The sequence below is a fragment of the Protomyctophum parallelum genome, assembly GCF_964188405.1.
Source record: "Protomyctophum parallelum genome assembly, chromosome: 13".
Classification (NCBI taxonomy): domain Eukaryota; kingdom Metazoa; phylum Chordata; class Actinopteri; order Myctophiformes; family Myctophidae; genus Protomyctophum; species Protomyctophum parallelum.
Genome location: NC_139708.1, coordinates 34577724 through 34721902, shown reverse-complemented (window position 1 = coordinate 34721902; position 144179 = coordinate 34577724). Strand labels below are relative to the sequence as shown.

General features: G+C 43.5%; 4 protein-coding genes across 6 annotated transcripts in view; 1 reads left to right on the top strand and 3 right to left on the bottom strand.

Annotated features, from left to right (window-relative positions):
* The window catches only part of nherf1b (NHERF family PDZ scaffold protein 1b), a 49092-nt gene extending 20352 nt beyond the window's left edge, over positions 1-28740 (bottom strand). The window contains exons 1-2 of one of the 2 annotated variants that reach the window (XM_083779387.1): positions 28138-28740; positions 27382-27561 (exon numbers count right to left, since the gene is read on the bottom strand). In XM_083779387.1, coding sequence (XP_083635513.1) covers positions 27382-27561; positions 28138-28524 — 567 coding nt within the window. In that variant the 5' untranslated portion in view covers positions 28525-28740. The remainder of the gene's footprint in view (positions 1-27381; positions 27562-28137) is intronic. The other variant, XM_083779386.1, reaches the window with a different exon arrangement.
* Positions 28741-33925: 5185 nt separating this feature from the next.
* On the bottom strand, positions 33926-58256 carry LOC310868430 (ras-related protein Rab-37). Of its 2 annotated transcripts, none has more exons than XM_083778883.1 (10): positions 58154-58256; positions 57445-57613; positions 55710-55820; positions 49833-49874; positions 49004-49070; positions 48491-48543; positions 44015-44080; positions 37865-37921; positions 37109-37185; positions 33926-34735 (listed from the first exon to the last, which is right to left on the bottom strand). In XM_083778883.1, exons 1-10 carry the CDS (start codon positions 58183-58185, stop codon positions 34630-34632), a joined length of 780 nt encoding a protein of 259 aa, XP_083635009.1. In that variant the 5' UTR covers positions 58186-58256; the 3' UTR covers positions 33926-34629. The 2 variants fall into 2 exon arrangements, with proteins under 2 accessions (XP_083635009.1, XP_083635008.1); XM_083778882.1 differs by lacking the exon at positions 58154-58256 and adding an exon at positions 57923-58040.
* An 8844-nt stretch (positions 58257-67100) lies between these two features.
* On the bottom strand, positions 67101-89714 carry xylt2 (xylosyltransferase II). The gene is given in 12 exon segments (XM_083780830.1): positions 67101-69738; positions 69740-70034; positions 70544-70877; positions 74012-74207; positions 74939-75195; positions 76113-76289; positions 76577-76793; positions 77311-77391; positions 78782-78984; positions 81104-81279; positions 81854-82394; positions 89507-89714. Coding segments are annotated over 12 exon segments (2637 nt in total). The 5' UTR covers positions 89639-89714; the 3' UTR covers positions 67101-69710.
* Positions 89715-131808: 42094 nt separating this feature from the next.
* On the top strand, positions 131809-140902 carry LOC310868782 (butyrophilin subfamily 3 member A1). Its single transcript, XM_083779249.1, has 10 exons — positions 131809-131966; positions 134131-134212; positions 135871-135969; positions 137692-137793; positions 138157-138288; positions 138653-138790; positions 139560-139611; positions 139701-139727; positions 139854-139880; positions 139984-140902. The coding sequence occupies exons 2-10, from the start codon at positions 134153-134155 to the stop codon at positions 140538-140540; spliced, it is 1194 nt and encodes a 397-aa protein (XP_083635375.1). The 5' UTR covers positions 131809-131966; positions 134131-134152; the 3' UTR covers positions 140541-140902.
* The last annotated feature ends 3277 nt before the right edge of the window (positions 140903-144179 follow it).

Sequence of the window (144179 nt, the reverse complement as noted above, 5' to 3'; positions counted from 1 at the left end):
ATAAACCCTCAGGTGAGAGCGGGTCACCGTGACCAAACGGCAGTGGTGTAAAGTAATTATTAGTACATTTACTTAAGTACTGTACCTAAGTAACATTTTGAGGTATTTGCATTTTACTTGAGTATGTCCAATTTCCAATACTTTTACTTCTACTCCACTACATCTCGGAGGCAAATATTGTACTTTTACTCCACTACATTTATTTGAAAAGGCTATAGTTATAAGTTACTTTGTAAATTTTGATTATTATTACAAATCATACATTAACCACTTCCACCCTATATACGTTTCGGCCATTTGAAAATAGCCGATCTAGCTTCTGCATAGCGAGTACTTTTGGTACTTTAGGTACATTTTGATGCCAGTAAAAGTATTTGACGCCCCATACTTTTACTCAAGTACATTTTGAATTCCTGACTTTTACTTGTAATGGAGCAGTTCTACATTGCAGTATTGATAGTAAAACAAGAGTACTTTTCGCACCACTGCCCAACGGACACAAGTTCAATGATTCCCACTTGGTTTGGAGCGGTGCCAGTACCAGAGGTCCAGTACCAGTGGTTTGGAGCGGTGCCAGTACATATTATACAATTATAGTGCTGTCTACATAACATGCTATAAGTCTGTGTCAAATTCTATCTAAGCCAACAGAAATGCTATCTAAGGGGTTAGGGTAAGTGCTATGGGCCAGTACCAGAGGTCCAGTACCAGTGGTTTGGAGCGGTGCCAGTACCAGAGGTCCAGTACCAGTGGTTTGGAGCGGTGCCAGTACCAGAGGTCCAGTACCAGTGGTTTGGAGCGGTGCCAGTACCAGAGGTCCAGTACCAGTGGTTTGGAGCGGTGCCAGTACCAGAGGTCCAGTACCAGTGGTTTGGAGCGGTGCCAGTACCAGAGGTCCAGTACCAGTGGTTTGGAGCGGTGCCAGTACCAGAGGTCCAGTACCAGTGGTTTGGAGCGGTGCCAGTACCAGAGGTCCAGTACCAGTGGTTTGGAGCGGTGCCAGTACCAGAGGTCCAGTACCAGTGGTTTGGAGCGGTGCCAGTACCAGAGGTCCAGTACCAGTGGTTTGGAGCGGTGCCAGTACCAGAGGTCCAGTACCAGTGGTTTGGAGCGGTGCCAGTACCAGAGGTCCAGTACCAGTGGTTTGGAGCGGTGCCAGTACCAGAGGTCCAGTACCAGTGGTTTGGAGCGGTGCCAGTGCCAGAGGTCCAGTACCAGTGGTTTGGAGCGGTGCCAGTGCCAGAGGTCCAGTACCAGTGGTTTGGAGCGGTGCCAGTACCAGAGGTCCAGTACCAGTGGTTTGGAGCGGTGCCAGTACCAGAGGTCCAGTACCAGTGGTTTGGAGCGGTGCCAGTACCAGAGGTCCAGTACCAGTGGTTTGGAGCGGTGCCAGTACCAGAGGTCCAGTACCAGTGGTTTGGAGCGGTGCCAGTGCCAGAGGTCCAGTACCAGTGGTTTGGAGCGGTGCCAGTGCCAGAGGTCCAGTACCAGTGGTTTGGAGCGGTGCCAGTGCCAGAGGTCCAGTACCAGTGGTTTGGAGCGGTGCCAGTACCAGAGGTCCAGTACCAGTGGTTTGGAGCGGTGCCAGTACCAGAGGTCCAGTACCAGTGGTTTGGAGCGGTGCCAGTACCAGAGGTCCAGTACCAGTGGTTTGGAGCGGTGCCAGTACCAGAGGTCCAGTACCAGTGGTTTGGAGCGGTGCCAGTGCCAGAGGTCCAGTACCAGTGGTTTGGAGCGGTGCCAGTGCCAGAGGTCCAGTACCAGTGGTTTGGAGCGGTGCCAGTGCCAGACGTCCTTCTGCTCGTCTGACTCTTCCCGTTTCCTCCAAACACAACTAACTCCCACATAATAAACACATGGTCGCTGCCGGGGTAGAAAACTCTCATCTCCATTATTCTAACCTTTTTGTGTTATTTCGTAAGTTAACATCCTACTTGATCACACAAAAGCGTCAAAAGTGAAACGGCGACATGTTTATAATTAATTAATTAGTAATGGATATTAGGACTCTTAGGACCAATTAAATCCTATAAACTCCCAGGGTCCCCCAGGGCTTGATCCTTGCCCCACTCTTTTTTTCTCCCTCTCTAAAATCTCTTTGTTTATTTCTGACCTGGCCAGAATTAATGACGCACGGGTCAGAGAGAGAGAGAGAGAGAGAGAGAGAGAGAGAGAGAGAGAGAGAGAGAGAGAGAGAGAGAGAGAGAGAGAGAGAGAGAGAGAAAGAGAAACAGTGAGGAAAAGAGAGTTGTCCTGTGGTGACCTGTGCTCTTTGGCCCAGAGGAACCCAGTCAGAGAAAGAAGGGTTTGTAGTTTTTCCAAAGAATAAAGCCTGATTTAGCCTTATTATACTATTGTTGCGGGCCGGGGCCACGCTCCGCAAATAGCAGATCTATGAGCTCTCCATGCGTCACGAATGACGCGATGAGAGCTTGTAGATCTGCTATTTACAGCACATGAGCGTGAAACCAAGTATATGTGACTTAACACGTTCTCTCTCTGCATGCAAAGCATTTCCACAGTGAATGGAGGGAACCGATGAGATATCTTCCCTCAATATGCTTCCCTCTCTCTGTTAGCCCGACTTCCTCAAATAAAAGGAAATCAACGCACACCGCGTTGGAAAACCCCCCCACAAAACAGGAACGCATTGTGTACTGTAGTACGCACGCACACACGCACGCACACAAAAACACGTATAGGCAAAGAAATTACATTTTCCAGTGGTTGTTATACATTGTAAAATATAGTGTTTAACAAAAATGCATGAATATACAGTGTAAATCACATTTTTTTCCTAATGACTGTAGCTTGGGTGAAGATGATGAAATCAGTGCATGTAACTGCATTTGACACGGACCAAATTAAGTTACACGCTGCTTCAAAACACCGATTAGCACGAGAGCGCGGCAACTCTCACAGAGATGTCTGTGTGTGTGCTTTGCAGTTAAGCTAAAGGCGTAGTGAAACGGAAATGGTGGACATTTTATTTTGACGTTTCAGACAGTTTCAAGTTGAAACACCGCTATGAAGTTTCTGAACCAATCAGAGCGTCACATCCCTTCAGGCGATGGGTCGGTAGCTAGGGACGGTAGCTATATGCTATACGCAGCGCATGCATGGTGTGTGTTTGTTTACAAGTCAGATAGACGGCCATGCTGTACCAGTTTACTGTTAAGTGGCTTATTTCTACCCTATAATGTTTTCAGATACATACCGGTAGTTTAGCGTGATGATTAAGTTGAAACCGAGTAATTGTCACGGTTCAGGACAGGCAGGTGTTGGACCCAAGCGCAGACAAAGGCAGAGGACAGGCAGGTCGAATGCAAGGGGGGTTTATTAACCAAAATCAGGAACATACACTGGAGTACGAGGAAAACAAGGAAAAACTAGGAGCAAGGTAAAAACACTATAGGAACATGGAAATCACTGGGAACAAAAAACCACTGACAAACTTTTATGAACGAACAAGGAACTGAACACACAAGGGCAAACTTATAGACATGGGATAACTAGACACAGGTGAACACCACTGACAATCAACACTGGGATAGGCTAGGGAACTAAGGGGAACACAGGTGGAAACACTGACAATCACAGGACTAGTGAGACAAGACAGGAACAGAACTACAGGGGCAGACAGGAAGGCACAAAACAAGACTACAAAATAACGGTTCACAGTGTAAAGCAAAACTGCAACTAAGAAACAAGGAAAATACTGTGTACAACATCACAGTAACAAGGTAAAACACTAACTAACTAAATCCATGAAACAGGGTACACAAATAACAAAACACAAGTCACAGACTGTGACAGTAATACACTGTCTGGATGTCATCTTGAATGGGAATAAAAACGGAGGATTTCAGTAATCAGTAGGAGCTGTGCTGGACGGACGCAGAGATATGGGGAATTAAACGGGTGAGCTTAATTTTTTATTGGTAATAAAAAATATATTTTTTATGGACTTTTCATATATAAACACACACAAATGAGAATTTGCCCATTTTTTTGGCATCCATTGTTAGGTATGCCCATATGATGACCACGGATATGGTCTAAAAGTGTGTCATTTTACTACACCTTTAAGAGGATCTCTCTAGTAGTGATCTCCTGGCAGCACAGATCAGAGGGGAGGTCAGAGGGGGGCTCATCCGCTGTAAAAGCTGACACTTCCTGTACCACGGCATAGGGCTTCTCCCCACATTACTTTCTGGGGGGGAGGGGGGGTGGGGTTAGCATTCAGCAACCATTGGCAAATAACAGCTCGTCTTAACATATACATAAAAATACATATTTTTATTCTCGATTATTATAATTTCGGTGCTGGTGATTTTACTTTGGTGGTGTTGTTGGTGGTGGTGGCTATAAACGCTCTTTGTGGGGTACCCAAAAACATTCCTCTATGTGGGAAAATTCCTGCTTTTTATTGCAAAATTGATGCTTTTCTGCCTTTAACCAAAGGAGGCTGGCCTCAACTATGACCTCCCTCCTGGGCTCCCCTCCCCCGCCCCACCGGGCCCCTCTCTGTTGAAGCTTTCATCACCTACTGTCGGGCTGAAACCTCTCAATTCTATATTTTATACATTCTGTGTTTTTCCATAAATCAACACACATGATCAGACTACAGCACCAATGCACATAAAAGCTTTGCGCCGCGTGTAAAGCTTGTGGATCTGCTATACTTTTGATGCTTTTGAATTTAAACGCCTGAAAAGTCTTGGACATATGAGGTTTCCACCCGAAAGAGACGATAAGAAGGTATAGCCTGCTCTAGATCAGTGGCTCCCATGTCCCAACCTTTTCTGGATCGGGCCCCACAATAAATAAATAAACATGCTCTGAAAATGCAGTTTTTCAAGCGGGTCCCTGATGCAGAAATGGTCGGAAACCGCTATCCCAACTACAACAATAGAGCGTATGCACATGCATAAATTGAGTGGCAAAGTGAGTTTAATGTCGTTCAACGTTGTTTAATGCAATCAGATAGGACATTTCTGTTTGGATGTATGGTCTGTCAAGGCCAGAAAGTAGTTTTTTGCCACTCAGTAGACATTCGCACATAACTTCCGGGTATGATGATGATGATGTCAATTCAATTAAATTCAAATGGCTTTATTGGCATGAGAAAACATACATCAAAAAGCGTGACTCCCGAGGAGCCTCCTGCATTTAAGCATTGGCTAAATGAAATGACTAGTACGCTTCATCTTGAGAGAATAAGGTATTTCCTGAGGAACAGGGAGAGACAATTTGATTAGGTTTGGCTGCCCCTTGTCCATTATTTGAGTAGAAACAATTAATAGACAGGATACCACTGATATGGTTGACTGTACGCCATTTCGAGATGTTTTCCATTTTTCAAATTATTATTATTATTTTTGTCTTTTTCATTTCTTTTTCTATAAAATAAATTTGTAATTACATCACAATGTTTAATCTACAATAATTCATAATCTGTTCTCAATAAAAACCTATTTGACAAAAAAAAAAGCGACTCCCTACCCTCCTTCAAAACCTGTCTGCAATTTGCAAATTGATCCTAGACTTCTAAGCTTGACACCAGAAATGCCCCCCCAAACACACACATTCATACACACACACATAGACACAAACACATTATAAATGTCTGGATTAATTTAATACATACTGTAGTAGGACCACATGGGAAACAAAACCCCTTAGGGATTTTAGCGTCATTGTGTAATCGTACCGCTGTACTTACCGCAGTAAAAATCACTTCAATATATAGTAACAAAGGGTTTGCACACTACAGAAAGGCTAATGCTTTTGAAGTTGTTTACTGTGTGGCAGATTGAGATGTTTCAGTCAAAGGTCAAACACATCATCTCGTCAGAATAACTGCCTTATTTAAATTAGTGTCCTCTGATTCAACATCATGTTAATTTGTTATCTTTTCAAACTCAAGAGTACAAAAATCTGTTCACGTGTACTATGCATGCATAATTTCTGCGTTATAAGATAATACCATGGCACTATAGAGGGTATGCGCATGCATAAAGTGAATGGCAAATCGAGTGGCAAAATGAGTGACAAATTCAGTTTAACGTTGTTTAACATCGTTTAATGCAATCAGATAGGACTTTTATGTTTAGTATGTATGGGTTTGTCAAGGCCAGAAAGTAGTTTTTTGCCACTTAGTAAGTGTTCCTGCATAACTTCCTGGTATGATGATGATGTCACGCCCATACCCTCTATAAGTTCCAAATTCTTCCTTTACAACCCTTTAAGTGGACAGACAGATTCAATATGACGATGTCTGTATGCCTTCTGCTGCACAACATTGCTCTGTGAAAGGCTCAAAGGAAGGACAGATCACAGCTTTTTTGTGTTTCCAAGGGGCATACTGCTTGCTTGGCAGGCCTTTAGTTGTAATCATAGACACAGATAGCCACAAGGAAACAAGACGAATGAGCAGAACACTTGACATGACAGCTCTGTCTCTCTAACTCTCTCTCTGAATAGATGGGTTTCATGGGGCAGAAGGCAGCATCTTTTATAGCAGTGGTTCAGCAGTAACGGTAACCCAAACTATAGTGAAAAGATCTATAAGCTCACAACGCGTCATAAATCATCCATGCTACGTTCCCCCCCAATGCCAAACTGAGGCTGGGGAGAATTCCCCCAATGTGCAGCAGTCTTTACTAATCTGTGAAGAGAAAAGCCTGGTCACGACCTAAGGTAGAGAGTGTTTATAGGGGCGGGACTTCCGTTGTACGCATTTCCCCCCGGAAAAACGATATTTTTCGACCACGCCACCAACACTCGTTTCATTCACGGAGACTGTAAGGAGATTTGTAAAGCGCCAACCTCATGTCCTTGGGCGGTACTTTCGCCAAATTCAGGTCTTACGCAGCATGGGCACTGGGTGGCAGGCTGTTCACAGGTGCTGTGTTGAAGCATCCAACATAACAACCCATCAATCATGCTAATCACCTCCTGACTCACTGATTTGCATCAGCCACACTATGGTTGACAGAGGAGCGCTACGGCGGCTGCTGCTTCCACATTCAGTGGCAGGGAGAGCGCTGTGTGTGTGTGTGTGTGTGTGTGACTGTGCGTGCGTGTGTGTAGTTGCGTACTGTATGTGTGTGCGCGTGCGCATGCATACCCATGTGCCTCTGTGTGCCACTCAGCCTGCCAGTTGTCTGGCTTCATATTTTCCTTGTGCTATGCCACAGTGTGTTGTATCACACACACACACACACACACACACACACACACACACACACACACACACACACACACACACACACACACCACACAGTGCTATGCCACTGTGGGGCGTATATCACACAGTTCAGGACATCTATTACTGAAGGCTATAGAGCCATTCCAACACACTGCCAGATCCATGACTCAACTCCTCTTTCCTGGACATATTGAGGAAAGAGACACACACACACACACACACACACACACACACACAAACATCCAAAGTTCATAACAAAGCTGTTTGCGCTCTGCCACATGACTTTGCAAATCATCAACCTAAACCTGTCACACTCAGCGTGCAGAGTTAGTAACACAGACACAATGGCCCTCATTTATCAATCTGCCCCAAATTCGAGTGTAGGTTTCGTAGTACACCCACGTCGCCACGGCATTTATAAAGTGATCGCAAACAGCTGATCCTTCCTTCATTTCGTTCCGACGTTAATAAATGTGACGGCTGAAATATATCTGGCACGCCCTATGAAATCAAGCCTCGCCCTCGTTTTTGCGACATGAACAACTGCAATACGACCCTGAAACCATGGTTACAGGGGAAAAAAAGTTTCCCTCGCTTGCCTTGCTGCCCCCTCTCTCATACACACACACACACACACACACACACACACAGACACACGCACATGCAACTTGCAACTTGTTGTATCTTAAATAAATAAACCTGCATGAATTAAATAAAGCTGTCTGTTTCTCCTCTCGCTTCGCTTCCCTTGCTTGGGGGGCTGGCTGGGTAGCCTACCTATCTCCGATGCGGTTCCCACTTTCGCTGGCACGGTACAATGCATTCGACGCGTCGGGTTTATTAAACGAGGAGGAGATTGCACATACCGTAACTCCAGAAAGACATCGGCCTGCTGTAGATTAGGCTACAGTAGGCTACCCACGTTGGGACTCTCCACAGCTGCAGCTGCTGCACTATACTCTCCAACGTCCCGTCATGGAAATATTTCAGCACAGACAGGCCAAATCCTCGCATGTATGCGCTCATGCAAATTAAAACACTGTTTAAATGGCTTAAGCATCTAACTTGCAACATTGTTTTTAATTGCGCGATTTTATCTCCTACTAATTTCATATGACACATCGTTGATGTATTCCTTTACTTTTTTATTTATTTTAATGTTTTACATGTAGCCCATACATACCTATAGGCTACAGTTTTATATCAAAAATGTAGGAGTGAATATGTGTTTAGATGCCTGTGACAGCCTCTCAGCTGGTCAAACAATGCTGCTCCGCTGTTCTACGACAGAAAAACAGGTGAGGACAAAGCGTACGACAGCTCCCGACCAGACGTGATTTTTGCCTTGGCACAAGTCATTCTATCCTGACTCTATCTCTGCCTCTCTCTCTCTGCCCCCCTCTCTCTCTCTCTCTCTCTCTCTTGTTTCTCCATCTCACTCTGTTCGACTCCATCCTGCCTCCCATGGTCTTAATCAGAAAAGGACAATTCCAGCATGATTTCAGGCTGCAAAGCCTGCCTTTGATCAGCACAAAGAATAACCGCTGAACTGACAAACCGCCAGGCACCATGGTTACTCAGTAAAAGAAAAAATAAATAGAAAAGCTTTATCCTGCCAATCACCTTGTGATTGTCATGTGTAATTTCTATGGAAGATTAACAATTCCTCCTGGAAGGCCTGTTCATGAAGTTGAGAGTTAATCAAAGTGGCAAGAGTGTAAAAGCCTCGTTTAAGACTAGTGTCATGTGATATAACTGACTTCATGTTGCACTTGTCAAAATTAATTGTCATTAATTTACGAGAAAAGAGGTTTCAACAATGAGCACGTAACTACGGTACAACATAAGGTTCAGCGTGGCATTAACCTGTAGAGCCCTATTCAAACATGTTAAGTCGTGATGCCACATATTTTGGCCATATAGCGCCATGGCTCTGCCAGAGGCCTTACGAAACGTTTCTAAAAATGTTTGCTTATAATGACTAAATGTCCAAAGTGGGGACGCCAGGCAGAAAGTGGTACAGCCAGGTACATTTGACCCCCACGACACATACCACGGCAGCTTTGTCGTCCTGCCCTCTCTAGGCTGCAGAGTGTACATAAGGAACGCACCACTTGCTCATGCATCGTGGGGGGGAGGGGGGTGTTGGGTTTCAGGGCGCGGACCACAGAACCAGCTGCCATGGCAGGCAGACGGCAAACAAAGCACCTTACTGTCCCACTCCCTCCCCTCCTCTCGTCTCCATTTGAAGTTGGGACAGACTGGGGCAGAAAATGCATACAATGAGAGAGGTTTCCCAGTATAATGGACTCTTCGGGGGCACTGAGAATAGAAGACCAACGTCAGTCATCACAGCGGGGTTGTGCAGATGCCGATAAGAGCTAAAGCGGAGGGGGCCCCGAACGTTCTGAAGTGGAACTTCCGTGTCCTGGCTGGCTCTTCTCAACACTTCTGGGGCTCATCCATCCTCCAGACAACAGTTCTCCATCAGTGCTGCCGTAAGCCGGACTTAGACTTTGTTCCACACTGGCGTTGCATGCAGTAAATGTCAGATCTACAAGCTCACAGTGCACCACGTTCGTGACGCGCTGTGAGCTTGTAGATCTGCTACTGAGCCCCGACACCAGCACACAGCTGGCTGACCTTCCACCTTTGCTGATATACACAGAGATGCACTCACACAATAAGATAATTCTCTCTCTCTCTCCCTTCCACTCTTTCTCTCTCTCTCTCTCCCTTCCACTCTTTTTCTCTCTCTCTCTCTCTCTCCCTTCCACTCTTTCTCTCTCTCTCTCTCTCCCTTCCACTCTTTTTCTCTCTCTCTCTCTCTCTCTCTCTCTAAATGATAAATGGTCTCACACTCACACACGCACGCACGCACGCACGCACGCACGCACGCACGCACGCACACACACACACACACACACACACACACACACACACACACACACACACACACACACACACACACACACACACACACACACACACACACACACACACACACACACACACACACACACACACACACACAGTGCAATTAGGAAATGAGCGATTGCAAAATATATAAAGGGGAAGGAAACCAAAGAGAGTTTAAGGTTTAGAGTGTTGCATATACAGTATATACAGTACATACATACAGAGCCTTACTTCCTCAACATGCATGGCATCTCCAACAGGACGTGATGTTACAACATGCTGTGGTTATTAACGTTACATCCCAGGACAAAAAACATAGTCTCCTTTATGAAATTCATGCCTATATGAACAAATTCTTGCTCTACTGATAACGAAAAAACACAAATTCAAAGTTAGGCAGGAACAGTACAGGAAACCAGAGTGGGGTTTTTTTGCTACTTTGAATGTGCTGGTTTTATATTGTCTAACGAGGATACTATATTTTGTGGCCAAAGTTCATCAAAGGCCAAGTCAAACATTTCAAGACACACTCCTGTATTCATGATCAGTGCAAAATAGCCTCTCTAACCTTAACCCTTTCTCGAAACGTTTCTTTTTTATTTACTAAGTTGACTTTGTTTAAGCATTGTGTCATACTTTAACAATTGAAAAATAGCAGATCTACAAGCTCATAGCGCGGCACGAGTGCCGCACTACGAGCTTGTAGATCTGCTATTTTAGAAAAATCGTGAAAATGTGGCGCAAATCTTTGAATATATATTCTTCTGAAGGGTTCCTGGAATAACATATTTCCAGATGGGGGTCGATAGGCAATTACATATAATTGTTGGGGTCGTTGACATGGAATATTGAGCACCACTGATATAGAAACATAGGTATTTCAGAAAACTGTCATGATTTAGAATACATTTGTAGAATCGTCCTCAGGTCTAAATGGGTTAATTAAGATGAACCACTGAAAAAGGATCACAAATAGCAGATCTACAGGTTCACAACGTGTTGAATCACAATGTGATGTAAGCTTGTAGATCAGATTTAGGCTTTTGTCATACTTTATGGTTCCTCTCGTCTTGTCCGATGAGAAATGGCTTAGCAAGCGGGCGCTTGGGTCTGAGGGCGTCTAGAAGGTGGGTGGGGGGGGTTACGGGGGGGTTGAGTCTATTTCAGGGCGAAAGTCATTTCCGCCTCCACCCGTGGCCGGGCCAGGGCGCGGCCCTCCGGCCTCATTGTCAGGGCCTGGGGTGGCGAACCTTGTGGAGAATGGAATGCCGCTGCCGTTGTCTCCGACGGCCCAGCATCCCATGGGAAGCCCACCCACCCACTCACTGCCTCCTGCCCTGATCTAACCCCCCCTTACCAGGCTACCACACACACACACACACACACACACCTCACCCCTGGGGTTCAGTTCTCCGCCCCCCTCCCCTTCCTCTGCCCTTGACCCATGGGCCTTTTGGTGGCCGTGGGTTGAGGCGAGGGGAAGAAAGACACTGACGCTGCTGTTTGGAACCGGCGTCACCAGCTCAGCACGGCTGCACCGCTCGGCGCTTTCTTCAAACGATTATTATTAAGAGCTGAAGCAGTGGTCCTCGACCTTTTTCACCTCCAGGACCCCCAGTTTGATATGCATAATTGTGCCACGTCGGAACACCATTTGAACCCACTGTTAAAATCCATTGCTCATTTTAAGAGTGTTATTACATGGATCCTCCCTCCCTACCTTCCAGATAGGTCCCTTCCTCTGTTAGTATATATATATATATATATATATATATATATATATATATATATATATATATTATATATATATATATATATACGTGCTCTTAAACAAGGTTACATAACAGACTTGAAATTGAAACACACAAATAGGAAAGAGCACAAACACATAAATCCACATATCCTTTAAGTTTAGTTGAAACGCCTATACGCCATCTTGTCATGTGGACACATTTCCCTTGGAACATGCAGAGCAACAATCAACACAGAGCACTGAAGGGAAGGGTGACTCCCAAACATTCTCACATACACAGTCGCACACACGCACGCATGTACGCACGCACACGCACACGCACACGCACACACACACACACCCGTGCCCAATCACACTTTCACATGTGCCAAAACATGTGCCCATGCACACATGCTATACTTCACATGCAACCCCCCTCTACATCAACACGCATGCACGCACGGACACAGACACACACACGGACACACGCACACACTGCATATGCACAAAAAAAGATTGTAGACAGGCGCCCAGGCATGAAAACAATACTGTAAGCGTAATGACGGCGTGTAAGAAAGACCCATGCAGTATATACTGTATCTGATCCTGTGTCAGGCAAACACAATGGAAAGCTTTTTCTTTTTTTTATCAAAAAGAACCCCCCCTCCCCCCAACACAATACCCAGCTTTGTACCACTGTACAGATCGGCAAGCTCACAGCTTGGCGTGAGCTTGTCGATCAGCTATGAAGAGAAGAGGCACTAGTATAGGGCCCTGGGGGACCTCGCTCACTCTTCCATTATGGTGGTTTAAAGCAGTGGTTCGATTCCCATTCAAATCGAATCGTGACCGAAAGAATCGCAATCGAATCGAATCATTGGACACCCAAAGATTCACAGCTTGTCCCAGAGATAGAAATGCCATTAATTAAATGGGGGTCTGTAGACTAATATGCATGTCAATGGGGGTCCTTGAAATTAAACGGGTTGAGAATCACCGCTAGAGCCGTAAACATCTTCTCTTATTTATGGGGGTCACTGGAATATCTTTCCAAGATTTACAGAGCGTCTGTTTTTCTACCTGGACCATGCACAAGCGCGTCCGCCATCCGTCCTTCCGTCCTTCCGTGTGTGTGTGTGTGTGTGTGTGTGTGTTATGCGCGTGCAGCATCTGTTGCTGGGACAAGTTTTGGGCCGTCGGGACTGACTTTGGCTTATCCGTTAGAGTGGCTCACGGTGAGTAAGCAGGTAGAGGATCAGGCAGTATAATCCTACAGGCCACACGTGACTGTTGATGAACAAATTGGCTGCCAGCCGCGGCGAAGTGACCTTTCACCGCCCAAAAAAACCCCAAAACATTACGCCCCCCAACCCCCCCGTATCGTCATTTAGTAACACTACGCAACAGAGGCAGACTGTAGCCAGCGTTGCCAGATTCTGTGAGAGAAATAAGCGACCACCAGCTCTATGAAAACAAGCTCCAAAAGAGGCGACTATTATAGTGGTTCCCAAAGTGTAGTCCGGGGACCTCCAGGGGGTCCCCAGCTAAATAGACCAGAGTCTAAATAGACTCTGAGTGTATACAAATGAACCACTTCAGCCACATTTCATATTATTCAAAATGTATCACAAATAGCAGATATACAGGCTCACAGTGTTACGTCACGTGTGCACGCTGTCCTCACAATACAGGCCACCACACATAGGATTACGCTGTGTGTGTGTGTGTGTGTGTGTGTGTGTGTGTGTGTGTGTGTGTGTGTGTGTGTGTGCATGCGTGCGTCCATAAGACTGCTGGTGCGCTCTGTTGTTGATGTGTTCAAACTGCTACCTTTTTGTTTACACTGACTACATCCGATATATCGTTGCTGTCGGGTAGAAACATCTTATCTCCTCTCCATATTCTAAAGTTTTGTGTTTTTTCGTAAATTAACGCCCTACTTGATCACACTACTACAGTGTAACACAAAAGTATCAAAAGTAGCAGATCTGCAAGCATAAAAACGCTTGCTGCTACGTTTTGAGCTTTTCGATCAGCCACTTTTGCAAGTAAAAACTGAAAAGTAACAGTTTTGGACACCGAAGTTTCTCCACCAGCTGGACCTCTGAAAGGCGTTTGACACCGTCAATCATTCAATTCTCTACTGAATGAGCTGAAGGCGGTTGGCTTTGATAACGCATCTGTGAACTGGATGACATCCTAGAAAAGTATGAAAACAAGTGCTTGATGTAAATGGAACCCTGTGCTCCTCCCTCTCAGTGAACTGTGGGGTTCCCCAACTAAGCATACTAGGCCTGTTACTGTTTCTCCTATACATTAAATGACGTGAAAGCAGCCTAGCTGTAACTGCAATTTATTAGTGTCCGCTCATGATTCAGCACTTCGACCTGTTTTCCTTGTTATTTTACTCTACGTATTTCACTCACGTATAGTTTTTTCTCCGCCACACCTGTGATGGATCCAATAAAGCAGTTTACGGAGAAGTCACAGAGAAAGCTAAAGGAATTAACTCTCCTCTACCTCCAGTGTTGTCAGGTCCGCTTATTATAAGTGACTTTGGGCTTGTTTTTCGGTACAGTCGCTTGCAAATACTGGTAGTTGCTAATGCCAAGTTAAGAAGATGAACCACTTCAGCAATATTTCATATTATTCAAAATGTAGTGATTCATGTCTCCAGCTCTTCTCCTGCCTAACTCAACTTGGAAAATAATGCTGTATTATAGTAGTTATGTCAAGCTGTTTTTCTGTTTTTGTTTGTTTTTGTTTGTTTTTTGTGTATGTTTTTTGTTTCTTCTGTTGTTTGTTTTCATTGATTCGTATATTTTACTTGTGTTTGATCATTTATTATTATTTGGTGTAAAAAAAAAAGAACTTTTGAATAAAAAGTAAAAAAAAACAAGTTAAAAAAACCAAATAGCAGGTCTACAGGCTTACAGTGTTGCACAGTGTGATGTTAGCCAGCGGTTCCCAAACCTTTCAGGTCGAGAGACCCTGAAGAGATATTAGACGTTTGTAGGGACCCAAACTAGTGGAAATAGCAGATCTACAAGTGTATTGTTTGGCTTGTTTCAAAAGTGTAGTTGCTTAAAGCAGCATTTCTCAAACATTTTCATGCCAAGTATTGGTCCACGGACCACCATCTGAATATAGTTTGTGCCAGCGATCCCCATACAAGACTCGTCTATTTAGAAAATAGCTGATGCTTGGAAATGTACAAAGATACAAGTGTTTTGGAATGAGGTGAAGAATGAGCTGGACACCTTGATTGGATATAATTTGAACTAGCAGCTAAGGTATCCAGTGCAAGGACCTGACACAACGCCAAATTAGTTGGAATACTCTTATACATAGCGAGAAAGACCATACTCAAGCTTTGGATTCATAGAGACACTCCTACACTGGATGATTGGTACAAGGAGGTAATGACAATCAATCATGCAATCATGTCAAGACTGTGGTGTACGCGTTTGTCTTGTCATTATTATTTTCCTTTCTTTATTTTATTTTCAGTTTTTTGTTTTTTGTCCGTTTAATATAATGTCTGTTTGTATTGTGGTACTTTTTGTTATGTTGTGTTTAATGCATTGTATATTGCGATTGAACAGATGTGAAATTTCAGAGCCTCAATAAAAATACATTGGAAAAAAATACAATAATAATAAATAGCTGATGCATATAGGTTTAATCTGGTCAGCTTGTTTTCATACACTCCTCGCTCAAGGAGGGGAGAGGAGAAAAAAGGGCTTTCTGGCAGACTGCGTTTGTTCTACCTCCTACTCAACAATGACAGGAAACCAGCCCTAAGCTTTCTGGAGTCTGTGTAACTGTGTACTGCTGGCCCGGCCCAAGGCAGAGCCCCTGCCGGGGATGAGACTTCCATTCCAGCCTGCTAGAACACAGACTTTAAACCTCTTCCATTTCAAAGGACCCCCCCCCCCACCCAGTTTGATAGACCACGGACAGACCCCCATGTGGACCCTGGTGGTCCAATGGTGGTCCCCGGGGCCGACATTTTGAACCAGTCAGCTGGAAAATACTCCGACCACAGCCTCCTCCAAAGTAGGCGTGGCTGGCGTGCTGTCACCAATACATGACAAACGAGCAATGAAACTTCTATTAATAGCCAATAGTTATCCTTATGACAGCCATTCTGGAAAGACATGACATCAGAAGGTTGACGAATGAAGCACTCTCGGAGGGATAAACATCCAGTCCTTTTCTTTTAACTGCACACACCCAGTAATGTCACATTGCTGCCAACATTTAAGTCTAAACTTGACTTAGACAAAACATAAGTCAAAATACGCTGTGACACACCGAGTACATAATCAAAGCTGTAGGTTCATATTCTCAGAGGAGCACTTTTGAAAAGGTCCAGCTGAGATTCTGAGAAATAATGTTTTGAAGGGCCTGCCACGGGATACTTACTGAGCTCATTCATACCGAGTAGACTGTTAAAACGTGGTTTCCTTTCCCTTAGCAGCTGATGCCTACTAGTCCACAAAACCAATTAAAAATGCCATTGTCGACCCACACACCGAATGCCACGCAGTGGAGGCTAAACCAATATAGAGTGAATCCTCCCACATAACCAGCAAAGGGGGGGGGGGGATTTACTTAGAGAACCTTATTATGCTGTGTGGCTGGCAACCATCCCTCACACACACTCTCCCTGTCTATGGTAACACGGCGAGGGACAAAAAGCCAAGCGTCTGTGCTAAAAGCAGCAGAGGAGCCATGGTCTCTAATAAGCTGCTTTTATATGAATGGGCAGATTAGAGGCTCCGTATCCGGTAGAGAGAAGTTAGGGTGAAGTGAGGAGAGAAGAGAAGAGAAGAGAAGAGAAGAGAAGAGAAGAGAAGAGAAGAGAAGAGAAGAGAAGAGAAGAGAAGAGGCCAATGTACATATAGCAGCCTTCACTTTCTCCCATTCAGAGACTCTGTGGTCCTGAGCCTGTTTGCTACGTACATCCCGCAGAATCCTCTCAACTTCATACTGAGCCTCGATATAGAACATAGAGACCGGACAACACACACACACACACACACACACACACACACACACACACACACACACATATATATATATACTGTATGTATAGGTCTCATCCTGTCACAGTCCATTTCATCTCGACACGGCGGGCTCTTCCTATCCTGTAATTAGTGCCTTATGTAAGCAGAGCCGCCAGTCATTGTGGAAGAGTGTAGTCTCTCTCTAAACACCGTGCATGGGATCCCTGCCTGGCACACCTCAACCGCTCCCTATGGAATCTGGAACAAGCTCTGTTTACATACACACTATGGCCCCTTTTTGACAGCTATGTCTGTGGCTGTGTCCCTGGGTCTGTCTGTCCCTGTGTCCGAGCACGAAAATAGCGTTATAGCGTTTGTTCACCACCAAGTGTCACTGTTGCACAGCCTAACACACAGACACACACAGGCCAGGGAGGATGGCGTGTACAGTACAGTACAGTACAGTACAGTACAGTACAGTACAGTACAGTACAGTACAGTACAGTACAGTACAGTACAGTACAGTACCACTCACTTCAGACAGGTCGGATATTTTTTCCTCAACGGCAAAACAAAGTGGCACTTGTATGCTCTATTTCAGGGGTGGGCATCTTTGACGATGACGAAGCTCAAAACTTGCAACGCGTTTTGAGCTTGTAGATCAGCTATTTTTTGCTATATTTGAATTGAAAACCTGATTTGTTGTTTTCCTTGTTACAGCGGACCAGAGCTGATGGCGGTCTCTCGTTGCCTAACTTCAAATTATATTATTGGGCTTTCACTCTTCGCCCCCTTTTAAGATATTTCGACTCAACTATAAAGGTTTGTTGGCGAGAGCTTGAGGAGAGTTTGGTTCATCCTGTTGAATTGAGAGATCTGATCTATTCAAACATAACGAATAATCAATGCAAAGTTCGCTTTGGGCCAATAATTTCTCATTTAGTAACAGTGTGGAGAGCGGCTGAAAAATTGCGCAAGATTGATTTGAAATGGAATTCGTTTTCCCCAGTGTTCAACAATGATGGTTTGCTTTTGGACAATCGTCCTATTTGTTTTCCAAGATGGAGTTCCAAGGGGATTCATACTTTGGGTGATTTATTTGATGCTAATGGTTTACGTTCTTTCCAGAATTTATGTGATATTTTTAACTTGCCTGGTAACTCTTTTTTTTTCTATTTACAATTGAGAACTGCCATGAGGACATATGGGGTGCCATGGCAGACCCCCCTTGCAATGCACCCTTTGCATAGACTTATCTGTGGTATTAGGTCAAGAGGTTTTGTTTCCGTATTGTATGATTATTTATTAGAATCTAGTTATGGGACCTTGCTTGTCGATACTGTATGGAGGAATGACATACCAAATCTAGATCCAGATTGGAGTTGGGATACAGTGTGGTCTAATGTTATCCTGTCTTCTAGGAATCCTGATCATCAACAAATTCATCTAAATTTTGTTCATAGGACGTACTTAACCCCCGTAGATTGTGTGCTATGCGGATTTTAAATAATCACAACTGCACTTTCTGCACTTCAAACACCATAGGTACATTCTTTCATATGGTGTGGGAGTGTCCGAGTGTCCTCACATTTTGGAATTTGGTTGCTACTAACCTTTCGACTATTCTACAAGTTAACATCACACCCTCCCCATCTCTATTCTTATTAAATGATGTATCCCAGTTGCCATTAAATAACACCCGTATTCGTGTCTTCTTTGCTGGCGTAACGGCCGCAAAGAAGATGGTTGCTTCGCACTGGAAACCGCCTCATACATTGTCATTTCGCCAATGGGCTTTGACCTTTCTGGATATCATTTATTTAGAGATGTCTACAGCAAGATTGCATGGTGCAAAAGAGGAAAACGTTGAGATTTGGTCTGGTATTGCAGATTTGGTTGGGGGCATGGTTTGATCATTATTATTGTTATTATCATTATTTGTTTTTTGTTTTCATTGCACAGTGGTTGAAGTGATGACATTTTGTGGCATCTTTGGTCTCGGGAGGGGAGGGGTGGGTGGGATTGTTTGTTTTTGTTTTTGTGTTCCTTGCTTTTGCTGTTGTGTGTTGTTTTATGTGTGTTTTGTTTGCTTTAAGTCTTTCATGTTGTTAACGTGTCTTGTGATTTTTGTCTTAAATAAAAAACATTTGATAACAAAAAAAAAAACCTGATTTGTTTTTTTTGCAATTTTTGAATTGGAAACCTGAAAAGTAACCTTTTTATTGAATTTCAAATGCATTTAGTTATAGTTATGTTAACTTTATGAGCTGTTAACAGAACTACATTGGACACAAAAAGACTAACATTTGAATACTATAGTAGTCATTAAGTACCAGTCATTTAATGTTAGATTGTAACAACTGATATCAATACTATATCAGTATTCTGATATTAACATGCGGGCCGCATTAAGTAAAGGTGGGGGCCGCATGTGGCCCCCGGGCCGCCAGTTGCCCACCCCTGCTCTATTTATTGTGCCTGTTAATATCTCAGCACACTTGATTGGTCACTTGACTAATAATTAATAAGCTTGCATATTCTAGGCTTTCTAGCCTACCCTCAGGGTAACTTGAGGGAGTTCAGGATGGAAACTTACAGCTCTGGAACTCCAGGGCCCATTTTCCACCAAAATAACTTTGGTTCAGGAACTGGTTCCATTCTATAGATTCTTGGAACCTTGGTGCTTTCACAGAACCGGAGGCCATTTTTTTCTGGTTCCAGTTCCGCAACTTAACTATTCATTTTCAGTGGAAACACTCTGAACTGGTTCAGGGGGAAAAGAACCCAACCGGTTCAACGCCGGTGGAAAAGGGGCCTCAGAGTGTACAAATGGAACCTCTTGCTCAGAGTTATGGGGGTCCATGAAATGGAAAAAAGAATGCTTGGGAACCACTGGTTTAAATAAATGCGACGTCCTGAAAGTGTCACTATTGACACTGGTCAGAGCAACAGCCATGGCGATAGGGAATACCCCTGCTGCTATGTACGTGACTACATTTCACAATGGGAGGGTCGGGTTTTCTCCGCCTGGTAAATACAGAATGAATGTCCTTTGGAAGCGATCACGCTGTGTTTCTTTCGGTATGGTTTGTCCCACTGTGAAGGGAAGGACGAGAGCTCTGAGTCTGAACCCTTCTGTGTCCACGTTTCATCTTTTTATGTGTTCTTTGCCCCATAAATTAATGCTATTGTCTGCCTTTAACCAATCAAGCCCTATTTAAAAAATAGCAAATCTACAAGTTCATAACGCGTCGCTCGCAAGTGGTTGTGAGCTTTTGGAATCTTTCCCCTATAATGACTTGCCCAAAATGTAGAGGCCAGGTTGATAGTGCTTAAAAAAAGTAGTTTCATGGAGATATATTTTTGTTTTTCTCGCATTCCTGAGCCAATCATTTTGCTGACTGAGAGTCAAATGCAGGTCAGTTGAGTCTCCTACCGGATTATTGGCTTAACAATGTGAAGAAAACAAACCAATGTCCATGAATTCAAGGCTTCATGGGCTGTCGTTTTTTTGGGTGAACTACTCCTTTAAGTGTGTCTGTGGGTCTTATACATATTTAAGCGATTATTAACGAGAGCTTATGACTAAATAATAACTACATTGGGTCCAGTGGAACACACAGTTTTGGACATACAAGGTTTCCAGTGTTTTTCTTCTGCATCATCATCACCATCATCGCTCATTCTAGTTACTTCACACACCCCCGTGCATTGTTGAACTTCGCCTACTGTCATCCACTCGCACACACGCACGCACACACACACACACGCGCGCACACACACACACACACACACACACACACACACACACACACACACACACACGCACAAAACAAAGCAAAATACAAAGATAGCACTCACCACATGAGAGTAACTATGGCAACCTTGAGCGAGTTTCCTCAGTTTCCGGAGCGGGCGTTCCGTCTTCGAACCCTCTTTTGTGTTGCTTCAAAGTCTGAGCCACAGACGTACGGACGTCAACGTGACTGCTAAACCAACATGTGTGTGTGTGTGTGTGTGTGTGTGTGTGTGTGTGTGTGTGTGTGTGTGTGCGTGCGCGTGCGTGTGTGTGTGTCACTGCGTAGGCCACAGGGAGGGCATGAGGAATGCTCGACAGGATGCAGGCTGAGAATTCCAGAAAAACACACAGCTCTGTGCAAAACACCCGAGCGATGCCAACATTTATGGTGTCATATATATGTGCAACATATGTTATTAGAAATTGGAAAAATCAAATGGCCTTAATTATTTAAACAGTTTCTCATTTTGCTTAGGGAGCCTCTGGAACGGCCTCAAGGACGCCAGGGGGTCCCACAGACACCACTTTGAGAAACACTTGCTTTATAGAGTTCTCCAAAGAGTTTCTTAGGAGTGTCGTTGTTGCAGGGGCATGGTGGTGCAATCACTTCACAGATAGAAGGTCCTGGGTTTGATCCCCACAAGGGGACGCTGTGGGCGTGTTTTGCAGTGCCCAAACCCAAGGTGGGGTTTCCAAAAGGGAGTTTGCATGTTCTCTCCATGTCCCCTAGGGTAGGTACTATAGTAAAATACGCACATCACTTCGTGGAGGTGCTGGGTTCAAAAAGTGACATAGGAAAAGAGAAGGGAACCCGCACACTCACATGCTCCAAAGCATTGGAGCATATGAGTGTGCGGGTTCCCTTCTCTCTTTCCCTATAGGGTAGGTACCCTCACAAAAATCATGCAGTAATCCTGGTCTATAAAACTGCCTCCCCTTGGCCAGCCTGATGGTGGGGAAAGGACCTGGGTGGAACAACATGTTCCTTCCATGTGCTACGTCCAACCCGGGAAACTCCCCCGTCAGGTGAAAAGAAGCGGCCTGGACTCCTCATGCATAGAAGGAAAGTATGTTGCTCTCCCCAGGTTGGCAGAGGGAGTGTAGCGCCCAGGATTACATTAGATAATTGACACTGGGTAAAAAAACTTGTGGGATAAAAATGTATGTAAAAAAGGAGTGGCGTTGTTTGTGTCGGGACCACTTCCCTCTGGCTTGCGTGCCAGCGTGGATTGTACCATCACAGCTCCATTAGGCCATCTGTGTGATTGAGGTGGATTGGTAAACATGGGAACAATCGCTGTGATTCCTAAGACAAACAACACAGGCCTTGCGTGTGTTCTGTTCTGCGGCGGCAGGCCCTCGAGTGACTTTCCAGCACCTGTTCAAGTGCATCAAATTCCAAATTAATCACCCACTTATAAGTTATATCTGAAGATTTTCCTCAGGTGTGGCTCAGAAGTGACTGTGCACGGTGAACGGTGCGTTCTACATGAGACAGCCATAATCACAGCTAAGACAGGGGTCTTCAACGTTTTTCTAGGACCCCTTAGCTGTATAGAATTGTGTTGCAGATTCAACCTTTTCATAGATTGCTTCATCATTGCTGGATTCATACTAATTTTAACATGATGTTAATTTTAAGTATTTTCATACCTAAACCGTCAATAGTCAAACTTGACCTTTGGCTCTGTACTTGGTCTGCTCTTTTTCCCTCTATATACCAAAAGTTCTACAAGTTCGCTTATAGATCGGTTACAATGCTTCGCAGTGCAAGGTCTTGTGAGCTTGTAGATCTGCTTGTATCTATCACACAAACATTTGGCGACCCCCCTGTAGTAACTCCGAGGACCCCCTAGGGATCCCGGACCCCCTGTTGAAGACCCCTGAAGAGATAACGGGGCAGTGTGTTAGAAACCTGACTGTGGCCGTAAGTGACATTAGCGGACTTGAATTACAGTCAGATGATAGCCTTGACGAACTTGCAGGTTTATGCAAAGGCTCAAGTGTAATTTAGATAGCATGTTATTTAGGCAGACGCCGGGTACATTTTTGACCTAGCATCCTTATGGTTTGCATAGTTTCAATGTACAAATTATGTTATGTTCGAGAAATAAATCCCTTCAGGATGATTAGGCCCATCCGCTCCACGTCAGTGCCTAATCATCCTGTCGGGATTAATTTATCCATTTGGCGACCCGTCAATGAGCAGCTGATATGAATAACCATCTAAGTCCATACTATTTATCCATAATGTATAAAGGATTCAATACAGAATAAATGATATAGACTTAGATGGTTTTTCGTTTCAACTGCTCAATTATCCCTTACTTAATAGAGATTGGGATTTGTATTCACAAAAAAAACATTACATACTTTAGTGTTACAATGTGTCATCATCATCACTCAGCCACCTGCTGACAAACTTGTTTGTCACAGACGCCATCACTATTATGTCACATTTCCGTCTCATTACCATCACTCGTTCGTTCAACCACAGGCGCAAAAGTGATGTTGGCAAATTAGGAAGTGAAACCTTCTTTTCATAAAAATAACAAGAACACATGTACACGACACGTGCGTGTGTGTGTGTGTGTGTTTGTGTGTGTGTGTGTGTGTGTGTGTGTGTGTGTGTGTGCGTGCGTGTTGTTCAGGGGGTTGCAGAGCTGCAGCGGACAGCCAACGACTGTTTAGACGCCTGTAGGCGAATCAGCCACAATAATACACAAACGGGCACCGACGGTGCAAAGGAAAGCTTTGTGTGTAATAGAGAGAGGGGGGTTGGACTTATAAACGATAAACACAAGAAATGGACAGAGATACTGTATGGAGAGAGAGACGGGGAGAGGGAGATGATGCGGAGGGTGGAGGTGGGGGGAGAGAGAGAGGGCAGGGCAGGAGAGAAAGAGATACTTATAATTTATAAACAATAAACACATGAAATGGACAGAAATACTGTGGACTTTAGAGAGAGATAGAAAGAGAGAGACAGGGAGAGGGAGACGATGGGGAGGGTGGAGGTGGGGGGAGAGAGAGAGAGAGAGACAGAGGGCACAGAAAGAGAGAGAGAGAGAGAGAGAGATACATAGAGGGAACACAGAGGGACAGAGATGAAGACAGCCCCGGGGGTAAACATCCGGAACACAGCAGGGGGTACAGATGTTCCAGACTACACAGCCAGCCTCTCCTCCACGAGTACTTTGCAACCACATTAACCCATTAAGACCTTGAGGCTGACTCTACAAATGCCTTCTAAATTAGACATATCACAGAATGACAAAAATATAAATTAACTATTGGACATGGGCAGCTAGGGCATAAAAATCTTGGAAACAATTGACATATATATGACAATATTTTCTTATATATTTATTTATTTAAAAAACTGAGCGGTGCAACTATACTGTTATTGTTACTGTAGCCTACTGAACTCCTGTACTACTCATACTGTACTGTACTCTGTAATGTACTGTACGAGTATGTATTGTACTCATACTGTTATAGTGCTCAGTGTGAAGCTCAACATGCATACACTCATACATAGAGAGTCATTGGAGCGGTGTGCACCGCTCAAAAATAAGTATACCTTTCAACAGATATACATGTATGCTGCAGGCCTGCTGAAACGGTATATTGTGGCAGCCCTACTCGACTCAGCCTTGCAAACAGCCACGCTCCAAAGAACATGAGAGGGATGAAGTCACTTCCAACTCGTCAGAAAGCCACAGGCAGGCCCAGGCCGTAGCGTAACGGTCTGGGCACCGGACTGGTGATCCAGTCGCGGTGTGCCGCGGGTTCGACTCCCGGACCCGACACGGCCTTTACCGCATGTCATCCCCCATCTCTCTCCCGTTTCCTGTCAGCCTACTTTCTATCCCTTAAAAAATCAATAAAGAAAAAAAAAAATATCTTAAAAAAAAAAAAAGAAAGCCACAGGCAGCTAACCGTAGCATGAGAGAACGAACGCGTTTCACTGACAACTGCTGTTCATCACAGAACAAACGTTTAGAGACTTTGTGGAGCGGGCATTGATTGCATTTCTAGGAGAGGAGAAAGAAAAGTGAAGGCCACCAAAACTATGCACCGTGGTTGTGTCGTCGTCGTTGATGTGGTAATGTCGAGCAACTTCAAAAACGTTGTTTTCTTCCCTTGCTTCTCGACTCAAAGGAATAGGAGAGTGTTTGTCGTCACCGGAGCCTAGCCTAAACATCCCAGTTTGTCCTTGGTTCTCAATGTTGTGCATTAAGTCTGTCATTAGACTTGACACTGACATTGTGTTTATCTCTGACTGCTGTGCGAAACACAACGGCCAGATTACTGGTGACAGACAAACGCACACGCACGCACATGTGCGCGTGCACACACACACACACACACACACACACACACACACACACACACACACAGTGTCGGAAGAATGTGTGCGGCATGCAATCTGCTCCGTATGGATGGCCTCCTGTTTTATCTAAATGCTGCTCTTAGCTTGACTTTGCATCACAAATCACACTAGGTGATTCTTCAGTGTGGTTGAAGGGACATAGCACTGCTGGCCTACACAGAACCTGTCCTCTGACTGTGGTTCTTAGAGGTTCTCTAATGGTTCTTCAACATAGCACCTCTAATCTTCTCGACCATTTGACAACGGTGCTATAAATTATAATATGTTTCTGAATTTGCAGTATTTCCGTGTATTGTTCCTTTCAAGACATCTGTCAGCATATTTTGATACAAGATGCCGTAAAGCAGGGGTTTTCAACTGATTATGAACCAGGGACCACCACGCTGACTAATAATCAACCTGGGGACCACCACCCTGACTAAGAATCAACCTGGGGACCACTGTTGAGTTGAGTGAGGGGATATTACAAATTTGTTAATTTGAGGTGAATTAAATCAAGCCCTTAACAGTCAGTAATTTAATATATGCTAGTCGTCCGGAGCTGTTCCTTTGCCTGGTTGCCCTTACTCTGTTCTCTTAACCTGCATGATTATATGGGCACAATAATAGACTCAACCAGTCAAATCCGGTTAACTTTACCTTGAAATTCAAACTCCCTTTCTGTGGAAGTTCTTGACATCCGACTTCCCAGTAACTGACGTCATCATACATCACCAGGTCACTTAATGAACTAGTTCGTTTTCCAACTAGTGGTCGATAAAAAACATACTAAATGCATGGCCAGGGACCACATGCAATACCTTCACGGACCACCAGTGGTCCACGGACCACCAGTTGAAAACCTCTGCCGTAAAGTGAAAACTAAATTGAATGCACAACTCTTCCGACCAAACTTTATCTGAAACACTTTGCTTATACTTGAGGAACAATGTCGTCATAATGTTCTTTGTTGCGTAAGCACACTAACCAATGTACACAGAGAGCGGGTTGCTGCAATAAACATTCCATGAAGAAAAACCTTGATGGCTTGAATGTCCATTTTTTTCTCCATTGGACAAAGACACCTTAAAAGGAGTAATTCCACCAAAAGATTACTTATTTTCTATCATTTACATATATAGCAACATCAGTTTTTTACAAACATTTTTTAGACTTGGCCTCAGATATAAATGGGGTTGGAGTCAACTAAGGATGGACCCTGCCAGACAGTCCCAGTCTGGGACACTGTTTACTTGAACCCGAGGCTGAAGCAGGTTGTTTGTCCAGTTTTGTTCCCCTGCAGCGACGGACCCGCCCACAACAAATGTCCGGCCAACCGAGTGGCCCGCCTACAGCCTGACCCGCTCTGCCAAGGCCAAAACAATAAGCAGCGTGTGAGACCACTGCTGGTAGCTACAAGCTATACATATCAATGATGTTACCCACACAGACCACCTATTCTCTCTGTGTAGAAAAATAATAACAACCTGAATATCCTCTAACCACTATTTTACACTTGATCGTACAAACGCTTTCCACCTATAATGACCCAATAGGGTCATAATCACCCAAATAGGGAAACGAGGTAGAAAGTGGTTAACTAGCACTACTATTTTGTGTACGAAATACAATTAATAGGCAGCTATTATAGTGCCTGTATCATTTCTACACCTGAGTATTAAATAATAACACTCTGGATTCGACAGTGTATAATGAGTTAAAACTCATCTGTGTGAACTGGGACTCAATTTAAATGCTGAGAAGCTAGTGAGAGCATCTTCTCTACTGATGAACGTCTCCATTTAAAATGAGGCCTGGCTGCACGGAGCACAGGTGGGGGAAGCAATCTCTCACACATTACGCACACAGTCAAACACAGGCCCAATGTGAGAGCGTCCAAATGGAACCACTGTGTACTCTCTGACACTGTCTCAGTACTCTCAGTTTGACCCTCAGAGTACAAAGCATTCTACTCTCTCCCAGTGTACTTTCAGCATACAGTACACCCGGCTCAGAGTCAAGTATTGTAGGACTGACTTGCACAAAACAACCTGTCCCTACTTTAATAGACTTCTCACACACCTCTTCGGGGCCCCCCTCCCCCTCCCCCCTACAATCTTGAGCCAGGGACCTCCAATATTAAGATGCGTTTTCCACCCTTCCACAATTTTCCAAAATGTTTCAAATTCTTTTTTTTTTTCATTTAGGATTTGATTTAGGAGGCATGAGGCATGACGTCTGAATGGGTTGTTTGGCTACACGGGACTCCTTGGAAGTGAACCCCCTCAAGGACCCCCTGAGAGGAGGTGAGGTCTCCGGGACCGAACTGACCTTCTCAGAGTCGATGCTCAGCTTCTTGTCGCCGTGGACGCGGATCTCTCCGTTGCCGTTCTCCGAGTCTCGTGGGAGTGGGACCGGCGTGGTGCACGGCGACGACTCCCGCGGCGTCATCATCACCATCACCATCATCCCGTTGTCCTCCGTACACTGCTGCAGTTCCTCCTCCTCTACCTCAGAGGCGGAACGTCAGAAAGAAATGGGGGGAAATTATTGTTCCCATATAGCCTCATTTTCTATTTTTCACTGTTTATTTGTGGGGGCTAAAATGTTTGAAAATGTTCGCCTATGAGGACATATCCTACCTAAAATAGGCATGCCACGTTGAAAGTGGTTAATAAATGAATGGTTGCGTTAAACAATAAAACACGTATAATGTATGGAGATGGAGATGGATTGCAATGAAATCAGCTGGTTAATCTGAAAAAAAACCGCTTCAGAGTTGAGGACAACAATATAATATAAAATAACTGAATTTAATTTAAGGCTAAAAATGTGAACACCAGCAGGATGCCGCAAATGAGGATTCAAATTACGAATTAAAATGACGAAAATGTGAACACCAGGATGCCCCAAAGGACGAATTTAAATGACGGAATTAAATATGAAAACCAGGATGCCACAAATGAGGAATTCAAATTACGAATTTAAATGACGAAAATGTGACCACCAGGATGCCCCAAAGGACGAAATTAAATGACGAAATGTGAACACCAGTCCAGGATGCCCCAAATGACGGCCCTGCTCTACCTCTCCTTCCTCCACATCCTCCTCCTCCTCATCGTCCAGGGGCAGCGGGACACCGTCCGTCACGTACTCCCGCTGACACTTGAGGCCGTGCTTTTTGAGCAGCGCGTCCGTGTCCGCGTCCACCACCACCAGCTCCAGGCGGCCGTGCGTGGCGCGGATGCGCGACACCACCTGCTGGTGGCTCTCGCCGTCCACGGCGTCGCCGTTGACGAACACCAGGCGGTCGCCGGCGCGCAGCCCCGAGCACTCGGACGGGCTGTCGGCCTCCACCAGGCGGATGAACTGGCCCGTCTTGCCCTTCTCCCCGTGGAGGTGGAAGCCGTAGCCGTTGTCGCCCTTCTCCAGGACGCACAGCCTCGGGCGGAGATAGTCGCTCTTGCTCGGCATCGTGTGTTAGTGTGTGGCTGTCTCTGTTGTTGTTTTGAGTTTTTCCAGCGCACTTTGTTTCTTTCTTCTTTACTCTGAACTTGTTGCTGCTTGGAGCGGGAGGTCGTGGTGGGAAAGACTCGCCAGAACTGTCCGTCTGCAGAGCGCTGTTGTGTTCAGGATGCTGGGGATAGAAACTATGAATGATCAACTCTCTCTCTCTCTCTCTCTCTCTCTCTCTCTCTCTCTCTCTGTGGTTCGAAAAGAACCTCCGCCCTCTGGGAGAAATCCGGCGCCGTCCGTGGAAACGGTGGTCTGGTTGTCACCTCCCTGCGCGCGCACAGACACACACGCACGCATGTACTGTGACGCACCAAACACACACACACACACACACACACACACACACACACACACACACACACACACACACACACACACACACACACACACACACACACGTACTCTCTCTCTCTCTCTCCTTCCTCATAGTGGAAATGTGCTATAGCCTACAATGTTTCACAGCAATTGGACGCTGCGTTCATGATTTGAGGGCATTTTGTTCAAAATGGGCCACATCTGTAAATCTTAAAGCCAACCACGAATACGATAGAATATAAAACATCACACCCGTGTGAAGTGAGGGCCGCTCTTATCATCATACATCATCTCATTCCAGCCATCATTTGCGTCCTCCTTGCCAGGCTTTCTTCAGTGTTTGTGTTTGCGTAATGTTTGTGTTTACACACTCAAAGTTGTCCATTCATTATCAATGGCATTTCATGTTTGTGTTAAGTTTGTGTAGGTTGTTTGCATACACAAAAAGATGGACATATAGGAGGGGCCCCTCAAAAATCTAACAGATATGTGTTGATCACATGATCGGTGCTGGGTTTACAGTAGGGCGGGGACCCTGGGCTTGACAACTTATTTTTCTTCAAAATTGGGGAATTTTGGTGTAACTTTGGGGTACCCACAGCCCCCCCAAAAGAGAGAGAGAGGCAGGCAGGCAGGCAGACAGACAGACAGACAGTGCATTCATTTTATTTTATTTTATTTTATTTTATTTTATTTTATTTTATTTTATTTTATTTTATTTTATTTTATTTTATTTTATTTTATTTTATTTTATTTTATTTTATTTTATTTTATTTTATTTTATTTTATTTATTCGATTTTTATTATCATGAGAACGATGGCTTCCATTATCGTATTGCAATTTTTCGGGAATTGAAAGCCTGCAGTTTCTATTAGCTTGGATTCCCCATTGATGATGATGATGATGACGTTGTCTGAACGGCCCACAGGCCACAGCCCTCCTATGAGATACAGACTGAGTAGAAATAAATTGTGGAATTTTCTCATGAACATTAGTGAGGACCAATTATATGAAGGCAGGTTGAAAAGTGGTGAAGTGGTCCTTTAAAACCACAGCAGCCTTTTGACTTTTCCTATACCGGGAACGTTGACAGGTTCACTCAGTCTCACTCTCTCTTAGTCCAGGAGGTTTCATATGAGAGGCCTATTGCAGCCAGTGACTGAGTGATTTAAACTGAAATCTAAAACGAGATCAATGAATACGTGTTTCATTCCATGACAAAATAATGTTTTAAATGAATAGATGGGATGGGATTTAATTGGAAGGTGCAGGGGTTTGTTGTAATTCTGCTTGGTTGTAGGGTTATTATTCATATAAAGGCGAAGGGAGAGCACTGATGGGCAGTATAGTAATTTTCGTTAAAAAGACGTTTACTCGAGTAGGCTACTGTATTTCGTTGCTGTCGGGCAAATACCTCTTAACTCCATATTCTGTTTTTTTGTGAATTCATGCCCTACTTGATCACACTATACAGCGTCACACAAAGGCATCAAAGTAGCAGATCCACACTTGAAAAGTAACACTTTTGGACATAATGAGGTTTCCACCCGACATATATGTTTTTGTTTGTTTTTGAGTAATAAAATACGTGGGTATTTGTGTTTTTAGATACTTTTACTCACTACATTTCAAAGACAAGACTTTAACACAGCAATATTATGCATTGATATAAAAAAGAAAACATTTGTAATTATATTCAAAAGCCAGTACATAAGCTATACCAAATTTGACTAAGCGATGTTGCAGTTGAGCAATATTTGACCATGGATCTGTACTGACTCAAGTACAAGTTCATTGTGTAAAACAGAATGATGAAATTGTGTAATGATGAATGATTAAACTAAAACAGAATGATGAATTGACCACAGATCTACAAGCTAAAAGAACGTTAAAAGTTTTACTTTTATTTTTGATTCGTGAATTTGTGTGTATTTTTTGAGGGCCGCTAGCCCCTCCTATACATATGTCCAGCTTTGAGGGTTTGTGTAAACACAAACATTGAATGCCATTGACAAAGAATGGCCAGTTTTGAGTCTTAAACATTGTGTACACAAACATTGAAGACAAAAGTGAGGACGCAAATTGTGATTGGCCGGAATTAGATGATGTATGATACTATAATATGATAAGAGCGCCCCTCACTTCACAGTTCACACAGGTGTGATTTTTGTTTTTCAACCCATAAAAATGGGTCCTGAGACGTTGCATGGAGAACACTGAGCTACATACAATATAGGCCAGAAACATAAGCTTGGATAAAATTGTGGTTCTTCTTACTCACAAGGTGTCACATTGGTGGAGGTGTGAGTTTCTATTTCCTGCATGAGTTGCTTGTTTCCCACCGAGGTCAAAGACTACTCACATCCACCCAGGTGCTGGAGGTAGAGAGGCCAAGGTTCACATCCAGGCGCACTCTACCGAGTCCTGTCTATTATACCTAACAGACACGATAAAAAAGGAAGTTGACAAAGGCAAGTACTGCGGGATGGTCATGCTGGACCTTCAGAAGGCCTTCGACACAGTCAACCACAAGATATTACTATATAAATTAAAGGCAATAGGTTTCAATGTGTCCTACCAAGATGCCCCCTCTGATGCCGTTCTTTGAGACCAACTATATGTGTCAGAGCAAATCGGCTATGTATATACAATACAATACAATCAAAATATACTTACCAATAGCAAAAAGTATACTCATTATGCAGAATTTCCACATTTCATAAGTTTACAAAGTAACTACGATAGTAACTAAAGTTTTCTAATAACTGTAGTAGAGTAAAACTTGAGTTGATGGAGTAAGTTAATAAAAAGAAAAGTACAGTAGGCCTACTTAGTTACTTTCCACCACTGGTCAATTAGGCAACAGTGAGCCACTGGTTGACCATTAGCCTTGACCATTAGACGCAGCCATGCAGGTCTTCTTACAGGGTCGTTTCTGCCACCTAGTGGTGTTGATATAGTATGGAACTCTAAGCAGGGTGCCCATTGCCTGGATCCAGCCCAAAGACCCCGCCCACTCTGAGTGGACTGCTTCAAGAAAGCTACAGTCTGATAAACAGGCTAGGGTGCCCAGCCAAATCAATGTAATGTTTTATTTCACTAGAAGTCAATTCACTAACTAGCCTGGAAACCAGACAAATCTGCCAGTGCAGGGGGAAAATAGCCCCTGTGACATTAGTCTGGCCATGCCAGGCTAATGACCAACTATCCTAACATTTTAAATATCACCAGTGTGAAGTGTACAGTTAAGACACAAGTCAATTTCATGTAAGTACCGTCCTACGATTAAATATTTGAAGTGATTAATTGCATTAATTATCTAGTTAAGTGCAAATTAAACAAATAAGTCATCAGTTTTTATCTGTTCACAATGTACCATAGAGGGATATCTCAGTCTTGTATACCTCTTATTAACATGAGTAGAAAACTATGCTGGCTTTATGCGAAAATGTACTTAAATGTATAATTAATATGACTGTACTGTCCACCTTTATACTAAAATATATTTTTTGTTACAACACTAAAGGATGGACCTCAAACAGGATCCTACAAAATAAAACAAAATGTATATGAGCAGAGGATATTGTAATGTAGCCAATGTGTGACTTTTTCCTCTCAGTGAAAGTCAATTTGATGGTCTGTGTGATATGATGAAAATGTTTGAACACCTCCAAACTGCTACCATTGAGAATCCTAAGACACACACACATACTGTACATATTGTACACACAAGGACAACCAAGACAGAGTCAAAGCGACGTCATTTGCATTACAAAATACATTTTTTTATAGAGCATACAACATACAATAGCACCTTTTCATGGCAATTTGTGATCACATGATTGCTTAGAGGGACAAACGTGACATAGTAGAGGAGCATAGGGAGAGAGAGAATGGTGATTTCGCACTCATTTGTTTAACGGGATCATGACATAAAAAAAGTTTTTGTAATTTCTTAGGTTTTCTGTCAATTGCACCCAAAAACCCTGAACTTAACATTCAGTAGATTTTCTAAGGCAAACATTTCGAAATTTCAGTACCATGTGACTGTCAAAGGGTTTTCATGATTCTGAATCTATTCCAAGCATTAGTTTAGCATTAGCCCCAGTATGTTCCCTCAGCACTACGCTCATTCTGCAGCTCCGAGCTACATAATGAGTGTAGGGAGAGGGCACATATGGGGCTAGTTTAGCATGAAAGACACTCTTTGGCTGAGGTCAGCACATTTGGGCTATGGCCAAATTTAGCCCAAGGAGTGTTTTTCATGCAAAACTAATGCTGAATCATGAAAACCCCCTAGTTTGACACGTCACATGATACTTAAAGCATAATGACATTTTGAAAATGTTGCGTCGTCAATGGTGGCCATATGGATTTGGCTGCTGTGGTGACCACGAAGGTCGCCGGCTCGGGCGCCTAGCTAAATCATTAGAGCATGCCCTAGGCTACATCATTGGACGATACAAATTGAAATGATACAGAGAACCAATAGACGGGAGTTGCACCACTCGGTTCACACTGGTGTGATTTTTTTCTCCACGCTACACAAATCCCTTTGCCCAAAATAGTGATCTACAAGCTCACAAAGCATCGTAAAGCGGCTCGTTGTGATCTGCGATTCTTCCCAGAATAGGGATCATCTAGCCTAGGTCCAAGCCTTACTCATCCCAGAATAGGGATCATCTAGCCTAGGTCCCAGCCTTACTCATCCCAGAATAGGGATCATCTAGCCTAGGTCCCAGCCTTACTCATCCCAGAATAGGGATCATCTAGCCTAGGTCCCAGCCTTACTCATCTGCGAAGAGAAAAGCCTGGTCACAACCTTGCGGAAGTATCGAGCCGGAACATCCATTAGATGAATTTCCCCCAGACACAATTTTTTTCGACCAATCACAACACTTTCATGGAGAATGTAAACTGATTTGTAAAGTGTCAACACCACTTCCTTGAGCGGTAACTTCCGCCCAAAATATTGCCCAGCGTGGGGATCATCAGGTTAAAGAGGCATCAATGATCCTGAATTGAATTGAGTACAAAGAGAGACACAGTGAAAACAGTGATTCTTTATTCTACCCAACACCAGCATTATACGGAAATAAACAGGAATCTTACCAGCTAGAATCACACTGAGACAATAAAGAAAGAAATGCATACAAATTTACATAATCCTCAAAGACGCAAATAATAAAAAAAATCCCAAAGGCGTTAACAGTGACTGTAAGGCGAGCGTGGAGTGCAGTTCACCTCCTGTTAAAAATGTACTCACGATTAACACAACCTCACTGCGAAATGCTGTACCCATTCAATTGAAAACAGTCAGGTGATTCATAAAACCAAAATAAGTTACCTGTACACAAGATGTAACAAAGTACACCCTTTGATATACATCGATATAAAAACAGACATTTGTCAGGCATTTCATGATAAAGCCATGGTGGCGTTTTGTCTAGTTTGTTTTGTCTGCGGATGGATACAGCATTCCAGACGTGAACTCCTCTAACTCGGTTTGCTTCGGTACAGCCGTCATCACAAAATACCACACAAAGTTCTATACGGTTGACATTATAAACCTCAATTCACATTTTTAGATAAGGGTTTGCCCAACCCCCAGTTCAGAAGCGTCGTCACTCAGATAAAAGCTCATTTAGAGAAGGGACAATGGCCGCCCTCCCCAGATTGGCACAGTTGCACGTCCAAGAATGAATTGGCCGTGGTTGGGCGGGTAGGGGGGGGGGGGGGGGGGGAGGCTAAGCCATACCACAGCAGCCAGACTTGTGCTTCTCAGACTCAATGTAGTCATGGATCTGGAACTTGGGCTCGTTGGTCTGCTGTGCCGCTCTCTGCTTCAGCTCTCTGGAGGAAATATGGAGAACACAGAGGGGGGGGGGGGGGGGTGGTAGCAGGAGTGGGAGGAGAGGGAGGTAAGCATGTGGGATGGAGTACAAAACAGTGATCTGATCCAATCTGCACCTGAAATGACTATCACAAATGAAGACGGTGAGAGAACTACATCACTCTTTATCCCAATATAGTTCTCAATCTCAACCCCAAGGATCCCAAATTGGTATGTTTTTCTTTTTTTCACCCCCATTATCTCTGGGACCCCAAACTACACTGTAAAATCAAGGAGTGTCAAAAGGTACAACAGGTTCATTTGGATACATTTCTATACTCAAGAACAGTGTTGTAACTAACGCCCTTACATCATGTTACATAACGAAACTATTTGCAATAACTTGTAACATAACGCTTTACATTTCCCCATTCCATAACGGCGTTATAGTTACTGTGCGTGTGTTAACCGCGTTATGGCGTTATTATGTTATGTCAACTTATGTGATCCAAGTGAAAAGTCTCGCCATGCAGCTCCGTGAGTCTATCTGTCATACAGGCGTCACTGTGCTGACTGCAGAGAGAGCGCTCTGTGTTGACAGTTTCGTTTGTGCTGCCTCTCATACTAGCCTCTGAACCCACATGGCTTCACACCCTAACATGAACAAAGCAGTGAAAGCACGTCGCAGAAGAGGTCATTGATTGGCTAACGTAGGGCCAGATTTCAGGGTAAGCCAATCAGACAGTCTGACAGAGTAGGGCGGGTCTTACTGGCTGTGGTAAACACAGTCACACAAACCCTTGTAATGCATACACACTAGACACTAAACAGTAAACGCCGGTTGAACGAAAATTATAATACCAGTACCACACGCGACAATGGCAAATGCGGATATTGTGTAAGGCTTAAGCAATTTTTTTGTTAAATACCTCTTGTGCATTGCACTGCACATACAGCAGCCTTACTGAAAAGCATCTCAATGTGCTTATTGAGGCTGAAAGCACTTTAAGTTTATCCATCTTTTTTGTTCAAAATGGCCAGATGTGAGGTAAATAATTATAATACCAGTAACACACGCTACAATGGCAAATGCGGATATTGTGTAAGGCTTAAGCCATTCTTTTGTTAAATACCTCTTGTGCATTGCACATACAGCAGCCTTACTGAAAAGCATCTCAATGTGCTTATTGAGGCTGAAAGCACTTTAAGTTTATCCATCTTTTTTTTTTGTTCAAAATGGCCAGAGAGGTAAATAAAACTTTACTGATAGTTTCTCTTTGTGAGGCTGAGCTTTGTTTGCTTGCCAATGTTGAAGATGTTTTTGACATTATTTTTCTGTAATGTCAAGTCTGGCAAAGGAGTGTAGTTGATTTACTTGAATAGTGCCAAAATAGTATTGTTAACTAATAACTTTACGGAGTAAGAAGAGTGTAGTCATTTTTTTTTTGATTATTATTAATTTTCTTCATATTGCACAGCACCATGTTTTTTTGTTCCACTACATTTCATAATGTTAGGACCTTTTTATTTTTTTAAGTAAAGTAAAGTAACTTGAAAATAGTTACTTTCATAATTTCATAACTAGTAAAGTAACTAATTACTTTTTTAGATAAGTAACTATAACTATAACTCTTTACTTTTTAAAAGTAACAACACTGCTCAAGAGTGACCGAGTCGGACCCCTGGTGGTGCCGGGACCCGCTGTTGAGAAACTAGGCCATTCCTATCCTATACTCATTCAAAGCACCACTAGGCTGTTGAAGACGACAAGACAAGACAATTATTTGAATGTTATTGGCCTCTCTATTATAGGTAAAGCGTCTCTCAAGGGGGCATGGAATTGATTTTATCTCCAAGGGCGACAGAGAGGCTGAGAGGAAATAGCCTATGTATGAGCTCACAACGGGTTGCAGAGTGACACGCTGAAAGTAAAAGTGGTTAAATGTGACTGTGCTTCATATTGAGCATACCTATTTGCACGCACCTCGACAGTACCATACTGACCTGACGAAGATCTGTCAAGAAATTCAATAAAGTAATTATTTACCAAAATAATGGTGTGCCATGATGACCTGTGTCATATTGATCATAAAGGCATTGCAATTGGAAAGTCTCATTAATGAGTTTGAATTCATTAATTCATTAAGATATCCCAAATCCTGTTTGCCTATTAAATATCTCCATTCTTTGAGTCTTTTTAAAACAGAGGTATGTCCAGATTGAAATGGTGGAAGTCAAACAAGACCTAAATGACTGACGGGCTCCTGAAGAGTTCCATACTAATCTCACACTCCAAAAGATCTTTCTCAAAAAGAAACCTGTTGAAAAAGGAGAATTCTGTGGCAAATAATTGTATGGTTGAGCATCTGATCTCATGTATTCATAAGACGTACTTTGCTAAAGCGAGAAAGGCCAGCTCAATGTTGACTGCGGTCTTGGCACTGGTCTCCATAAATGGCACGCCATATTCCTGAGATGGAAGAAGTATTAGGAGAACAGTCAGCCATTTGGAATGTCTTTCATTGAGGAAGCATCAAAACCATTTCTATATCAGTAGTTCATACGTTTTCATGTCAAGGACCCAAAAAACTATATGCATTTGGCCGCCGAACCCCATCTGAAAATATGTTGTTCCAGGGACCCCCCAGAAGTAAATATTTGTTCACGTTCACTGTGAAAGAATATATATTCAAAGATTTGCACATTTTTCAAAAATAGCAGTGATCTTGTAGATCTGCTATTTTTCTGTTTAAAAAAAACATAAAGTAAGTACATTTGCTCAAGTACTGTACATTAAGTACTATTTTGAGGTACTTTTACTTTCACTTGAGTACCATATGTCATTAGTCTATACTTTACTTCTACTCCACCACCATTGTACCTTTTACTCCACCACAATTATTACAAAACATACATTAAACATTTAAGCCTAATTAATACTTCGGCCAATCGAAGAGTTTTGAGCTTGCAGATTGGCCATTTACGTTTACCAAAACGTTTGATGAAAGTACTATTACTCATGGCACCGCAAGTATATTTTCGATGCTCAATACTTTTGTACTCAAGTATCATTCTGAATACAAGACTTTTGTACACTGTAGAGTAATTGTACAGTGTGGTGTTGAGTGTGAGAGATCCTCTTACAGTACCTTAGCCAGCCTCTCTCCATCCTCTGTCTTTATGACGCGTTCTGCAGCCATGTCGGACTGTTAGGACAAAGGGTGCAACAGTTAATACAACTAATCAGTTTAATAGTTTGTAATAAATATCACAAAATAGGGCATGAGTGCTGAATCAGACCAATCGATTTAGTCAATTATAAAAACTACATTAGAAAAATGTCCATGTTGATACATTTAAAACGTGCTTCCCGATTATCATATAATCAAGAAGCACGTAACTTGTAGAACAAGTATGGGGCACTAGTTATGAGCAATGTAAAGACAAACAGACAAGGTAATGCCCGCCACATGAGACATTTACAGTATGTCCAGTGTTTTGCCATAAGCTATAGCCGCTGTCTCAGGGCTGCACGAGATGAATGCAATATTAGCATCACCACAGCAGCAGCAGCAGCACCACAACAGCTCAGCTTTTGGAATCGAATGTGCCCAGTCTCACTCCACCCTGCCCCTACCCTCACTGGCAGTGTTGCCATTTCTGCTGCTTATTAGAAGTGACTTGGAGCTTGTTTTTCAGTAAAGTCAGTAGTTGCAACCATACAGTAGGTCGCATTTACTATGAAATTGTGTATTCCCCTCATGTCGTGCTCAGGCGCGTTCCCCTCCGCCTGCTGCAGCATCTGCCTGGAGCTACTGCCGGCAGCCGGAGAAAACTACAGTTCTCAACAGGCCCGGCAGTACCTGGGACCTCATCAAACCCTGTACAGTGTACACTCAAGAGAATGTCCCGGTCCCCGTATATGAAGCTTACATGTTCTGACATTCCATATGTTGATTTGATCTCATCAAACCCTGTACACTCAAGACATGCCTTCTTGAGTGTACAGGGTACCTAAAGGGCGACGTTGTCTTAGGCGTCTTACTGGTAAATATTAGGTGGTTGCGGCTTGCGTTTTTTGGGGGCTTATGTGTAGTTGCTTATGTGGACTTGTTTCCTAATGTTCTTTAAACCAGAGGTTCAAGGACCCCCTAATTAATATGCATTTGTCTGTACTCTGCAGAAAAGAACCAGCTTAGGTGGTTCAGGCAGCTGGTTAGGATGCCTCTCAGGCGTCTCCCTAGGGAGGTCTTCGAGACACGTCCCACTGGGAAGAGACCCCGGGGAAAACCAAGGCGCAGACGATCCACTGGCCTTGGAACGTCTCGGGATCCCCCAGGAGGAAGTCACTAATGTTGCTCTGGAGAGGGAAGTATGGAGCTCTCTGGTGGAGCCGTTGCCCCCGCGTCCCGACTACGGATAATCGGTTGAAGATGGATGGATGGATGGATGTACTCTGCAGACCACCATTTGAAAATATTTTATGCCAGTGGATTTGTGTCATTAGATTCCACATATTTCAAATGGCCAATGTATATAGGTTTAAAGGGCTCATGTGGCCACAGTAGTCTATAGGGCCCAGCAAAATATCCCAAAAGGGCGTAAACATTTGTCGCTTCCAGCCCGCATCCTTGTTGTGGGGCAAGTAGGACCCTAGGAGAGACACAGATCAATCACTTTGCTAGAGTGACATGATGAGCTTGTAACCTAAACAGTGACTTTTCCAAGCTATTACACTACTTTAATGGTGCAGATTTGCTCGGTTCATACTTGTGCCATAACAGAAGGACTTTAGAAGGAAAGATTTTATTATTTGGACTTTTTATCAAACAATCAAGTACGCATTATATAATCAATGAGGTTTCTATTTTAATTGAGTGTCTAGCTGGTCATGTCATGATTTTTATAACACTATTAGTATAATTGTAATCCATCTACAACCTAGTAGTGAGGTTGCAGATCAGCTATTTTCAATTTTCAACAGATTTAACTTTAAAAACCACCCGATCAACATTGTATTGTATCTTGTTAAAGTGTTCTTGATTAATGTATTCATTTGTTTAAATGAACACCCAGAAAATAGCCAAAACGTCACTTCTCTGCAAAAGACGTAAAAGTAGGTCAACTATCAATTAACTACCGGTAGCTTATTAAAATATAGCCAATATATACCCTGGTGAGCTGCAGATCAGCCATTTGCAATGAACAGAGTTAACATGGAGATTAATAAGTGTAATAAGTGTTCTTGAATCATAGCCTACCATGTGTTATCATAGGCAAATGGGCAATCAAATCTATAATAGTTTGTTTCTTAAATAAGGTATCAGTTGTTGTAGGCTTGAAAGTTGGGCAGTAGCTGTCAAAATCATCTTTCCATTCTGTGTGCGAGTGTGTTCATAATATCCCCGATTTTGCGGAGATAAAGCTCTCTTCCTAATAGCTGTACATAATGTTGAGCGTAAGCCTCGTCTTTCCATTAGTTTTCCGTTCAATCTTTAGTCGGCAAATGAGTAATTTTACAAACGCAAAGCGTGTGAATTGTCATTCACACAGTTCAGCTCTGGTTCAGTTTGCCCCACGTCACGGCGAGGGGGCGGAGATCAGAGATCTATGATGAGTTGATGCTGGAAACTATAGTCACTTCTTTTGGGCTCGTTTTCATAGACCTGTTTTTGCTAAATCTGGCAACACTGATGAGTGACACAGCTGTGACCCCAGGGTGAAGCGTGAGTCCACCAGAACCACCAGGGGGAGACATATCACACACACAGAGACACACACTGGTGTTTAGAGGGAATGTAGACTAGAAAAACCTATAGCAAATAGCAATATCAATTTGATAATCAGGTGCACCAAACCTTTCTCAGTTGATCCTGAGGTTTGTATCATGCATATTCCGTGAGTTAATGTGCATATTTGAATACATTCGCAGAAATAACAAGTTGAAATCATCCAACTTGCGTTTTGGTGGTGTGAAAATGAATATTTAATCAGATTCAGCTGTGAGGACATTTGCAGAGTAACCATTTGGACATGTTAATTATGGCTAAATAGCCATTGGTGGTTAATTATCATAAATTATGTATAGGAAACAACGCTAAGCAATCACATAAGTCTGTTAAATGTAAAAAAAAAAAGAAAGACAAAACATAATTTGAATATTTCTGTACTACCGATGACTACAGAGGCAGTAAATACCATAACAATTTGCCTATTCTCTTACCATAAATCCACCAAAACACACGAGATGAATGCAATATTAGCATCACCACAGCAGCAGCAGCAGCACCACAACAGCTCAGCTTTTGGAATCGAATGTGCCCAGTCTCACTCCACCCTGCCCCTACCCTCACTGGCAGTGTTGCCATTTCTGCTGCTTATTAGAAGTGACTTGGAGCTTGTTTTTCAGTAAAGTCAGTAGTTGCAACCATACAGTAGGTCGCATTTACTATGAAATTGTGTATTCCCCTCATGTCGTGCTCAGGCGCGTTCCCCTCCGCCTGCTGCAGCATCTGCCTGGAGCTACTGCCGGCAGCCGGAGAAAACTACAGTTCTCAACAGGCCCGGCAGTACCTGGGACCTCATCAAACCCTGTACAGTGTACACTCAAGAGAATGTCCCGGTCCCCGTATATGAAGCTTACATGTTCTGACATTCCATATGTTGATTTGATCTCATCAAACCCTGTACACTCAAGACATGCCTTCTTGAGTGTACAGGGTACCTAAAGGGCGACGTTGTCTTAGGCGTCTTACTGGTAAATATTAGGTGGTTGCGGCTTGCGTTTTTTGGGGGCTTATGTGTAGTTGCTTATGTGGACTTGTTTCCTAATGTTCTTTAAACCAGAGGTTCAAGGACCCCCTAATTAATATGCATTTGTCTGTACTCTGCAGAAAAGAACCAGCTTAGGTGGTTCAGGCAGCTGGTTAGGATGCCTCTCAGGCGTCTCCCTAGGGAGGTCTTCGAGACACGTCCCACTGGGAAGAGACCCCGGGGAAAACCAAGGCGCAGACGATCCACTGGCCTTGGAACGTCTCGGGATCCCCCAGGAGGAAGTCACTAATGTTGCTCTGGAGAGGGAAGTATGGAGCTCTCTGGTGGAGCCGTTGCCCCCGCGTCCCGACTACGGATAATCGGTTGAAGATGGATGGATGGATGGATGTACTCTGCAGACCACCATTTGAAAATATTTTATGCCAGTGGATTTGTGTCATTAGATTCCACATATTTCAAATGGCCAATGTATATAGGTTTAAAGGGCTCATGTGGCCACAGTAGTCTATAGGGCCCAGCAAAATATCCCAAAAGGGCGTAAACATTTGTCGCTTCCAGCCCGCATCCTTGTTGTGGGGCAAGTAGGACCCTAGGAGAGACACAGATCAATCACTTTGCTAGAGTGACATGATGAGCTTGTAACCTAAACAGTGACTTTTCCAAGCTATTACACTACTTTAATGGTGCAGATTTGCTCGGTTCATACTTGTGCCATAACAGAAGGACTTTAGAAGGAAAGATTTTATTATTTGGACTTTTTATCAAACAATCAAGTACGCATTATATAATCAATGAGGTTTCTATTTTAATTGAGTGTCTAGCTGGTCATGTCATGATTTTTATAACACTATTAGTATAATTGTAATCCATCTACAACCTAGTAGTGAGGTTGCAGATCAGCTATTTTCAATTTTCAACAGATTTAACTTTAAAAACCACCCGATCAACATTGTATTGTATCTTGTTAAAGTGTTCTTGATTAATGTATTCATTTGTTTAAATGAACACCCAGAAAATAGCCAAAACGTCACTTCTCTGCAAAAGACGTAAAAGTAGGTCAACTATCAATTAACTACCGGTAGCTTATTAAAATATAGCCAATATATACCCTGGTGAGCTGCAGATCAGCCATTTGCAATGAACAGAGTTAACATGGAGATTAATAAGTGTAATAAGTGTTCTTGAATCATAGCCTACCATGTGTTATCATAGGCAAATGGGCAATCAAATCTATAATAGTTTGTTTCTTAAATAAGGTATCAGTTGTTGTAGGCTTGAAAGTTGGGCAGTAGCTGTCAAAATCATCTTTCCATTCTGTGTGCGAGTGTGTTCATAATATCCCCGATTTTGCGGAGATAAAGCTCTCTTCCTAATAGCTGTACATAATGTTGAGCGTAAGCCTCGTCTTTCCATTAGTTTTCCGTTCAATCTTTAGTCGGCAAATGAGTAATTTTACAAACGCAAAGCGTGTGAATTGTCATTCACACAGTTCAGCTCTGGTTCAGTTTGCCCCACGTCACGGCGAGGGGGCGGAGATCAGAGATCTATGATGAGTTGATGCTGGAAACTATAGTCACTTCTTTTGGGCTCGTTTTCATAGACCTGTTTTTGCTAAATCTGGCAACACTGATGAGTGACACAGCTGTGACCCCAGGGTGAAGCGTGAGTCCACCAGAACCACCAGGGGGAGACATATCACACACACAGAGACACACACTGGTGTTTAGAGGGAATGTAGACTAGAAAAACCTATAGCAAATAGCAATATCAATTTGCGTTTTGGTGGCGTTTTGGTGGTGTGAAAATGAATATTTAATCAGATTCAGCTGTGAGGACATTTGCAGAGTAACCATTTGGACATGTTAATTATGGCTAAATAGCCATTGGTGGTTAATTATCATAAATTATGTATAGGAAACAACGCTAAGCAATCACATAAGTCTGTTAAATGTAAAAAAAAAAAGAAAGACAAAACATAATTTGAATATTTCTGTACTACCGATGACTACAGAGGCAGTAAATACCATAACAATTTGCCTATTCTCTTACCATAAATCCACCAAAACACAGGTTGGAAGACAGACTTGTTATTTCGGCTAATATTGAAATATGTAAATTTTAAAGTGTCATTACATATGCAGTTATGCACGATACAAAACAAATATCAAAACAGCAAAAACTGATTCCATGTAACAAATGACCTTAACCTAACTTTATTTAGTATATTGTTGAAACATTTTAACAAGACAAATCCTTTCTGATGGGGGTCCGCAGACAAATACAAATTAATTTGCGTGTCCTTGACCTGAAAACGTTTGAACCACTGGCCTACACTTTTTTGTGTCAAATAAGTTATAAATTATTATACAATTGGTACAGTATACATTCTTTTTTCCCCCTTTTACAGTATACATGTTTAAGCAAGCCCATGTGTGGTGGGGGATGAGGCGAATGGAGACATTTGTATTACAGGTCAAATCGTTTCATTCTGATCTTTCTGCGATGCTAAAGAGAAGCTTGCTCACCTTGTTGCCGAGCAACATAACGACCACGTCCTTCCGGGCATACTCCTGGACTTCAGTGAGCCAAGCCTTCCATGCAGAAAGACGGATATAGGAAAGACAGAGAGATACAGGAGAGACCGACATATAGGGGAGAGACACACATACAGGGGAGAGAGAGAGAGAGAAGTGGGAGACGGAGGAAGGAGATCAGTATAGTTCTGCAACAATCGGTTATCTTCTTAGCAATTACTTTTTCGATTAATCAAATTAAGAAGTGTTTTTTAATGAATGAACTTAAACCACTTCAGCATTGTTTATGAATCAACTGACCACTTTAGCATTGTTTAATACCATGTCACACAACAGTGACGTGCAGCAATATTTAAAATAGCAGAATGTTTCAAAATCTTCAAAATGACTTATTTTTTAGTACCTTCCATGCCTAAAATATGGATTGATTATTAATGGGTTATTGTGTGAAATTATCAGTTATGTTTTATAATAAATTCAGTGTGTGTTGTGTGTGTGTGTGTGCACTCGTGAATGTGGAAAATGTGATGTAATTTGCATTACAGCTCTTAAAACAAATGGTAAAATGTTGCGCAATAGCATAGTATAATACAAATGCAAACTGTACGGTAGATATGGAAATTGGAAGCATGTAATGTAGTGTGTGTGTGTGTATTTTCTATGGCATGCATTAATATTTGTGCATGGCGAGATTTGTGCAAACCGAGTGGTTTGGTAGAAGAAGACTACATAAACAGGCATACTGAGTCCTTTGTCATCATACTACACGAGTAGGTTAAAAAGGTAAAACTTCTGCTTTTGTATTACTCAAGAGGATGAGTCACTGTACTGCATGTCCTCACAAAACCTACCTACAACAGTGCGTCTTTTCATTACTGAACCAGACGCTGTACAAGTTGCGAATGGAGTGATAACAGTTTCCAAAGAGGAGACATTCTAAACCCCTGGGAGCGCCAAGTTGGGGGGGCTCTGCGTTTCAAAAAGGAACGATGTGTACCGTTCAGCTCGAGTGGCTTTTTTCATGACAAGCAAGCTTAACGTGGAGGAAGTGAGAATGGACGACAGACGCACAGCCACACTTAACTGTTAAGTCTAACCAGACAGCGTTTGCCTCACTCTTTTTAAACGCTGCCACTAGTCGGATGGAAACCTTGTATGATCAAAACCGTTACAGCTCAGGAAATGGAGCGAAAATAGCAGATCTAAAGCTCAAAACGCGCGTTGGGAGCCTGTAGTTGGTTATTTTAACTACTTAAAATACCCTCCTGTACGATGAAGTAGGGCATTAAATGACAGAAAAAACTAAATGTAAATATGGAGATACAAGGTTTCTGCCCAGTGCCCAACGGCCACAACATGCTTCTGTCATTTGGTCCACCACCACCCCTTCCCCTTACTTCCCGGGCCGTTTGGTCTTCGCAGTCGAGGAAATAATTTCTACTGTAAATTGGATTTCTGTCAGACAACTCAAGAATAGATTTAACCAATATTTATTATAGAATGAGAATACAAATGTGCATATATTATTTATCTTGGCGTTCGGCTCTGCTGCATTTTCTCCCTGCTCAGCGCGATTAAACACCATCATAAAACATTAAGAGCAGGAAGATAAATAAACAATAAAACCTCATGGGGGACATAAATAACAGAATCCACCGGTGGTGCTGAGGTGAGGGTGGGAGCAAACATCACATAACAACCAGGAACCATATGCAGTGGAAGGCAAGGAAGCTTTGAGAAGGAAAGGTAATGGTCACGTGACTGGGTTGCGCCATGAGACTTTCATGGACGCTTTCATGGGAGCCAAATTACCTGGAAGTTCGTCAGAATGCACTGGAGTCAATGAGAGCTCAGTGACCAGCTCATGAACAAATTATTTATGAATGACTGAGACCTTTTGTAAAGTAATCACTTCTGGAAAAAGACATGTTACACATTGTCTGCTGTGTTGCTTTTCGATGTGTACACTGTAATTTTTATAGAGGTATGGTATCTAAAGAGCACAAAGTACCTTTCTGAACGTACCAAGTATCGCGAGAAGTATCTCGTGATACCTCGGAGCCAGAAATTAAATACTGTGCACATCGAAAAGTAAGTGATTAGAAACCAACCTGTGATATGTCTTTGTTTATATTCCTGAACCGATTATATGATAAAGGTCTCAATTGTTCAGAAATAATATTTGTTATGAGCTGGTCCAGCTGGCTCCATTCACTGCCATGTATTCATTGAACTTCCGGTGCGAGTTTGGCTCCCATGAGTGTCCATGAAAGTGTCATGGCGCAGCCCAGTCACGTGACCATTGCCTTTCCTTCTCAAAGTTTCCTTGGAGGAAGGCAGGAAGAGCATGAGTCTAGTGAGCTTAAGTAGCCCGCCCAATTGGTCAGCTTGATTGATTGATTGATTATTTTATTAGACAATATCAAATGCAAAAACAGTACATGGTACAGTCAAAAGCACATTTATCCAAAAGGATAGCACCGACAAAAGACCTTGCAGTCTTGTTTCCAACATGACTGCCACATCAGCGAATGATTTGTGGGACTTGCACACACTTATACACCCACATAGTAATGCAGCATATTAACCCCTTGAGTATAGTATGCGCCTTTGAGCACGGCATGAATGCCCTCTAGTATATCTGACTGAACTAACTCCGCAAGCTACGTATCATTAGTACAAAGCATTATCTAGCTCGCTGCTTGGTAAAAATGGAAAATTCATACATATATATTTAAGAGATATTTAAAAATACTAGACCGGCCAGCCTACTCGGGAACGATGCAAATAGGGAATGCAATACCAGTTATACGCGCTGCCATACGAGTACAGACAGTCTGTGTCCATTTAGTGCCCATAATGGAAAAGACCTGATAAACGTATTTAGATAATGTGTAGAGAAGGTCTGAACAGTGCAAGTGGAAAGTGGACTGACTAACTAATCAAAATGGCAAGTGGAGGAAATTCGACTCAATGCCGTGCACTCAACTCCAATGGGTGATCACTGGCACACTGGCATAGTAGAGGATTAGTCAAATAAATGAAGTACCTCACATTTGTATGTAAAATACATCCTGCACATAATTCTACATTCATTAAAACTATGAACTCTGTTAGTTAGGATATTGCTCTGTCTAATGATCATCATAACAATGTAAAAGAACATATTTAAAAAGAGAAAGTCATTTCATGGACAATCTAAATATGTTGGAAATTTTTATGTGGTGTCATTAAAATGTATGTTGACATGGCACACTGACTATCACGCCTTATCACCATACATCACAATGCATCATCACATTCCGACCAATCACAATTGGCGTCCTCACTTCTCAGCGGCCAATCACAATTTGTGTCCTCACCTTTTCTCTCCTTAATTTTTATCCTCAATATGTGCATTGCTCAACCAATCAAATCATCGCTGTGGGGTGCTCAGCCAATCAAATCATCGCACAAACATGCTGGGCATAGGATGGGCTAGCGCCCCTCAAACATCCCCAAAAAGGTTGCAGACCCCTGGACTAGACAGACAGAGACCCGAGGGAGAACATAAAGTCATATTAGTCAAGCTAGCAGGAGAAATATAGGTTCACCAGGGTACCAGCGTGACATTTATTTGTAAACTGGGTTTTTAGGTCCTGAATTTTGTCACGATGTTTTCACCACTTGCCAAAAGAAACCCATGGGACCTTAGTTGACCTCGGCAACACAATGAGTGTGACCATAGGTCTCATTTACTATGAGAACCTGCATCTCCATAATATGGTTGTCCCAGAGCATGCCCTAATACAATCCCTGTTATGCCGATATATGGAGATACCTGATGTCATCAATATTAAGACCATATATGGGAATGTTAATATATGGCCATATTGTGACAGTCTCATGATAACCAGTGTGGTTGCCGCGACGCAAGTCACACTTGCAAATGAACCAAGTTGGTACAACACATAGATCTATTATGTGGAGCCGACATGAAAAGGTTTGGGAACCACTGTGCTTCAAATGGGGATCCATAATTGGTGTCAATTTGAGGGTCCTTGACATGAAAAGGTTTGGGAACCACTGTGCTAGGATATGAGAAGCTCTAGTGTGGGAACGACTGTGCTAGGATATGAGAAGCTCTAGTTTGGGAACGACTGTGCTAGGATATGAGAAGCTCTAGTTTGGGGAACCACTGTGATAGGATATGAGAAGCTCTAGTGTGGGAACGACTGTGCTAGGATATGAGAAGCTCTAGTGTGGGAACGACTGTGCTAGGATATGAGAAGCTCTAGTTTGGGGAACCACTGTGATAGGATATGAGATGCTCTAGTGTGGAGAACCACTGTGCTAGGATATGAGAAGCTCTAGTTTGGGGAACCACTGTGCTAGGATATGAGATGCTCTAGTTTGAGGAACCACTTTGCTAGGATATGAGAAGCTCTAGTGTGGGAACCACTGTGATAGGATATGAGAAGCTCTCACCCTGATATTGTCAAACGACTTCTGTCTGGTGACGTCATACAGCAGGAGGAGAGCTGGGGAAGAATAAACAGGTTAATGTATGAAAAGAGGAAAGCATCTCCATAGACCAGAGTAAAACTCCCAGACAGAAATCTTAGATTAAGTCATATAAGAACTGTGTTCCAAACATAAACAAAACCACCCTGTATGTGACTCTGTGTCGTTATGATAGTTACATTTGATAACGTGTTTGGAGAAAAATAATATTTTCTTACGTTTTAGTACTTTTCCACAGTCAGTTGATGCATGACAAACGTATGCATTGCACAACACATTAACACAGACCTACACTACACACAAAGAATGATATGTAGTTGTTGATAAGTCGCATGCACAACACACACAAGAAGTCGCCTCTGTCGGGTGGAAACCTCATATGTCCAAAACTGTTACTTTTGATCATCAAGTAGGGCATTTATTTACAGAAAAACCAAACCATAGTGCAAAGTGCAGTATTATAAGAGCAGGTGTTACCCTGGGCATCTCTGTAGTAGGCGTGCGTTACGCTGCGAAATCTCTCTTGGCCCGCAGTATCCCAGATCTGGAACAAACATCATAATTACACACCAGGAATCTTGAACAATACTATCTAATCATTCAAACAAGTGCTATTATGAAGTCACAGCATGAAGATGGCACCATTTTCCACCACTTTCATCATGAATGAGGCCCCCGCGTGAAAGACGCCATTTGTCATGGCATAGGCCTTCGCAAGAGGCAAATTGCCTCCTCCCACTCAGCTGAGTTGAATGAGCAGGATGTGGTGCTAGCTGTTTGCTTTAGATAAGCCCTGCATGTGGGCAAATATCCCTGCCTGCAGAGCCTAAATATGAATTGAATTGACAAAATCTGAGAGGATTAGCAATGCAAATAATTAACATGTCAGGTGTAAGTGTAGACCTTGGTCAAACAGTGTTTGCAAATGACCGTTTCATTTTGTTTGATCACCTCATGAGTAGGTTTAGGAAAATGGAAGCAACCCATCTGGTAATCCCATCCCCAATATCAAGTGAAAATCAACAATGGCGGACATTGTAAACAAAATGGAAATGCTAATTTAGGACTGAAGAGGCCAGAGGGGCAGGGGTTATACCAAGTAGGGCGATACATGATCCCTGGTACCACCTAATCAGTTGGCCTGTTCCGAAACCAATTTCCATAAAAACCTATATGAGAAGGCCTGATTGTTGAAAATTGGGTATTTGTGCAGATAGAAGACAGAGAGGAGCCTCAAAAACACAAACGAAAATGGGACAATAATTCATGGTGTAGGGCCTAAGTATGGCATTAAAAGAGTTCTTACCTGAAGTTTGACTTTCAAGTTGTCCACAGTCACCACCTTATTCTGAGGGGCAGAGAAAGAGGAACTCAACCCACATACTGTATATACACACACAGGACGGAGTGCCAGTGCTACAGCTTGTAGACCTAAAACCCGGACGAGTGCGCAGTGCATGGGTTCCCTCATCGGATTACAAATGCCTTTTCTCAAACTTGTTCATGACATGGACCCCCAAAATTAACTTGTTCATGCCAAGGACCCCCAAAATGATATATTACAATCCCCCCCCCCCCCCCCCCATCAGAAAATGTTTTGTGCCAGGGACCCTCCACTCCAACCACCCCCTCGCCAGGACTGGACCTAGAAGGAAGCAATGTGTTTTTTACCACCAACGAAAGAAAAGAAAAAAAATCCAACATCTTCTCATAAGCAAACAATGATGCTGCCTTGTCTGCCAAACATAAACATAAGAAAATGACATTACGTTGCATTGACTGCTTTATCTTGGCCCGTCGTATTTGAGGTACGTCTGCAGTTGATGCAAGACAGAGGCATTTTAATTTGGCCCAATGTGAAAGATAAGGGCACAGTCACACATGTGAATAAAGGCAAATGACAACCAAGTGCCATCAACTACACACACTCCTTTGCCATTAGTTTATGTCAACATTCAAAGTCAACCCCCACATGAAGCAGCAGAAGAGAATTAGCTTTTGCCAGTGCCGTTTTAATTTGCCCCTTCGGAAGTGAACAGGAGGCAAATATTAAATTTGTGCATGTGCAAATTGAATATTCTGGCATGGGTCCTAAGGGCACGGTCCCCAAAAAATCCTCCACCTGCCGTTTCCTTTAAAGATTAGAGGGCTTTGAACACTAGACGCTGAGTTGATGATTTCGGCAGCAAACTCAGAAGGCCACAGACACAGCAGCATGTAGCCCAGGAAACTAGAAAAATGCTGCTGGAGAAAGCAATTTGCACCACCCACACAACAACAAGGTCCTGAGATTAGACTTAATTGCACAATAATGCGAAGGAAGAACTAACACTTCGAGTTTCCTGCAGTTGTCAGGGGCACCCTGACATTTCCTGCCTAGCCAATATTAACCTAAAACAGCCCAGAAAACAGAAAGATGAATGCAGCAAGTGACGCATGTGATGGTGGGAGGAAACAAAGAAAATGCTTGTGAGGGAAAATAAAATGAGCGAGGTGGTAAGAGATAAAACTTGCATGCTGCATCTCCACCTAGAATCTAGATGCACAGTATTTCTCCCTCTTGCTCTGTACCTTGCTTACCTGCTCTCTCACCCCACCTTAAAAGTGTCAACTCAATCCAACTATAATAGCAACAACTTCCTCCCAGGCTGAAGAAGTTCAAAAGTGAAAGGACTGACTCTTCCTTGTTCCTCATTAGAAAAAAGCACCCTTTGAAAGAGAGAAAGATAGCTATGTCTGATTGGTGATGGGGTAAACGCAGTGGTTCTCAAACTTAATTGTATAATAATATTAATTAATATGTATTAGACGAAGGCCCCCCATCGGAAAATATTTGTGCCATGGTACCCGAAACAAAAAATATGCTGTTCAACTATTTTCATAAATATCATACATTTCACATTTAGAACCACTGGGGTTAAGTACCTGCCTACCACTGCGGATAATGGGGTTCTGCCTACCACTGTGGAGAATGGGGTTCAACTCCACAGGCGCTCCATCCAACATCATTGGCAGTGTTGTTGGGAATGCGAAAGGTCGGTCAGTCGGTCGCCCAACAGGGATAGCATGCTGGCGACTCTTAGGAGGTTGTGGTCTACTACACCTCCACAGATCAACAACTGTGGGTTCGCAGAAATAGGGACCAAGCTGTAATTTATTGTTCGAGAAGAATCAGCATAACTAAAGTGGGAGGGGGGACAAAACTAAAAGTAATTGATCAAAAGAAAATAATTAACTCTGAGTGAGAGAGAGAGAGAGAGAGAGAGAATGTGGTGCAGGTACTGTAGCAGATAAGGTTGTGCATGACTTTCTCAGTCACTCTGTAGCTTCTGTATTGCTGACAGAAATGCAGTGGGAGCATAGCTTGTTGCGACAACACAAAAACATCCTTCAAGCATGTCTGCAGCTGGGTCCCTCTCAATTAACCGTCGTCACCTGCAGTTGTCGTCCACCTTGCCAGATTGGACTTAGTTCAACCTGCCATTAGTTGCCATGGGATTACACTTCCCCTCTCCACTCGTGACGTTGACAGAGCTGCCCACATGGCTGCTCTGACACACCCGCATGCTGAGTAACAGCTACGAGGAAACGGGTCCAAAAATAGACCGCCAACAGCAGTCTGCTTGTCAGAACACACACACACACACACACACACAGACACAGACACAGACACAGACACAGACACAGACACAGACACAGAGACACACACACACACACACACACACACACACACACACACACACACACACACACACACACACACACACACACACACACACACACACACACACACACACACACACACACACACACACACACCCCCCCCCCCCCCCCCCCCTCTAAACCACTTCTGTGCCCTTTACCTATGCAAGCAAGCAGGTGCAGTCTCATTTATAAATTAAAGCATTTAGCAGACACAAACACTGACCAATAGTGAGAAGCACAAGAGTCAGAGCCATAGAGCAGGAGTGCCACTTCATAATCATAAAAGGGGCACTGTAACTCAGTGTTAATTCAAAAATATAAATGCAAGAGTTGACCCAAATGGACCAATTTAGGTCCATTACACTCTCTAAATTAAATTAACACTGAAGATTTCACTGTGCAGCCATGGATGTCCTCATGAAACTTGAAAACAAGTGATAATTTCTACATTTTAAACATGATCTTTGCCTAAAACTTACCAGCAAATCATTGAATAGACCTCCCGAAGAGCCAATGGCCACAATACATTTTAGATTCAAGATTTTCATTGTCACACAGATATACAAGTACATGCATTGTGAAAAACTAAGGTTGGGGGGTGCTCCACAATACACATACCGGTAAATAGATAATACTAAACCCATCTAAAAAGGTTTTTAAAGGGTCAAACAGCATACAAGGCCATAACACCATTTAATAGCCTTGGCTATTCAAAAATAGCAGATGTACAAGCTCACAGTGCGTCACTTCGTGCCATGCTGCAAGTTTGTACATCTGCTATTTTCTTTAACACAAAGGAGACTTTTAGGAATGCGACAAAAAATTACATATCCATATACATTTTTGGGGGCTCAACTATCCCTTTAACGGGTTAAAGGAGAAAGTAAAATGTCCATTTTACGGGATAAACTGTCTCAACGTGGTTCGATCTGTCAAAACATTACGCTCCCTAATGTCCCCACTGCCATCAGAACAAGACGGTACATCACTACGCCTAATGCAACACAATTTCCTCCTCAAACCAAACCCTATTAGCGTTGAGTGTTTAGCCTTGAATGGAGGGAAATGGATGGAGTGGGGGGGGACCACAGCGTCTGGAGTTGATCAGCCACTGTAACGTTACGTCAAGCAGTCCACCTCCGGTTCTGCGCTCAATGGATGAATCCAGGAGCTCAAATGGATGTATAGTTTATCGTTTAGACCAGTGGTTCTCAAACTTATTCATGTCCAGGACTGCCAAATTGATGTGCATTTGGCCACGGACACCCATCTGAAAATATGTTGAGCCCGCAAAAAAAAAAAAAAAGATATATTTTTGTAAAAAAATTAAATAAATCACTTTCAAGATTTTTCTAAAATTATCAGACATAGATGTCCAAGCTTGTAGATCTGCTATTTTTGAATAGCCAACATATAAATGGATTAAGTGGTTAAGGCAAAATGATGCTATATTAACTACTTTTCCTGGGGACCCCCTATTATCTGAGGGTCCTTGAAGCCAAAACTGTTCGAGAATGACGGTTGTATGTAGCCTATGTCTTGCATGTGTCGTGTGCTAGTAGGTGGCACGATATCCGCGGGAAGGTGAGAGCTTGTCTGACAGTTTAGTTCCTCCAACCCTCTGTGCCTCTACACAGCAAGGCAGACTTTAGGCAAAGCTACGGCAGTCCGCTCCGGCAACCGGAAATTGATCAGTGCTCGATGGCGATGCAGCCCTTTCTACTTCGTATATCTTTTCTATGTCCGAGCATAGACATGGTAACGCACCGCCTGCCTCCGATTGGCCTAGAATGGCAACACGCAACAGTAATTTGTGTAGAAGAGGCAAACTAATATTGTTTGTGCCGTTTGCTTTGATTGAATAATTGATTGAACACGTAGGTACTATGATTTGATTTGGCTGTGTTCTAAATTAAAGTGTTAATGTTGATTATCGTGTATTAATCTAAACTAACACTAAACTTACCATGTCTATGCTCGGACGTAGAAAAGATATACGCCTTTCAACTACGGCAGAACCTACACTTCCACGTAGTGTCTACAACACCATGTCATAACCATATGTTTATTGAAATAAACTGTCATACATTTACACCGATTGCTCCATCACCTCTCTCTTCTGCTGTGTAATGTGTTGGCATGCTCTGAATGAAGAAATAAAACGAATCGGCAAGTTAGCTGATGCGCGACGGGGTGTTTATTTTTTTTCAATGTCCGTGTTTATGTTTGACACATGCTGCATAGACGCATCGTCACCATGGGAACCAAAAAGCGATGGGAACCCGTCGCCTACGGCTGTTCGCTTAACGATTTTGACAGCTACGGCGATTGAGTCATAGCCGCCATACTTCCGCCTAGCGGAGCAGTCCTGAAAACAGTCGTTGCTTAAGTCCCTAATTTCTCCTGGAGACAGACATTTGTGCTATGCTGCTGCCGCCGTTTTTCTGAAAGCAAAGAAATCTGAAAAAAGCAGCAGTCTACACTCTACAGGGACCTTACATTTCCTTTATAAAAGGGCATGAACATGTAGAATTGTAGATGAAACGCCGTTTTGAAACCCTGTGCAAACACTTAAATGTGAAACGAGAGCACAGAAAAAGAAGAAAAAGGGTAAAACAGCAAATGAGTTGACAGAACAGGAATATGACAGTGGTGGAAGAAGTACTGATTTTATCAGTACGTGTCAATGCCACAATGTAGAAATACTCTGTTACAAGTAAAAGTCCTGCATTCAAAGTTATTTCTATTCAAAAATAGAAATATCCATTATGCAGAATGGCCATTTCAGAATGTTTATATCATGTTTTCTGACTACGATCATTAAGTAAACCCTAAAATTGCAAGTTCAGTTGTGAGCTTGTAGAAAGATCTATTTTTTAAAGAATTTAGAATATATTTGATTAATAATTAATATGCAAAGCAACTGAAGCTGTGAAATAAATGTAGTATAGTAAAAAAAAAAGTACATTTGCCTCTGAGATGTATAGAGGATAAGTATAAAGTATCAATAATTGGAAATACTCAAGTAAAGTAAAAAGTACAATAGAATTGTACAGTATAAATGGGGTCCAGAGACCCACAGGCGTCCTTGAGGGAGGGGGCTCCAGCAAAAATAGATAATAATGCAATTATTCTGCCCACTTTAGCCATAGTTTACACTTCAGCTATTCAACAATAGCAGATGTACTTTAATAGCAGATGTGTGGGCTTAAAAGTACATCTGCTAATTTAGAAAATATTTGAATATTTTGGTTGTTTTTTCAACACAAATCTTCCCTTCTGGGGGGCCTTGGCACAAAATAATTTCAGATGTGGGTCCACGGCCAAATACATATCAATTTGGCGGTCTTCACACAAAGAAGATTGAGAACACTGCTTTACACTACTGCGTGAGGACGAAGCCGTCTCGAGGCACGGCCGACGTGGTGGAGCCATTCGGTGGCTCCAGCGGTGCTTTTAGAGGAAGACTGTATCTCACCCTAAAGTCTATTCCCACGGTGGCTATGAAGCTGCCTCCCAGAAAGCAGCCATCTTTAAACTGAACCAGCAGACACGTCTTTCCCACACCGGAGTCCCCCAGCATCATCACCTAGAGAGCAACACAAGACCACAACACCACAGAGCGAGTGTCAGTGGTTTGACACTGGACTTTGGTTACATTTTGTATACACTCAAAATGGATTATGTGTAAGATAACAATACCTCGACTACATTACGAGTGCAATAGGCTACCGAGGGAGTCTGTTATTGTTCCATATTGTTTCTTGTCTTAAAAAACTATTGCTAGTTACAGCTCCGTCTAGGGATGTGAAGCAATCGTGAAATCACAACACGAATGTGTTGTGATTTCACAATGTTTTCACAACGGAGAGCTTTGAGTCAGACGATGCATTGAGCTTGCGATGCCATACATTGTATGACATTTCTCAAGCTCAATTTGTCCGCTTGCCTTCTTCTATTGTTAAACTCAAGAGTTTTAATGAAGGGTTTCTTGTGATACAACCTATGGGTACACCACAAACCATTGTTTTTGACTGCTTTTTTATTTTTCTCTGCTTCTGTCAATACTTGATATAATACAATAGATTTGAGGGACTGATGTGTAATCACAAAATCCACCAACAGGATTGCTCATAACAAGCAGAACACAATATATATATATAGGCCTCCCTAAATGCATAGTAAGACTGCACAGTCTAGCAACCATGTAACGAGCAAAGTGATAGATTTGGGAAACCCCCAGGGACACGAAATAGGACTTCTTCCTTTAGAATTCCATCACTCTGGGCTTATGGAAAACAGTGAGATGAACAAACACCGGCACTTCTGGTGGGAGGGTTATTGGCAAGGTGCATCAAGTCCTCCCTCAGCAAATATTTGCAAATCACCATGGGTGGGCCCATTTAACACGAGAGCATCATATTGTCGCTGTCAGGCAGAAACCTTATATTTCAACTTCTTATGTTTTTGTTTCATAAATGAATGGTCTACTTCGTCACACTACAGTGTCACACAAAAGTTGCAAAAATTGCGATTTACAAGCTGTAGCAATGAGACATGACTGAAGCTTGCCAAAAGAAATTACCCCCAATGTTTTCTGTAAATAGCCTACAGTAAATTACTCCTTTTACTGCTGCTAGTATTGATGATTTCTTGTATAGTCTACTCTAGGGGTCTATTGAATTCAATACACAGGACCCAAAGGAAACAAGCCACCTTTTTTGTTATCCTTTTACTTAGCATTATTGTAAATTCTGTTACTGTACATCTCATCTCACTTATGTCTGAGATAGCATTTGGTCCCCATTTGGTAATAGCTAGCCTACTGTACTGCCATAAACAAATGTAAATATGTACTAGTAAGTATAGGGTGTTCATCACAGTAGGGCGACATTAGAAACAGCCAGTGCCATGCAGTGCCAACTAGACTAGCCTACAATAACAGAAAGCATTCATGTCCATTTGACTTCTTAGTTTCCACATTATTGATTGAACGCCTTTTTTTGTATCCACTAACACCACATTAAACTGTAAACAAAATGATGATTCTTATCTGCAGCGTGCAGGTCCACCCAACCATGCATAAGACACCTGTTCCTCCGCTGCACGGACAGGATTCTGAACATCTCACCGCCGCTTGTTAACCAAGTAGTATACATAAACGCAAATAAATACGGTACGCTATATGATATGATAAAAAGAGCAATACACACCTTGAAAACAACATCATAATACTCGTTAACAGACGCTTCTCTCGACAACACATATTTTGACGTTCCGTTTCTAGTCTGCTGTTTATCCGGTGACAACGGATGCTTTCTTGTGGACATCGCAATGATGAAAGCGTGGGAGGATAAGACGCCAAGTCTGTCTGCAAGATCTCTGTCAAGATCTGTCAAGAGAGAGAGGAGAGATCCGTGATTCAATGCAAGATCACCGGAGGGCGTCCAGTCCGTCGGTAATCATATCGCTTTGCCAAAAAATGTCACCGAGAGCGCAGCCTGAACAAATTATCTTAATTAACCAATCAAACGACGGCGGCGAATTGAATCGGCGTGATCCAAACTTAAGCTGACGAGCGCCGAGGGAGCACAATGAAATGTCCACGCTAGTAGTTTGCAGCCGTGCAGGAAATAACAACATGACATGAACTAGGCGGAAACATTGTTCAGTTCTGTAGAAGAGAATTACATCCTCATCCTTTTACGCGTGGGAAGATGATGAATGATGACGATGAAGCTGTATCTTGGCAACAAAGTGAAATGTGACACTTTAATAGTTGTCCTTATTTCCTTCTGAAGTTGCATGCAACGTGACGGTCAATCAATCACGGGTAACAGGCTGCAGCCAGCCTGCATACCAGCAGGCGTTGGGCGTCAGAGTGTGAGTGAGTGCATGTCAGAGTGTGTGAGTGTGACTCACCCTCTACAGGTGGTGTTCCATTCATGAATCATGATAGCAGAAAAGATAAAGTCAGGAATCAGGATAGAAAGGAAAAACCAACAAAGGTCAAGAAAAGAGTTCACAAAAGTGTGTGTGTGCGTGTGCGTGTGCGTGTGCGTGTGTGTGTGTGTGTGTGTGTGTGTGTGTGTGTGTGTGTGTGTGTGTTTTGTGTGTGTTTGTTTGTTTACACTAGGTTAGGTTTAGGGTTAGAATTGTAGAATATATACAATCTTCCACATAAGTGAAACCATACATAGCACATTTTTGTTTTACTATAGCTCTTTGATAAATAAACTACCGGTATACTTATTTTAATCCCTCATCACAACAATTCCCCTTTAGGTGGTTAAATTCATTGATTGATTAGCTACTAACAAATCGATGCAATAATCCCCTTCATATGTGGATGAATGAATATTACTAACGACTAAAGATTCCACAAATATTGTAATCCCTTATCCCCCATAAACATGCTTAAAAAAATAATTTCTTAATTTCCTCTTGTAAAGAATTTTAATTTTTTCTGCAGTATTTGTCTCCCCCCAGTGGTCAAGACACAATGAGAGAGGGCGGGCAACAGAGAGGGAGAGAGATAATCTTCACATTTCTGCTGTGCTGCTGTTGTGTTGACATACATAATGACACAAGGTCATGGTTCATTTATGTTACATAACTGAATTGCACTCTCTCTCTCTGGTCGGACAGAAAGCTGGCAGCAGCATGCCACATCTCACCCCATTGCCTTTGGCTGAGGCAAACAAGTAAATAGAAGTCCATCCATTCACATTTCACACACAACTTTCACACAGTGATATATATATTTTTTATCCGACGATTTTGTAACCCATTTCTTTCACCCACTGTCAATTATCTAATGCAATCCTGGGCTCTACGCTCCCTCTGCCAACCTGCAGAGCAACAGACTGACCTCATGCTTCCTTCTATGCATGAGGAGTCCAAGCCACTTCTTTTGACCTGACAGGGAGAAATTTCCCCAGTTAGAACTTGGATGTAGCGCGTGGAAGGAACACGTTATTCCAACCAGTTCCTTTCCCATCCATCAGGCCCTCCGGCTGGCCAGGGGAAGGCTAGAGACCAGGATTGTGAGGGTACCTACCTAACCCTATAGGGGAAACAGGGAGAAAAATACAAAGTCCACACAGAAAGGCTCTTTCACAAACCAACCCCACCTATAGGGTATATGGGCACTGATGACACAGAGGAGAACGTCCCCAGCGCGGGAATCATGACTCTGACCTCTTAAGACATCTTCTCCTTCCGTCCGTCCGTCCGTCCGTCTGTCTGTCTGGAAACCTTGTCCAAAACCTCAAAATTACACAGTAGTTTGATAAAGGAGATTCAATAAAGATGACACAACCTTACCACACCAATGGAGGAGTCTAGATGTCTGTGTGTCTGGAGCTAATCTTGCACACTGTTCAACCGAATTGTTGAGCACACTATAGTGTGTGTGCTATAGTGCCAGGATAGGTCAGAAGTACATCTTTGCACATATATACAACTTCAAGTATACAACTCTAATTTCATAATAAAATTGATCCAGCTGAACTGCTGAAGAGTTGCTGAAATAATACGTCATCATAGACATTGTACGTATGACTAAAGCTAGCTGACCACATGAAGTGTGAGCACCACATTGAAGCCACACCATTATGTGGATACAAATAGGCTCACTTAAATATGCCTATGGTAAAATAACCCAGACCAAGACATACTATATCTGACCTAGCCTGTGATCGAGTGACTGAGGAATATATTGGCTTTTTTAAAGAACTTAAACAGACTTATCACAATTTCCATATCTTATCTTAGATCATACATCAACCGCATGAGAATTATGCTAAATCAGAAATGGCAGAGCACATTGAAACTTTCCTACATGCATTATTAATTGTTTTTATCCTGATATATAGCCTTTATATACACATTCTAATCTGCAGAAAAGTCACAGCCATCTCTCTTTATGTGTTGCACATGCACTGAGTGAGCCCCATGTATCTTTTAGTCTAGTCAATAAAAAAAACAACAACATCCAAAAAGAATACAAAACACACTCACCCCGGGTCAAATCCAGCAACTTCGGAATGGTCACCCATGTGCTTGCATCAGGTTTTCCTAAAGGTAATCTCAGTGAAACTAAACCTTAAAATACCCTGAAGGCCTATTCATAGTCCAGTTTTCGGTGAAGAGGTCACCACCGAAAACTACAACATGACATCCCACCGCGGTGGTCACCGCTCACACAACACACCTCTCTGTTATTACTAACCACCGTTTCGGTGGTCACCTCTTCACCGAAAACTGGACTATGAATAGGTCGAATAAACGTAATCTCAGTAAAACTATGCCTAAACCTACCCTCATTCCTAACCTTAACCCCAGTAAAATTATGCAGTAAAAGAATACAAGAAATGATGGGGGCGAGTGAAAAAGAAATTGGGGAGAGAGTATGTTTGGGGGGAGCGTTCAAGTTACCACACAGCCCCTTCTGCTTAGCATTTCATTAGTGGCACTCGCTAGTCGCTTCACAGTAATTTAATCATGGCAACATGCAGCATCATTAACCATAATAATAGTAATACACCGTTTTGTAGCATCACCCCAGCCCCCTCCCTAATCCCTATATAGTGTAAATAAGTACCACAATGACTGCTGTGTGAAAACACACGGCTGGTTTGGCGAATGCAGGCCATCACCTTCTACCACCTCCCACACAGATGACAGACACGGGAAGGAGAAGATATTGGCTTGGTTTCATCATCATGACCCTATAGGTTCAACTGCAGTGTAAGGTAGGCAGGGGGAAGGGAGGGCGAAAGGCAGGACAGAACAACTGATAAAAGAGCAAGAGTGCAGGTGAAAGCGTGCAAGATGCATTTATTTAGCAGATAGACAGCGAAGAATGAGGAGGAGTAGAAGTCTGCACTTTGCTTGTCCGTTTGATTACATTTGTATACTGTCAGAGTGACTTGAACATTGAGGATTGTACTGAGTGGCAGAGAACGATGTTCTCTCATCAAGGATGCTGTGTGTGTGTGTGTGTGTGTGTGTGTGTGTGTGTGTGTGTGTGTGTGTGTGTGTGTGTGTGTGTGTGTGTGCGTGGGTGTGGGCGGGCGTGCGTGCGTGCGTGTGTGTGCCTGTGCGCATGTGTTCATTCAAAGTGAGGTCTGGGTCACCCAAGGGTCTTTGAGGTGGTTCCAGGGGGTCCCCTGAGTTAAATTGATAGTTAGGAAATACTTGGACCCTTGCACTCAGTAACTTTGTAAAACTTTGTAGCCTACTTTATTTTGATGCAGCTGCATCAAAATATCTACTGTACCTTTCCTTTAAAATAAAGTAGGCTACTTTGCAGTCCTGGAGGTAATCTGTGCCCCCTTTGTAATGTAAGAACATACTGTGTAGGTGGAGGTCATTTGGCCCCGTGGCGCTTAGCCTAGCTCCTCAGACCCACCCTGGAGTGGGTACTTTTTAGGCACTCATTTAGTACCACTTTGACACCACTCAGTCCAATTCCCTGTAGTGGTCCCTTACAAGTCTGTAACTCGTCTCTGACACATATATATATATATATATATACACATATAAAAATGGACACTAACGAGTCAATAACCATCGGTCTAATAAATGCATACCAATAGAGGGTATGCGCGTGACATCATCATCATACCAGGAAGTTAAGCGGAAATGCCTACTGAGTGGTAAAAAACTACTTTCTGGCCATGACATCCAAACAGAAAAGTCGTATCTGATTGCATTAAATGACGTTAAACTCACTTTGCCTCTCACTTTGCCACTCGATTTGCCACCCCCTTTATTCATGCGCATACCCTCTATATGGGGGTCCTTGAAATTAAAAGTCTGGCATAGACTAGAAATGCAACATCTCTATCGGTCCATTCAGCACTGCTGCCTGCGTGTGTCTCATGCATGATTCTGCACCGTGGGCACATTACTGCTTACATGCTCATCTGTTGCACAGGCCTCTGCCAGCCTGACAGAGTATGATGCTCTGTAATGCATTCTGATGGCTGGAGGCTGGGGAAAATGCCCCGCAGGTGAAAGTCATTTGAATACACAGACGATATAGGCGGTATAAGAGATGGCTTCTCAAATCCAAGGCTGATGCTCTCTCCCTGTGTGCCCGCACCCCCAGAGAGGATTACACTTTTGCTCAATTTCTTTTACACACAGAAAACTGCTACTAATATACCCCACAATGGTGAAAACCTGAAGCTAATGCATCGACAATAAAGGTGTTGATACAGTGACTTTTCATTTCGCACAAAGGGCAATTCTAAATATTGTATTGTATTGTATTTTTGCACAACTGTATGTCACACAAATCATTTAGCGCAACAATCATATCATCCTTTTTATTCACATGGAAAACACTGCAGTGTTAATTTTTTCACAATATCTTGATTTCGTTTTAATCTTTTGAATATAACACACCATTTAGTCTTAGTCCTATTTAGTCTTCTGAAAAACCTTAGTTGACTTGGTCTTTAGTCTTAGTCAACAAAATTAACACTGAAACACTGACCTCCAATGTGCATGTATGTATGTATGTATGTACAGTATGTATGTATGTATGTATGTATGTATGTGGCATCAGGTAGCTTCTCTGCTAGTACAGCTAGCAGAGAGGTAGAACAAGAGGAGAACAAGAATTGACAGAATTGAGAGACTACTACCGCCAAGGTGAGGTTGAGGCCAACTTGCAATCTGCAATTGCTCATAATACTACATCAGTGGATTTTCTTTTTTCTTTCACCATTAAAGGTGCAATATGGGTGACAATATTGACAGTATCCAATATTTGACAGTGTGTGTTTAGATGTCTAAACCTAATTGTAACGATTACATTTAAGGCTTTCCAAAGTTCCCAAGTGTGTCCAAAGTTATTTGTGTGTGCCTCACGTCTATGGACCTTTTACGGAACAATTTACTCCGTATAAACTTTTAGGCCAAGATAATGGCAAAATACATTTACTATGACGTAGTGGGTGCCACACTATGACATCATAGTTTGTGCCACAGTACACTATGACATGGGTGCTACATTAAACTATGACGTATGGTTGCCACAGTAAAAAGTGATACGATGACTTCATCATCTAAACATATGATAAAAGACGCCACTCATTTCACAGATACAAGTTCACTGCTATTTTAGATTTTTGAACATTCTTGAAAATGTGAGAACTGATTTAGAAGGCATTTGTAGAATCGGCCTCAGGTCTTGCTCACTCATCTGGAGAACATCTTACGGAGTGACATGAAGTATGTACGCGCACGCACGCACGCACGCACGCACGCACGCACACACACACACACACACACACACACACACACACACACACACACACACACACACACACACACACACACACACACACACACACACACACACACACACACACACACACACACACACACACACACACACACACACACACACACACACACACACACACACACACACACACACACACACACACACACACACACACACACACACACACACACACACACACACACGTGTGTGACTGAGGGTCATGTATCATCCCAATAGGCCGGGGTTCTGCTACAGCACGCAGCAGTAGGCGTGAATTGGCCTTGTCGCCATGGTTATTGTCATGGGCCGAAAACCATCTACAGCACTGTTTCCCAAACACTGGGTCAGGTCCAATTGGTGGGTCGCAGACACATTTTTATGGGTCCCTTTAGTTTTTTTTTTTGTCCCCCCACATTGGTTTTCAATACAAATTACATTCCCCAAAAGATTCCCCCCCCCCCCCCCCCCAGTCACTTCATGAAAATAGCCGATGTAGAAGCTCTGCTATTTTCTCTAGTTTGGCCAAGAGGAAAACGTCAAATTTCTCTTGGGTCTTGAGCTGAAGTTTGAGAACCACTATTCTACAGTAGCTTACAATCTCACAGCACGACGTGATGTGACAGGTTCTGAGCTATAATTATGCTTCAAAACTACATTGAATCACTGAGTCTGTGAATCTCAACAAAAAAAATACATTAGTAAATTGACATTTGTGTGACGGCTGCGTGGGCTGAAAATGTGAGAGCTGTGGTTCTTAGAAGAACTGCAGTGCTGATTAAGAGGCTGACCTTTATGAGAAGAGACACTTAAAAAATCAACAGACAGACCTTTTCAAACGACTTGACCAGGCGTTGAAAACATCCTCGAGACAGTCAGCTCTTTTAAATTCGAATAACGGTTGTTAAAGAGTGCCACGATTTCTTTCCACCCTAAAACATGATCATCAGGTATTATAATATAAGGAGGAAGAACTTTTCCAAAAAGTGTACAGTATTTGTTAAAATCATGCTTTTATGTGGACACACCCACCAGTTCATTAAGTATGCCTGGTTTGTCTGGTGGGTGGTGATCCACCTGAACTGAAACCGCACCCACAGCTGTAGTTGTATGATAAAGGGGGAGGGGCTAGGGGAGGGGCTGATAGTGTGATGTCCCTATATATACTGTTTATTTAAGCCTCCAGGAAACCCTAAATACAAAGTTAATACACCATTGCACATAAAACGACTCCAGGGTGTCTAATGAAGTACTGTCACCTCATAGACAAATTTGTGGCACTCCATCTTTAACATGCAACGTTTTGGAACGCAACGCAATTGTTACCCCCTCAACCCTCTTTATTTCTATTCCCCATTTTCTAACCGTGTATATGATTTATTTTATGTTTTAGTATGTATATATGCATGTACCGTATTTAAATATTTTGATGAATTGAAAATGGAGGACCCTGATGTAAACAAGTCTTAGTTATTTTTCTGGTTTAATCCTCTTAGCAGATTTTGTATAGAGGGTATGCAGTATGCACATGCATAAAGTGAATGGCAGATCGGGGGCAAATTGAGTAACAAAGCGAATTTAACGTTGTTTAAAGTAATTTAATGCAATAAAATTGGACTGTATGGGCTGTCAAGGCCAGAAAGTAGTTTTTTGCCACTCAGTAGGCATTCCTGCATAACTTCCAGGTATGATGATGTCACGCGCATACCCTCTATTGATCGGTACTTTCCTTGAACTGTACCCATTCTGCAAACTATCAATACAAACATCAATCAATCAGTTGCCAGTATGCATTCCTGAGTGGAGTGTGTCTGACAATGACAAAAATAATGGATAGGTCAAAACAAGACCATTCAAAACGATTCAATCTGTGAAATGTGTCTCTTGCTGGATGACTGTATGGGGTCTAGGTATAGCCACAGGCGATCGTTGGCTGAATGAATGCATCAACCGCTGAAGTCTGTGTGTGTCCGTTACCGGACTGGTCGGGCTGGTCTCCTTTTCTACCAGTATACAAAAAGCAGACGTTGCCTTGAGGCGTGGGCCTACTACAGCCTTGCATGACTCACTGAATGAGTAGCTCTGTGGGAAGCTGTGGAAGCAGAGATGGACAGGCCTGCCACAGACCGATGTAAAACCACCCACCATTACCATTTAATATAAGGAGTTACCATGCAGTCATGTTAACTCATTCACAAAAATATGCTAATTATGTAAATTGCTCAACGTGCAACTTTTAGCAATCAAGCTGAATTGCATTCACTAGGCCTATAGATAACATTTCACAAAAGTTAACAATAATCATGTAAAATGTGGAGCTCTTCTGCCTGTTGTAGATGCGAGTCCAGCTTCAGCACCATGGAGAGCGCTCCTTTAAACACCATTCATGCTTCGTTGCACGACAAAAATAGCCAACTTTACAAGCACACCGACCATAGTTGTAATATACAGTGGTGGAAAATATACTGCACATTTTTGAGTGGTGCAACCACTCCTACAATCAGCAATGTCCGTGTCGGCCTATGTGGCAGTGGTCATGAGCACGAGTATATGACTTATTAGTACCAGTAGGGGGCGCCAGAAACAGAGAGAGGGATAGTGCGGTTCCTGCTAATGAGAGAGAGAGAGAGAGGGGTGGGCGGGGAATTGCACCACTCAGTTCAGACGGGTGTGATTTTTTACTGTAAAAGTATCAATACTGCAATGTAGAAATACTACTTTGTTCCAAGTAACAGAGTACAAGTAAAAGTACAAAAGTATTGGTATCAAAAGGAAAAATTGAGGTGTCAGAGATAAAAAGTGGACGGTTCAGCGTCAGAGAGACTTCCAGCCAGGGGGTCGCAGCTCTTCCCCCTGGCCGCCAGGCGGTGCTCTTCCCCGGGCAGGAGACTGGGGGGGGGGGGTTTGAATGCAAATCTTTTAAAATGAGCAGATCTACAAGCATCACGATGCATTGTGAGCATGTTGTAGATGTTCAAATGACCGAAATTAATATAGGGTTGAAGTGGTTAAAGTACGCTTTGGAATAATAAAAATCTACAAACAATTAATATGCAACAGCATTTATCTTTTTATTTTATTTTATAATTCATGTCTGTTTGTCTGTTGTGGTTTTTGTTTGTTCATGAAAGATTTATAAAATGCAAGTTGAAAAAATCTACAAACTAACTAAAGTTCACCAATAATTGTAGTGGAGTAAAAGTACAATATTTGCCTCAGAGATGTAGAGTAGACTCAGAGTAGTTCAATAAAAGTACTGAAAACTGGAACACTCCATCGTTATCACCAGGAACCCAATCTACTATGAAGAAAAATCCTATTAATTGAATGCCTGATGATGAGTGTGAAAACCAGGTCCAGTTGGTTCCATTTATGCGCTGTGAGTAATTACAGACCTTTAAGGGTCCATTTGGTTTAGTTCCAGTTCTAGCTGTGATGCAGTGGGACGAACCTCCACACTGAAGACCAGTGAACAGTAGTTCTAAACTTCTCAACCCCCCAACAAATCATAGGCCTATTTGAACCCACCCTGATTTAGTTCGACACAGTTCCAGATAAATATTGTGAAAATAGAAGATCTACAAGCTCATATGCTGCACGGCACCATTTTAATTCAATTAATTGCGTCTTTCTTCTAGAGGGTATGCAGTATGCACACGCATAAAGTGAGTGGCAAATCGAGTGGCAAAGTGAGTGGCAAAGCAAGTTTAATGCCGTTTAATGCAATCAGATAGGACTTTTGTTTGAGTGTATGGACTGTCAAGGCCAGAAAGTAGTTTTTCGAAAAACATCATGTGCGAACCTCCCTGTGGGTCCCGACCCAGAGGTTGAGAACCACTGAAAAGTCTTCATCACCAGTGTAAAGCTGCCTCATTTGTATAGAGAATTTACATCATGCCAACAGGATGCTCCAGGCTAATGTAATTCCTTTGAAAACTGTCAACATGAATTAAATAATACCAGCGCACAGCAGGGTCATTTACCGTAAGTTGTTCTTTCACTTTATTGAGCCATCATTCAAGATTGCATCCCGTCTTCCCCAGTGACACAGTGGGATAGGCTAAAAGCCGGCTTCTATACATAAGTCAGCGTGTCATTCCAATGCTTCATTTATGCTTTGTCGTAGGACATTATCACGCGGCGAATAAGGCCGATCTACATGCTCACGACACCGTGCATACGCCACACGCCGTGAGCTTGTGCATCGGGCTATTTTCCGGTGCACACCATTGCACGACAAAAGTATAAATCAGGCTTTAGCCTGTGATGACTCACTGAGCTGTGGTTGGAGAATGCAGCAAACCACCTCCTCTCAGGTTAAGTCTCTTTTATTTCCAAACGAATGGATGGTGGATAGCTGTCCAATACTAGAACACAACAGACAGTAATGACTCCCGACCGTCAAACGGAGCAGTGAGGACGATTGGTCTGAATGGAGTCTTTTCCTCTTAACTTGTATAGAAAAATAATGGACATTTCACTCTTTTTATTCTCGTTTCAGTGAGACCGGCGAGCGTCTCTGAAAGAGGAGTGTACTGTGCAAGGTAAACAAGGTCACTTGAAAAACTCATTGTGTCAACAACATAGCAGAGGGGGGTAAAACTAGTTCTAAAAACAATTATATTATAAACTAAGGACAACAAGGGGAGAGAGGAGGGGCATAATCTGTCTAAAAAAAGGCATTAATTGCACAACTCTTTAAGCTATTATTCCATGGTAAACAATTGATCGTACAAACTAAATAAAGGCAGCATAGATTTTCTCCACTAGGCTGAGCAAACTATCACATTGTCCACTTTTGGGCTGGTGGACTCTTATGTTCAAATAAAACCAAAAACATTAAAATGCTTGTTGTGAGAGGCTATTTGCCATGTGGGTAAACGTACAGATACTATACGAATACTGCATTTTAAACTCATCGGGAGGTATGTAGTAACGTGAAGTCCAACCAGGCCCGTTTATTTAAAATAAGAAATGTTTCTTCATCTTTTGTCAGAGCCGTTTTTCTCGTATGTAATTTCCAACGGAGCCAACCCATTTGCAGCGTTTATGCTACATCAGTTTAGGCACTTCCTCTGACAAGGCAAACAAAACACTTTGTTTGCAGTGATGGACATCAAACGCCTTGAAGCATGTCACAGACACACACAAAACACAAAATCTAAAGTCACACATTCAAAAATATGTCACAGTAAACAGAGAACCATCGATGAATTATTACAAAATAAAAATAAAATAGACGCTCTAAACTGACACTCCGTTTTTGTTCGACAAGACGGGACCAATTCCGTGCTATTCCTAAACCAGAGAGATTACAAGTCCAGGTAATTGCTGATATGTCTGTGCAATAGTGAGTGATGCTTCAAATGTAAACCTTAAAGCAGCACTTCAGAGACCTACTGTGAAGTGAAAGGGGCGAGGATGTCATCCGACGCGCTACCTGTGACTTTTCACCTTCTGCTCCTCTTCCTCATGTGGCGGCTGCTGATGTGACCTCTGCGTTAACATCATAATCTTTACAGTAAAGTGCACTTCATCTGTCCGCTCCCAGTCTCTATGCTCTCCTAACAACAATGCTTCAAAATAAGCATGATTAACACAGTTCAAAGGCCCCGCTCCCTCTCCTCCTCTGAACGTCCTCAGAAAGAACACAGCAGCGTGAGCGTTGTCACTGAAATCCGACGACCCGCTTTCTGATTCCGTATGGGAGAGGAAGGATTTAAACTGTGCATGGGAAAACAGAGTTCTAAACATGTGCGGAGGGTCCTCGTCAAAGTCCAGACGAGACGGTCCCTGACTTGAGGACTTGTGTGCCAGCAGGAAAACGGAATAATACACACCAGACAGCCATGTTAACCCTTGAATAACGTCTTCAGATAAGACGAGACGCAAACATCACGTCTTTGCTCTTGCAGTCGTTTATGTGCAAATTTCCAGCAGGCGTGTCTTCCTCCTCTCAGTCCATATTGCCACTTCACTGAGATCGTCTTGGCTCTCCAGTGTTGGAAGATGCCTTAGTTTGTTTTTTAAGTGTTGTCGGGTTCTGAGCCGACCTTGAGAGACCTTAGCATCTCAGCATTCACAAAGGTTCTCTCCAGAGCTCTCGACTCTCTGCCTCCTCCATTGTTTGCACGCATGTGTTTAAAAAAAGTATATCGCCTCTTGTGCTCTCTCCGGTGGCTACCTGATACGGCCATCGCTTTTGACGGGCCAGTTCAGACTTGGGGTCCGGGGACAGCGAGCTCCAGGAGGACTTGGTGCAGGGTCCCACTGCCGGGCAGGAGGAGGAGGTCTGCGTGGCGCACAGGTCGCCCGTCACCCAGAAGCCGGCCACGCTTCTGTCCACCCAGTCGTCCAGGGCCTTGCCCACCAGCTGTGCCCGGCGCTGGGCCTCCAGCAGGGCCGGCTCCTGGGGAGGCAGCTTCAGCATGGAGCTCAGCTGCTGGAAGCCCTGCTCCAGGTAGAGGTTACCAGGAGGACCCGAGTGGAGCCAGCTGTCCTCTTCTGCAACAAACCAACAAACAGGTGAGGAACATCATAATAGAAAGAAGACTGGACATAAGCCTCAAATATGAGCCAACTTGAAACTCTCAAAAGCATCTTTAACAGCACGTTTATTTTAAGGGTGAATTAATTGATTACGTTCCGGCTTGGATCAATGGAAATAACATAGTAAACTTTTAAGTTGCTAATATTTATTTTTATCATAATGAAAACTCGTGTTAAACCATGACATTTACTCATTTTGAAGCATGACGTTTTTTCATAATTTCGTTTTATATCAATGCTATTATATGATGTTAATATTATATTATGATTCAAATGTTGGTGATTTGCCAGTTATTTGGAGGCCCACTTGCAATATCCTCACGGCTCTCACGGGTTGGGAATGGTTGATCTAACCTACACAAGTTTTACCGAGTTTGTAAACCCAACCGCAAAGTGTGTCAATGTAGAAACGGCTGGACAAAAGTGCATGCCAGGAAAGTTAACGAAAACAAATACTAAATCACCTTTGCGTAGCGGCTCCTTTCCTTTGAAGGCCAGCGGCATGACGAGGAAGCGGACCTCCGCCACGCGCTCCCACTGCCGAAGCACCCGCACCGTCCAGGCGCCTGGCCTCAGGGGCCGCTGCAGCGGGGGCCGGTACTGTGTGTACTCGGCGTCCACGTCCACGCTGATGTCGTAGGAGGCCGCCACCACCTGGGCCGGGTCCACCCACACGATGGTGGCCGTGAGGTTGGGCCCACGGGCCCACTTCTGCACAGCCACCGGCTCGTCCAGGGGACCCATCACCCCGCCCAAGTTACGGAAGATCCTCTCCTTGGGGTCCCACTCGGTGCCGATCTGTCAGCGGCACGGATAACAACATTAACCCATTATAAGACCTGAAGCCGATTCTACAAATGTCTTAGGACTAGGGATGGAGCCCGAAAATCGGGTCCATTACAAACCCGGTTCGGCATTTATAAAGACCCGAGTATCAATAAGCGTTTGGCTTGTCGAGCCTCTTATCGGGTATAGCCGCAGCGGCTGACGTCATGGGCCGCTCGCTATAAAGGGGGCTTGGACGCGACGGGTGATTGTGTGGTTCGTCATCGTTTGCCGTGGTGGAAGTATGGTGGAACGGGTGAAAAGTTAAACATAAAAAAAAAGACAAGAGGGGATCTAAATTCAATAATGTAGCCTACCACAGTTGTTGCATGCACGAAATTGAGCATTTCGACAATGCATAGACATCTGTCCATAATGCATTGTATTAAACCCAAATGCGATACCTTTGCATGTCTGCACCGAGTCGAAACACGGAGCCCCAGCTGCTGCAGCGGAACAACCATCCTGCTCTTCCACCCAACGCATGTTGTGCTTACCGTGCTTGCTGCCCAAGACGTTGCCATAAATTATTAATCCAATTATAATAATACGTTTGTGAAACTCAAATCTCCCTGCCATAGAGTTATAATACTGTATCTCCCACGAATCGATTGAATAGTCTCACATAATACGTGACGTATTCAATGTGCAACTTCTCAGTCTATCGTTGCCGAAAAGGCAGAGCTAAAAGCTCACAACACAGTGCAACCAGACGCGCCGTACGATGATGTATACATTTCACTTTTAAAGTGACGGTACAGAATGAACAGTTCCCTCTGTCTGTTAGAAAGGTACTGTATAAGGCCTATAGTAAAATGTAGTGCAAAGGGATATCTTGTTTGGTTAAAATAAAGAGAAGATTAAAATATAATAAGCATATATATATATATATATATATATATATATATAATATGCATATTTTGTTTCTGTGTGTGTGTGTGTGTGTGTGTGTGTGTGTGTGTGTGTGTCTATGTAAGTGTGTATACACCTTAGAACTGTTTATTGGCATACAAACTCTCACAACTGGCCAATAAAAATACGGTTATGTTCTTTCAACAAAATAATAGCAAATGCTCGATAGTGGGTTCGGCTCAATATGCCTGCTCGATAAGGTGATCGTTATCAATTAAACCTTAACGAGCTCCATCCATACTTAGGACAAAAGTCCAAACCTTAGAGTATATATGAATAGAGATGTCATCCGAGTTCAAAAGCGCATGAGGCGATTTCACTCCTCCTTCCGTGTAGGAAAAGAGTGCATTCTGGGATGGATTTGCCCCAAACACATGAACGCGCTGCCGTTGCCGTCGTGAACGTGCACAATGATAGTCAACGGACCATCATGTGTTTGGGTCCACGCTGCAATACCAAATTCGGCCACTATGTCCATTTCGCCTCAGGGTTTCCTCTGGGTGCCGTCTCTATTCATATACTCTAAGGTCCCAACAGGTTACTAAAAAAAAAAAGATAGTGGTGCTCAAACTGTTTCATGCCAAGGACAGCCCGAAATTATATTTATTTGGCCGCCGACCCGCCATCTCTAAATATTTTGTTCCAGGGAAACCAGAAGCAAATATTTGAGTTAAAACAATTCGTTTTAAAAGAATATATATAGTCAAAGATTTGCAGATATACGGCAATGTCCATTGCTGGCCGTGGACATTATATGACATAGTTCATATAATACAGTGTTTCTCGGTCACAGAACTTTTAAACTTTTATGCCGTTTAGGGTCCAACGGATGGAGTGGAATAAACAATGTTCTCTCTATTTAGGTGTGTTGTATTAAACATCAAAGTAAATAGGGACATTGCTGTCCTTGGAGCACCACTCAAAAATCATGTTGCCTAGATCAAGCCCGTTACTGTGAATCCAATATTAAAATATCAAGGTGGTAATCTTCAAACAAAGTTCTCTTTCCCTCAGCAGTTTTCTCGAAGCACCTATATTTTAATTTAATTTAACAGCTGTGACAGCAACTTTGATGCTGAATTTAGACGGCGTATACCCTGACCCCAGCGCAGGCCTTTGATCGCGTCTAACGGAAGAAGGCGAGGTGGCATGCATGACCGAGAGAGATCAAAGCAAGATCTTTACCTATCAGGGGTGGAAAAAGTACTCTTAATGTTTTACTTAAGTCAAAGTATCAATACTGTAATATACAAAGTATATACTTTTTTTTATTTTTTATATATGTTTTATTTTGTAACCCATTTTTCACCCCTGTGTCAATCATCTAATGTGATCCTGGGCTCTACACACCCTCCACCAACCTGGGGAGAGCAACGGACTTAACTCATGCTTCCTTCATGCTTGAGTGTCCAAGTTGCTCCTTTACACCCGACAGGGGGGAGTTTCCCTGGTTGGACGTAGTGCGTGGAAGGAACACGTTATTCCAACCAGTTCCTTTCCCCTCCATCAGGCGCCCCGGCTGGCCAGGGGGAGGCAGTTTAGAGACCAGGATTACTGCATGTTTTTGTGAGGGTACCTACCCTAGGGGACACGGGGAGAACATGCAAACTCCACACAGAAAGGCCCTTTCGCCAACCCCGCCTTCGGGTATGGGCACTGATGACGCAGAGGAGGAAACACGCCGCCAGCACCCACAGCGTCCCGAGGGTGAATCGAACCCAGGACCTTCTAGCTGTGAGGCGACAGCACTACCAACTGTGCCACCGTGCCCACAAAGAAAGTATATACTTGAGTAAAAGTACAAAAGTAGTCATCAATCAAAATGTACTTAAAGTACCAAGAGTAAAAGTACTCATTCATAATGCAGAATGTTCCGTTCAATGTCAATGTCTACACTTATTTTGAAAATAGCATCGTGACGCATTGTGAGCTTGTAGATCGGCTATTTTCAAATGGCCAAAATGTATATAGCGCTGAAGTGGTTACCGTATGTTCTGTCAATAATAATCAAAATCTAGTAACCAAAGTTTTCAAAAAACAATTGTGGGGTAAAAGTACAACATTTGCCTCTGAGATGTAAGTGGAGTAGGAGTAAAAGTACTGGAAATTGGAAACACTCAAGTGCAAATAACTAAAATTGCACAATTACAGAATACTTAACTAAATGCACTTTGTTTTCCACCACTGTTGTTTACCTCCAGGTTTTTGAGCCTCTCGAACTCCTTGAGGTTGGCCTCCAGCACCAACGTGGCCTGCGGCACCGCCCACACCTCCAGCGTCTCCCTGACCTTGGACTTCACGCTCTGGACCTCCTGCCGCAGCAGGTATCCCTGGAAGCGGTCGTCGTAGAAGTACACATGCACCGTCACGGGGTGGCTCAACGCTTCGTACCTGCGGGCAGGGATGTCAGAAGATCAGTCATGTTTCCCCCCCATGTGTTTGGTCCGACGTACTAACAGGTAGGACTGTCATGAGTTTGTTAGCCTACCCGAAACCGAACCTAACCTCACAGGAAGCCACGGGTTAGTTTTAACCTGCCACGCATGTCGGGAGCCACGGGTTAGTTTCAACCTGCCACGGGTTAGTTTCAACCTGCCACGGGTTAGTTTTAACCTGCCACGTATGTCGGGAGCCACGGGTGAGTTTCAACATGCCACGGGTTAGTTTTAACCTGCCACGCATGTCGGGAGCCATGGGTTAGTTTCAACCTGCCACGGGTTAGTTTTAACCTGCCACGTATGTCGGGAGCCACGGGTGAGTTTCAACCTGCCACGGGTTAGTTTTAACCTGCCACGCATGTCGGGAGCCACGGTGAGTTTTAAACGGCCCGCGGGTTAGTTGTAACCAGCAGCGCATGTCTGAAGCGACGGTGTTGTCAAACTATTGCCTGTAGGACTGTTCATGGAGTTTGAAATTCTATCATGTCAGCCAAGTCTCGTAACGTATATAGTGGCAGTGAATCTGCAATGAATAAATGCCCCCCCCCCGTCATGTCATGTGGCAGCCACAGTGGGCGCCATCTCACTTTACACGAGTGTGATTTTGTTAAACAAAATTCACAATATGTACGTAAAGATAACACAGAGCAGTCAGCTGCGACACTGCAAACTCGGGTGGCTGACCTGCAGGCGTCCGGGTTGCTCTGCGTTTTCTCCAGGCTCTTGAGTCCGAGGCGAAAGAGCGAGGAGTAAGCGGTGAGAGCCACGTCGCTGAGCGCTCCCAGCCCGTCCTCGCGCTCAAACAGGGTCTCCCAGTAGGCCTTGATGGCGGCCGTGCCCGGGGCGTAGTGGCCATACAGGTGGGTGTCCAGGATGTCGATGGCCTCCTGGTTCACCATGGACTCAAACTTGCGGGCAAAGAATGTGGGCCGCGTCAGTTGCTGTAAAAGACAATGTTTGTGAGCCATGTCAGTTGCTGTAAAAGACAATGTTTGTGGGCCATGTCAGTAGCTGTAAAAGACAATGTTTGTGGGCCACGTCAGTTTCTGTAAGAGACAAAGAATGTGGGCCGCGTCAGTTGCTGTAAGATACAAAGAACAAATTACAAAAGTTTAACAAATGTTAAAAACTAATTAAGGCAGTTAGATTTTAGTCTCTGCAGGAGTCTAGCCATCATAGAGGGTGAGTCTGTGAGTGTGTTTAGGTGTCCAGAGCTATAAAACTCGCAAAGTGCTGGACTGACCATGCAGCACCACATTTCTGTGGCCACTAGGCCACATAAATACCACCACTCCATTGGATTTACTCTACAAGCGTGGGGATATACGGCAAATGTTCAACCAGTTGCATGTAAATCAGGTATGCTGTTATACTGGGTAAGTCATTGAAATTAAAATCGTTCTGAATACAATACAGTTGATGATAGGAGACAATATGATTTTGAGTATCAAACTGCTTCTTTTCGCGATATATAAATCTATATATTATATATATATATTATATATAATTATTATTTTTGCCAGATTCTCTCACAGCCATCTTAACCCATTCAAACCGGGAAAGTATCAGTGGTTATTTTAGATTTAATCCTTTGCTATTCAAAAGTAGCAGATCTACAAGCTCACGCTGCAAGTTTATACATCTGCTATTTTTGGAACATTAAAAATAATATCGAATTCCAAAAATGTTTGAAAGAACTGCCGATTTAGAAGGCTTTGTAGAATCGGGCCTCAAGGTCTTAATGGGTTAAGTGAATGAAAAGCAGCTATTCATAGAAGACTGTGGCTCCAGGGCAGCAGCAGCAATCCCATCCGGCTGAGAGAGAGAGAGAGAGAGAGAGAGACACACACACACTGACCTGGATCCGGATGAGGTCCTGCGGTTTGAAGTCGTTGGGAGAACAGCCGCACCAGTCTACGATGTGCTTGTACTGGCACTTACAGCCCAGCTTGCGGTTCCAGTTGGTGACGCGCAGGTTGTTGTCCACCAGCGTGTCACACATGTGGCTGTTCCCCAGCACCGTGTGGAAGAACGACTATGACAGAGAGGAAGGAGAGAGAGAGCAGGCGCACGTGACTGAACAACACCTCTGTAACGTTGTACAACTAGACGCTGTCACGATTATGAAATGTTACTTGACGATTAACATTCTCAATAGCCAGGCCGTCTGGATCGGGAGTCGAACCCGCGGCACACCGCCAGGCTGGCTCAGCAGCCTATAGGTGCCCAGACAGCTAACTGTCCGGGCCCATTTGGGTGACTTTTACACATCCCTAGTAGTGTGTACATTACTCTGAGGGGAGGTGTGAACTGTGAAGGTACCTCGGCAGGGAGCAGTGCGTAGGTGTAGAACTGCTTGAGGCCGGACACCAGCGTGTCCTGGGAGGTCACCACATAATCCACAAAGCGGCGGGTGAGCGCGAACCAGTCGGAGCCTCCAGACACCTCCAGGCCGTCGGGTATGCTGCGCTCGCCCAGGCGCCACATGTGGTTGTCGCACTCGTGGAAGAGACGATCCAGTCCCTGCTTCTTTATGAACCTGGAGCACAGTGAGGGTTATCGTCAAAACAGTGTTTATTTTTGTCGACTAAAACTATGGCGAAAAACGTTTTATTTGTTCATTGGCGAAAACTAAATTAAAAACTAAACAAAAACTAAGCCATGATGACTAAAACTAAGACTAAATATATTGACAATGTCGTCAACAAATAAAAACTAGACCAAAATGTTAGGCCGTAACATTTTAGTCTAGTTTTTACTAGTGAAGAAGAGATTCAGAGAACTAAAAGACAGGTAATTTTATGTTTGGTTGCATTGGGTGATGCACTCTGAAAGTAGCAGACCTACAAGATGATATTTAGGCAACTAAAACCAGACTAAAACTAAACAATTTCAGATGACTAAAATGTAACAAACTAAAATCGCTGTCAAAATCAACGATACAGAGCAACATAGGATTTTCAGAAAACTGCATTTGTAGAATGGGCCTCAGGTCTTAATGGGTATGGTGGATAATACTGTGAATCAGAGATGTGTGCTACAGTGACAGCTCTCACCTGGCATTCTCTCTCCCATGGGACTTGAGGAAGTTCCGGTCTCTGTGCTGCGACAGGAAAGCCACAAGTTCATCATTAGTCCTGTGGGAAGTTGAATAGATAAAAGAAGAGAATGGAACAGACATGAGAAAAAACGAAACACAAATGAACAAAGAGACAAGTATTAGGACGGAAATAAAATGCTGTCTGGCTCTGAAATATGCGGAACAATATTAGTGCGTGTGGAGGTGGAGGCATAATTTGAATCCACCTTCATTTGAAAAAGAAAAGTGATGCCAAATTTCATCTCATATGCTTGAGTTTCTCCAGCTGCACAAAAGGGAGTGAGAGATGACTTTGTAGAATTAGTGAGCTAGAGGCTTGGAGGATTACATCCGAGCACTCCAACTTATTCTGCTCGTGGGACAATTCAGGAGGATTGGCCGCTGCCTTGATAGGGGCTCACAGCGTCGTCAGACATCCAGCCAGGACTGATCAACAAGAAAGGCAATGATTTACTGTGCACTCTGTGCATCAACAGCCAAAGATTTATGCAGCTACCAGCGGGAGATTTTCAGCATGCATTCGGGGCCGCTGTTTATCTCGTAGCTTGCTGAGTCAAAGTCACTGTAGGTCAACGGAGTAGAGGAGTCAAATCCCCGACCAAGCAAGTACTGGAAATCTAAGCCACTGATGATAAAGGGGTTAGGCCAGAGCGCTTATCATCATAATCTCAAACCTTGTGCGTGGCAGTGTATCTGGGATATACACAGAGCGATGACAGGGAGATATTGAACAAGTGCACACCAGTGTTGCCAACTATTTTGTGCCCTGGCACAATACATACATTGTTAAAATGTGAATAGCCGTAGCTTAGTCGCTTCTTTTGGGCTTGTTTTCATAGACGTGCTTATTTCTCTTGCAGACTCGCGCACACAGAAATAGCTTTCTAAGCTTCAATTAACCTACTGTAAATATAATATGGCTGCAACAGTTAATGAAGCTGATATGCATTGAGAGCTTGTGGGACGGCTGTTTGCCATCTTTGAAAACTGGGCTTAAGTTGTTAATCGGTCTAAGCAATTTGTCGACTATACAAAATAGATTCTCACGTCGATTCATATATTAAACTTTTCGATTGATAGAAAAGGTATACAGAATATAACAGGTAGTTGCTCATAGTCACATAGGTTAACACGGACATAGTCACATAGGTGAACACGGACATAGTCACAAAGGTGAACACGGACATAGTCACAAAGGTGAACACGGACATAGTCACATAGGTGAACACGGACATAGTCACATAGGTGAACACAGACATTGCACACATCTACAAGCACACAACGTGACGCTTAGCTTTTTTTGGGAATGTTTTTTGAAAATGTTTTGAAATAATAATTAAAAGCCAAATGTAGGGAACGAAAGAAATGAGGCGACCGTGACCCACAAATGGGTCGTCCAGTGTTTGGGAACCAGTGTGTTAACCAACCTGGTGGGGAAGTCTGTGGCGCTCAGGTTGATGAAGAAGTCCCACTTCCACTCCAGCATGGAGAGAAGGTCCTGCATGCTGCGCAGGTAGGCCTTCAGCAGGCTGGCACCGCCCCAGATGGTGACCATGCGCCATGGCGTGGCGCGCACGTTGGGGTACTGCTGGGCAATCTGCAGCACTTCCCGGTGCATGTAGTTGGATCTCTGGCGAGAGTTCCCGACAAAAAGAGGGTCACGCGGGTAAACAGGGTGGGAAACTGTGCATCGTTCAACACAAAAGGATAATCTAGCTTTTTGGCCGGGTGACAAGTAGTCCACATTAGCCTGATCATCAGTAGCCGCCACCCTGCTGTGGCAGCCGAGGAGAACTGGCATGTGTTGTAAGACGGTATGATGACATCAGGGCTGGAAATGTGGGTCAGTGAAACGGGAGACAATTCAAGGTATTTTGTCTTGCAAACGTAAATTTACCACTAAATTGGGAATTGCAATTGGGAATGCAAGGCCGACGTCACAGTAGGCTGTCACGCCTACCGGCGCCATTGTGATTGTGATGGCCTACAAGCCCCTATGTGCAGCAAGTGTATAAAGTTGGTGTTTGAGTGTTTAGTGCACAGTGCTAGAGCTCTTTCAGTTTGCCAAAATGGGATTTATTAAGCCTACTTGAGTAGCATACTGTGAAATACAACAAGTAGGCTTCTCACCATAACTTTATCAGAATAAAGGGGATACAATAGATAATGGACAAACAACGTTTCACCGGCGCATTCATCTCACTGCCGCCTGCGTGTGACTCTCTCTCTCTCTCTCTCGTGCAATATTATGGATCTACTATTCTCTCCCTCTCTCTCTCTCATATATCTCACACACGTTATACATTCACGTGTGTGAGTAGATCGGCGACCCATTTCCTACCTGCTGCTCCATCTTTCTGTCAAACCACCACCTCGTTTATTTAATATCTCCGACCGACGGTGACAGTCAATGAGTCAAGCTCGGCTATAGGTGGCTAACACAACAAACTAGCCTGCAACATAAAACCTCTATTTATTTACTGCAGAGAGAACACATGTTTGCAGTTTGCCTGATGATCACTTGTCACTCTTGTGGTGTTTCCCCATCTCCGATAAGGATATGTCCATGTGCGTCGTGCACAACTCCACTCATCTAGTATGTTGTGAACATTGCCAATATGCATCGTGCCCGTTCTTTTAACGAGCCGTGTGTTACCAACCATAGTGTTGTTTTACACACACACACACACACACACACACACACACACGCTGTTGATTTTCCTCTGAAGGCATTCCATGATAGTCATGATAATGAATAATGATATACTGTATTTGGTTAAGTCAAAGCTATGTTAAATCACTACTAGTATGTGTTACCTTCAGGTGTGCTATTAAATAATACACAGATTAATATACATTTACAAATAGCCTATATCTTTATAATTTTTTATATATACACAAAGAGGTGTGGAGCCAGCAGGGCTTAAGCCCCGGCTGTCATGAACTCACAGCCCTCTCAGTGGCCTGCTCAGCAGAAAACCCAGCAGGAGAATAGGGCTGGTTCGTGGAGAGGGGTGGACTAATTCCAGCAGTACAACTGGACCCGTTTATTTCTTTTTTCGCCGGCTCCATCTCTCAAATCGGCCCGTTCCCTCAGAGACGGATGAGGCAGGCTTGACCCTGCGGTCTCCGTGGCGACTACCCCGTCTCACTCCTCATTCATCACCGCTATGTGCTAGCCGTTCTGCGAGTCTCGGTGCAGACAGCTCCCCGCGGCTTGAGGGAGCAACCTATCCAGCTGGTGCAAAGGTGCACAGACTCGGAGAGCAACGCACTGCCGCCTTGTCAGCGCCGGAGCACCCCTGGGATTGCGGCGCTTCGGCGTTGGCATTGTAGCATGTGCTTCTGTCGTCATGTTTTACACACCACGGGCACTTTCCTCCAGTACACTAGGAATAATTAACCACACAAAGCAAGCCCCTCTCTCCGGACTAATCCACCTACTCCTAAGACCCTCTGGGTACGTTTGACCTCTCCGACGTGAGAACAACCAGCCTGTAAACACATTAGCGGTCTGGGCGTACGCTGCGCAGAGGGCATCGACTCACCGGCATTAAAGGTTGGCTTATGCTATGGCAGCAATGATTCAGCGATGAATCATTTTTGATTAAGGTGTGTTTACAACATACTGGTGCTCTTTGTGTGTTGGCACATGTGCGTTTGTCGGACTCAGTGGAAACGGAACCCATTAGTCTGTAGTGCAGACTGTGCAGTGTAGCGGTAGAAGTCCAAACCACACTAGAGCTTACCTTGTCTACGTGTATGTAATAGTAGTGATCGCGGTGGTATATGGCTTTGATGAGACGCTTGAGCTGGCGCACGGCACGGCCGTGGACCATGAGGACGAAGGCCACCCGCACAGGGTTGTCCACCTTGGACAGGCTGTTGGCCAGCTCATCTCCTGCCTGGACCGGACCGGACACTCCTGGAAGACCAAAGGACATGCACGTTACAGACACGATGCTGTAGTGGCGACAAAAGCTAACAAAATGGGCAAGTGTGGCCGACGACATTGCTGCCGAGTTGCCGTTCAAAATGTTGCTCGAGCCAAAATATAACGTGAAACGTTGCAATAAAAACTAATCCTACAACTGGAAGCCCACAAGTTTACGCTGCTTAAATGTGTCGTGAGTTTGTAGCTTCATGTCTCTATCTGGCTACCATTTAAAATGACGTGTGAACGCAGCACCTATCTAATGTTTTGGACGGGATATATACAGAGGAGAAAATACATAACAAAAAGGCAAAGCAGGGATGGGACACTAAAGCCAAACATCTTATTCACAAGCCTAAAGGGAATCCCGAAAGGGCGATATTTAATATTAAGTATTTCATACAACTTAAGTTCAAAAGTTGTGAACTATCCCTTTAATGGCCAGGGAAGATCAATGAGAGAAAATTGTGATGATAAATCTTTAAAAACCTGCAGTGCCGTGTGAGAAATGAAGAGTGCGTGAGAGACAGGGAAAGGAGAGAGACAGAGAGGCGTGTGAACGCACCAAGATGAGGGCAGAACTGAGGGAGAGCCTGTGGCATCAGCTGTCCAGCCTGGTGTTGACACAAAATGTTGGCGATCTCCTGCCGGCACTGCTGCGTGTTTGCGCGGTGCAGGGCTGAGAGCGCGTCCTTGCCCATGATGTCACATTTGGGCACAAAGTCACCGCCGGGGGCCTGGGGCACTCCGTCCACGCTGCCCGGCTCGCCCGGTATGATGGGAGGTGGGAGCCTGGCACCACCTTCGCCTCCGCCTCCTCCTCTGGCCTCGCTGAAGTTGCGGCTGCTGGAGGGGTCATGGGGAAGGACGCCGTCCACTCCAGCCCCCGTCATGACTTGCTCCTGGGCCCCCTTCGGCCCACCGGGGGGCTTCCTGCGCCGGTTGGTGGTGCCCCTGGCGGCCGTGCCGCCGCCACCCGTCTGCAGCCGGCTGCTCCATCTGCCCCCACTCCTACCCGACAGGGCGCTCTGCCGGTCCCACGGCACCACGTCACGCTTGGGGTCCTGGCTGTTGTGGTCGGGCAGTTTGGACCGCCTTGTCTTCCTCTGAGGAGAGCGAGAGAATGAGTGAGGGGAGAGATGGTGAGAGAGTGAGAGTGAGAGAGAGATAGAGAGAGAAGCGACAGAGTGAGTAGACAGAAGAGATGTGATTTTAGAATCCAATCCACCCCCAGATGTCTTGCCAGTCATAACAGCAGAACATTGGGAGAGACTGCTGCTGTAAGGAGGAGGGGATGATTCAACCTCTCTCTAACATGACAAGAGAAAGAAACCCGCTAAGACAACAGCACAGGAGCTCCAGAGACAGGGACGTGTTTACTCCAGTTTGGTTTTGAGTTTACCCCCCCCCCCCCCGTGCTGCTACTGTATGATCTGGGTTATTTTTAGCAAAAGCGCTGCCTTTTGTGGAGTTAATCTGTGAGACACAGTCCGGGTTAAGGCGGGCACACACACGTACAAAGACACAGAATGAAGCCATTCAGTGCATGGGGACCTTAACGAAACCTCTATGGCAAAGCGTGCGTGCAAAAGCGGACACGAGCATGTAGTACGGTTGGGCAATTAACCATAAATCATACCATAAATCATAAAACGCATCGACGTGTTGCGAGCATGTAAGTCTGCTATTTTCACTTGATATATAATTGTTAATCATAATCAAGGCAAAAGTTTGAAATGAACTAATAGATAAAAAATAAATCCGGCGAGAAGATACCAATTAATGGATAAAAATAAATTAAAGATACCTAAAATCCGGCGACCTAAGGATCAATGAATAGATAATCTATTTTGTAATGATAATTTAGAAAGGACTGTAAATCTATACCTTCAAATAATAACGTGCTGTCTTTACCTTAACCCATTCTGACCTGAGATCAGATTCATACGAGGTTTTCCACTGGACACACACTGGTCTGATGAACCCATTCTGACCTGAGATCAGATTCTAAAAATGTCAGTCGCTCTTCGATTTTTTAAAAATAGCAGACCTACAAGCTCGTATCGCGCCACTCGGTGGCGCGATATGAGCTTGTAGATCTGCTATTTTTCAATAGCTAAAGCATAACATGATGCCAACACCAAAATGGGTGCCCGGTCAGAATGGGTTAAGAAATGAGTGAATAGTCCTTTACATTTTAAATGACAGTCACTGTACCAAAAAATAGAAAGATACCTTAAAAAAGATTTGGAGACAGATGAAATAAAGTTCTGAGAAAAGCTTAAGGTTTAACAATTATTTTTAGTTGGTATAAAGTTAATTTACATAGAGAATGTGCTACATGGTTCAGACAATAGTATTTACATTCATAATAATTTAGAGTATTCAAATGGTTCCAAAATGGATCCGAACTGAACTGAACTGAACCCCCTCTTCACAGTATTGTTCCAGGCTAAATACTGCAGATCACGTCAGATTTGTTGATATAAAGTTCATTGGCTGGTAAATAGTTCATTTCCGTAATATCCCACGGTGGCGCTGGTTGTCGAGCGCTCATTGGACCAGCACATGGATGATGAGACGTAGAATTAATCTCCTCTGTTCCGCACATCGATGCCGCTTGGAGCCTGGAAAGCACCTAGGCAGGCATTGCCAAGCACTTGTTGATAACTTTCCCTGCACTGTGATGCACTGTGAACTTTCGGCAGAGAAAAACACTCCCTGACTCCCAGTGAGTAGCTATCTCTTTTCTCACTAGGCCAAGGTCAAGTACATGTAGTAGACCTCATTGCGAGTTAACTTGACGGGAAAACCTAATAGAGACAGTATGGCGGCTGAACAAGATTTTAAATGGGACAGATGAAAACATTTTGGCCATAAACATGAATGACATGACATTAATGATGATAAGAGGAACAACGCTGTGTAAACAGGCAGTAGACTATGGGTAAAATGATGATATGGGAGAATAAGGTGACAATATGAATGACCTATATGGCATGGGCCTAAGTTCAGGAGGATATGGGACATTGACCACTGGGCATTAGTTTGTAAACCGATAAGACATAAATTATAACAGCCCTACATTTGGCATATGTACGCACAAAATAAATCACAGAGGAGAGCTCAGGAAACAATACCGAGGGTCCACAATGGGGCCAACCTGAGACACTGCCATGCAGGTTTCTGTGACACGTGACGGCGGCGGCGTGGCGTCCCTTACTCTCTTTGCAGAATAATCCCCCCCCAATCACATCCTGTCACTTCAATTGCTCAACCAACACCCCCTTCACGTTGTCACATCAGACCCTGGCAGTCTGATACAGAAAGCCCTTTCGGGGCGCTGCTGTCAATGTAAAAAAATTAATTGCCAGTTTCTAATTTAGAAAGTCTTGGAAGATTTGGAGAACTCCTATAATTACATGCCCAATTACATCTCTCTCTCTCTCTCTCTCTCTCTCTCTCTGCGTTTCACATTGTCTTCAGTGTTAATACAGCCTGCCATTTGTGTCTAAAATTAACCTGGACAGCCTAACATAGCCCTGTCACATACTGCTGACCAAGCAGCTAAGACCTTCAAAAGAGACAGAGTCGTCATGATGAAGATGACATCTACGTCTGAAAAGCAATGAGGACGACGACAACAACAAAACAGACAGAGCACCAAAAAAAAGACTTGACTGACTTCATGGTCCTCAAAACACCTTCCCAACAGGTGTAGACATGATCCTCTTATAATCTAAACTAAATCCCAGAAGTATGACGAAGTTGAGAGGTTTTGTTGGCGGAACTCCTCACGTTGACAGTAAATCCAAACAGAGCATGGGATTTAGCGGCGTATCTGTAACAACAAGCCACATTTCACAGAGGAAAAAACAACACTACAACGCGGCTCCAGTGGACCGTATTTATCTGGAAGAACCGTGTTAAAAACATCCATTACATGATGAAATATAAGATGTCCATCTTCCCAGTAATACAAAATAAAAACACAAATCCTCAGTGTTCATTTAACTCGGAGAACGTTCAAAATAGAACCAAATGGATCCCTAAGTGACAATTTTGTACTTTTTGTACCGGGTTTTAAATTGCTTTGGTGCTGCTCTGGCATTACAGTCATCTTGAGTGAGTTATTGATATGTGGACTAGGCTACTTTAACATCATACTTCACCGTCTCCCCGATATCAACACAATTTAATCTCAAAGCAACAGTGTAGCTAGCGAGAGATCAACAAGACAATACAGTTCTCTCTGGGGGAATTCGGTCATGTTCATCTTCTTGCACGGGGGATTTGAGGCAGAAGGGAAACAGAAACAAGCACAATTCAGAGAAATTGAGACTAGAATGTTATGGCAAAGCTATTCATGCATGGCTGGGGTTTCATTGGCATGCTGCTCTTATAGGCCGTTCTCTAAACACATCCTCTGCTGCTGTCATGCAGCATTTTTCTTGTGTATAATAGGGATAAACGGTGCAAATCACAGCTCGCCGCATGGCTCAGTGGAATACAAAAACGGGCCTCCGAAAATTGATAGGCGTCGCAAATGCAGGGCTTGAGAGCTATTTTGGCTTCTTCTGGATGAGCAATATCACATCCCTGCCACGCTGGTTTATTGGATCCTGGCCTGCGCGAAAGGCGCCTCAAACATTAGCACTTGGAGAGGGGGCAAGAATAACAGTGAGTGGGCCACGGGCTTCCTGCCTGTGTCAGACGACAACATGGCAGAAAGCAGGCACTCTTGCCACAAGCCGCTGGGACACCGACAGCCTGCCAGGGACAGTGGCAACAGAACAGGGGCTGTGGCCAGGCCAGCGGGGTAGGACGTCACAAAGCAGATAAATGAGCGCCAGCGTGGCAGCACAGCCAACCAATACAGTGCAGTCAGCTACTGACAGCCCATCACACTCCAAAAGCCATTACAGTGAGAGGCACTGTAAGCTCAGGCAGCAACATACCACGCATTGCACTGCCTGCTGCCTCGTTTCTCCCGAGAGTCGAGTTAACAGGCAAGTGAATATATCAGAGGACACAGAGCTTAAGTTTGACAGCTGCGCGAGAGTGAGAGCTCGCCTTTAAAGACTATTGTCCTCTCATGTCAATAAACACAGAAAACAGCCGTGTGGCGCAAAGGCTTAATGTCTAAATTGGTGATAAATTGTAGTGCCAATTTTCACAGCTTTTAATTAGCACCATCGCGTCAAAATGTATTCGTTCAAAAGCGAGCCATGAAGCCTCTTTTGTTTCCAATTAGAGCTGAGCGAAGTCAGTCATATCAGCGGCGTAATCTGCTGGAATGAAAGAGAAAGAGAGCCATAAAGAATAAGCACGGAGTGAGTTGAACAGAGCGCAAGCATTTGCTTGTTCCTTCTGTGCGGCAGGCAGCCTTAATAAAAACACGTGTGGCCATGTTCACACGTCCACAGCCAGCTGCTGATTAGAACACAGCTGACACGAGACACTGCTGAGCTGTGAGGAATCACTCTGTCTCACTCTCACTCCGTCTTGCTATGCCTCCTTGACTGAACAACTCACAGGCTGCCGCTCTCCGTTCCAAGCTCCGATGAACAGTGTTCCAGTGAATAGTCATTCACCTGATGAGGGAAGAAGCATGCGTTTCTTGGGACACACAGTTGAGTGAGTGGGGTCAGAAGAAAATGGACACCGCTTCCTTCCCTCAAGGGGAATCGTATGTCACGCTTCACGTTTCCTGTTTACACTGACGTCTGTCCAGAGGAAATGGATTAATTGCGTCTTAGCCAATGTTATTTTTATCCACAGAAAGGGCAGAGGGACAGAGAATGGAGCTTAGCAGGCTGTTGTGCACTGGTCCACACTCAGTGTGACGTTTTCTCGGTGGAAATGCCGGGCACCAAGTACAGATCCCTGACTTTCCCTCACTTTTCCAAATATCTCCTAACTGAAAGCCTTCATAACAGCCTCCGCTGCCTGCCTCTCCCTTCAGGCAAAACTCTGTGGTGTATGACCCACCAGTATGGAGGGAAGGTTCTGCACACTCCACACATGTCACATCATGATGGGAAAAGAGGGCAGAGGGTTCCTACCAAACTCACATTTCAGCTCACACATTCCTGTGTCTTCCACTGTATCCATGTGTCTCAAACCGTAATGGCGAAAAATGCAAAGCCCTCTGGGAGCCATATCTGTTAACAGCTCACAATTACCTTATTTAGAAGAACTGGGAGGGTCTGGGGCACAACCCCAAGGCACTGTTCCAGGTGTGCATGTGAGCTGCTGCACTGTAGAGAGACGCTTCCTATACAGAGGTTCTGCCCAACGTTAGCATGATTGGTTCAAATACTCTCTCTGGGGTGGCCTCAGTCAGTCAGAAAAGCCACTCTTTATTCTCTTTAGCAAAGGACCATCTAGGACACTGGTGTCCAAAGTCCGGCCTGCGTGCAAATTGCGCCCCGAAACTGAGCAGATTGGACCTTCCATTCCAGTGATAATGGCCAAAACATTTTGAAAACGGCCATTCAAGTTGACAATTTTTTTCAGGCAGGATTTGAGAAGTTTAATGTGGGTCCTGTCATAAATGACTGCCATTGTAATGCATATTGAAGAGAGATGTACTGTAGCTATACTAACCAGTGTATCATCAACGTTACGCTGACGCACTTGGCAGTTAAACAGACAGACCGTGCACATCTGATTACATTTGGTAATGTTAAATAAGGCTGAAAAAAGGCAGAGTTATTTGTATTTTGGTCACAGCACACCTGACAAAAGACCTTTGATATTGATTAAACAAAATTGTTGAAATGCAATATATGCGTGAATATGGTCCGAAAGTACATTATGATAGGTAGGAGTTGCAGTTCGCCCTTGGGTGTTTTAATATTTTCTAATTTGGCCCCCTTTGAACTAAGAAAGTTTGGACACCCCTGGATCTAGGACTTACGTGTGTGTGTGTGTGTGTGTGTGTGTGTGTGTGTGTGTGTGTGTGTGTGTGTGTGTGTGTGTGTCTCCCCATTTGGAACCCTGCCTCAAGGAACCCTGAGGTTCTATGGACCCCACTTGGAGAAATACTGGTCTGGTAGAGAAACACAGTTTAAGTTCAGGTATGTATCCAGTCATTCAAAAAGATAGGCATGGTAGTAGACAGCTCTCTTCCTAAAATATGCTATAGAGGAGTCAGTGGATCTATGTAATGCCCCATACTTGTAACAGAGTTATGGGGGTCCATCTCTAGATGGGGATCATAGAGACCAAAATGACAAAACGTGCAGAGATGACAGAAATATGAGCAAAGGGATTAAATATGTTGAATGCATTTCTATAGAACAGCCAAGCCAGGATGGGTATAAATATAAACGCAATAATGCATAATGGCTGATTTGCATAGACCAGATTCAGATATCCTATTTTCCTGTCAGTCTGATTTAATCAAGAGCATACAGTAAGAAGTTATCTTGGCTTTAATAGAAGTGACATCCTCACTAGACCTGTACTTTCCTGTACTTGAACTGTACCCATTCAACAAACTGTTAAATACAATTCTCACTCAGCTGACACCACAGTGCAGTGAGGCAATCCTCCTGTATACGTCTCTCTCAATCTTGAATCATTCTCAGTCGTACCACGGTGTACCATTGCCGACAACATCTGATGTACAAGCTTGTAAATCAGTTCTTGTCGCTAAGCGACACGGTGGCGGCGGCGCGATGGAGTAATATTAACGAAGCTCTAAATCGCCGTTAGTTAGTTACCTACAGTTTCTAATCTACTACATAACACGACACAGCCAGAGCCAGTCCAAACGAAACGCACCCACAGACGGCCAAGTGAAATCTTTGACATTTTAATCATAAAACGAAAACGGTGACAGCAACTTTAATCTCGTAAAGTGAATAATGTGTCTGTGTACAGTCAAGTCCACCGGGGTGATCAGACAACGTTTTCGGCGAGAAACGGAGAAAGACGTGATTGATGATCATGGGATGTTTCTCTCCTTCTGTTTAGTTTAAACAAGCACAGCTGAGTTCCTCACCTCGGGGATGCTAACGTTAGCACGTTTAGCTGTGAACTGTACAACGCCGTAGTGATACCGATATACAGTTAGCCGCTAACGTTGCTAAACAGCGCTGGAATTAAAGAACCGAGCTGAATCTCCCTGCCAGGCTGCCGCCGTCCACCACGCCGGGGGAATAAATAACACACACACACAAGCCCCGGCGGACCCCCCACACCATCTCACCTCGGCCTCGCCCTCCTCCAGACTCCTCAGACTCCACACCACTAGACCCTGCACCAGGAGGATGGTCAACGCGGCGGCGATCGCCAGTTTGTACCGACGGAGGAGCTTCTGCACCCGAGCGCTGGCCACCATCTTTCCTCCTTCACTTCAGTTCCGACTCCCCCGGCCGACCGTGCGTTTTGGCAGGGGCGCGTGCACGCGAGGGGGGATTGTGATTGTGTATGATCGTGTGAACGAATGGACTGCGCGCGCTCACGCCGTGACGCCCCAGCGTGTGCTTCGTCGCACGACGGTGTCGCGCGGGCCCAGCCGAACACGGGGTCAGCGAGCGACACCGTCCGTGAGTGACCATTATATTATGACACACTAAAAGCCTCTATAGGCCTACTCCCCTCACAAGGGTAATTACCGTAATTCACATACGGTAGTTGTTTGTTTTCACTGAAGTTCTTCCAAAAATGTATTGCAGCAGTAGAATGCAATGCAATGCAATGCACATGCACTTTTTCCACTTATGCAGAGTCTGGGGGGGACCTAGCTCTGGTCCATAGCCAATGCTTCTATGATTAAGCATTGGGCTATGGACCAGAGCTAGGCGAGACCCAGGGGCCTTTGCTACTGCTAGTAGGGAACCATGAATAGCGCCTTTAAATAAACACAAGGACGCTTTACAATTTACATCAAACTAGCTTCACCACTATCCTAGGCGGCACCCTAGTATTTACAAGTCAGTCTTCTATCTACACCGTGCTTATGGTCATTCTGGGGGGGGTCCTGACAGTAAAGTGACAATTTAAGGACTTTTAAGACCTCTTTAATGCCTTTAATAATAAATTAAATGAAAAAGACCATTACTGCATCCAAAGCAATCAACTAATCGTCAAACATATTGGCCAACATGTCAAAGAGGCAAACATTGTGAAAATAGCTGATCTACAATTTCTGCAAACATACAACAATGGCTACTTTGATTCGAGTCTTGATACGTACTATAAAGGGAGGAAGGTGCAGCATCTCAACATGACAGACAGCCTCCATTGAGTTCAATGGACAGGTGGCGCCATCTTGTGAGGATCACTAACATTCTCTTTCTGGCATACAGATGTGCAACTCTGGACCAAGTAAAAAAAGATTGATTGATTGATTGATTGAATATTGATTAAGTATTTGCAAAAAAGAGCACAGGAATGTACAGTTAAATATAAGGTCTGAGAGGATTTAAACCCAAGAAAGCCTATTGCCTATTGGGTTAGAAGTAAAAAAGCAAAAACAGTAAACAGTTCGGAGGAGGGAGAGTATATAGGCTTTTACTTTTTACTGGGGCCAGTTTTGAATTTCAGCCACCTGTAAGTGCTCTTTAAGAGCGGTTTTAAAGGAGAGTAGGGATTCACATTCCTTTACGACTTTTGGTAGGACGTTTTTTTATTACATATAGGAGGAGAACGAATTTAACCCCATTTGTTTGAGCCACATATGGGTTGAACCTGAACGTGATAGTGGAGCTCCCTCTGGTGTTGTGATTGTGGACGGCTTTGATGTTTTGGAAATTGACAGGTATATTGGTGTCTTTGTGGATGGGCGAATCTAGCAGGCAATGTATAACGTTTGACCCAAAATAAATTGCAATAGTAATCGTTCAAGGTTTTTTATGATCCTTATAAGGTCATCCAAAAATCACACCTGTGTGAAGTGAGTGGCGCTAATATATTAAAGTCTAACTCATGTTAATTAGGTGATGTAATTGGTGATGTAAAACAAACGGTCCCAACACAAAAATTAAACGCCATTAACAATAAAGAGACAATGACGTAAACGACACATTATGACGTACATTTTCCCTTCATTGTCAATGCGTTTACTAAACAAACTTTGGACTAAAAGGGGTGGGGTTGAAAGTTCGGGTACCATTAACAACCTATATAAGGCAAATAAATTCAAAATACCATGATGTAGCATGTGACATGTCAAACTATGGGTTTTTCATGATTCTGAATCCATTGCAAGCATTAGTTTTGCACGAAAAACATTGTGATGAGGTCAGTGGCTATATGGCCTAATATAGCCCAAGGCGTGTTTTTTGGTTTTTTGTGAAAAACTAATGTTCGGAATGGATTCAGAATCATGAAAAACCTCTAGTTTGACTTATTACATGCTACTTAAAGCAGAATGAAATGTATTCCCTATATCCCCTATTCGCCCTATAGGTAATTTTGCCTTATTGTGCCTTAACAGGTTGTTAATGGTGGCCATATGGATTTGGGGCTCTCACAAATTTTGCTCACACTTTTGCAAGGGGCATGGAGGCTCAATTTGTTTCTTAATCTTTATAGATGAAAAATCCACTGAGAAACAGACCTTCACACTCCTCGGTCACGGAAGTTTTCTTTTTAGCTTAGATTAGATAAACCTGTTGCAGTTTCATTTTAGCTTAGATTATATAAACCTGTTGCAGTATATGCCTGCAGACCATTTTGTTTTGGGATGTCTGGAGCCTTGTTTTATGGGGCCTTTTTTAGGTGCTATGGTACCGCATGAGGTGTATGCATAGTCAAAGTAACCTTGGATGAGTGCTCCATTGAGTAGTCAATGTATTCTTTCTGACCAGTGAAGAGATCCTGTAAAAAAAATGTTGTTCATTGGTTGACTTTTTTGATTACTTTATATTTGCCGTACTGGAAAGATTTGTCTCTAAGATGGAACCTATAGGTATTATTAATCTTTTCTTGTGATAACGTACATTGTCACCCACTTTAACTGTAAAGCCATCAGCCTTAATGTTTCTATTAGACCCAAAGATGGATTCAGTTTTACCCAGGTGTAATGATAGTTTGTTATCAGCAAGGGCTTTTTCAACCTGCCTGTCCGAGACAAGCAGAGCCGAGTCATCCGCGAACAAGAACAAATTGCAGTCACAGGCTGATGTCATGTCGTTTACATATATTTAGAGGAACAGTAAAGCCCTTAGTATGCTTCCTTGCGGAACCCCACAGCTCACTGGGAGGGGCGGACAGCGTTCTGTTCACCTCCACCACCTGTTCTGTTCCACTTCCAGAGACCAATCTCATCAAGTGGGGGTTCTTGGGCCTATCAATCTAGAGCTCTTTGAAATGGATAAAGGTTGAGAATCACTAGCTCTGGTCCATAGCCTTCTACTGCTTCTACGATTCTTCCCTGAGTATACTGCGCAGGGCAGAATCGTAGAAGCAGTAGAAGGCTATCAGGCTATATGGACCAGAGCTAGATCACTAGAGATAAGCCTCATAAACTGTCACGAAAATGTGTGTGTGTGTGTGTGTGTGTGTGTGTGTGTGTGTGTGTGTGTGTGTGTGTGTGTGTGTGTGTGTGTGTGTGTGTGTGTTTGTGTTTGTGTTTGTGTGTGTGTTTGTGTTTGTGTGCATGTGCGTGTAAGTGTGTGTGTGTGTGTGTGTGTGTGTGTGTGTGTGTGTGTGTGTGTGTGTGTGTGTGTGTGTGTGTGTGTGTGTGTGTGTGTGTGTTTGTGTTTGTGTGCATGTGCGTGTAAGTGTGTGTGTGTGTGTGTGTGTGTGTGTGTGTGTTTTGAGATGACATTCTTGCAATGACAGCTTTGGGGGTAATAGCCCCCTCAAATGTATAGATCAGATGTTTCAACATGGTGCCCATATAAGTGTATCTGTTGGGTAAAGCATTGCTATTTGCTAACACATACGTTGAATTAATATCAAAATGTATTTTAAATGGACATTATCTCTATGGGGGGGGGGGGGGGGTCCTTGCACCCTCTACTGTAAACAGAGTTAATTAATTATGCAACTTAACAATAATCAATAACTCAAATTAACTGCGTGCCTAGACTAGAATGTCCCAGTCCCACTAATAAATACAATGTAGCCTAGTTGCCTATACCTACGACTATGCCTAGGCGGGGCGAGCCATAACTTGCCTATATTAACTTATTAAGCTAATGTGTCTGAAGTTTACACCAAAGCCCTAAATTAAATTGGTACGCGTATCAAGATTCAAGACCATCAAGACCACATTTGTTAAATTCTGAACGCATTATTGCGTGAATATGCTTGCTTGACTGTATGCTTGCTTGTCAGAAGTGTCAACTTCATGTGTAGGCCTACAGAAAAACAGAATAGATTTCTACCCGAGGAGAGAAAAAAAAAACAATTTTACCCGAGGCGGCCGATCGAGGAAAAAACAATCTAAGTCAATTAGCCTAAGTAAGCACTAAGCAGTCAGTCATGTGGACTCTTGCGCCCTTGGTTGCTACAGATCTCTAAACCAAACAGGTCCTGCGCTGATCGAGCGACGTCACTGAGCGACAGTCCTCCTCCACTCCAGCACTCAAATACAGCAGCAGCATGTTGTGTTGTGGAGAGTTTGGCTCAGTCGACTAGGAGGAGGAGAGCGCACACATCTGTATTCTGTAGGCTACTGTGCTGTAAAGTGTGCCACACATTGTTTGGAAGAGGAAAGATGAAGATGGACTGGTCTGGTCTCCGTTCCTCGTGAATGAGATGATGATGAGAAGCTTTTTGGCTGCTGAGTTCAGGAGGATTAAAGGGAATAGTCTTTACAGAAATGTCTACCACAGCAAGTCCAGCCATCCCCTCCTCACTGCTGACATCGGATCAACTCACTGTGATCGTAGCATCATGTAAGTTAAGCCTTTAAGCTTTGAAAATATTACATTTTCCACGAAAGAGCCATTAAGAGCTTACACGGGAATATGGTATCAACCAATATATGCTGCATGTTATTGCTTTAGCGTTTAGCCTATATGGACAGCTGTTTCTGCGAATTGACAGAGAGTGAAAAGGTGAACAATATATAAAAAGTAGGCTATAGGCTACTTTAATAGTTAGTTTGTTACTAGGTAGTTATTCCAACCAAGTTGTAAAACGGATGAGCTGCTTGGGAAACAAGACTGGGACAGTGACACTTCACTTCACACGAAAAAATCCATAGCGTTCATTTGAAAGAGTCAGAGTGTCACAATTGACACAAGATGACAAATGGTCCATTTGTGTCCATTTTTACACTACAGTGAGACCAAGAGAGAGAGAGAGACTAGAGTTAAATTAACACAGATTATTTTGCTGTGTATTAAATGCTGAAAGACTATCTCTAACTTCCAAACACAGCTCTCTGAATCAGGAGAGCAATTACATTTCACATTTAAGATTGTGTGTGTAGACTAACAAAAAAAGAATAAAAAACATTTAGCATTCTAAATAAAATCAATGCTTTATTCTAGATTAACCAAACAGTCCAAAAACTATTTGATGTCATAGTACAAACTGGCGAAAGACTTGAAGCCTGATTAAAAAGTGATTAACACATTATCTTCTCACTTTATTTCAGTCTCTTCTCTGATCTTCTTTGTGGTGATGGTGGCACTACTGTCCATTATCTACCGTAAAGATCCTCAGTGCTGCAAAGTCCGCTTCTATCAGGAGTCACATGGAGATATGGTGAGTAAACACTCAATTTGACTACTATAATGCTTTCAATCCATACCTGATACTAACATGAGAAAGTGTTAATTGAGTATATGAGTTTCAAACCCCTGAGTTTTGGTTTGATATCAGCAGGACAGATTAGACCATATGGGAACCGTAACATTATTGACTTGTCACTATAGTCGAACATTTCACAAATCAAATAGCAGATCTACAAGCTCACATTGTGTCACGTCATCGTGACACCATCGTGCGACCAAGTATCAAATAGGGCTTAAGTGGTCAAGAAGTGTCAGATTTAATTTGCATTGCAATGGGAGGACTAGAATAAACTTGATATGATCATTGTCAGGGCATGGATTTGCCTGTTTTTCTGTCCTCCAGAAATATGCAGCACTAACTCTAATGGATTTGGACAAAATTAGCACTGGGAACGGACATCGTTATGGATTCAGCACCAACATAAATACACACATCAACACAATCATACATTTGGCACTGCAGATTAAGACACAGATCATTAGAAGTTTCTTTTCTGAAGGAGGAACAAATAACAGTTTGCTGTTATTACGGTGATAGAGGTGCAGGAAACCGTGCAGAGGAAATGTAAACTCAACATGGGGGTACCTCTTGACTTGCTATACCACCCGTCCTCTGTACTTCCTCATCCTGGCTTATGTCCCACCTCCGCTGGACCCTGGGGGGAAGTTTAGTGTTATCTTCAGAGTGCAGGGACATGACGTCATACCCCCCCCCCCCCCCCCCACCCTCGTGGACAGGAAGTTATGTTTGGTCAGGGTCTTGTTGTTGGAAAGGTTATGTCGTCACCTTGTTTAACTGCTACATATTGGCCATGTTGACCTGTTTAAAATGTTTACTTTCACCCATAGCCTACTTACTGTAGAGTGTACGTGGCATGGTGGCAAATAATAGAATCCCAACAAGCCATGTCTGAACCTAGTAACCTACTGTCTACTGCTGGCTAGTGGTTCTCAAAGTGGGGTCTGGGGACCCCCAGGGGTTCCACAGGGTAAGCTAAATGAGTGATAGTTAGAAACCAAATGGACCCTTTTATGCTTATGGGACTTCCATTCCATTTGTACATTCTCTGAGGTATGGGGGTCCCTGGACTAAACTGGAGGTTCTTGCAATTTCAAAGCTTGAGAACTACCTGGCTGCATGCATGGCCTCAGGGGGCCCTCGAGGTGAGAAGGTGTTGGGTCACACAGCCTCAGCTTGTTGTCATTTGGTGCACAGTAATTCATTTATTTCAGATTGCTGCCTGAAAGTGAATGTTGTCATTGATTTGGGTGCATGGTTGGGCAGGGAAAGGTTAGGCCAGAAGGTGAAGGGGGTGCGAGGGAACGAACATGTGAATCCACATGAAAGCGAGTGTCTTTCATCGTGTCCCCATAGGGAGCGTTAACGTGTCTTCTGACGACTTTGTAACCACATAGCTCTCCCTGCTTCAGTTTGCACCATGAATAGTGGCCCAGACCCCACTGTGGGTGTTGGGGACACAGGGGACACAAGGGACAATGGTTCTCCTTTAGGCTGCGGCTGTGAAAAAAAAGGCCTAGTGCCGAAGGGGTCCTCCCCCGACTTCAACTCTGATTTTACACGGTTGTGCTTTTTCACACTGGCTGAATCAGTGGCAGGAGACAAAAGGACGTCTCTCTCTTCTTCTTCTTTTTTTCTTTCTCTCCTGAGGACGTCTTTGCTCCCTTAAAAGTGCAAACCGGCAAGGGGAAGGTGACCTTTGACATCACCTTTTCTGTCCCGTCTCTCTCTGTCACATGACGTAAGGGTTATGGCAAAGGTCAATAGAGTGCGTAACTCCACGTTTTGAGTGATGTCATTGTTTACTCCCGCCTGGGAAAGTGATATTCCCAGATATCTTTGATAGTGATAAATGTTTGCTGTTGCTATCGGTGATTCTCGCTCAAGGCATCTCTCCTCGGTAATTCACCGGCTGTGGTCCTGACGCGACGCCCCATTACATCATGGTGGTCCGGCTTTTAGTCTGACGACAAATTGACTTTGTTGTAACACCGCCGCAAGTGACGTACGAGGCCATAATGTGTAGTGGAGCGTGCTCGTTAAGAGGAACCCGCTGTATAGTTACAAGGGGAAGAGAGATGTAGAAAAGGCTTCGCTGTGTGTTTGGTTGCCTAGGGATCCTGCAGTCACAGTGGGACACTACATTGTTCTCCACACAAAGGATCCTCATTTAAGCCAACGCCATCACCTAGTTTTCCGGCAAGACTCTTTTTATTTTTATTTAAAGGATCTAGTACCCTTTACAGTGGGACCCTAGCGTGGGCCTTGTTTAAGAAGGGGTCGGTCTGGGGTCCATGGAAAGGGTGGCCGTCTCATTGGCTGGATAATTTATGGGTGGCAGTCTCATTGGCTGGATAATTTATGTTATTGCTAAACAAGTCAGTGTCCATAGTGGTCAAATAGGGCATGAAATTTGGCCACTTAAGCTGAAATTAGTGGATTTTCTGACTAATTGCAATTTTAAAGTGGTGCAAGTGGCAGGTAGATAGAAATGAAGGGAAACAGAGCCTTGACATCCGCCTTTCCCCACTGTCTGTTTACAGTGCTGTTATATTTTATAGTTGAGAAGTGACATCCTTTGAACTCATGCAGCTGACGTGCTCATTGTTGTCATGTGTTTGTTCATCCAGGAGGCTCATCCTCAGTACTACAACAGCAGACAGACACTGGTGGACTCAACTCACATCAATGACAACAACACTCAGGTAAGAGAGCCCTGGGTTGTGTAGTAGCTTACCTCACCTAGCTATTACAGCAGCCGTACCGTACCTGCTATCAGCCACAGCAACAACAAGCTTGCCCTAACTAACCCATTAAGACCTGAGGCAAATTCTACAAAATGCCTTCTCACACTTTCAAGATCTTTCATAAATGTTCAAAAATAGCAGATGTACTTTATTATTATCTGCTATTTTTGAATAGCCAACACAAAAAAAGGCTAATCAAATGCATACACTGGGCCAGATACAGTCCTCGCCACCTTGTACAATACTGCATTAGGCAAACACAGTCAACAAAGGCACGTTTATTTGCACTGTAAGGCATATTTCATACACAAAGGCAATTCATTCATGTGCATTACATAAGGCATAAAGAGTTGTAAAAAACAAGATAGAACTATGAATCAATCAAAGAAACAGATGTAAGCTGAAATCTTTTGGTAAAACTCAGTGGAGAACATCAAAGTGTTTAGCCTGGATTTAAATGTAGTCATCCTGTGGAAGTTTGTTCCAGCTATGTGTGGCATAACTAAATGCTGCCTCACCATGTTTTGGCATCCCTTTTGGCCACATTTATCAATATTTTCTAAATGTTTCACTTTCACAAAATAGTGAATATATCAGATCTACAAGCTTACAATGTAGCTTGTAGATCTGCTATTTATGTTACTTGTCAAGTTGTCATACAACGAAGTATATACAGTAGGCCTAAAGAGTGGTTAAACTCTGGGAACAATTGACCAGTCCCGGCATACCGTCTATTTTGGCCTTAAACCATTGAGTGATTTAAAGATATGTACGAACACAGGCGTCCCCTGCATGAGAATGCTAGTGGTTTGACTAGATTCAGAGCCAACAGTTCAAAGTGACAAGCCCTTGCCATTTTACAATTTACCACTTAGGCACATATCAGAGGCTCTTAAACGGGAGCGACTTACAAGAGCGAGATCTGAGTAAATGACATGAACCCTAATCAACAAATGAGAGGAGAAATGGTAGCTGTAATTGGAGTGAATGGCACATAATTAGAGTGCAAAGAAAAACAATTGAGGTCTTCAAAGTAACTAGGATACTACGTAAACATCAAGCCTATAGCATCTGTCTAAACAACTTGCTATCTAAATAACATCCTTAGAATTTGCGGTCAAGTAAACAGTGTCTGTCTAAAAAAAAAAAAGAATGTGAAAAATTAACCAATATATGCAAATATAACAAGCATAATCCTCTCTGTTGGGTAAACCTCATACTTTTAATATGCTAAATCAATTTGGACCCGGACCTTTAAAAGGAACCGGGTGGCTGTCTGCAGTAGGGCTACTATTTGGAAATATACGGTATGTCCAAAACCATACATTTTCCAAATTCAAAAATATACCACAAATCTACTTTGATACTACAGATCTAGTATCAAATTGTGTTCCGCCTCGCTCACAATCCCGCCATTTCCCTGGCATGTCCTCTCCTTTCTCACAGGCAGGTCAGCTGTTCTATGTCGGCGGGCCCTCCAGCTACAGCCTGCCTTCCGCGGAGGGGCCCCTGCCGAGGCTGCCCTCTTACGAGAGCGTCAGGAAGAAAGACCGCCAGAGGCAGATCCACATGATGATCGCGGACCGCTTTGGTCTGAATGGACCCATTATGACGGAGGTAGGGTATATTATGGGGACTACGACCTTGTCATGGCAATTTGTGTGGCCCATGCGGTCCGAGCTCATAACGGACAAGACAATGCAGCGTTTCAGCTGGTCTTTCTATCTATGGTCTTCAGTGTAAAAGGGGAGAAATATGGACGACGCTGTATCAGCCCCGTTCAACCTGACTTCCACATTTTGCACGACAACCACAAAAAAGTCAAGCATTTTCTAAATGTTTTGAAAAGAGCAAATCTACAACGCACCATGACTCGTTGGCAATGTTTTCCACGCCACACTGTCATACGACAAAGAACATATCAGGCTCAAGTGGTTAAACTTCAAAGCAACCCTATAACCTGTCCCACAGCATAATCTCACCTTATTATAAGACCCCTCGTCCTTAGTAATAATTGGAGATCATTCAAGTTGGGGCGTCTCTATTATGACCATTATTATGACCATGCTGTCACACAATATTATTACAAGAGCTTATTCAAAGATTAGGCTGCTTTCAGGGCATTGTAAACAGGATGTGCTATCTGCTCATCACCTGTCCACTTGGGCCGGTGGGCGCTTTTCAAGGCACTGCTTCTTTTTTTACCGTGTTGATATTTCGCTGAGCTTTTGACTTGCGCTACGCTCGAGCAAACAAGGTAATGAGAAAAAGGCACATCAAACATAATTAAAGTCTGCATCCTGACTGCAAACAGACCCTTTAGAATGCAGCTTTGTGCACCCTTTCCTTAATTAAACAGCCAGTAGCATGAGTGACCATTTATTTCACGCGCACGCACGCGCAAGCACAAACACACGCACGCACGCACGCACTCACTCACGCACACGCACACACACACACACACACACACACACACACACGTCCCACTCATCCTGTCAGCATCCTACCTCCCCCGGGCTGTGGTGGGAGTCTTCCCTTAATTGCCCCCTGTGTGTTCTGTGACCTGGAGCAGGACAGTTGTAAAACTTTGTGGCCCAGTACGTGTGTGGCTTTCACATCGGACAAGGGGGGGATCTGTTGCCCGAGGGCCCCGAGCAATTAAAAGATAAGGGGACTCAGTCAGAGAGTGTGCATCTGCCTGATGGGATCAGGGAGATAATATGGATTAATGCGGCCTTGAAGCACATGTTCCAGGCAGCCAGTTTGAAGACGGATTAATCAGTAATGTAAATACAAACATGTTCCAATTATATTCCACTTTAGATATCGTGTATCAGCCGGCGCGCTCTCTGTGCAACATTCATCCGGGACGGGGCTAATCTCAGTGAGAACATTATCTATTTAGCGGGCTATATGCCGTTTTCTATTCTTGCCATCCCGTACAAAACTAACTAGTCACTGTCCTGAAGCTTTGCAGTTCTATTCCCGTCACTTAATGTGGTTACTGGGAGACTCAAAGTGAGTCAATGAGTATATTATTAGCTACATTAACTGAAATTGAGCTACGGTCAGCTGTGTTTTGCCAATACTCGAGGCTGATTATTGTACTGGATAAATCTGCTAAAGGTCAAAGTTTCCTTTAATAGATACCTTAGAGCAGTAGTTCCCAAACGTTTTAGCTCAAGACCCAAAAGAGAAAATAGATTGGAATTTAGCAGATCTACAAGCTCACAAAGTGTCTCTTTGTGCCACGTTTGTTTACCCAGCACTAAAAAACATAGATTTTTATTCTCTAATGTAGTAAGGAAGTTGGAACAAAGTCCCTATTCAATCTTTACAATATCTCCCTGTCTCTTTCTGCCTTTCTCACAGCCACCACCAACGTATGAGGAGAGTATGCGGCAGTCTGTGGAGGTTCCATATGACATCCTGGACCTGGACATCTCCTATCCCCAGTACATCTATCCAACGCCACCGGACACAGAGCCCTGCACGCACACCAACTCACCTTTTCAATGCACCACCAACGATGATGCCCACAGCACTGTTCTCCCCGTGTGATCCAATCAGCACTAGACACATATTTGTTCGGTCAAATCTGCCAAATGTTGTGTATCTTCATTTACGTGAAGTTACAATATGAATTACCTAGACTGATTGGAGCTGGGATGCTTCTTAACTTCAATATACAAGCTGATCTAGAGACCTCTCGTCAGCAGGATTATCCAAAAGTGTTGCCAAAGATGTGTTGCACACCTATCAACGTTTGATGAGTCATAGTTGACAACTTTGAATGTTCAAACAAATCTTCCTACTACGGAGGAGTTTAACACTTTGTTTTTTACCACTGAAAAGGGAATCCATTGACACTTGACCATCTCTATCTGAGCTGGCTGGTACATCTGTCATCAACAAGAACAAGATGGTAATGACAAGGATTGTATGTTTAGGAAACATATAAATGATAAACTTAAGTGATTTCTGTTCACTTTTAAGTGACTTTGAAGTAAATGTAATGTTATGTGGATTATGCTGTGTTATGGCAACAATGGGTTCTCTTTCTTTTGCCTCTGCTATCTCTGAGCCAGGAATTGAGCTTAGCAAGGGTTTTATACTGTGATTAATCAGACCAGTGTGTGTCCAGTGGAAACCTCGTATGAATCTGATCTCAGGTCAGAATGGGTTAAGTTGTTGTGACATCATCTGACACCACCAGTGACCTTTTTTTGTTGTCGTTTTTAGTCGTTATGCCATGTGTATATAGTCACCGTCATTGCCAACCGCTGCTGTTAGTCTGGGGAGGACTTTGATAACCCTGTGTACACAGCCAATCGTGTTCGTGGCCGAGTGCCCGGCCAAGCTGGAGGCATATCTGTAACTTATTTAATAAAGAATTGTGTTAATGAGTCACTGGCTAAGACTGGAAAGCTGCTGCATGAGGTTCAACTTGTTAAAACTACCTACAAATATAGCCACAACGTTGCGATTCGGGAGTTCAAGCCAACATATTGTTAGCTGGGAAGGGTCTCTGACTTTGACAGTTTCTGACACCTGTATTAAATATAACTAAAATATTATGTGTTATGACAATCAAAACAGATGTTCAACTTCATTCATTTATGGCCAAATCTCTGCCGGGCCATGCGATGCTGTTCAATTTCAAAACACATTGGGGACATGTTTTGGCAGCTTAAACATACCGGTATTATCTACCTAGTTTGGTAATGTTTGGGCAAACTAACTGATTTACGTCAAGCCTGTGGCGTGCACGTCTTTGGAAATGACCCCTTAGGCCTATTGGGTGATTTCAAAATAATTTGACACACATGGTTCAAATTCAAAAGTGTTATGAAATGTAGTTAATTTATTGTATACAGTTCTGAAAGGTCAAGGTAAACTTTATTGTCCACTCCCTGCTGCAGCCACACACAAAACATCAGTGACAAAAAAACATACCGTAATAGAAATACATAACAGATGGGGGGGGGGACAACATACGCAAGTGCACAAACCCCTACCAGTGCGTCGCATTGCAATGCGTTGTGAGCTTGTAGATCTACTATTTTCCCAAATTTCCCAAAATCTTGAAAAACAAATGTGGAACATTTTTGAATATTTTCGAAACATTTTAACAACATAAATCTTTTATGGGAGTCCTTGGCACAAAATATTTCAGATGGCGGACTGGCCAAATGCATATAAATTTAGCGGTCCTTGACATGAAAAGGTTTGAGAACCACTGGTATCACACGGCTGAAGAGGAAAAATAAGCACAAAAACAATAGGGTTTCAGCCCTTTGTGCGTGAACACCTAATACATAATTACCGAGGTGGTGCTTTTTGTTTTTGCTCGAGACCAAAAAGAGAAATTTTATATCTCCAGGACCTGATCTGAAAATAGCAGATCCGGGGCACGGTTGGTAGTGCTGTCGCCTCACAGCTAGATGTCCTGGGTTCGATTCCCGCTCGGGACGCTGTGGGCGGTGGCGCCGTGTCCTCTCCTCCGCATCATCAGTGCCTATACCCGAGGCGGGGTTGGCGAAAGGGCCTTTCTATGTGGAGTTTGTATGTTCTTCCCGTGTGTCCTGGGGTAGGTATCTTCACAAAAAACATGCAGTAATCCTGGTCTCTAAACTGCCTCCCCCTGGCCAGCCTTGGTGCCTGATGGAGGGGAAAGGAACTGGTTGGAATAACATGTTCCTTCCACACGCTACGTCCAACCAGGGAAACTCCCCCCTGTCAGGTGCAAAGGAGCGACTTGGACACTCATGCATGAAGGAAGCATGAGTTCAAGTCCGTTGCTCTCCCCAGGTTGGCGGAGGGTGTGTAGAGCCCAGGATCACATTAGATAATTGACACAGGGGTGAAAAATGGGTTACAAAATTGTGGGATAAAAATGTAATAAGAAAATAATAGCATGATCTACAAGCTCGCAATGCGTGTTGCAATGCTATACGTTATAGCTTGAAGATCTGCTATTTGCACTAGTTTTCTTCTCTTTTTTGGGGGAATTTCTTAGATTTGTTTTATTGTTTTAAATTCATCATCATTTACTTTAATGTTTCTGAAATATCTGAAAGTAGTGGTAAAAAATGGGTAGTAAACATACGTGCCCCTGTTTGGGAAACAGTGCTTTAGTAGGCCTACAATACTTGAGTAAATGTACTTTAATACTTACTTTCCACGACTGTTCCCTAGTAAAATGTCATTGACCAATCAGAGCCAGCATGTAGATTTTAGTAGAATGGACATTCCCATTTAGATTCTTATGAGGATGGTGGCGTTTCGACCACGTGACCTCTACAGTGTAGTCAGTGTAATCCAACCAGAAGCGGTTATATGTAGGTTCACTGAGGATAAGGTTAGAAATAAGGTTAGGGTTTTACTGAGGTTAAGTTTATATAGGCCTATACGTATTGGAATAGTTTTACCTAGGTTAAGGTTAGGAATAGGTCTATAAGTATTGGAATCGTTTTACTGAGATTAAGGTTAGGAATTAGGTTAGGTTAAACCGTGTATCTTACTGAGGTAAGTTTAGGGTTTTACTGAGGTTAAGGCTTCATCCACACCTACATAAACGTAGCGTTTTCGTTTTCGTTTTTTTAAATCTCTCTGTCCATACGACACGTTTTTTTAAATCTCTCTGTCCATATGACCAATGGCAAGACCCATGCAAAACTCCGTTTACATTGTCCACACGGGATCACACAGGCGGAGTTTAAAAAAAATACACTGTGGCTGGAGTTTTCCAAAAGATGCGTTTATATGGACCAAAAACGCGTTTGCGTGTGGGCGACCCCCCCAAAACGCATATAAAAACCTACGTTTATCCGTTTACCCGGATACGTGTGGACAAGGCCTAAGTTTATGAATAGGCCTATAAGTATTGGAATAGTTTTACCTGGTTAAGGTTAGCAATAGGCTTAATAGGCTTATATTGGAATAGTTTTACTGAGGTTAAGGTTAGCAATATGCTTATATTGGAATAGTTTTACTGAGGTTAAGGTTAGGAATAAGGTTAGGTTAAACTGTGTATCTTACTGAGTGACATGCTACAGTCCCCACTGTCTCTGTCTGTTACTTTCTACAGTCAGGTTGCCAAGTCTGCTTATTATTGAATATTTCTGCTCACTAGAACCGATTATGCAGAACTTCTGTCTTATCCTCATTTAGCTTCAGTGGGGAAGATGGCTGATGGCGTCTCCTTCGTCTGACCGTAAGAGGGACAGAGATTATAACAATAATTTGTATAGCACCTTCCATGACATCATGACATAAAATGCAGCTCAGAGTGCTTTACAGAGCAATGGAGAAAGAAAGAAAAGAAAAGCAAGGCATACAACATTAAACATAATAGCGGTAATCCAATACAGTGAGGACAACAAATAAATTAAAAGATCAATTAAAAGCAAGAGTGTAGAAGAGAGATCTCCATATATGGGCACAAAAGGCATATCAGCATGGGATCTCCAGGGATCTCCATTTATGGGAATAAGAGATATTGATGACTTGAACTTCAGGGATCTCCATTTATGGTCATAAGAGGTACAACTAAAGGACTGGCTGATACACAGATGTCCATATATGGGCATATCGGTTTGGATGAATATCAGTTCTGATGAATTTAAATTGGAGGACCGCGATGTGAACATGCCTACGTGCTCTTCCTGGATATAGCCTTGCAGTGTTTGTATTGATCTGTACTTTAATTCTTTTGAAATGTACCCATTCTACACACTGTGATATAGCCTTGCAGTGTTTGTATTGATCTGTACTTTAATTCTTTTTAAATGTACCCATTCTACACACTGTGATATAGCCTTGCAGTGTTTGTATTGATCTTGTACTTTAATTCTTTTTAAATGTACGCATTCTACACTCTTTTATTACTCCCTTTCTTAAAGCTCTCTTTAAGGTTTGCACTTTATTCTCAACAGGGAAATTAACATTTGTTTGCTATTTTGAGGGGCTCTAGGGGGATGCTAGATCCTCCAACGTTTGGCTTTTGAAATTACGTCATATGGCAGCCAAGTCTATGGACTTTTAATGTTTGTTTGCAGCAGTTTAAATAAACATTACCAGGCTTCTTTTATCGGACATGTTGTGGTGGACACTAGACTTTATCAACTTCCACAATGTAATGTTTTAGGCAAAACGCCACAGCCCCATCCTAGAGGACCCCAGCCCTACCCCTGATCATTGAACTTTTGTCACAGTCTGTGACTTGTGTTGTGTTATTTGTGTACCCTGGTTTCATGGTTTTAGTTAGTTAGTGTTTTACATTGTTACTGTGATGTTGTACTGTATTATTCCTTGTTTCTTAGTTGCAGTTTTGCTTTACACTGTGAACTGTTATTTTGTAGTCTTGTTTTGTGCCTTCCTGTCTGCCCCTGTAGTTCTGTCCCTGTCTTGTCTCACTAGTCCTGTAATTGCCAGTGTTTCCTCCTGTGTCTTATTAGTCTCCCAGCCAATCCCTGTGTTGATTTGTCTGTGGTGTTCACCTGTGTCTAGTTATCCCTTGTCTATAAGTTTGCCCTTGTGTGTGCAGTTCCTTGTTCGTTCGTAAAATGTTGTCAGTGGTTTTTTGTTCCTAGTGTTTTGCCTAGCTCCTAGTGTTTTGCCTTGCTCTCCTCGTACTCCAGTGTATGTTCCTGTTTTTGGTTAATAAACCCCCCTTGCATTCGACCTGCCTGTCCTCTGCCTTTGTCTGCACTTGGGTCCAACACCTGCCTGTCCTGAACCGTGACAACTTTCTTATTCGTCATGGCTCTCAGTTCCCACTTGATGTTGTGTGGGAGTTCAGACTTATCCAGACCGTTCTGAATAACTGCCAGCTTGCACAACGTCTTCAGGCTAGGACTCAAGTCTAAGATGTGCAGGACATTCAGTATAGAGACATTCGGTAAAGAGGATTCGTCTTTGTGATCTCCAAAGATGACGACACGATCTCCCACCATGCAACAGCAGCAATCAAACATACTTAGCGGGCCTTCCCCCGGGCCTTCCCCCTTGGTCTCAACCTTCCAGGAGAAGGTCTCTGGGTTGAATTTGAATAGGTCCCATTTGTAGCCACTGAATATGTACACCTCTCCATTGTAGGCAAAGGCTAAATTCTTCTGTAAAGACTGGAATCCTCCTGCATGAAGCTCTGCAGAAGACCAGACGTTGGTCTCTGTGTCAAACACTCTGATGTCCTGGTGCCCGCCAAATACAAACATCTTTGTCCCAATGATGGTGGCCGAGTGGTTTAATGAAACAGGTGGTGGAGTTCCTCTGGTGTTAATTAAAGACCAGAGCATTGTGTTTGTGTCCAGCTTGTAGATGTCATTAATGCGTCCAAGCCGTCCATTCAGATCCTTGTTGCATCCTCCATGGACGTACATGACCTTCTCCAAAACACAGGCTGAGTGGCTGCACCTCGCCTCTGGAACAGTTCCAGAAACCTTGGGCTGGAACCATCTGTGGGCGTCGACATCAAATGCATAAAGAACGTTGCAGTAACCACCTGTGATAGTCCTCCCTCCCCAGATGTAGACGATATCTCCTATCAACACAGCTGTGTGTCTGTGTCGCTTGGAGGGACACTCCAGGGGACGTTGTCCTCTTCCAGGTGTCACTGGGGACAACATCCTCCAGAGTAAAGACAGTGTATTGAAGACTTGCACATCCAGGTGAATACTCATGGAGAAATTAGAAAAAGCGTAAACCTCATGTCCAATCGCTACGGCAGCACCGAACAACACCGGTCCACTGTTTTTGACCACTGTATAGCGAAACATGTCTGTCTGTCTGTCTGTCTCACCACTTGTGTTTTATGTAAGTGGCTTATATAGAGTCACCAGGGCTGTGTTATGACATCACATCACATACACATACACATGACATCACAGAGTTCTTTGAGGGCCGCTAGCCCCTCCTCCAATGTGTGGCTTTTGAAGATGATGTCAGTCATTTGGCAGCCAAGTCTATGCATGTTAATTGTTAATGTTTGTTCTCTATGAACAAGGTAGTTAGTTAACTGTACAGTTATTGTACACGGTCAAGTTAAAAGCATAACACACCCTGGGGGCTTGTTTCCATTGTGGTACATTCTACTCAATTCATTAGTAATACTGTCTAATCTAATACACTACATCTACATGGGGCGACAGTGGCTCAGTGGTAGAGTTTAGTTAGTAATACACTACATCTAAATGGGGCTCAGTGGTAGAGTTTCCGGACGGTAACCGCAAGGTCGCCAGTTCAAACCCGGGCTCAGAGTTAGTGTCGAAGTGTCCTCGAGCAATCTATGTAAAGCGCCTTGGATAAAGGCCCTATATAAATGCACCATTACAATACAATACATAATTGGTATAAAACTCAGGAGACCACAAGGGGGAGCTAAAGTCATTTGTCCCATAGAAATTGTTCTCCTTCTCCTCCTATTGGAGAAAACCACCCAAACTAAAAAGGGATTTTAGTTTGTTTTTGCATAAATCAATGCTATTGAACACCCTTTACATCTGTGTGTTGGTTAGCACAAATATTGAACGTCTCTAAATGTTTTGATGAATTGAACATGGTGGTGGACCCTCTTGTAAACAAGTGTAATGCTTAATTGGGTCGTCCACTCACAGTTAACAGTCTTTGTATTGAGTTTGTGCTTGAAATGTACTGTAATTCTGCAAACTGTTAATACATATTTCAATCAATCAATCAAACAGGGTCTCAATGTGAACACTGATGCCTGTCAGTCACAATGTGGGACAGGGTCTCAATTTGAACACTGATGCCTGTCAGTCACAATGTGGGACAGGGTCTCACTCTCAATGTGAACACTGATGCCTGTCAGTCACAATGTGGGACAGACAGGGTCTCAATTTGAACACTGACGCCTGTCAGTCACAATGTGGTAGCCAATCGCGGTCCTGGATTTTCGTTGGGACCAAAAATGCCTGCACTGAGAGTCAGCCAATCACATTTTTTGTCGAGTTTGGGCGGCCAATCGCGGTCCTGGTTAAGATGCCGGGGCTGCAAGAATCTCAGAAAACGGCATGTCTGGATAAAAACAAATCACACGCGATGACGTGACCACAACACGACAGCACCTTCAAGACAACGAAATAAGATATAACAATAACATTTGTTGCTTCGATCATCAAGTCAGAATGACCGTGAGTTAAATCTATATTGTTATTGTTTTGTATAATGTGACACGTTGTGTCTTTTGCATAGTGTATTGCATAGCCTCATATGTGCCCTCTCCCGAGCTACAGAATGAGCGTAGGGAGAGGGCACATATGGGGCTACGTATTGCATAGCCCATAGCGTATAAATGACTATAATGGACCATCAGAGCGGGTGAGGGCCCGGGGGGTTTGCTATAAACTCAGTTTATAATCAGTTGAGTTTTAATTCAGCACAAAAGTTCGGAGCAATAAACGGATTTAACAATGTGACGTAGCCCAATAAGGCAAGAAACAACCTCATCACAAGCAGCAACCTTCTCCTCACGACAAGCCTCAGTGTCTGTATCCTCACTGCGTTTCTTACTGACAGGGAGTAGATCTCAGAAAAACCTTGACAAATCTAAGCAGCTGTTATCACAGAAAAAGTTTAAGCCTTGTAAGTTTACAACTAAAACATTGCTTTTGTTTAACATTGAGTACATTTTTCCCATGGTCTTCTTATGCTCAACTCATCCAATGTGTATCCCGTGTAGTCCTTGATATAGTGACTCATATACTGTTGCCATGTCATCCTTTTTAAGCTGTTCCTACCACGTCCACTGTCACAGCACGTATGTATTTATATCAATACCTGGACTGTCTCAACAAACATACATGAACACACACACACACACACACACACACACACACACACACACACACACACACACACACACACACACACACACTCTCACACTCTTTCCATGGAGGAGTTGTAGATGTTTTCATATTGTAAATGTATTTTATTTTAATCTTTTTCAGCTGTTCCTCCTGCTACATCCTCAACCACAGAGGCTGTTTTTCCAGCCCCTCCACAGACAGCAAGTATGTATTTATATCAATATCCTTCTATATATCTCTCTCGCAGACTCTAATTTATTTATTTATTACGGTACATATATCCTCAGGCTCATAGTCATGAATGTGATTTGAACATGCATGTGTACATATCTATTTGGCCAAGTAATCAGCAGTCAAGATTTTAGTCTTTATACTGGTAGTTTATAGACAGGACCACGATGATATCCGGAGTTTGACACCCCTTGAAGTAGAAGGCATCCATTAAAGGCAGGATACATTAATGTTTGTCTCACTACCACCAGACAGGTTAAAAGTAAAAAATCACACCTACCGGAACTTGGAGGCGGTCTTTTTTCCGACACCCTTTTAGCCGACGGGACAATAGTCCGACACTGTCGGACTATTGTCTGAAATACCGTCTTTTTACTCCAACAGTTCGACACGACATTAGACAGACAGAAGTTCCGGCAATAGTCCGACAAACCGTAGGTTAGACAGGTACTCCTTAGGTTAGACACCCCTTAGGTTAGACGGGACAATAGTCCGACACGGGAGGGGAGGGGAGGAGTGGTGTGCGTGCGTGCGTGCGTACATCTTCAATCTGTCACTCAAGCAAGCGACTGTCCCGACCTGTCTAAAAGCCACTACCATCATTCCTGTCCCCAAAGCTTCAGCCATCACCTGCATGAACGACTACAGGCCGGTTGCTCTCACGCCGGTGATCATGAAATGCTTTGAGAGACTGGTGCTGGCCAACATCAAATCCTGTATCCCCCCCACCCATGATCAACACCAGTTTGCCTACAAGGCTAACAGATCAACCGATGATGCTGTCACATTAGTGCTACATGAGGCTCTCTCTCACCTGGAGAATCTAGAGAGGAACGCTAACATCTATGTCAGGATGTTGTTTGTTGACTTTAGTTCCGCGTTTAATTCCATCAGCCCCTGTAAACTAGTCATTAAACTGCAGACCCTAGGAATACAACCTCACCTCTGTCTGTGGATAAAGGACTTCCTGACCAACAGGTCCCCCAAAAGGTCAGGCTAGGTCAACACACATCGTCCACTATCACCCTCAACACCGGCGTCCCTCAAGGATGTGTCCTTAGCCCACTCCTCTACTCTCTTTTCACCAGTGACTGTATCTCACACCACAGTTCCAACACTCTAGTCAAGTTTGCAGACGACACAACCATCGTAGGTCTGATAACAAACAACGACGAGGTGGCATACAGAGAGGAGGTCAGTGTACTAGCTGCATGGTGTAAGGACAATGACCTAAACCTGAACTCAAAGAAGACTAAGGAGATAGTCATGGACTTCAGGAGGGCAAAGCCATGTCACAGGGGTCTGAGTATCGGAGGGGAGGAGGTCGAGAGGGTTTCTAGTTTAAAATTTCTTGGAGTGAACATCTCAGAAGACCTGAGCTGGAGCCTTAACACCTCATGTCTGGTCAAGAAGGCCCAGCAACGGCTCTTCTTCCTGAGGAAGCTGAAACGGAATGGACTCCCGCAGAACCTGCTCATCAACTTGTATCGCTCTACCATTGAGAGTATCCTGACCATAGACTGTAAAAAATATGGACAAAGCGTTCCCCGGGTCTAACATGAACGTAAAATGAAGCCTGTAATGATATGCTAATTCCTGATGTAAGTCGCCATCTTTTGGTACCAGCTGGCCATTGGCTGGCTCCGTTTTGTACCAGCCAATGGCGGGAGTGGGAGGAGAAGACTCTTGAGTGGGAGGGGAATCCCGATCATAGACTGTAACGGTAGCCACGCCCCTCAGAACATACGCAACTTTATGGTCATTTTTTTAATTAATGGGACCATAATTTTCCAAAAAGAATATTATGACATTAGAAATGAGACTTTAAACTAGTGACTGGAAGAAGAAAGTATTCATGACCATGTTTATTAAGGTAATACAGTCTAGGTGAAGTTGGGCCAAAATACATGGGCCTCTATGGAGCTATGGGGCTTTTTGGGTCCAGTCCAGCGCCACAACAGGCCATTATATGAACTACCGATTTCAAATGAGGCTTCACGAAATATCTGGCTGACTGCCCCCCTGATCCTGACCTACGCCTGCACAGCCTGGTACTCCAGCTGCACCGAGGTAGAGAGGAAGGACTTACAGCGAGTGGTCAAGACAGCGCAGTGGATCATTGGCTCCCCATTACCACACCTGAGTGATATCTACTCAAGCCGTCTCCACAAGCGAGCCCTAAAGATATCCAAGGACCCCTCACACCCCGGACATCACCTGTTCGAGACCCTTCCATCCGGAAGGCTGAAGGTCATTAAGGCCAGAACCAACCGGCTGTCCAACAGCTTTTTTTCCAAAGGCTGTGAAAACACTGCTCAGTTCACATATACGCACGCACACACGTGCACACACACGTGCACAGTGAAAACACTGCTTGGTTCGCATACACGCACACACACTCGCATATGACTGTCCTATCTGGCAAGTGCAATATAGACTATGGGCAAACGCAATAAGATGCAATATGATATAGTATATATGCAATAGCATATGGGCAAGTGCAATAGTATATAGTATATAATATATTCCCCCATGGTCCCCTCCTACTGTTGATGAATTTGCATATGAATTTTATGATTGTGTGGTCCCCTTATTTTATCTTATCTTTTTAACAGTGCATTAGAATATTTAATATTTATTAATGGATTGAGATGACTTGACTGGACTGGACTATGATGACGGACTAACAGTTTTATGCCATGAAGTTTTAGCCCCCTCAGTGTTTTTTTCGTTGTCTTTGCGTCCTCTCTTGATACTGTTATATGTTTTGCTGCACTAAACAGAATTTCGTTGTATGTCTCATACAGTGACAATAAAGATCTTATCTTATCTATACAGTGTGTGTGCGTGCGTGCGTACGTATACAGTGTGTGTGTGTGTGTTATATTTATACTTCATCGTATTTATTATTATTATTATTATTTATATTTATACTTCATCATATTTATTATTTATTATAATTATTTATATTTATACTTCATCGTATTTATTATTATTATTTTATCTCTTTTCCTACTTGGATCCGTAGCCACTGGCACTGCCTGGTTTGTCCATCTGTACCTGCATGCATAGATTGATTGCTCAGTAGGGCCAGTAGGGCCAGACGGCCAGTAGGGCCCAGTAGGGCCCAGTAGGACCCATTAGGGCCCAGTAGGACCCAGTTGGACCCAGTAGGACCCAGTAGGACCCATTAGGGCCCAGTAGGACCCAGTTGGACCCAGTAGGACCCAGTAGGACCCAGTAGGACCCATTAGGGCCCAGTAGGACCCAGTTGGGCCCAGTAGGACCCAGTTGGACCCATTAGGGCCCAGTAGGACCCATTAGGGCCCAGTAGGACGCGCGCCACTCTACTCCTATACATCATTTATTATACCAAGTACCCCAATTGCATTGCATTACACACACACACTCCTTCCTTCCACCTTCCTTCCTTGCTTCCTTCCTTTGGGCCCTAACTGGGCTCTACTGGGCCCTATACTTGGCCCTAACTGGGCTCTACTGGGTCCTACTGGGTCCTACTGGGCCCTAATGGGTCCTACTGGGCTCTACTGGGCCCTACTGGCCCTACTGAGCAATCTATGCATGCAGGTACAGATGGACAAACCAGGCAGTGCCAGTGGCTACGGATCCAAGTAGGAAAATAGATAAAATAATAATAATAATAAATATGATGAAGTATAAATATAAATAATAATAATAATAATAAATATGATGAAGTATAAATAATAATAATAATATTAAATACAATGAAGCATAAATATTAATAATAATGATAATAAATACGATAACGCACGCACGCACGCACACACACTATACGCACGCACACACACACACACACACACTGTATACGCACGCACGCACACTGTATACGCACGCACACACACACACACACACACAGTATACGCACGCACACTGTATATGCACGCACACACTGTCTACGCACGCACGCACGCATGCACGCACGCACACACGCACACAAGCACCCCACTCCTCCCCTCCCCTCCCGTGTCGGACTATTGTCCCGTCTAACCTAAGGGGTGTCTAACCTAAGGGTAACCTGTCTAACCTACGGTTTGTCGGACTATTGCCGGAACTTCTGTCTGTCTAATGTCGTGTCGAACTGTTGGAGTAAAAAGACGGTATTTCAGACAATAGTCCGAAACTGTCGGACCATTGTCCTGTCGGCTAAAAGAGTGTCGGAAAAAAGACATGCACCGAGTGGTGCAATTCCCCCCTCTCTCTCTCTCTTTCTCTCTCTCTCTCTCTCTCTCTCTCTGTGTTTCTGGAACCCCCTACTGGTATTAATAAATGCACGCACGCAGCATTACCCTGTGTTCCAATTTCACGCATGCGCACACCACTCGCTCATGATACACACGGATATTGCTGGCTGATTGTAGGAGTGGTTGCACCACTCAAAAAAAATAAAAAAAGAAGAAAGAAAAGGCAAAGAAAAAGTTCCACTGCAAGAGTGTACATTGTTACTAAATGGACCCTGATTTACACTTCAGTCATACCTTTCTTACTCCCCAAATGGCTTTACTCGGCTATTTGATCAGTGTATGATCAGTGTCATTTTATTAGTATAATGGTGAGGTAGCCTTGTCTCCACTCACTGGAGCTTGTTTAAAGGTGTATTTCCAACACAACTGTCATGCAGAAACAAAGTCAAATGTTGGTAGATTTAATAAATGAATGTGAAATGGCTATTTCTTTATGACTTTGTGCCCGGACAAGCAATGTGGTAAATTATATTTACTTACGAAGTGACTCAATACGTTAATGAACTTTTTATTTATTTAATATAGACTATGGGTTTATGTATGTCTTCATTAATTTTCTATTCTTCTCATCTGCTTCATAGAGAGCGGAATTTGCCTTTATGCTGGTTGGAAGTATGCCTAAGTATGACCAGCATTGGATCTCCAAGGCCTTGTTCCGGTGGACCAAAAGAAACCTAGCAACGATGGACGAGGACAAGTTACAGCACCCTGCTCTACCGTAAGAGGACAAGTTACAGCACCCTGCTCTACCGTAAGAGGAAGTTAGAGGAGGAAGCAAGTGGCAAAAAGAGGAGACCGTACACCAAGAGGACTGACATCATCACATGCAAGCAGTGTCAGATGGAGCGGGACCCTGCAACCCACAATAACTATTATGGCAATTGGTACTGCCAGGCCACAGCCACCACAACTCTGGCTGAATGGAAGGCTGAACTTCAAGCTGCAAAGGGGTATGGCCGGAAAAAAAAGGACAATGATGCGATGACACCGGCCACAATAATTATGTTTACAAGCTACTATTTACAAGTAAAAAGCACAATAAGTAAAAACTACCTCAAAAGTTGTATTTTATATTATGTTTACAAGCTAAAAAGCACTATTTCTAACTATTTTAAGTAAACCTACCTGGTTTAAAAATGTAAGTAATACAGTTTTTTTTATTATGTTAAATGTTATAGGCATGTTATATCGTTGCTGTCAGGCAGAAATATCTCATCAGTGGTTTTCAACCCTTTTCAGATCAAGGCCCACTGTTCAAGTGACATTATGAGCCATGGACCACCATTCAATTAGATCTAGCCTCTCAGACCCCAAACTAAAGAATATTTTGTCGTTGGATAACATTTCGTCCACAATTCCATGCTGAAAAGTAAGTTTTGGACATATGGTTTATTTCTGCCTGACAGACAGAGACGATATATTCAATAGGCCTACATGCAAATTTGTTGCACTATAAAAAATATTACTGCACTGTTTTTTTTGTTGGTTTGTTTTTTCGCATTTGCATTTATAATAAAATATCACTGATATGGTGTTCTTTTATTGTATACCATCACACTTGTATTTTATGGTAGTATGGATGTTATTCATTCAAGTCAAGCATCGTTTGTAAGTAATGTTTGTATCATCTCACTCACATCAATGTTGTCTTATCTGACATGCAATGGAAACGCATTGTGCACCTCTTTCCATGTGGCATATGCTGCATGGCTAATTTGCATACCATGGTCCTAATTTAAATATGTTAATTAGCCATGTGCTAGGATCATTCATGGTATCAATGCTGTGGGTCTCTGTGATTGGCCAAGCGTTGATTTTCTGCCTTGCTCAAGGGCACGTCGGACCGAGACAATTGGGCGATACCCTCCGAGGCGGGGTTGGCGAAAGGGCCTTTCTATGTGGAGTTTCATGTTCTCCCCGTGTGTCCTAGGGTAGGTATCCTCACAAAAAACATGCAGTAATCCTGGTCTCTAAACTGCCTCCCCCTGGCCAGCCTTGGTGCCTGATGGAGGGGAAAGGAACTGGTTGGAATAACATGTTCCTTCCACACGCTACGTCCAACCAGGGAAACTCCCCCATGTCAGGTGCAAAGGAGCGACTTGGACACTCATGCATGAAGGAAGCATGAGTTCAAGTCCGTTGCTCTCCCCAGGTTGGCGGAGGGTGTGTAGAGCCCAGGATCACATTAGATAATTGACACAGGGGTGAAAAATGGGTTACAAAATTGTGGGATAAAAATGTAATAAGAAAATAATAGCATGATCTACAAGCTCGCAATGCGTGTTGCAATGCTATACGTTATAGCTTGAAGATCTGCTATTTGCACTAGTTTTCTTCTCTTTTTTGGGGGAATTTCTTAGATTTTATTGTTTTAAATTCATCATCATCATTTACTTTAATGTTTCTGAAATATCTGAAAATGGTGGTAAAAAATGGGTAGTAAACATACGTGCCACTGTTTGGGAAACAGTGCTTAATTAGTAGGTCTACAATACTTGAGTAAATGTACTTTAATACTTACTTTCCACGACTGTTCCCTAGTAAAATGTTTACAGTAAGAGTGGCTTGGCCTTGCCCAATCTAAGAAGTAAATAAATTAACATTTCATTCCCTCGTATAGCAGTACAAGCTTGAAAGAGCATTTCATGAAGTGAAAGAGGAATGAAACCACCACAGCCTATCATGTAAATTTACGTGCACAATTAACATGGGTTACCATTTAATCATGATACAGAAAAATAAATTAATGAATGCATTTGTTTGTGTGCTGCACTTGGAAGAGAGAGAGGGAGAGAGAGAAAGAGAGAGAGAGAGAGAGTGTGTGTGTGTTTGTGTGTGTGTGTGTGTGCGTGCGTGTGACTGTGTTTATGTTTATTTATTTGATATGGACATAACAATCACATTGCTCATTGCACAATTGTACAACTTGTAGATGCATCGTTTACAGTGTGTTAGCACGAGTGCTAGTTTTCACCACTTGTCAAAAGTTAAAAGAACACCCAATCTAAAAATAAGAAGTACAATAAGTACATTCAATAAAAAGTACATTCAAGTGAAATTTACAGCAAGGTTACAGTACATTACATTACCTCCAGTACAAAAGTAAACATAATCATTCTCGTAACCAGTCAGGAGCTATACATGGCCAAAGTAACCCCCTTGTACAAAAAAGGGAGTAAATTAGAACCCGGCAACTACCGCCCTATTTCTATTCTAAGCTCCATCTCGAAAGTGATGGAAAAAATTGTCTATGAACAGGTTGAAAAGTATCTTGCCACTAATAAATTGCTGTACGAGTTCCAATCTGGCTTCAGAACATCCCACTCCACTGACACATGCCTCCTCTATTTGAGTGATCACATCAAACACGAGGTGGATGCTGGAAAATACTGCGGCATGGTCATGCTGGACCTCCAAAAGGCTTTTGACACCGTGAACCACTCCATACTGGTTAACAAGCTTAAAGCTATTGGTTTTGATAGCACATCAGTGAGCTGGATGCAATCCTACCTGGAGGGGAGAGAACAGATGGTGGAGGTGAACGGAACACTGTCCCCTCCCCTCCCAGTGAGCTGTGGTGTCCCACAAGGAAGCATACTAGGGCCTTTACTGTTCCTAATTTATGTTAACGACATGACTTCAGCTTGTGACTGCAACTTGTTCCTGTTCGCAGATGACTCAGCACTGCTGGTCTCGGACAGGAACAAACTGCAGGTTGAAAAGACCCTCAGCTCTGAACTCGGTAGAATCTGCACCTGGCTCGCTGATAACAAACTATCCTTACACCTGGGAAAAACTGAATCCATCCTCTTCGGATCAAATAGTAAACTCAGCAAGGCAGATGGCTTCTTGGTTAGAGTGGGTGACAATATTATCACACGAAAAGATCAAATTACCTACCTAGGTTCCATCCTGGAGGCTAATCTTTCCGGTGATAAAATGGCCACCAACGTAATCAAAAAAGTCAATCAAAGAACAAGATTCCTTTACAGGATCTCCTCACTGGTCAGCAAAAACACCTTGAAGACCTTAACAGGAGCCCTCGTACAAGGTTTCTTTGACTATGCATCCACCTCTTGGTACCACAGCACCTCAAAGGCCCTTAAAACAAGGCTCCAGACCTCCCAAAACAAACTGGTCAGGCTCCTACTTGGCCTCACCCCCCGAACCCACCTCACCCCTGCCCACTTTGACAGGCTGGGATGGCTTAGGGTCGTCGACAGAGTACAGCATCTTGCAATGGGTCTGGTCCACAAGATTCGATACACCACCAAGATACCCATGTACCTGTCTAAATACTTCCTTAATGTAAACGAAGTCCACACCCACAACACCAGAGGGAGTGCAACAAACCATGTACAACCCAGATTCGGCACAAACAAGGGACTAAATTCTTTTCGCTCCTATGCCACCAAAATGTGGAACGCCCTACCAACAGTCATTAAGACATGTGAATCCCTTGACTCCTTCAAAACCGCTCTCAAAGGGCACCTACGGATGGCTGCAATTCGAAACTGGCCTCTGTAAAATCTGAATCCCCCCCACCCCCCCACCCCATTTCCCTCACTGTATATTGTATATTTTCCCAGTGCTTGTATATTTTCCCTTTTTTGCTTCCCATATGATGAATTCCTGTTCTGTTCTTTAGCTACATAGAAATGTCTATTTGTATGTCTCTAAATGGTTGTATGTCTTTAAATGTTTTGATGAATTGAACAATGTGGACCCTGTTGTAAACAAGTGTAATGCTTAATTGGGTCGTCCACTCACAGTTGACAGTCTTTGTATTGAGTTTGTGCTTAAAATGTACTGTAAATTCTACAAACTGTTAATAAATATTTCAATCAATCAATCATGTGAGCACAGTTGATCTGATTTCAACCATAGTTTGAGACCTCTATAGAACACATTACCATCCGTCTCTAGTTTTAAGACCGTAGGCAAGGAGTTCCATAAGTTAGCTCCCTTTACTGAAAAGGCAGACTGTCCGAATGTGTTGTTACACCTGGGAACAACACAGTTACCACTTGTTGAGGCGCGAGTGGTTGCTCTACCAGAGCTCGGAAGTCTAACTATCAGTCCAGAGAACAAAGGTGAGACATGACCCTGTAAACACTTAAAAACCAATTTGATAGTAGAAAAAAATAAAATAAAAATCAAATGTAAAAAGGTTGTGTTTTTTTAGAACACCACAAATGTGCCATCTCATTGGTTTTTGATCCATGATGTTTATAGCCCGTTTGTATATTGATGTTATTGGTTTTAAGACAGTTTGAGAGGATTGTGACCATGTTGTGATGCTGTATGATAGGTGTGAGAAAATCATAGCATGCATATACAGCTGTGCATGCGTGTGCGTGTGTGACTGTGTACGTGTGTGAAATCATTCTGCCTGTAGAGACTTATACAAGTATGCAATCCCCTCCAAATGCAAATGGAGTGTGTCTTCACATCCTGACTGGCATTTAAACGGTGGTGTAAAGTAGCTAAGTACAAGTACTGTAGGCCTACTTAAGTACATTATTTTTTTTCAACAGCCTACTTTTATCTCTTCTCTAGCCTGGAATCCAGTCTAGAGCTACTTCTACTCCGAGAATATTGTACTTTTACGCCACTACAATTATTTTAAAACTTTTGTTAATAGTTACTTTTTACTTTAGATTTGGATTTGTATTAGGCTACTAAACATACACTTAAACTCTATATATTTTCACTACATTGTGAGCTATTGTAGAGTATTATAATTTGTTATTTTTTTTAAATATATTTTTTATACATTTTGAAAACTTGAAATGGGACATTCTGCTTGTACTTTTACTTTTGGTATAGGCTACTTAAAGTATAACATATTATTTTGATGTTTAAGATTTATTTTTGGGCTTTTTATGTTGAATGCGAACGAAAATAAAAGCCTTGGTACAGACTACAGAGTCTATGGCCCTCATTTATCAACCGTGCGTACGCCAAAATATGGGCGCACGCCGAAATTACCGACATTTTCGGCATTTAACATTTCCGGCAAAGCTTGAAATTTAACTTGAGTAGGACAAATAGTCACGTCTGGTCGCGAGCTGGCGTACGCTGTTTTTCTGTTTTACACAAGCGGAGCAGCCTTGTCTGAACTGCTGAGAGGCTGTCACAGGCATCAAAACATATATGTATTCACTCCTAAAATGTTTATATAAAAGGTATGTATAATGTATATGGGCTACATGTAAAAAATAAAAAAATAAAAATGTTAAGGAATACATGTGTCATATGAAATTAGTAGGAGATAAAATCGCGCAATTAAAAACAATGTTGCAAGAGATGCTTAAGCCATTTAAACAGTGTTTTGCATGAGCGCATACATGCGAGGATTTGGGCTGTCTGTGCTGAAATATTTCCATGACGGGACGTTGGAGAGTATAGTGCAGCAGCTGCTGCAGCTCAGCTGCGGAGAGTCCCAACGTGCAGGTATAGCCTACTGTAGCCTAATCTACAGCATGAAGGCCGATGTCTTTCTTACGGTATGTGCAATATAATAAACCCGACGCGTCGCTCGAATGCCAAATGTACCGTGCCAGGCTGTGGCAGGCTCCCAGCGCAAGTGGGAACTGCATCGGAGATATAGGTATATTACCCAGCCAGCCCATGCACCAGCCACATGAGGCTATGGTTGTGGCTGCACATTCATATAACAGTGACTAACGACTGCGAGGCAATCTAAATAGACTGGCGAACGTCGGAACGTGCATGGTCAGTTGGTCACGGACGGACCACTGTGATAGAGAGAGACAGACAGACAGACAGACAGACAGACAGACAGACAGGACAGGAGGAGCAACTGCAAAACAGCAGCGTGTGTGTGCCTATTTGTTATTTAATTATGGTTCACAGGTTCAGGTTTTCGTTCACTAATATATCTTGTTGTATATTAAATAAAAAATACTTTAATAATTTAATATACAACTAACAACACACAGTTAAAGTTGCAAATAGCGATATGTGCGTGCGTGCGTGCGGGGGGTGAGGGGGAAGCGAAGCGAGAGGAGAAACAGACAGCTTTATTTAATGTGTCATGTAGGTGCGTGCGTGCATGACAGCAAGGCAAGCGAGGTGAGAGGGAAACAGACAGGGACCCTGCATGAATTAAATAAAGTTGTAGGCCTACCCTGTCACAGGGTAGGCCTACAACTTTATTTAGTTGTCTGTTTCTCCTCTCGCTTCGCTTCCCTTGCTGCCCGCCTCACCCCCCGCACGCACGCTTTATTTAATTCATGCAGGTGTTCGTTCTTTATTTGTTTAACAACACACCAGTTAGTTGGGCTTGCAAGTTGCGTGTGCGTGCTGTGCGTGTGTATGAGAGAGGGGGGTGAGGCGAGCAGCAAGGCACGGGAGAAACCTATTTTTTCATGTAACCATGGTTTCAGGAAACGTATTGCCGTTGTTCATGTCGCAAAAACGAGGGCGAGGCTTGATTTCTTAGGGCGTGCCAGATCAAATTCAGCCGTGACATTTATTAACGTGAGAACAAAATTAAGGAAGGATCAGCTGTTTGCGATCACTTTATAAATGCCGTGGCGACGTGGGTGTACTACGAAACCTGCACTCGAATCTGTGGCAGATTTTACACTCGATTGATAAATGAGGGCCTATGGCTTTATTTGACAGTAGGTATAGACAGGAAACAGGGAGACTGTTTCTACATGTATTGATATTTTACACATAAGTAAAAAAGAAAGTTCCACCACTACAGTTATATTTATATCTCCTTCTAGTTCTTCCATGTGTGGCCAGGGCACTAAGGCCCGGAAACAGAACACCAGACTACGCCACTCTGGGAATTTCACCAAGAGAATATGTACAATAGCCCACTGGGCAATAATAAGAAGAGGGAGCAGAGACGTGTAATTCCAGTACAAAAATGTATATTGTTTTATTATGTTGAATACAAAAGGGTTACTTCAACTCTTAACGAGCTTACACTTAAGACGGAGGGTGGAGGTTGGAGGTGAGATTTATTGCAGATGAATTGATTACAGTATGGAGCTGGGATTGAGTGAATGGACAGAGAAGTGACTGACAGTATGATAACAGAATGATAACAGAATGATGACGGTACGAGGAGGAGACAGTGGAGGAGCTTTGGCGTGGGCCCCCTGGGGACGGACCAGAGCCTCGGTTCGGATCCTGCCTGGCGGAGGCAGGGGGGGCTCTTGAGCCTGCCCCCCTGGGGCCGACCTGGTGGAGCCTGCTGCTGGGCGGTCGTCGGGGAGGTGGCGGGTACCTGAACGGAAGCACAGATGAGCGAAGGGAAGTGAGGACCGTTTATAAAGGGGTGCGGACAAGGTAACGCAGATCTGATTGGAGCAGACGGATGATGGAGCATTACAGCTCTAAGTTGAACTATCGTTAACAACTAAAACTTCAACTCTTAACGAGCTTACACTTAAGACGGAGGGTGGAGGTTGGAGGTGAGATTTATTGCAGATGAATTGATTACAGTATGGAGCTGGGATTGAGTGAATGGACAGAGAAGTGACTGACAGTATGATAACAGAATGATAACAGAATGATGACGGTACGAGGAGGAGACAGTGGAGGAGCTTTGGCGTGGGCCCCCTGGGGACGGACCAGAGCCTCGGTTCGGATCCTGCCTGGCGGAGGCAGGGGGGGCTCTTGAGCCTGCCCCCCAAAAGGAATTTAAAGAACATACCTGGAGGTCGTTTACCGCTTGGGTTGCCCTAGGGCGCCATTGGACCGCCTGGGGCCTGGAGGAGAGAGAGAGGAGCCTGCGGAGATGGGACCTTGCAGAGGCGGATGGAAAAGAGAGAGTGGGGTTAGTAGCGTAGGAGTGGACGACCTCTCGGCAGAGGGTTGCGAGAAGGAGCAGTGGCGAGAACTTTGGTTCACCTGGCGATGGTGGTGAGACAGGGAGACTCCCGGCGGAGGAGGCCCGTGTGGCCGGAGGACGGGTCGACCGTCGTTTAGGAGGAAGTGAGTCATGGGCGTCCTGGAGAGGGAGAACATGTTTAGAAGTGGGCAGAAGAGGAGGTACCCGCCACCCGACACATCCACCAGTCAATGTAGGTACCGCGCTGGAGGACGCCATGGACTTCTGGGCATCGAGCACGGAGGCGGAGGAAGGTCTAACGTAGGAGGAGAAGGCGTTGGACGACCATCTGCCCAGGGCCCGCAGGGTCGGGACAGAGACGCCGCTGGCAGCAGCGGTGGTGGCGGCGCCGATCCTCAGAGAGTGGCTGGAGTAACGGTCAGGCGGGAGGCCACATCTTTGGAGCAGGGAGCGGAGGTGAGAGGTGAAGGCGTGCTGGTGGAGAGGGAGACCATTCGGGAGGCTGAAGAGAGGAAGGTGGCCGGAGGAGCGTTTTCTGGCGGAGAGGAAGCGCAGCATGGAGGAGAAGGGGCAGAAGCTGCCGGGGACCTTGGCCACCGAGACGAGGCAGCCTCTGTGGTCACGGTCGGCTTTTGAGTGTTTCAGAGATAGGTTGAAGCAGGTGGGGGTGAAGCGCAGGTCGGAGACGCAGACGTCTCTGGAGGGGTCGAACGCCGTGGACCTGGTTGTGAACTCGCCTACTCTAAGGAATCCATAGAAGGCGAGGAGAAGGGCGGCTTCGAGGAGGAGGTCTAAATACGGAGTGAAGACTCCTTTCCTGAGTTCCGAGACGAGGGAGTGGAGAATGTTTAGAGTAATGGGGAGACGCTGGTCTGGGGCGTGGCGTGACGATCGCTGAAAGCCCTTTAGGAGGAGTTTGATATATTGGTTGGTGAACAGGCTAGGGAAAAAGGGGTCATGAAGGCGGGCGTGGAACTGGACCCCTGCTAATAGGCTGTTCATATAGCTGTGGCTGAGGTGGTTAAACTTGAAATTAAAAGTGAGAAAAGGGGCGACGGTCGAGACTAGTACTGGGAAGAGGGGAATGGAGTGACAGGCGCAGAACTGACCGAACTTGCGCCAGGCCGAGGCATAGCAGGAAACAGTGGCGGGGGAGAAAGCGGATTTAATATAGATGTTGGTGAGAGCACGGAGGTGATGGATGTGGGGCATCAGGACAGAACCAGTTCTCGGTGCGCCGGGCAGATCAGGGGGAGTGGCTTGGCGGAAGGGCATCGCCGGTGGAACTCCTGGAGTTTGAAACGAGAGAGGCAGTCGGCGATATTGTTAAGGTGGCCGGGGACGTGAGCTGCGCGGACCGTGAAGTTGAGCATGACGGAGGACCAGGTGATGAATCTCATAAGGGGCATGATCTGATTGGAGGAGGAGCGGCCTTTATTTATGACGAAGACTGTGGCCTCATTGTCGCAGTTGAACACTATACGCTTGCGAGCCCAGCGGGACCCCCAGAGCTTGCAGGCTACGGCGATGGGGTACAGTTCGAAGTGGGCTATAGAAACCGGTGGCTGAGTTAGTTCGACGGGCCATCTGTCGGAGAACCATTCCCTTTGGAAGATCCCCCCAAAACCTGCAGAAGGCGCCGCGTCGGTGAATAAGTGCATTTCGTGAGCCGGAGTTACGGGGTCGTGATAGAAGAGGGAAATACCGTTCCAATCTTGCAATAACTTTGACCAAAATGAGAGATCGGACTGACAGCCTGCGTCTAGAACAACTACGTCGCTGAGGGAATCGACGCTGCTAGCCAGCTCCAGCAGCCGGGATATGAACGAGCGGCCCTGGGGAATTATTTTGATTGCATAATTAAAATGACCCAGAAGTGAAAGCAGCTGGCGCTTGGTGCGCGGTGAAGCGGCGCTCTGGATTAATTCTTTGACACGAGTTAGCTTTTCCAACGGGAGGGAAGCTTTCATTTCTACGGAGTCTAGGAGGATGCCGAGAAACTCGACGGACTTGGCCGGGCCGACTGTTTTTTCGGACGAGAGGGGAACCCCTAGGGCGTTAAACGTTTCTTTGAGTGAACGGAGGCTGGTGGGGGGGGACTGGGAGGGAAAATCTATTAACAGAAAGTCGTCGAGAAGGTGGAGGACGAAGGGTAGACGGTTAACGTTCAGCAGAACCCAGCAGAGCGCCTCCGAAAGCTGGTTAAAAATGTGGGGGCTGCTTCTACAGCCAAACGTTAAGCGAGTGGCGAAATAAAACAAGTTCTCCCATTTAACGCCGAAAAGGGACCACTGGGACGGATGGATTGGCATTACTTTAAAGGCGTCTGTGATATCTGCTTTTGCCAACCAAGCGCCTTGGCCTGCTATTTTAATGAGTTTTATTGCGTCGTCGATAGAAGCGTAATGCAGAGAAAAGTTTTCGAGCGGAATCATGAAGTTTACGCTGGGGCACAGGTCGTGACGGGGGGCTGACAGATCTATGATTAAACGTTTTTTCCCTGAATACTTTCGCGTAGCGATCCCGATGGGATTGCTGCGAAACGGATTGAAAGGCGGGGTGGGGTAGGGCCCTACCATGAAGCCTTTGAGAACCTCTTTCTCCAGGAGAGAAGCGACTATTTCTGGTTCTGACAGGGCAGATTGGAGATTAGGAAACACGTGAGAGTGAGTGAGGGGTGAGAGAACGCCGACGCGGAAACCTTGCGATAAGCCTGTGAGAAGATAGTCCGTGAATACTGGGTCGGGGTGAGATGATAGAGCGGCGGATAAAGCGTGAATGTGGATGGGGGTGGAGGGGTGGCTACTTAGAATGGTTTGGAGTATCGAGGAGTTTTGTGAGATGGACCCTCCCTGCTGGCGTCCCTCGGAGGGCGGGTTCGCCTCGGGCACACGGACTTTGGGTGGGGGTCTTTGCAGTAGCTACAGACGTGAGAGAATTGGCATTTACCGAAAGTACAGACATTTTCGTTAAAGTTATTACATATGGGCATGTTGTTAAAGAAAGTCACCTCTCTTCCGCGGGAGTCCCTCTGGCCCGGGGGGGGCTGGTCCTGGGGGTAGGGATCTTGAGAATCGAAGGCGGAAGGATTCGAAGTTTTTGGGCGGTTTTCTTTTTTCACAGAGGGAGCGAGAAACACGGACTTGGGACATGATTCGGCGGAGTGATCTACTTGGTTGCACAGATGGCAGGTAAGGGCCCTGTGGCCGCCTACGTGCAGAATGAGCAGCTCTGTGTCTAGGCACGCCCAGTTGAGTCTAGAATTGAAGCGAGCGAGGAAGTTAGCCGCTTTAGCTGAGAAGGCTTTATGATGATCGTAAAACAGGGGCCGCCGTATCTACGTTTGATTTCGCTAATGAGAGCGAGGTAGGAGTCTAACTCGGATCTACGCTCTGGGAAGGCATCACACAGGGTGTCCCTAAACAGGCCGAAGGCTATGACGAAGTCGCAGAAGTCGAGGGAACGGTTAAGGCGGGGATCGGAGGCGCGGAACACGGCAGAGAGCTGGTCGGAGCCTACCAGCTTTCTGTCGCATTCGGGAGTGGGGAGGATGAGAGAGGCTAGGTTAACGTCCTTCCCTTCGGTTATTTGGGCTCTGAGGTGAGAGGAAATGGCGGAAAAGGGAGAAATGAAATAATTACCGGCAGGGGCAACTGGCTGGGCGGAGGAGAGTGTGAACCCGGACCGCGGGTGGGGTGGCACTGGGTTGTTTGGAGGAGGAAAAGAGGACGAGAGCGTGGCGCTGCCGGCCGCTGGAGGAGGGAGCACGGGCGCTTGCTGAGAGAGCCGTGATTCGAGTGCCCCGACTGCGCTGGCCAGGGTGGCCATGGCTGACAGCAGCAGGGCGGTGGAGTCGTGAGATGGCGGCGAATGCGGATCTTGAACGGGGCCAGCGTAGGCCTGGGAGCCGCCGGGTTCGTCCTGGGTGAGCTCGGCTGAACGCGGGGTTGCATTTTTCTTTTTACCCTTACTCTTGCCTTGGCTGGGGGACTCGTGCTGCTGAGTCTGCGAGGACTCGATGGTGGCGAGAAGGAGATCCACTAGCTGAGAGTGGGTTAGGCCCCGTTCGGGAACGATGCCGTGGCCGGAGAGCGCGGCGTAAATAAGTTTGTCTGGCCAGGAGACGTACTCGGCGGCAGCAAGCCTGGAGCTGCGGCGGTGAGAGGTGCTGTCATCTGGATCTGACATGATCGATGGGCGTTTACCTGACTACCTGAACGGAAGCACAGATGAGCGAAGGGAAGTGAGGACCGTTTATAAAGGGGTGCGGACAAGGTAACGCAGATCTGATTGGAGCAGACGGATGATGGAGCATTACAGCTCTAAGTTGAACTATCGTTAACAACTAAAACTTAAAAGAGTACTTTAATTATGAGGTCAATATAAAAAAGGAGTCTAAAAGACAATAGCCTACAATAGATACCAGTAGCCGGGGGGGGGGGTACCGGTCCAGGGGTGTCCTTACAGACAGGGGGAAGGCAGGGAGTGAGGGAGTGAGGGGAAAGAATCACCGCCACCAAGGACGCACACACTTCACACTGCAAGAAAACAGAAAATGAATTAGATACACACACACACACACACACAACACTGGTTTCACAATAAAAGGCAAGCCACCGTATAAAAGCATAACATGCAAGTAAAATCCCATACAGCCTCTAGTACCACGTGACCCACCACCTGTCGCGACTACAACCCTAGCCCATACGGGCAATGCTGGTAATGCTAATACTATAATATATATAGTTCTATAGATATCAACTGCTAGTGAGCTGGTTTGCACCAAAACAAAGTAAACTTAAACAAAACAAAACAAAACGAAATCATAAACAAATTAACGAGGACAAAAACAGCAGCAGCAAGGCAAACCAGGGCTTCGCCTAACAAGACAAAAACATATAATTAATAACTCTGTCGAGTGCATACTTGCTTGTTGCACACTAGTAGGCCATAAATGGCCAACTAGTGCGCAAGCAGATCGCGCAAGTAATGTTTTCGCCCGCTGTAAACTGTCAAATCTCAGTATCTCTGTGAAGGAACGTTTGAAATGATTAATGTTTAGATGTAACTATTTGCTACCTATTTAAACATCTAGTATTATTGTCTCCACCAGGCCGAAGGCATGTGGGGAGAGTATGTTTTGCACTCCGTCCGTCCGTCCGTCCGTCCGTGTGTCCGTCCGTCCGTGTGTCCGTGTGTCCGTTCCAAGCTAATCTCGGCCACCGTTAACCCGGTCGATGCCACATTTTGCACACACACTCCCTGGATGCCAACGATGAACCTCTGCCCCAAACTTTCCAGAACGGTCTGTTTTAGCGCCACCAGGAGGCCGCTTTGAGGAGGCCGCTTTGTGCAAAACAAGTTTTTGCACAGTACACCTACAGATTTTGTCCAAACATCACGCAAATTGGTACACAGTCTCTCTAGAGCCATTCCACGAAAACAGTCTTTCAGATTTCCAGAACGGCCTGTTATAGCGCCACCAGGAGGCCGCTTTGTGCAAAACAAACAAAATGCTGCAAATCATGAACACATCGCGTGATTTCCGTGAAATTGTGCACCCACATTCCCACTAGGCACAGGACAAAATGCCACATGAACAATTTCAACTCAGCCTCAAGGTGGCGCTATAACTGGCAGAAAAGTGTTTTACCTCTAACTGCACGGATCTGTGGATAACTTTGTATGCCAACTCCCTAGAGGCCAAGGACAAACCTTTGTCTGGAATTTTTCACATCTGCTCTTTATAGCGCCACCAGGAGGCCGACATATGTAAAACACATTTTCTATTATTACTCCTTCAGATTTTATCCAAATTTCACACAAATCGGTACACATGATCTCCATAGTCATGTGATCAACACAGGTTTGTTTGATTTCTCATATTCCATCCTGATTGACCACGATTGCCTAGCAAATGTAGCAAATGGCCACAACTCCTCAATGCAGCGTCCGATTCATTGCGATGAAACTGTGCACGCATATTCCCACTAGCCTGAGGAAGAATCCTGGTGGAGACCTGTGCCGATTGGCACTTTATCTAGTTAAGTATGATTCAAGTTTCTATCTATATAAGAAATACTGTTTTATCGTTGTAGATATATTCTGGATCCCTTTTTAGTTTTTCAGATACAAATAAATCATTTATATGTGTTGAAAAAAAGGTATATAAACTGAATTAAAATATGTTATACAGTATAATTTTTCTGTAAACGGTGGAATCTCAATATCTCTGTGAAGGAACATTTGAAATGTCTAATTATTGAGTGTAACTATTTACTACCTATCTACTTTATGCATGTAAACACCTATAAAAAAAAAGTATATAAACTGAATTAAAATATATTATACAGTATAATTATTGTATTAACAAAGTATTATTTATTGTAAATTGTCAATTATTTTAAATCTATTTCATGTTGGACTATAGCGATATTAATACTAAATATATAGTATATAGGCATATACGTATACATATATACTCTATACTCTATACTGTATAAAGTGTGTAGTTGTAAGTTGATTAGCGGTATACTGTGGTTACTTTGCACCAAAAACCGTGACAGCTGTTCCGCCATTTGATGTTTATGCAAGAAAACAGCAAATCTGTGCCTGGTTTGCTGGGGCAAATGACCACAAATGACCAAATTTCTTACGTCATACGTATACTATATACATACTCAGTAAAAATAAAATAGGAAATTGTGCCTGATCTGCTGGGACCAGAGTACGTGGTGTGTATGACTAGCTCTAAATGATGATGTAAGTAATATATATAGTATATAGGCTATATAGTATATAGGCATATACTATATACGTATACATATATACTCTATACTGTATAAAGTGTGTAGTTGTAAATTGATTAGCGGTATACTGTGGTTACTTTGCACCAAAAACCGTGACAGCTGTTCCGCCATTTGATGTTTATGCAAGAAAACAGCAAATCTGTGCCTGGTTTGCTGGGGCAAATGACCACAAATGACCATATTTCTTTTTTTTTTCTTTTTAAGATATTTTTTTGCGGCTTACGCCTTTTATTGGTTTTTTTAAGGGACAGACTGTAGGCTGACAGGAAACGGGAGAGAGATGGGGGGAAGACATGCAGTAAAGGCCGTGTCGGGCTCGGGAGTCAAACCCGCGGCACACTGCGACTGGATTACCAGTCGGGTGCCCAGACGGTTACGCCACCGCCTGGGCCAAATGACCATATTTCTTACGTCATCATTAAGAGCTAGTCATACACATAGACACCACGTACTCTGGTCCCAGCAGATCAGGCACAATTTGCTATTTTATTTTTACTGATTATGTATATAGTATACAATGACGTAATAAATATATATAGATATAGGCATATACTATATACGTATACATATATACTCTATACTCTATACTGTATAAAGTGTGTAGTTGTAAATTGATTAGCGGTAGGCCTATACTGTGGTTACTTTGCGCCAAAAACCGTGACAGCTGTTCCGCCATTTGATGTTTATGCAAGAAAACAGCAAATCTGTGCCTGGTTTGCTGGGGCAAATTACCACAAATGACCATATTTCTTACGTCATCATTAAGAGCTAGTCATACACATACACACCACGTACTCTGGTCCCAGCAGATCAGGCACAATTTGCCATTTTATTTTTACTGATTATGTATATAGTATACGTATGACTAGCTCTAAATGATGACGTAAGAGATTTGGTCATTTGTGGTCATTTGGTCCAGCAAAACAGGCACAGATTTGATGTTTTTCTGCATAAACATCGAATGGTGGAACAGCTGTCACGACGAAGGTGACCGGGCGAAAACATTACTTGCGCGCTCTGCTTGCGCAAGTAATAAGTTGACACTAAATGCAAACCCATTAATCCAGCAGTGCAACTGCCTTAATACCTCTATCGAAGGTTACACACGCATGTACATTAGGCAGAGGACACCCGGCGTGGACCACATAGCTCTGGATGCGTCGGCAAAAAGAAAAGATTAATTAATATAATTAAATTATAACTAGCGGATAACATCCAATCGCTATTATAACGGCACAACTTTGCCTTACCTCCGTTAACAGTAGCCTACATACACTTAGGGCAGACGTGCCCACGGCACGAGAGGACTGAATGCTTCCAGACCGGTAAGCAGGGGTTTGCAGAGAGCACCTGTAGAGTTAGGGTAGTATTGAGCACACCTAAGTTTTTGATTGATTGATTGAAATATTTATTAACAGTTTGTAGAATTTACAGTACATTTTAAGCACAAACTCAATACAAAGACTGTTAACTGTGAGTGGACGACCCAATTAAGCATTACACTTGTTTACAACAGGGTCCACATTGTTCAATTCATCAAGACATTTAGAGACATACAAATAGACACTTCTATGTAGCTAAAGAACAGAACAGAAATTCATCATAGAAGTGCAGGTACTATACCTTAATCACGAGACGCTCTTGCATACAACCCCTGCACAGACAGACAAACAATGCCAGCTACATGCCAGCCGCTCACGGCTCCTATTAATTAGCCTGACGAGGATGTGGACGTTGCGTTGCTAGGGGCAACTCGTGAAGCTCAACCCACTACACATGGGATGAACAGCAAGGTAGTGAGGGCACCATCTGGTCTCTGGAAATGGAAAAGTGACATGTAATGTAACAGGTTTTGCAATAGGTTACCGGCTACCGCTACTACATGCAAGATGCAACAACAGCAACATTTTTGGCCAGCAGTGGTTCCTAATCTTTTTTCTTTGGAGCACCCCTCCCCAACCTTGGCCCGTAGCTTCTACATCTGAAGAAGCTGAGTTTGTAACGTTACCTCACAAACATGGCCGCGCCGTTCGTCCACAGAACACACCAACAGCGGAAAAAAACGAGCAGTCCCGATCCCGACCGCACGAAACAAGTCTTGTATGTAAACAAGGTCAGACACCGCAGTCAAGACTTTTTACTGGACTACTGGACGAAAGGGGGATTTGTTGTTGCAGTGAAGAGGACATCACTGGATCTTTACTGTCTTTCTAATAAAGGTAGGTGGCGACTCACATCATCACATGTTCTAGCCTACACTACAATCGTTTGATTTGTTTGCGTAGGATATTAATATTTATCATTATCACATAAAATAGTGCATTAATGTATTAGCTATACGCATCACATATATAACCTAAGCCTAAAGAGTGTATGATTGTGTTCACAGAATAGGCTACCATGCCTAATGTGCAAAAAATGTTGCTGCAGTGCATGCAGGTGAAATGCTGCTGCATCAGTGAAACTGAGCAATGCCGCAAAGTCACACGGCAGCAGAGCAGGATATGTTTACCTTGTGCGCAGTGAACGGCCTATCTGGGTCATTCATTCTCACTGTCAAGTTGCAGAGTCATGCTTTCCCACCATACAACATGCATGAACTAGAAATAGTTCGATTAGAGATTGATTTACTAACGTGAAATCTAGGCATTCTATTTAAACGCGTATTGTATTTATTGTATAATAATATGTAGGAAATACTTTTTTATTTTTTATTGTATGCTATATTATATTTGAATCTATTTTAATTTATTTCCCCCCCTTTTTCTCTGTTATTCATAGAAAAAAAAAACGCACGCAGCTAAAACATTTAGCCTTTGCATTGAGCATTCACTCCTGACTGTTTAGCCTGCCCTACACAATCCCCCAATCATCTCTCTGGCTACACCAATAGGAAAGACATTAAAAGCTTTTCCTTATAATCCACTAATCGCATCACTGCCATCCATTCCCCACACATGCTACAGTAGGCTAATATAACTGCTGGCAGCAAACTGAATATACCAGATAAAGGGAGGAAGAAGAGAGAGAAAGATGGAGAGGGCAGAGGAGGAGACAGGCAGAGGGACAGAGATATGAAGCCCTGACACACTGGTTGTTTAGTGACACATGAGACGTTACACTGCGGCCTTGGCACCACGCAGGGCCAGCCGTGACTCATGTTACCAGGTGCGGCCTGTTTTAATTGTCATTATAGGGTGAAGTTGGTGAACATTTCTGAATAGGGTTGCCAGTTAATCTTTTTAACGTCAAGGATGGATGGACCCTATTTGATACAAAAATATTTTTCTCTGGGACCCCACCCCAATCAATCTACACTGTGAAATCCTCGGTGTTTAATCTCGGAGAGTGTACACATGGATCTAAATGGTCCATTTGGATCTCAGAATTACAGTACAGAGTACTACATACCCATTAAGGGTCCTTTTGGTTCCATTTGTACACTCAGAGATACAGAGCCATACAGGTCCATTTGGACCCCATGGTGGTCGACAGACCCCATGTTGAGATCCAGCAGTTTAAGCTTTCAGTAATGATTGTGCTCTCCAGTTAATAATGAACCAGGTACTCACCAATGTGATCTCCTTTACACCTTATGTCACTCAGTGATAATGTAACTTGAATAACTGGGTCAGTGCATCATTTATAGGCCGGGCAATGACTATAGTTGGGAATTCAAAGTCCCCACTGTTCCTTTGTTTTGTGACCCCACACAGGTCTGTGTTGTGTTTTGATACATGATGGTAGACGGGTTTAGACCATGTCGTTGCCACGTATGTTTTCCATCACGTATGTAATGACAAAGGTGTTTAAACACTAGGTATTTTGGAAGTAAATAGAAAAGACTTGCAGAATATCAATATTATTATAAGGGTGTGGTCACACTGACTTAGATTTTTGTCAATGCGGTGGATTCTGCTAATGCTTTTCAATGGGAACAGCTGAACGGCTATTTGGTTTAAAGGGCGCGGGGCCTAATAAAGATCCCTGGGAGACTCCGGTCATCGAAGTATACAGTATAGTGTTTTAAGTGGTTAAGGATTTCATGCACTTCATGGAAAACCCAGCCCCTTGCTGCTATATGCAATGGTGGAATTGATTGACCCACCTGATCATGCTGTTTGTCGGATAGTGGTGACTTGCAATCTGGACCGTGTCAAACTCAATTTGTGTGTGTGTGTGTGTGTGTGTGTGTGTGTGTGTGTGTGTGTGTGTGTATGTGTGTTTGTGTGTGTGTGTGTGTGTGTGTGTGTGTGTGTGTGTGTGTGTGTGTGTGTGTGTGTGTGTGTGTGTGTGTGTGTGTGTGTGTGTGTGTGTGTGTGTGTGTGTGTGTGTGTGTGTGTGTGTGTGTGTGTGTGCGTGCGTGCGCTCCCCCTCTCTAAGACTCTATTGCAGACCTGCCAAGATGATGCAGTGTTTTCACTTCATGGTGGAGCCGGCCAAGAACATAACGGTCAAGCTTAAGGTACCGGTACCAAAAGTCCTCCTGTCCCACAGTCCCACACATCCCAAACCCGTTCCAATGCTGACCCGCTCTAGTGTTATTTGCTGCTGTCAGAAAGCTTCTAAAATAACAAGAGTTCTGCCATTACAGCATTTTAATGCCTCCGCCGGCAGGCAGCCTTATCAGAGAGGCATTATTATGTCTTTGTGTTGTCCGTCTGTCCATAGTACTGTACTGTACTGTACTGTACTGTACTGTACTGTACTGTACTGTACTGTACTGTACTGTACTGTACTGTACTGTACTGTACTGTACTGTACTGTACTGTACTGTACTGTACTGTACTGCATGCGTAAATTCAAACATCCATCCAGACTTCCGTCCCAACCTTGTGAAACACGATAGGCCTATCTCATATCAATAGGCCTATCCCTCGAAAATGACATGATACTATTTCTTGGGTTTTATCCTTATCCTAAAGATGAAATGTGAACGCCTTGAGAGGGAATTTCATGACATTTGGCACAAATGTCCACTTGGATTCAAGGATGAACTGATTTAGAAGTAGCTGGTCAAAGGTCAAGAAACTATGACTCACAAAACATGTTCATTAACCACTTTAACCGCAGCATCCATATTCTGGAGGCAACATTAGCCAAAAATAGCCCATCTGCAAGCATGCGTTAGCAGATCGGCTATTTCTTTTGCAAATTGATTTAGGTGTAGATGGAAAAAAGCGGTCCATGTAGCCAACTCAGGTCCAGTTGACTACGTCTAGAGCAGTGGTTCCCAAAGTGGGGTGTGGGATCCGGGGACCCCCAGGGGTCCTTGAAGGAGTTCCAGGGGGTACCCAGCTAAATGATAGTTTGTAACCAAATAGACCCTCATGGTCTGTAACTCTGAGAGTTTGTACACTCTCAGAGCCAAATTAACATTGATTTCACAATATAAATTGGGGTCCCAGAGATAGAAATGCCATTAAATGGGGGTCCGTAGACTAATGCATGTCAAACTGGGAGGTCCTAAACTGTCTGAGAATCACTGCTGGAGCCGTAAAAATCTTCTCTCATGGGGTTCCCTGGCATGTCTTTTCAATGTGGGGGTCCTTGGCATGAAAAGGTTTGGGAACCACTGGTCTAGAGGGGGTAAATGGTTAAACTCCTTCAAAGACTACTGGCTACATTTTCTATATCAGTCTGGACAGACACTAGGTCAGACACGGATGTAAACGTTAACTGGTTGGCGGAGTGCTTATAACCATGATGCGGTATTTCTAGTTTTACCAATATGACAATTTTTGTCAGTGTCATTGGGGACATGAATAAAGGTGGTGAGTCAGGCGATTTTTCAGAGAGAGATAACCTCTTCCTCTGACTGCATGATGTGCATTTTGATCAGGTCAAGTGACTCTCCTCCTCTCTCTGGTTTGACCGCATGCTTAAATGTAGCTAAACTACAATCTCACAACGTGTCGTGATGTGACGTGTTGTGAGGTTGTAGTTTGGCCATATCCGGCACGCGACACCGGCATGCACCAAATCAAGCTTTACCGTCGGAAGCTCTTGCAAGCCCCAGCACTATTATCCTCCTTTTAATCTCTGTCTCTTTCTGCTGACTACTCTCTCCTAGCTCTGCTTTATCTTCATCCCGAAGAAACCTTTTTCTCACTTTTCCCACAGGAGTCTCGCAAGAATGCGATTGATGCGAAAAAGGAGCCCCTGGAAGAGAACCAGCTGTTTATATTGGAGCTGGCCAAAGACCTATGCCGCGTGTGCCAGGTAGGGCAGTCACCATCATGAACATTTTACTTGATCATACGAATAGTTGCGATTAAAGATAACGTTTTCGTTTTTGGCATAATGACACTATTTAGCTGCACAAAAACACAGTATGGCCACTCGAACTGCATACATGACCATGCTCTGCTGCCCTGAAAATGTTTTAACCTTATAATTGTGTGTTTTTAGTCTATTTTATTATTATTATTATTATCATGTATCAATTTGTAAAGTTCTGCAGTTTTTTCAGTGGGGCCTCGGCTCCACTGCAAGCATGAATTAATAAAGTCAAGTCAAGTCAATTGAACATTGGATTGGAACATGTAAAATTGTAAATTAACATTGCATTTCTGTTTGTCTTTTAGGCTTTGTAAGCTCAACTTGCATGGGGAGGTTTGGAAATAACTTAAATATACAAAGGAATTGCTGACAATACCAATAATCCAAATAAATGATGTACTAAAGCCATGTTTAATAATTTAATACTTCTATACAAAATAAAGTGGAAATAGCTAATGTACAAGCTCACTTCGTGACACGTTGAGGCTGCTACAGTATATTTCTGTTATTTTAGAAAATGTTTGAAAATGTATGAACATTCTTCGACAGATGAATTTATATACAGATGAATGGAAACAATTCGGACAATTATGCAAAAAACGTATTGTGGTCATCTCAAATGAATGTGATCAGGCCATTATGTCATAATTGTGCCAGGCTTAGTGCCAGGTAGACGCTGCACTGCAATAAGCTAACACACCTCTCGTGTGCACTTTACACACCTACTTTGCGTTGCTGTCGGGCAGAAACCTCCTATCTCGATATTTTAACTTTTTGTGTTACTACTTAATAATTAATCACACTACAATATTACACAAAATGATCAACCGTTACGTAACAGATCCACAAGCTTGTAGATCTGCTACTTTTGATGAATTTGAATCTTGAAAAGTAATTTGTTTTTTGACATATGAGGTTTCAGATAGAGACGATAGACTTGTTGAGAAACATGAAGAAAGAAAGAAATGGCTGCTGTGTGAATATGGTCAATACAGATGATGAGATGATCAGTTAAAAAAACGCCACTGAAATCAAAGTGTTCCAGGCACAGAAAATACCATATACCTTTTAATAATATACTAAGCATGTCCCAGGCCTCTAGGTGGCAGCATCAGCACACATCATCCAGTGGGCTAAGGGTCTCTCTCCCTCTGTTGACAACCATCTGTTATCTTATTTATCTTCTATTCAGTGGTAACATTAAGTAACATTTGATATTTGAGGTACTTTAGTGGAGTATTTCCAATTTCCAATACTTTTACTTTTACTCCACTACATCTTGGATCCAATTATTGTACTTTTACCCCACTACATTTATTCACAAACGTTAGTTACTAATTTACTTTGTAGATTTTTTATTATATTACAAAAATACATTAACCACTTAATTTCGGACATTTGAAAATAGACCATCTACAACATTGTAAGGTTGCAGATCTGCTATTTTCAATATATTGTTATACCTTTGGAAATTTGAAGCGGGACATTCTGCACAATGACTACTTTTATTTTTGGTACTTTAAGTACATTGTGATGCCAAATCTTTTGTACTTTAATTTTTAATTCAGTACTTTTACTTGTAACAATCAGTACTTTTTCCATCACTGCTTCTATTTGCCAAAACGTTGAGCTACTCTTTATTTCTCTACCCTGTCATTACAGAAGTCAGAGGTGCTGGAGCACATCTGGAACATTGAAGACATTTGGTCCACCCCTGTCTGCAGGGCCTTCATCTTAGAGTGGGCCTCTATGCTGGAGAGCAAGGTACTGGTCTGAGATAACCCACTTCTCGTACACTTTGAAATAGGCCTCCATTTATGACAGTATCAACTTTGATAGAAGTGTTACAGGCTTACTAAATTTGTGCTGTTGTATTCAGTGGTTCTCAATCATTGTCATGTTAAGGATTCCCAAGATTTATATGTATTTGGCTGCGGACACAGATTTGAAACCATATTTTGCCAGGGACCCCCATAAGAGAATATTTGTTAAGATCACCCACCCACCCTAAGGACCCCTGGCGGGGGTCCTCGTCAGACCCCACTTTGAGAACCACTTGCTGTTGATCAATCTAAATACAAATATAGATTATAGATGTATGTTTGAGCCTTATTGTTTTGTCTGTAGAGGAGGCCAATGCAGACAGATGGCTGGCCAGAGATTGATTGCAGCAAACTTGATCAAGCTACCGAGCAAGATGTGGAGCTGGCCAAGATGGTTATCTTCACCTGGATCAAAGACCTGAGAGCCCAGCCTGAGGTAGGACGTTGTCTGCCTTTCAACTTTGTTCCATTAACCACATAGATTTAAAATTATAGTGGAATCTGGCCAGCAAGTTATCTCATCATTAGTCTTTTTAAAAATAAATTATTAATATTCATTCACATGTTTTCATTATTCCAACTACTTTCACACATGATCAACGGCCCCTACAGTAGGTTGGTAGGTTTGACTGCATCGTGTTTGTGAAGTTAACCGCTTAACCAACACAATTAGTTATACGAGAAATAGCTGATATAAAACTTTCGGAAATGTTTTGACTTCAATGACATAATAGGGACCCCATGTATAGGGTTTATGTGGTTAAAACCTGACCTTATGTAATGTTGATCAAACCTTCTAGAAAAGTGTATGGCCTGGGGAGTCTGTAGCAAAAGCTCTGAATGATCTGGAGTCTGCTTGGCGATGGGGACGCATGCCCAACCTGCTGACTGCCATGGAGCTTGTCATGTGGACCTTGATGTCACAGACCCTAGAGAAGGTATGTTGTCACATTATCTCACCAGTATAACCAGACCTCGCTGTGTAGACATGCAGTTTATACGTAAAACTGAATCCTAATCTAAGGTGCTATTTACACGAGGATGGTGTTCATATAAAACGTCAAAATAAAGTATCGTTTGTTGCTGTCATTTAGACGAGAACCGTGTTCTCAGGAGGTGAAAACGCAACGAAGTGAAACCGCCTCCCAGAGTGGAAATCTTTGAGAACGCCGTTCCCTATGGTCTCCATATAAACAGGCAAAACGGTGAATCCGCAAAACTTATGACATCATGGCTCACGTTGGCTCACAGCGCATATGTTTATTACATTGATGCAGAGCAATATCATTATGATATAATGGAGTTCCTGAACAAGCCTCCCTCCTCGCCTACAAAGTGATGCTCATCAGCGATGTTGAATGTAAAACCATGATGTAAATAAAAAGCCTTGTGATAGACGGCAGCCGCGGCAGCAGCGTTTCTTTAATAAATATATATCATCCCGTGGCGCGCCCAGAGCAGTGTTGCGCCACTTGCGTCTTCTTCTTGTACGTGGGTGACCTGTCTATTTGGCAGCCCGTTATCGCCACCTAGCGACAGTATAGCATAATAGCACATCATATCATAACGTGTGCGTTCTCGTGTAAAGGGTAAGAAAAAATGAGAACGCAACGGGACTTTGACGTGTTATATGGAGATCGTCGCCGTCTAAAAGAGGCCTAAGATTGACCAAAATTGTACTGTTCATGTTCCTTCACTCTCTTGCAGGAGAACATACCCCTGCAGTGGCTTATCTGGAAACAGAGGTCTCATAAAATTGGTGTGTGAACTAAATTGATTCTGCTAGTTGGAATGTTTAAAATGTTTTATCTAAAATGAAGTGAATGACATGTTACCGTCTCCTCTCAGGTGCCACCCGCTACATTCCTCACGCAGGTAAATATGTACAGTTGAGCACCATTTGGTGTTTGATCTACCGGTATTTAATTTACCGTTGAACCTCTTGGAGGATCACTCGGATGAACAAAACACATTATTAAATGTCTTTTATTGATTTCACAGTGTGGGAGTGGATTGCAGATGCTACAGGTAAACCGTTTAGTTTCGTCAGAATTTGACACCGTAACTCTTTTATAATGCTGCCATTTGAATTAGACCACTCCCATAACTCTAACCCTGCTCTCACCCTCAGTGGACGTGACTCTGGATCTGGACACAGCCAACCCTGACCTGCTGATCTCCGGCGACAAGAAGATGCGCTGCGGCTACGAGAGGAAGGACTTGGCCAACTTCCACCAGCGCTTCGACGGGTGGTGGTGCGCCGTGGGCCGGGATGGCTTCAGCTCCGGCCGCCAGTACTGGGAGGTGGATGTCGGGGAGAGGGACTGGCGGCTGGGCGTGGCCAAAGAATCAGCCCTGAGGAAGGGCTTCAAGTCGCTGAACACCGACACGGGTTACCTGACGCTGCGCCTGGAGAGGGGCACCGAGCTCAAAGCCCTGACGGTTCCCTTCACCGCGCTGCCCCCGGGCCTCATCCCCCGCAAGGTGGGCATCTTCCTCGACCACGAGCACAAGCAGCTGTCCTTCTACGACGTGGACAGCCGCTCTCACATCTTCACCTACAATGAGAGCTTCGACGAGAAGCTGTTCCCCTTGTTTGGCACAGTGGAGATCATCAACGATCTCGTCATCAAGTCACCGGCGTCGCAGACTCATTGCCTCTGCCCCACGGTCTGCCTTTGGGCTTGAGTTCCTCTCAATTCCTTCTCTTTCACTACTCCACTAGATAACAATATACCGTATATATATACTATATAGGAACGTGAATTAATGTAGTCACTGGGAGTAATCAAAGATCCTTACCTATAAATGACCATCATAACACTATTGAATAGCTACCCGTATTCTATGTGACCACCATAAATGCTGCTACTATACGATGTGATTATTCCTGTCATCTCCTCACTAGAGCTATAGCGCTACTCTTTGCTCAAATAATGTATTTTCATACATTTGAAAGAACATAGTATTAATGTCATGAAATGTGCAATAGTAATCCTACAGTGACAATGCTCTCTCTGTGAATAATGAATAAACCAAAGCAAATGTCATGCCTTTTGTTCAATCTGTTAGTCAAGTCTGCTACTGAATGGAGTTGTAGACTAGAGAAGGATTTGTATTTAACTTTACAACCATTAAATATGCATATGGAAAGCAGCAATGACTTAAAAAACAACATTAACTTGACAAACTGTACATCTTGGCATTCCACTACTTTAGAGATTTAAATAGTTACTGTACTACAGTATATGTATGTGATATGTATAAGTAACGTGCATTTGATAAAGTAATGACAAACATATCTTAATGTTAGGTTTGGGACTTTTTCTTTAGGAACCATGCAGTCACATCCATTAAAACCAGGGAAAGTGCATCTGTGTTATTTTACATTTACTGTATGCATTGGCTATTCAAAAATAGCAGATGTATAAGCTCAAAGCTCGATACTTCATGCCATGCTGCGAGCTTGTACATCTGTTATTTGTTAACATGTTTGAAAGTTCTTGAGAAGTATGAGAACTATACTGATTTAGAAGACATTTGAAGAATCCGCCTCGGATCTTAATGGGTTAAAAGTACATCAATGCAGATTAGAGCGTATAGGTAGGCCTATCAAAGATGTGTGTTTAGTTCATATTTCAAAATCATCCTTCTGACCGAGACTTAATAAAATACACATGACACAAGATGATAAATGAACCACATGAAAGGCAGCCTGCAGGAGGGTCAGCTGAGCTCCATCAGCTCAAAGTCACTGAAAGTTAACAGCTGAGGCTAGAAAACCATCTGTCATGCACGGTGTCTGAATTAGAATGAATGTTGGACGTGTGAAGAGGACTTTAGACAATTTAGACAGCCTTCTAATGCAGTGGTGGAAGGAGTACTCGGATATCTTACCACAATAATACAAAATAAAAATGCTGTTACAAGTAAACGGCCTGTGTTCGAAATGTTATGTGAGGAAAAGTACAAAAGGCATCAAGATATAATTTAAGTACCAAAAGTAATAGTAGGCCTACTAAAATGTTAGAAAATAGCTATGTGTATAAAATATGGCTAAAGTGGCTAATGTATGTTTTATAAATAATATAATAATATCTGCAAAGTAATAGTAACTATAAAGTTTTCAAATTGTAGTGGAGTAAAAGTACAATATTTGCTTCTGATAAGATATGTAGTGGAGTAGAAGTATAAAGTATTGAAAATGGGAAATACTCCAGTAATAGTTCTTCAAAATGGTGTTTAGGTAATAGGCAGTGTTGTGACTAACGCCCTTACATGCGTTACGTTACATAACGTAATTACTATTTGCAGTAACTTGTAACCTAACGCTTTACATTCCCCATTCCATAACGGCCTTATAGTTATTGTGCGAGCGTTACCCGCGTTATGGCGTTATGTCAACTTATGTGATCAGTGAAAAAGGTCTCGCCATGCAAGCGTCTCTGTGCTGCTGAAGTGAAGCGGCCAGGGGCAAATAAAGTTGTGAATCGATATAATTCAACTAAACTGCGGGAGAAACACAGATGTACAAGCCCAACACGCTGGGCATTGCGACGGGTAGATAACTTGTAGATCTGCTACTTCCAGCGCAGGAAGGGCGCATGCTTTTGACGCTCTTTAACTATGCATTCAGCAGCCAGTGACAGACTCACAACACAGAAGTTGACAGAAAACACGCGCACTGCAGCAGATGGAATGCACAGGCAGATCCGACACAAATGTATTGCACACATCTGTGTTTGCCTTTCATCCACGCTTCCATAGCCTTTTAAATCTTATTTCCCATCCACGGGCACAAGCAACGTGATATCATCAGCTGCAGCTTCCATCCGATCTGTGGTGGTGTTCTGCAGTGTTGACGAGGGAAGCTACTAGCTAGCATGGGAGCTAACGTTAGTTTCACTATGTACTTTCCATCCCCAACCCCTCACAGTCACACTCGCTGCTGCGTTTACACGGGCAGACTGTATCGTTGCGTCTGCCCCTGTTTAATGGTCAGGGTTTCAGGCAGGTTTCAGGCAGACCTGTCAAAACTATGCACTTCCCAAAACAGACAAAAAGAGACATGCCATCACCTTAGACTAGTATAGGCCACCACCTATAAATTCAAACCCACCTCTGGAATATTGCTATCTCATTCAACAGTTTTTCTCTAATAAAGTTGTTTTTATTTTTTTTCTCATGTTCTCCTTGAAAAGTGTCTTTAGTACTCAGAGAAGCTTTATATAAATAATATTATCACTATTATTATTACTTGTTTTATTGCCTATGCTTATGTAGAAAAAAAGCTCACTGCTCAGGTCAAATAGGCCTATTGATATGCGATTAAAATGTGATTAATTGAGATGAAATCATCACAAAGCCTCCAATTAATTAGATGTTTTTTAATGAAGTCCCAAGTCTCCCAACCCTATTCTTTATAGATCTAGCTTCAAAACAAAAGTTCCTAAAGGCTATTCGGTATTCGGTTTCGGCCGTTTTTTATATTATTATTTTTTAAAGTAAAGTAAAGTAAAGTAAAGTAGTTACTTTCATAATTTAATGTAAAGTAAAGTAACAAATTACTTTTTTAGAGAAGTAACGATAACTATAATTCCCTACTTTTTAAAAGTAACTTCCCCAACACTGGTAATAGGTACAGTAAATGTACAAGTTTAGTGACCACTGTTCCAATGTATTTTAGGCAAGTCTTGTATTAGAAATGAAGAGATACAGGTTACACCATGACCGTACACTATAAAGCTCAACAGGTGACTTGTCCTGCACGGGGTCTGAGCACACTGTAGGTGTACCCAAATTTCACTCCCTGGCCAAAAGGCATAGGCTATATAATTTGGCATGCACCAACAACCATTTGCGAAATTGTTGCAATATCAATGAATCAATAATGAATGATCACACTCGAACACTTTTCCAGTATGACTGTTGCAAATATTGCAGCATTTTATTATATTATTAAAAAGTGTTCAATTGCTTTATTTACACAGATAAACACGTGAATTTGGAAGTGACACAAAGAAATGAACAGACAAATTTGGAACTGAAACACTCAAATTGCATTGAAGCTGAAAAATCATAGAGCAGGAGAGACGCAGACTCTTCTGCTGCTACTGGACATTTTATATACACACACACACACACACACACACACACACACACACACACACACACACACACACACATTGATTGATTTAAATATTTATTAACAGTTTGCAGAATTACAGTACATTTCAAGCACAAACTACAAAGACTGTTAACTGTGAGTGGACGACCCAATTAAGCATTACACTTGTTTACAAGAGGGTCCACCATGTTCAATTCATC

Coding starts and splice junctions, on each gene's coding strand:
- LOC310868430 (XM_083778882.1), bottom strand. CDS start 58,038: ATGCAACTTCAGAAGGAAATAAGGACAACTATTAAAGTGTCACATTTC. Junction 55,821..57,444: donor ATTATGATGTTGTTTTCAAG/GTGTGTATTGCT, acceptor GTTGCTCTCTAG/GTGATGATGCTGGGGGACTC. Junction 48,544..49,003: donor CTACTACAGAGATGCCCAGG/GTAACACCTGCT, acceptor ATTCTTCCCCAG/CTCTCCTCCTGCTGTATGAC.
- LOC310868782 (XM_083779249.1), top strand. CDS start 134,153: ATGATGCAGTGTTTTCACTTCATGGTGGAGCCGGCCAAGAACATAACG. Junction 139,612..139,700: donor ACAGAGGTCTCATAAAATTG/GTGTGTGAACTA, acceptor GTCTCCTCTCAG/GTGCCACCCGCTACATTCCT. Junction 139,881..139,983: donor GTGGATTGCAGATGCTACAG/GTAAACCGTTTA, acceptor TCTCACCCTCAG/TGGACGTGACTCTGGATCTG.